General features: G+C 43.0%; 3 protein-coding genes across 4 annotated transcripts; 1 reads left to right on the top strand and 2 right to left on the bottom strand.

Moving 5' to 3' along the window:
- Positions 1-1,535: 1,535 nt before the first annotated feature.
- On the bottom strand, positions 1,536-61,814 carry LOC106584619 (protein inscuteable homolog). Its single transcript, XM_014170100.3, has 12 exons — positions 61,491-61,814; positions 45,383-45,731; positions 43,255-43,307; positions 43,016-43,139; positions 39,727-39,840; positions 33,151-33,276; positions 19,452-19,623; positions 19,050-19,228; positions 18,657-18,723; positions 7,688-7,843; positions 5,494-5,570; positions 1,536-4,587 (listed from the first exon to the last, which is right to left on the bottom strand). The coding sequence occupies exons 1-12, from the start codon at positions 61,799-61,801 to the stop codon at positions 4,459-4,461; spliced, it is 1,857 nt and encodes a 618-aa protein (XP_014025575.1). The 5' UTR covers positions 61,802-61,814; the 3' UTR covers positions 1,536-4,458.
- A 50,233-nt stretch (positions 61,815-112,047) lies between these two features.
- Positions 112,048-117,654, bottom strand: LOC106584617 (calcitonin-1). 2 transcript variants are annotated; one of them, XM_014170099.2, is made up of 5 exons: positions 117,537-117,654; positions 116,522-116,613; positions 115,506-115,640; positions 113,464-113,643; positions 112,048-112,662 (listed from the first exon to the last, which is right to left on the bottom strand). In XM_014170099.2, exons 2-4 carry the CDS (start codon positions 116,605-116,607, stop codon positions 113,484-113,486), a joined length of 381 nt encoding a protein of 126 aa, XP_014025574.1. In that variant the 5' UTR covers positions 116,608-116,613; positions 117,537-117,654; the 3' UTR covers positions 112,048-112,662; positions 113,464-113,483. The 2 variants fall into 2 exon arrangements, with proteins under 2 accessions (XP_014025574.1, XP_014025570.1); XM_014170095.3 differs by lacking the exons at positions 112,048-112,662; positions 113,464-113,643 and adding an exon at positions 114,069-114,684.
- An 18,274-nt stretch (positions 117,655-135,928) lies between these two features.
- Positions 135,929-139,830, top strand: LOC100196086 (argonaute RISC catalytic component 2). The gene is made up of 10 exons (XM_045706239.2): positions 135,929-136,156; positions 137,136-137,180; positions 137,340-137,441; positions 137,825-137,928; positions 138,039-138,127; positions 138,309-138,379; positions 138,523-138,652; positions 138,859-138,938; positions 139,157-139,261; positions 139,547-139,830. The coding sequence occupies exons 1-10, from the start codon at positions 136,154-136,156 to the stop codon at positions 139,604-139,606; spliced, it is 789 nt and encodes a 262-aa protein (XP_045562195.1). The 5' UTR covers positions 135,929-136,153; the 3' UTR covers positions 139,607-139,830.
- The last annotated feature ends 4,349 nt before the right edge of the window (positions 139,831-144,179 follow it).

A 144,179-nucleotide genomic window follows, 5' to 3' on the forward strand; every position in this document is an offset into this window, starting at 1 on the left:
GTGTACTCAAAGCATGTGTGGACCAACTGGCTAGTATTTTCACTGACATTTTAAACCTCTCCCTGACTGAGTCTGTAATACCTACATGTTTCAAACAGACCCCCATAGTCCCTGTGCCCAAGAAAGGTAAGGACCCTGGGACAAAACACCTCCCTCTGCAACTGGATCCTGGACATCCTGACGGGCCACCCCCAAGTGGTAAGGGTAGGCAACAACACATCTGCCACGCTGATCCTCAACACAGGGGCCCCTCAGGGGTCTGATTTTAGTCCCCTCTTATACTCCCTGTTCACCCATGACTGCGTTGCCAAGCACGACTCCAACACCATCATTAAGTTTGCTGACGACACAACAGTGGTAGGCCTGATCACTGACAATGATGAGGGAGGAGGTCAGAGACCTGGCAGTGTGGTGCCAAGTCAACAACCTCTCCCTCAATGTGAGCAAGACAAAGGGGCTGATCGTGGACTATAAGAAAGGGAGGGCTGAACAGGCTCCCATTAACATTGATGGGGCTGAATTAGAGCGGGTCGAATTTCAAGTTACTTGGTGTCCACATCACCAACTAACTATTATGGTCTAAACACACCCAGACAGTTGTGAAGAGGGTATGACAACACCTTTTCCCTCTCAAGAGACTGAAAATATTTGGCATTGGTCCCCAGATCCTCAAAAGGTTCTACAGCTGCATCATTGAGAGCATCCTGACCGGTTGCATCAATGCCTGGTATTGCAACTGCTTGGCATCTGACCGTAAGGCCCTACAGAGGGTAGTGCCTACGGTCCAGTACATCACTGGGGCCAAAAAACATTGAAACATTCCATTGTCTCTGTCAGGTCCGCATTGGGTAGGCCTCAATAGAAAAATAGGAAATTACTATGAGATAATTAAATGTTTCAGTTGTGTATATAACTATATCATTTTTCATTCTTTAAAGTTTTCAGATTCTCTCTTCTCAGGCAATAACAGCCAAACAGTTGGTGTACTCCCCATATTTTTCTGTCTTTAGTCATCCTATTTAGGTAGGCTAGCTGCAGAGCTGTCTGACAAAATTGTTTTACTAATGCATAATTTCACAAACTGTCTCTATCCCTCTCTCTTGTTGTCGTGTTGTGTACATTCCTTTCTCATGCGGTCTATGCGGTCTGTGTGTATCTAACCTAACGTAGCAGGCGTAAAAGTATATCCATCTCTGTCCGAGACGGAAAAAAGTGAGACTGACAAACAAAATCAGAGGTAATTCGACCATTATAATGAGTTTCGATAGCTGGCCGCTAAACTATCTAAGCAGAATGTTAGCTGACATGGGCTAATTCACTATCAGTGACTGACTTAACTAGAGGAAAACTGTTGATGCACAACCAAATTCTGAAAATGCACCCGAGTATTTAATTCTGAAGGCCTTCAAAGAGGATGTAGGAGGATGTAGGCCTTCAAAAGGGGTGTGGGCCATCAGTTGCCCAGCTCTGCTCTACAAAATGCTGTGTTAAAAGGCACTGACACTTTTGTAGCTTAAAGAGGCTTTCACAAGTGATGTTGTGCATCACTTAGTTGGTGTAGTTACCACCTTGGTTAAGTTACCAACTTTTTTATTTACTGTGTACAAACATAACATGATGAACAGGAATGACATTTACTCTCACGGGTGGCCAAAAAGACCTAGCTGAAAGCCATGCATCCAATAAGCCACGCCTATTTTATCATCCCCGTTTAATCTTCCTCCTGACAGTTGCTGCAGACTGGTGGGAAAGTGTCTCACTGCATCCATTCAACCTCGACTGAAAATTATCTATTCAATCTGTATCACTGAAGCGTTACAGATAGTGCGCTTGAAATTTAAAGGAAATTCCCTATTGAGCCGGCACCGCTAATTTTTGAAATTTCAATCATGCTGTAACGCAATATGGATTGAACCGAGCCCTGAATGTCAGTCTCATACATCTGTAGGCTGCAATACTTGGCTGTGGTCCTGGCCAATTTTTTCAGCTCCTTTGTGTCCTGATTTCCTCTGTGTCCTGTTCTACTCTGTGTCGTGTTCCTCTATGTCCTGTTCTTCTCTGTGTCCTGTTCTCCTCTGTGTCCTGTTCTCCTCTGTGTATTGTTCTCCTCTGTTTCCTGTTCTCCTCTATGTCCTGTTCTCCTCTGTGTATTGTTCTCCTCTGTGTCCTGTTCTCCTCTGTGTATTGTTCTCCTCTCTGTATTGTTCTCCTCTGTTTCCTGTTCTCCTCTATGTCCTGTTCTCCTCTCTGTATTGTTCTCCTCTGTGTCCTGTTCTCCTCTCTGTATTGTTCTCCTCTGTGTCCTGTTCTCCTCTGTGTATTGTTCTCCTCTGTGTATTGTTCTCCTCTGTGTCCTGTTCTCCTCTGTTTATTGTTCTCCTCTGTGTCCTGTTCTCCTCTGTGTCCTGTTCTCCTCTGTGTATTGTTCTCCTCTGTTTCCTGTTCTCCTCTATGTCCTGTTCTCCTCTGTGTATTGTTCTCCTCTGTGTATTGTTCTCCTCTGTTTCCTGTTCTCCTCTATGTCCTGTTCTCCTCTGTGTATTGTTCTCCTCTCTGTATTGTTCTCCTCTGTGTCCTGTTCTCCTCTCTGTATTGTTCTCCTCTGTGTCCTGTTCTCCTCTGTGTATTGTTCTCCTCTGTGTCCTGTTCTCCTCTGTGTCCTGTTCTCCTCTGTGTATTGTTCTCCTCTGTGTCCTGTTCTCCTCTGTGTATCGTTCTCCTCTGTGTATTGTTCTCCTCTGTGGCCGGTTTTCATCTGTGTATTGTTCTCCTCTGTGTATTGTTCTCCTCTGTGTATCATTCTCCTCTGTGTCCTGTTCTCCTCTGTGTATTGTTCTCCTGTGTATCGTTCTCCTCTGTGTATTGTTCTCCTCTGTGTATCGTTCTCTCACAATCTCTACATATTTAATTTGGTTCGAACAAAGAGAGCAGGAGCCGAGTCCATCACAAAGCTCTCTGAACACAGCCCTATGCCTCCTCGCAGACACCACACACAGCCTTGACTGTTTCAACGCTGGACCACAGTAAAGAGTCGGAGCTGAGCCTGTGCCCTAAGGTGAAATAAGGCAACAGACACAGAGAGAAAGGCCTCAATTGTCTCTCCAAGGACAGGAAAAGGTTGAGAGAACTTTCATCAAACACATGACAATACAAAGCGTGCTGCTCTCCCCACTACTATCATACTGTACTAGTGGAGGAATGGTGCATGTCCCCATGGTTCTGAAACATCCATGACCTGATAGTTCAAAGCCACTAGTGGACCTTTGGACCCACTCCATCGCTCTCTCTCTCCTCTCTCTCTCTCTCTCTCTCTCTGAGCCACGGACAAAGGCTTTGTTCATCCCCCACCATATTTGTTGGTGATAAAGGAAGAAACTGGAGCATTGTTCCTTGGAGATGTGCTGTACGTCAGGCATTGTAGCAGCTCTCGTGAGAGAAGCATGGCTACAGACTTTGGACCCTCATTAGGCCTTATGAAGGGACACACGGCATCATTGATTATTTAACAGTAATCTCCTCTGACGTGGTCTCGCTGTGATGAGCCAAGTTCTACCTTTGGTGTGGCATGATACTCTTGTTTTCGCTTAGTTTTCTCTGGTCACATTTAGCACAGCAGTGAAGCCTAGTTCCAATGGGGTCCCTTTCTGAATGGATACCTGTCTTGACAGTGACAAAAAAATAGAACATTCCATTATAAGATATTCTTCCCTTTATTACAGTATATGCATGCCATACATTATAATAGTAATTTAATAGAGATTGTGGTTTACAACACATTTATGTTTCTTTGTAGCAAATACAATGTTTTAGATCCAAGGCAAGAAATACAGATACAATATTATAGATTTCAAAGCACTTTGTTTCCAAGTAAACCTACATTAGGAGTCACCTTCCGCTCACAACAGCACACTAAAATCAGTAACCTATATTATTACCTCACCTGAACAAGAGAGGGAAATGAGATAATGTAATCAAATACCTTGAAGATACTGTCTGTTCCACCAACAACTCATTAAACACATTCTTATCTGTAAGTAACAGAACACAATAGTAGTTTCTAATATTTTAACAACCCATTAAATTGGCAGCTGACACAAAATACTGATTATTTTTATTTCATGCATGGTGGTCCCATGTACACTATGAATGTTGCTATGAGATGAGTTATAACCAATAAGTACCATTTCATGAATGCTGCCAACATGTACATGTCCCCGAGTTTCGGTGTTTTATACTCCGAGAATGTCAGTTCTGTAATTATTAACAGCAATTCCGTTTATGCTCAGATTTTTAGGTATACATTTAATGTGTGCTTTGGGATGTAAGGACTGATTTCAGCAACCCCTCCTTTGTCTTGTGTGCTTTTAAGTCTCAGGCTGGAGTGAGTGGTCACTGAGACTCCTCCAGTGCCTGTGCACCCAACCCCTCCGCTCTGGATCGTCCTATAAAGCTCTCTTCTCATACAAAGCTCTCTTCCATGTTGGAGCACAGCAGGAAAGAGTCCACCAGTCTGGGATTGATCAGCTGCTGGTGGTCGGTGGCCTCGATGCTGTCTGGACACCCCGCTGCCAGCCTCCTCAGGGCAGCCTGCAGAGCACAGGGAGATGGCTGGATCAGTGAAGACATTCAACACCTATTTAATCGACTGCACTGTAGCGTATGACGTAGCACAGAAAAAAAAATCAATATTGATCACTATAGATATAGTTCAATATAGATTACAGATCGAGATTTTGCTGATTATCAGACATAAGTCCTTCAGCTATTTATTGATGGGCTGAGGTTTGACTGACACTGTGCAGTGCATGACTGCTTCAGTATTCTGTGTTACAGTACAACTGAGAGGGAGCATGGCAGTATGAAACAAGACAACAGTTCTACTCCAGCAGGGGAATGGCAAATATTTACTACATATTAGTTAACAAAATGTTCTCTGAAAGCCAACCCTCTTTGAAGGCTGGTTCAACACTGATAAAATCTCCATTATAACCCCTGGCAATAGCGATAAAAAAGAATACTATTAAATGTACTTAAGTATAACAAGCAGTGTAAAACAGTGAAGGAGAGAGCCCTTATGTGCAAGAACCGTCCAGCAATATTAATTAAGCCTCTGACTCTTTTACACAGTTCTAAAGAGCTCTTTATCTAGCCTGTTATCTGGCCTTATCAATTATGATCAGGCTAACTGAATGATAAAGGATGAACAGGAATACGTATGATATATTTAAACATAACCTGCTTCCTTATATAGTGGGATCTCCTTATGGTGAGAAGACTGGTTCAGATCAAGGACTGCTGTCTTTTTGCCCCATGGATACAAACCTCTCATTAAGTTAGACACACTTATGCACTGGAAAAATGTACTTCACAGAGTGTAGCCCATGTGTATGGGAAATATATTATTTACATATATGGTTCACATTCAAACACATTCTCAGAAATAGAACTATTGTACACAGACAACCATACAAACACTTATTTAAATATACCTACCAGACATGCAACTAGTACAGAGTCACTGTTGTTCCGCTCCGCTGGTGAGCGACACAGTTCGATTAGTCGAGGGACAGCTGGAGAAATGGAAGACCATGGTCAGTTTAGAAATTGTGTTGTCGATTGACCTACACAAAGGTCCTATCATAGGAGGCTGCTGGGGGAGGACGGCTCATAACAATGTCTGGAATGGAGTCAATGGAATGGTATCAAACACATGGAAACCACGTGTTTGATGAGTTAAATGACCATTCCATTAAATCCATTCCAGCCATTACTATGAGCCTGCCTCCCCAATTACACTTTTTTCCCAACTGTTTACACACGTTTTCAAAATTGTCTCTCCTTTTTTCAAAACTCTACACACAATTCCCTAAACTGCACACACAAAATGCAAAATACCTCACATCTCCTTCAAAATGTAACACTGCATTCAAAATGCCATAAACACATGTCAGAATGAAGCATTTGCATCAAATGGCAAACATTGCTTTCATAATAGTTTTTGGATATACCATGTAAACACTGTTGTTCTAAATCTAAAGCTCTTTGGTCTTTCATAGGCTTATATCTACATTTCAATATAATGTTCTGCAGTGAAAGTAATCTGCTGAGAGGGGTAACAAGTACACTGTAAACACCAATGCAATGTAGAAACAGAAAATATTTATTAGGCCAAACATTACTGTTGTATACAGTAGCATGCAACAAAACCATAAACATATGTAAACCAAAAGCATATTCTTTAGAATACAGTAAAGAACACAATTGTGTGTGTGGGGTCCCGGGGGGGCAGTCCAGGAATTGGGGGGGGGGGGGGGGGGGCAGTCACCAGTGCTAAGATACGCTTCATCTCTTCTCCGGGCTGGGTCTGGCCACAATACTTCGTCCACATCACAAGATACGTTTTCTCTTGCCAAACATCGAGGGAAGAATCTCCTAGCATGGCGTATCCAACCTTGGACAGAGGCAACCTCTATGTCCCCACATGCGTCCTCCATTGCCTGGAGAAGCGGCATGCGGGCATAGGGTTGGCGATCATACACTTTCCAGCGCCAGGCTGAGAAGAATTCCTCTATGGGATTTAGAAAAGGTGAATATGGGGGTAGGTACAAAACTACAAATTGTGGATGGATGGCAAACCAGTTTTGGACCAGAACAGCCCGGTGAAAACTAACATTGTCCCATAAAACCACAAATCTAGCAGGCTCCTGATCTGGATCAGGGACAAGCATTGTGTAAATTGCATCCAGAAAAGTGAGCATATGGCCGGTGTTGTACGGACCCAGTGTGGCATTGTGATGGAGGACCCCGTTTTGAGTGATGGCAGCACACATAGTTATATTACCCCCACGCTGTCCAGGGACATTGGTAATTGCCCTCTGTCCTATTGTGTGTGTGACCTGGTGAATAAGTGTAGCATTTTGATTGGTTGTGTTTGGAAAAGGAAAGCAAGTCACTTCCTGTTAGATTTTTGTGTTTTAGGTAGAGAATTGTGTGTAGTGTTTTGAAAAAAGTGTTTTATGCAATTGACAACTGAGTCAAAGGCTGAGAAATAGCTTATGGTTTTGGATATTTGGTGTGTAGTTTTGCACTTTGAGTGAGAGGTTTCAAAAATCGTGTGACATGAAAAGATTTTGTTTGTAAGCAGTTGGAAAAAACTGTAATGTGCCACCAACCTCCTGTGGTTGCTATGATTACTGAGAGTAAAAAAGGGCTGAAAAGACAGTGGTACACACATGCGTTCATCACACCAAAATGCTGTTTGAGATAAAGATTTACAGCGTTAAAATACTTAAAAGAAAGGTCATCCTAGTCGAGTCATTGAATGCAACTAAGAAGAGATAGGATATTATTTGATATTATTTGTTACTTTTATTTCTTATTCGTATTTTTTTAAGGTATTTTTTCAAAATTGCACTGTCGGTTAGGGCTTGTAAGTAAGCATTTCACTGTAAGGTCTACACCTGTTATTTGGCGCATATGACAAATACAATTTGATTTGATTTGAAGTGGTCTAAATACTATCAGCTTAGGTAGCAGAGAAGCATATGGAGTAGGGGGAAGTTGCCCCTAGACACTGATCTTGGGGCAGTTTAGCATTTCCCCCACTAATGGTTAAGATTTGGATTTGGGGAGGCTGATCCTAGATCTGTACCTAGGGGAAACTTGACCCCAGAGCGAGGGCCTCTACCTTGCAGCTGGATGGCTGTTTGGGCCACGTCCGGGTCTCTGCTCAGACGGGCCAGTGTGACTGCGGCTTTCTGCTGGACCCTCTCGCACGCAGCGCCCTCCGATGGACTAGAGGAGGATGGCTTCTCACCCAGCAGCTGGAGCAGTCTCTCAATACCTAGCAGACACAACACACAACACAGACAGAGGACATAGACACACAACACACAAACAGAGGACATAGACACACAACACACAGACAGAGGACATAGACACACAACACACAAACAGAGGACATAGACACACAACACACAGACAGAGGACATAGACACACAACACAGAAACAGAGGACATAGACACACAACACACAGACAGAGGACATAGACACACAACACACAAACAGAGGACATAGACACACAACACACAAACAGAGGACATAGACACACAACACACAGACAGAGGACATAGACACACAACACACAAACAGAGGACATAGACACACAACACACAGACAGAGTACATAGACACACAACACACAAACAGAGGACATAGACACACAACACACAGAAAGACAGAGGACAAAAACACACAAACAGAGGACATAGACACACAACACACAGACAGACAGAGGACAAAAACACACTACACACAGACAGACAGAGGAAGTAGAGACAAAACACAGACAGACAGAGGACATAGACAACAACACACAGACAGACAGAGGACAAAAACACACAACACACAGACAGACAGAGGAAGTAGAGACAAAACACAGACAGACAGACAGACAGACAGACAGACAGACAGACAGACAGACAGACAGACAGACAGACAGACAGACAGACAGACAGACAGACAGACAGACAGACAGACAGACAGAGGACGTAGACACACAACACACAAACAGACAGAGGACGTAGACACAACACACAGACAGAGGACGTAGACAACAACACACAGACAGAGGAAGTAGACACAACACACAGACAGACAGAGGAAGTAGACACAACACACAGACAGAGTACGTAGACAACACACACAGACAGAGGACGTAGACAACAACACACAGACAGAGGATGTAGACAACAACACACAGACAGAGGACGTAGACAACAACACACAGACAGAGGACGTAGACACAACACACAGACAGAGGACGTAGACAACAACACACAGACAGAGGACGTAGACAACAACACACAGACAGAGGACGTAGACACAACACACAGACCGAGGATGTAGACACATCACACAGACAGAGGACGTAGACAACAACACACAGAAAAGAGGATGTAGACAACAACACACAGACAGAGGACGTAGACAACAACACACAGACAGAGGATGTAGACAACAACACACAGACAGAGGACGTAGACAACAACACACAGAGGACGTAGACATAACACACAGACAGAGGACGTAGATAACAACACACAGACAGAGGAAGTAGACACAACACACAGACAGAGGACGTAGACACAACACACAGGCAGACAGAAGAAATAGACACAACACACAGACAGAGGACGTAGACAACAACACACAGACAGAGGACGTAGACAACAACACACAGACAGAGGATGTAGACAACAACACACAGACAGAGGATGTAGACACAACACACAGACAGAGGACGTAGACAACAACACACAGACAGAGGACGTAGACAACAACACACAGACAGAGGATGTAGACAACACACAGACAGAGGATGTAGACAACACACAGACAGAGGAAGTCGACACAACACACAGACAGAGGAAGTAGACACAACACACAGACAGACAGAGGATGTAGACAACACAACACACAGACAGACCGAGGAAGTAGACACAACACACAGACAGACAGAGGAAGTAGACACAACACACAAACAGAGTACGTAGACAACACACAGACAGAGGACGTAGACAACAACACACAGACAGAGGATGTAGACAACAACACACAGACAGAGGACGTAGACAACAACACACAGACAGAGGACGTAGACACAACACACAGACAGAGGACGTAGACAACAACACACAGACAGAGGACGTAGACAACAACACACAGACAGAGGACGTAGACACAACACACAGACCGAGGATGTAGACACATCACACAGACAGAGGACGTAGACAACAACACACAGACAGAGGATGTAGACAACAACACACAGACAGAGGACGTAGACAACAACACACAGACAGAGGATGTAGACAACAACACACAGACAGAGGACGTAGACTACAACACACAGAGGACGTAGACACAACACACAGACAGAGGACGTAGACAACAACACACAGACAGAGGAAGTAGACACAACACACAGACAGAGGACGTAGACACAACACACAGGCAGACAGAAGAAATAGACACAACACACAGACAGAGGACGTAGACAACAACACACAGACAGAGGACGTAGACAACAACACACAGACAGAGGATGTAGACAACAACACACAGACAGAGGATGTAGACACAACACACAGACAGAGGACGTAGACAACAACACACAGACAGAGGACGTAGACAACAACACACAGACAGAGGATGTAGACAACACACAGACAGAGGATGTAGACAACACACAGACAGAGGAAGTCGACACAACACACAGACAGAGGAAGTAGACACAACACACAGACAGACAGAGGATGTAGACAACACAACACACAGACAGACCGAGGATGTAGACACATCACACAGACAGACAGAGGATGTAGACACAACACACAGACAGACCGAGGATGTAGACACATCACACAGACAGAGGACGTAGACACAACACACAGACAGAGGACATAGACACACAACACACAGACAGACAGAGGACGTAGACACAACACACAGACAGACAGAGGACGTAGACAACAACACACAGACAGAGGAAGTAGACACAACACACAGACAGACAGAGGAAGTACACACAACACACAGACAGAGGACGTAGACACAACACACAGACCGAGGAAGCAGACACAACACACAGACAGAGGACGTAGACAACATCACACAGACAGAGGAAGTAGACAACAACACACAGATAGAGGACGTAGACAACAACACACAGAGGACATAGACACAACACACAGACAGAGGACGTAGACAACAACACACAGAGAGAGGAAGTAGACACAACACACAGACAGAGGACGTAGACACAACACACAGGCAGACAGAAGAAATAGACACAACACACAGACAGACAGAGGAAGTAGAGACAAAACACAAACAGACAGACAGACAGACAGACAGACAGACAGACAGACAGACAGACAGACAGACAGACAGACAGACAGACAGACAGACAGACAGACAGACAGACAGACAGACAGACAGACAGACAGACAGACAGAGGACATAGACACACAACTCACAGACAGACAGAGGACGTAGACACAACACACAGACAGAGGACGTAGACACAACACACAGACAGAGGACGTAGACAACAACACACAGACAGAGGAAGTAGACACAACACACAGACAGACAGAGGAAGTAGACACAACACAGAGACAGAGGACGTAGACAACACACACAGACAGAGGACGTAGACAACAACACACAGACAAAGGATGGAGACAACAACACACAGACAGAGGACGTAGACAACAACACACAGACAGAGGACGTAGACAACAACACACAGACAGAGGACGTAGACAACAACACACAGACAGAGGACATAGACAACAACACACAGACAGAGGACGTAGACACAACACACAGACAGAGGATGTAGACAACAACACACAGACAGAGGATGTAGACAACAACACACAGACAGAGGACGTAGACAACAACACACAGAGGACGTAGACACAACACACAGACAGAGGACGTAGACAACAACACACAGACAGAGGAAGTAGACACAACACACAGACAGAGGACGTAGACACAACACACAGGCAGACAGAAGAAATAGACACAACACACAGACAGACAGAGGAAGTAGAGACAAAACACAAACAGACAGACAGACAGACAGACAGACAGACAGACAGACAGACAGACAGACAGACAGACAGACAGACAGACAGACAGACAGACAGACAGACAGACAGACAGACAGACAGACAGACAGACAGACAGAGGACATAGACACACAACTCACAGACAGACAGAGGACGTAGACACAACACACAGACAGAGGACGTAGACACAACACACAGACAGAGGACGTAGACAACAACACACAGACAGAGGAAGTAGACACAACACACAGACAGACAGAGGAAGTAGACACAACACAGAGACAGAGGACGTAGACAACACACACAGACAGAGGACGTAGACAACAACACACAGACAAAGGATGGAGACAACAACACACAGACAGAGGACGTAGACAACAACACACAGACAGAGGACGTAGACAACAACACACAGACAGAGGACGTAGACAACAACACACAGACAGAGGACATAGACAACAACACACAGACAGAGGACGTAGACACAACACACAGACAGAGGATGTAGACAACAACACACAGACAGAGGATGTAGACAACAACACACAGACAGAGGACGTAGACAACAACACACAGAGGACGTAGACACAACACACAGACAGAGGACGTAGACAACAACACACAGACAGAGGAAGTAGACACAACACACAGACAGAGGACGTAGACACAACACACAGGCAGACAGAAGAAATAGACACAACACACAGACAGAGGACGTAGACAACAACACACAGACAGAGGACGTAGACAACAACACACAGACAGAGGATGTAGACAACAACACACAGACAGAGGATGTAGACACAACACACAGACAGAGGACGTAGACAACAACACACAGACAGAGGACGTAGACAACACACAGACAGAGGATGTAGACAACACACAGACAGAGGATGTAGACAACAAACAGACAGAGGAAGTAGACAACAACACACAGACAGAGGAAGTAGACACAACACACAGACAGACAGAGGATGTAGACAACACAACACACAGACAGACCGAGGATGTAGACACATCACACAGACAGACAGACAGACAGACAGACAGACAGACAGACAGACAGACAGACAGACAGACAGACAGACAGACAGACAGACAGACAGACAGACAGACAGACAGACAGACAGACAGACAGACAGACAGAGGACGTAGACACACAACACACAGACAGACAGAGGACGTAGACACAACACACAGACAGAGGACGTAGACAACAACACACAGACAGAGGAAGTAGACACAACACACAGACAGACAGAGGAAGTAGACACAACACACAGACAGAGTACGTAGACAACACACACAGACAGAGGACGTAGACAACAACACACAGACAGAGGATGTAGACAACAACACAAAGACAGAGGACGTAGACAACAACACACAGACAGAGGACGTAGACACAACACACAGACAGAGGACGTAGACAACAACACACAGACAGAGGACGTAGACAACAACACACAGACAGAGGACGTAGACACAACACACAGACCGAGGATGTAGACACATCACACAGACAGAGGACGTAGACAACAACACACAGACAGAGGATGTAGACAACAACACACAGACAGAGGACGTAGACAACAACACACAGACAGAGGATGTAGACAACAACACACAGACAGAGGACGTAGACAACAACACACAGAGGACGTAGACACAACACACAGACAGAAGACGTAGACAACAACACACAGACAGAGGAAGTAGACACAACACACAGACAGAGGACGTAGACACAACACACAGGCAGACAGAATAAATAGACACAACACACAGACAGAGGACGTAGACAACAACACACAGACAGAGGACGTAGACAACAACACACAGACAGAGGATGTAGACAACAACACACAGACAGAGGATGTAGACACAACACACAGACAGAGGACGTAGACAACAACACACAGACATAGGACGTAGACAACAACACACAGACAGAGGATTTAGACAACACACAGACAGAGGATGTAGACAACACACAGACAGAGGAAGTAGACACAACACACAGACAGAGGAAGTAGACACAACACACAGACAGACAGAAGATGTAGACAACACAACACACAGACAGACCGAGGATGTAGACACATCATTCAGACAGACAGAGGATGTAGACACAACACACAGACAGACCGAGGATGTAGACACATCACACAGACAGAGGACGTAGACACAACACACAGACAGAGGACATAGACACACAACACACAGACAGACAGAGGACGTAGACACAACACACAGACAGAGGACGTAGACACAACACACAGACCGAGGATGTAGACACATCACACAGACAGAGGACGTAGACAACAACACACAGACAGAGGATGTAGACAACAACACACAGACAGAGGACGTAGACAACAACACACAGACAGAGGATGTAGACAACATCACACAGACAGAGGACGTAGACAACAACACACAGAGGACGTAGACACAACACACAGACAGAGGACGTAGACACAACACACAGACAGAGGAAGTAGACACAACACACAGACAGAGGACGTAGACACAACACACAGGCAGACAGAATAAATAGACACAACACACAGACAGAGGACGTAGACAACAACACACAGACAGAGGACGTAGACAACAACACACAGACAGAGGATGTAGACAACAACACACAGACAGAGGATGTAGACACAACACACAGACAGAGGACGTAGACAACAACACACAGACAGAGGACGTAGACAACAACACACAGACAGAGGATGTAGACAACACACAGACAGAGGATTTAGACAACACACAGACAGAGGAAGTAGACACAACACACAGACAGAGGAAGTAGACACAACACACAGACAGACAGACAGAGGATGTAGACAACACAACACACAGACAGACGAGGATGTAGACACATCATTCAGACAGACAGAGGATGTAGACACAACACACAGACAGACCGAGGATGTAGACACATCACACAGACAGAGGACGTAGACACAACACACAGACAGAGGACGTAGACACAACACACAGACCGAGGATGTAGACACATCACACAGACAGAGGACGTAGACAACAACACACAGACAGAGGATGTAGACAACAACACACAGACAGAGGACGTAGACAACAACACACAGACAGAGGATGTAGACAACAACACACAGACAGAGGACGTAGACAACAACACACAGAGGACGTAGACACAACACACAGACAGAAGACGTAGACAACAACACACAGACAGAGGAAGTAGACACAACACACAGACAGAGGACGTAGACACAACACACAGGCAGACAGAATAAATAGACACAACACACAGACAGAGGACGTAGACAACAACACACAGACAGAGGACGTAGACAACAACACACAGACAGAGGATGTAGACAACAACACACAGACAGAGGATGTAGACACAACACACAGACAGAGGACGTAGACAACAACACACAGACATAGGACGTAGACAACAACACACAGACAGAGGATTTAGACAACACACAGACAGAGGATGTAGACAACACACAGACAGAGGAAGTAGACACAACACACAGACAGAGGAAGTAGACACAACACACAGACAGACAGAAGATGTAGACAACACAACACACAGACAGACCGAGGATGTAGACACATCATTCAGACAGACAGAGGATGTAGACACAACACACAGACAGACCGAGGATGTAGACACATCACACAGACAGAGGACGTAGACACAACACACAGACAGAGGACATAGACACACAACACACAGACAGACAGAGGACGTAGACACAACACACAGACAGAGGACGTAGACACAACACACAGACCGAGGATGTAGACACATCACACAGACAGAGGACGTAGACAACAACACACAGACAGAGGATGTAGACAACAACACACAGACAGAGGATGTAGACAACATCACACAGACAGAGGACGTAGACAACAACACACAGAGGACGTAGACACAACACACAGACAGAGGACGTAGACACAACACACAGACAGAGGAAGTAGACACAACACACAGACAGAGGACGTAGACACAACACACAGGCAGACAGAATAAATAGACACAACACACAGACAGAGGACGTAGACAACAACACACAGACAGAGGACGTAGACAACAACACACAGACAGAGGATGTAGACAACAACACACAGACAGAGGATGTAGACACAACACACAGACAGAGGACGTAGACAACAACACACAGACAGAGGACGTAGACAACAACACACAGACAGAGGATGTAGACAACACACAGACAGAGGATTTAGACAACACACAGACAGAGGAAGTAGACACAACACACAGACAGAGGAAGTAGACACAACACACAGACAGACAGACAGAGGATGTAGACAACACAACACACAGACAGACGAGGATGTAGACACATCATTCAGACAGACAGAGGATGTAGACACAACACACAGACAGACCGAGGATGTAGACACATCACACAGACAGAGGACGTAGACACAACACACAGACAGAGGACATAGACACACAACACACAGACAGACAGAGGACGTAGACACAACACACAGACAGACAGAGGACGTAGACAACAACACACAGACAGAGGAAGTAGACACAACACACAGACAGACAGAGGATGTAGACACAACACACAGACAGAGGATGTAGACACAACACACAGACAGAGGACGTAGACAACAACACACAGACAGAGGACGTAGACAACAACACACAGACAGAGGATGTAGACAACACACAGACAGAGGATTTAGACAACACACAGACAGAGGAAGTAGACACAACACACAGACAGAGGAAGTAGACACAACACACAGACAGACAGACAGAGGATGTAGACAACACAACACACAGACAGACGAGGATGTAGACACATCATTCAGACAGACAGAGGATGTAGACACAACACACAGACAGACCGAGGATGTAGACACATCACACAGACAGAGGACGTAGACACAACACACAGACAGAGGACGTAGACACAACACACAGACCGAGGATGTAGACACATCACACAGACAGAGGACGTAGACAACAACACACAGACAGAGGATGTAGACAACAACACACAGACAGAGGACGTAGACAACAACACACAGACAGAGGATGTAGACAACAACACACAGACAGAGGACGTAGACAACAACACACAGAGGACGTAGACACAACACACAGACAGAAGACGTAGACAACAACACACAGACAGAGGAAGTAGACACAACACACAGACAGAGGACGTAGACACAACACACAGGCAGACAGAATAAATAGACACAACACACAGACAGAGGACGTAGACAACAACACACAGACAGAGGACGTAGACAACAACACACAGACAGAGGATGTAGACAACAACACACAGACAGAGGATGTAGACACAACACACAGACAGAGGACGTAGACAACAACACACAGACATAGGACGTAGACAACAACACACAGACAGAGGATTTAGACAACACACAGACAGAGGATGTAGACAACACACAGACAGAGGAAGTAGACACAACACACAGACAGAGGAAGTAGACACAACACACAGACAGACAGAAGATGTAGACAACACAACACACAGACAGACCGAGGATGTAGACACATCATTCAGACAGACAGAGGATGTAGACACAACACACAGACAGACCGAGGATGTAGACACATCACACAGACAGAGGACGTAGACACAACACACAGACAGAGGACATAGACACACAACACACAGACAGACAGAGGACGTAGACACAACACACAGACAGAGGACGTAGACACAACACACAGACCGAGGATGTAGACACATCACACAGACAGAGGACGTAGACAACAACACACAGACAGAGGATGTAGACAACAACACACAGACAGAGGATGTAGACAACATCACACAGACAGAGGACGTAGACAACAACACACAGAGGACGTAGACACAACACACAGACAGAGGACGTAGACACAACACACAGACAGAGGAAGTAGACACAACACACAGACAGAGGACGTAGACACAACACACAGGCAGACAGAATAAATAGACACAACACACAGACAGAGGACGTAGACAACAACACACAGACAGAGGACGTAGACAACAACACACAGACAGAGGATGTAGACAACAACACACAGACAGAGGATGTAGACACAACACACAGACAGAGGACGTAGACAACAACACACAGACAGAGGACGTAGACAACAACACACAGACAGAGGATGTAGACAACACACAGACAGAGGATTTAGACAACACACAGACAGAGGAAGTAGACACAACACACAGACAGAGGAAGTAGACACAACACACAGACAGACAGACAGAGGATGTAGACAACACAACACACAGACAGACGAGGATGTAGACACATCATTCAGACAGACAGAGGATGTAGACACAACACACAGACAGACCGAGGATGTAGACACATCACACAGACAGAGGACGTAGACACAACACACAGACAGAGGACATAGACACACAACACACAGACAGACAGAGGACGTAGACACAACACACAGACAGACAGAGGACGTAGACAACAACACACAGACAGAGGAAGTAGACACAACACACAGACAGACAGAGGATGTAGACACAACACACAGACAGAGGATGTAGACAACAACACACAGACAGACAGAGGATGTAGACACAACACACAGACAGAGGACGTAGACAACAACACACAGACAAACAGAGGATGAGAGAAACAGGAGAAAAAAGACAAAGCAAACATGGAGTCAGGGGCTTTAATACACAACATCAACAAGAAGAGTCAGGGGACAGAGAATAAGAGGGTTGAGGAAGCAGGCAACATGGCAGAAATGTGGGTTTACGTTGTCATCTTGAGGATTATAAGAGAATTGCAATAAAAAAATGCATCTCTGATTGTCATCTCTCTGTCATCTCCCTCCTTTGATATTAATCAATGTCTCTGTGATGACCAGCGAATACATCTGTGGAGATGTTTAACATGATGTTAGTCTCATTCACATACATCAAATACTGGTAAAAACAGGTTTTTGCGTACCTTTCTCTTGCAGGACTTCAGGTGCAGACTGCTCCAAAACAGAGAGGTTTGCCAAGATGGTAACCACCTAAACGGACCACAGTCAACAGGGCATACCAGAGATTTGACAACACTCAACACATTTTAGCATGCCTCCTTGTAAAATATGACAGTGCTGGGCATGAATTACTCAAATTCTACAGTACTTTGAATGATGGTAAATCTGGTTTATGGAATGCCCTCTTAGGAAATTAGGAAGATATGGCAGGTGTGTTTGCATGAAGGTGTTTACATACATATGTAAGAGGGTAGGTCCCCTCCCTCTCCCGAGCGCAGCATTTTAACCAATCACTCTACTGAAACCATGGTCTTGGTGGGAGCAATGATCTACATATAGATCAGCGTGTCCTCTACCTGGTCTTTAGAGTAGGGAGTATCAACTCTCTGGCGGTCTTTGCATGCCTGGAGGAGGATGTGGATGGCGTTGAGCTGGAGGAGGATCTCACAGGCCATGCTGTCGAAGAATGTGATGTTGGCAAGGGCAGCAGACGCCAGGAGGAAGACCTCGCCACAGGAGGCACTCCCGCACAACTCTGGAGGAAACACACAAACATTAATCTTCAAAAATCACCTTGACCTCATGGACCTTACATTCATAGCTCCACCTTTGAATTTGAGTGGTTACATTTCTGCATCCCCATCCCAAAACTAAGTGAAGGAGCTGCCCGTTGTCTTGTTTTTCCTTTAAAGTGTTTCAGAATGAACACACTGATCTAGCCATATCAAAGCCCTTCAGTACAGCAGCCATACACTCACTGATGAGAGCGGTGACAATGTCCTCCATGCTCTCCAGGAAGCTGCCCAGGTGCTGGGTGGAGGTGTGGTGGGGCGAGGTGATCTGGGCCACCACTGCCGCTGCCTCTGCCCTCGCCGACTCAGCTCTGTTCTCATCGGTCAGGATGTCCGCCAAGCACAGGATCCCATCCACCTATAAGAAGGGTGACGCATATGTATAGCACACAATGACAAGCACATTCTGTTATGTTGAATCATCTAATACTAGACATAAGGATAACACGCAAGGCAGTTAACCCACTGTTCCCCGGGCGCCGAAGACGTGGATGTCGATTAAGGCAGACCCCCGCACCTCTCTGATTCAGAGGGGTTGGATTAAATGCGTAAGACACATTTCAGTTGAAGGCATTCAGTTGTACAACTGGCTAGGTATCCCCCTTTCCCTTTCCACCAGGCTACACACACACACACACACACACAGGTCCATTTGGAATTCATTGAAGAAGTCCAACATAAAAAGGAAGAAGAACCTGGCCAAGTACAGTATAACCACATATGATGTAACAAGCCCCGAGCATCTCATTGGATTGACAGCTGCCTTTCTATAGTAGGCTCTTTTTTTAGGCGGTCCAGACAGATAGTTAAGTGTTCGGGGTCAACCCTGGTAAAGTGTCCAGGTTATCCCTGGTTAAGTGTCCGCGGTCCACCCTGGTTAAGTGTCCGGTGCCAACCCGGTTGAGACTTGGCCGCTCTGCCCATAAAGCCATCACGATTAAACGACACCACTCCAATGTTACGGCCATCTCCCTCTGGGGCTGAGGGCTCACAGATCTCACCTGCCATTTCCCCAACACGTGCACATCAGGTTTGGGGGAATGTGATTCACGTGTCTCTCAAAATTGTCACCTCGTTGGTGCAGACCCAATGTCTTTGTCTCCTAATATAGTTAAGTGAAACAGGAGTATTCCAATAAAATCTGATTTTATAACGGTAGAAAGAGCGCTGGGCTTGGCGATTTTATAATTCGTCACGATGGGAAAAAAAGTGTGGATGTTCACCCCCCTCCCGCTTTTATCTGAATTCTAATTGGACATTGTTTGAGATGGTCGAGAGGTGTGGGTTGATGTGCATGTGTTGGGGGGAGGGGGGGGGGGTTGTTTGGGGGTAGGCAAAGTAAAATACACACATAGTGAGAGAGAGAGAGAGAGAGAGAGAGAGAGAGAGAGAGAGAGAGAGAGAGAAAGAGAGAGAGAAAGAGAGAAAGAGAGAGAGAAAGAGAGAGAGAGAACCCAAGGAAGTTGGGTAGAGTGATACGTGTGTCTATACAGTGAACTTTTCATCCAGGTTTGGAAATAAAATATTTATCCACATGGTGTCAATGTTGCACAGACAAAATTCTGGTGCACTTCCCACTACTATAACAGTACCTTTGAGACCTTGCATCTTTGAGCAGTAGTGCCGGCGACCCGGCAAATATTGTATTAGTGTTCAAATATACTGTGGAATAAAACTAAACCTTTTATTAATATTAGCAAAACATTTTACCTCAAAACAGATAACCTGTATAACTCTACCTTTGAAGGATTTGACCATCAAGTCTATAATGGAAGCGACCAGTGTTAAAATACAGAGCACCCAAACAGAAAAACATTGCAATAATTGTCACTTTTAGCTTTTTTGTCTCTCTGTGAAAATATCTACAAAAAACTTTCAGCGTGAGTAGAATTGTTTCGTGAGCTCATACAAAGTATCCATCCTAGACACACCTGTCAGAGACATTTCCTGTAGAACATCACTATGAGCTTGATGATAGGACAACTCCGTATTTCTGTCTCCTAATACTTCACCAGCGTGCCGGCACGGCCCATCGAAGCGGAACAATCCCCTCTTCCGCCCACCTCTCCCGTCCCTCTCCCCGAAATATGCTGCACTGAGATGAACTTCTCATTCATATCTTGCCCCCGGGCTATACCGAATGTCTTCCAAAATGTATTACTAATCGTGTGGAAGAAGACACTTACTTGGCTCGACTTATAAAAGTTTTGTGGCCTATTAATAATAACAAATGTCTACCAACTTCTCAAAGGGGTATATATTATATAATAACTTTGTACCAAAGTTAAGCAGCCCAAATATAATGTACTGTAGGACACATGTACTATAGGACACTTTTTGTCGATGTGCCTTTGGATTTTAGAGTGCAGTAGACACGACCACGGAGGTTCAACTTCATCATGATCTTACTGTTTTAACCACATGCACCAACAGAAATGAACAAGCAGTTTCCAACCAATTATTATTATTACATTTTTTTACCTTTATTTAACTAGGCAAGTCAGTTAAGAACAAATTCTTATTTTAGGAACAGTGGGTTAACTGCCTAGGAACAGTGGGTTAACTGCCTTGTTCAGGGGCAGAACGACAGATTTTTACCTTGTCAGCTCGGGGATTTAATCTTGCAACCTTTCGGTTACTAGTCCAACGCTCTAACCACTAGGCTACCTGCCACAATAAAACACAAGGAGTGAATCATTCCCTTTCCTCCATCACTCGACAACTGTGACAGGTGTGGTTGTCGCGGCTGAGCGATGGCTCATGTTCAGTTCGTGGCATCCACTTCCGGGACAGTTCCCCCTTCCTGGAGGATCTAATCTGGGGCCGATTGTCATTGCTATGCTGTCTGGCGTATCTACACCTGACTGACTCCGTTCTCCAAGCTGCTCTTTGAGCAGACACAGACACCGGTGTGGCGTCATTAATCAATGAATGGGGTTGTACTTGACTTTCATGGGTGGAGATGCTTTGTGGTTTTTGTTTGTTCTCAAAAGAAGAAAGAAAAACACACAGAAAGATTCTGATTCTATAGGCCTACTGAATCACAAGACTCTGTTTCTATCGGCCTACAGAAGCATAATAATCTGTATATATATCGACCTGCTGAAGCACAAGACTCTGTTTACATAGGACATACTGAAGCAGAAGACTCTTTTTAAATAGGCCTACTGAAGCACAATACCCGGTTTAAAATCGGCCTACTGATGCAAAAGACTTGGTTTATATAGGTCTACTGAAGCACAAAACTCTGTTTATATCGTCCTACTGAAGAACAATACTTTGAACATATATGCCTACTGAAAAACAATACTCTGTTAATATCCCCTTACTGAAGCACAAGACTCTGTTTAAAAAGGCCTACTGAAGCACAACACTTTGTTTATATAGATCTACTGAAGCACAATACTCTGTTTATATAGGCCTACTGAAGCACAAGACTCTGTTTCTATAGGACTTCTGAAGCTCAATATTCTGTTCATATAGGCCTACTGAAGAACAAGACTGTTTAAATCTGCCTACTGAAGGACAAGACTTTATTTAAATAGGCCTACTGAAGCACAATACTCCGCTTATATTCCCCAACTGAAGAACAAGACTGATTATATAGGCCTACTGAAGAACAAGATTCTGTTTATATAGGACTTCTTGTAACGTCTGTCGTCGGAAGAAGACCAAGGTGCAGCGGAGTTAGTGTTCATAATTTAATTCAGAAAGAACACTATATAACTACAAAACAAGAAACAACCAACAGCTAAACAGTACTGACAGCTAACACACTGAACAGAAACAATTACCCACAAACCCCAACGGAAAAACATGCACTTATGTGTGACTCCCAATCAACAGCAACGAACTACAGCTGTGCCTGATTTGGGAGCCACACACGGCCCAAAACAAAGAAATACAAACACATAGAAACAAAACATAGAACGCCCACCCAATGTAACACCCTGGCCTAACCAAAATAAAGAACAAAAAAAAACCTCTCTATGGCCAGGGTGTTACAGTACCCCCCCCCCCCAGGTGCGGACTCCGGCCGCAAAACCTGACACTGAAGGGGAGGGTCTGGTTGGGCCCTCTTACGGCGGCGGCTCAGGTGCAGGACGTAGCCTCTGCCCCACCCTTGGCGTCGCCCTCTTTGGTGGCGCACCTGGCCGCGCCGAAGGTCTGGTGGGCGACCCAGGCTTCACCCGGCGACCCTTGTTGCGCCCGGCTGGCGGGCGGCGCTGGCTGCGCCCGGCTGGCGGACGACCCTGGCTGATCCGGGCAGATGGGCCACTCGGGCTGGGCCGGAGGACAGGCGGGCCACTCGGGCTGCGGAGGACAGGCGGGCCACTCGGGCTGGGCCGGAGGACAGGCGGGCCACTCGGGCTGGGCCGGAGGACAGGCGGGCCACTCGGGCTGGGCCGGAGGACAGGCGGGCCACTCGGGCTGGGCCGGAAAACAGGCGGGCCACTCGGGCTGGGCCGGAGGACAGGCGGGCCACTCTGGCAGCGCCGGCACGGCGGGCCACTCTGGCTGATCCGAACAGGCGGGGCAGCCTGGCAGATCCGGACAGGCGGGGCACCCTGGCAGATCCGGCTCAGGATTCACCAGGCTGGGGAGACATGAGGGAGGCCTGGCTCTGGGCGCAGGCCCTGGACTCACCAGGCTGGGGAGACCCACTGGAGGCCTGGTCTGAGGAGGCGGCACAGGAGAGACCAGGGTGGAGGGATCCACCGGAGGACTGGTCCTTGGAGGAGGCACAGGACGAACCAGGATGGGGAGACCCACTGGAGGACTGGTCCGAGGAGGAGGCACGGGCTTGACCAGGTTAGGGAGACCCACTGGAGGACTGGTCCGTAGAGGAGGCACGGGCTTGACCAGGATAGGGAGACCCACTGGAGGACTGGTCCGTGGAGGAGGCACGGGCTTGACCAGGATGGGAAGACATGCAGGAGGCCTGGTTCTGGGCGTAGGCACAGGACGTGTAGGGCTGGGAAGACATGCAGGAGGCCTGTTTCTGGGCGCTGGCACAGTCTTCACCAGACAACCAGCATGCACCTCAGGACGAGTATGGAGAGCTGCCTCAGGTGACATCATTTCCACGACACGCTCCGTAGGGCGAATGCCGTGCCTTATGCACCACACTAGCAGCTCTCTCATCTCTCTCTCCTTTAATTTCCCCATTAACTCCGTCACAGTCTCTGCCTCGTACCCCTCGCTCTCCTCCAATGTCAGCCCGACTGGCTCTGGTTCCGACCTCAGCTCCGCCGACTGTCCCGTGTGCCCCCCCCAAAAAAATTATTGGGGCTGCCTCTCGTGCTCGTTGCACTCTCTCTCCTCATAGTATCGCCTCTCCGCTCTCGCCGCTTCAATCTCCCACTGCGGGAGGCGATAATCCCCAGCCTGAGTCCATGGTCCCTCTCCGTCCAGGATTTGTTCCCATGTCCACGAGTCCATCAAGCTGTACTCCTGTCACTTCTCCTTCCTCCGCTGCTTGGTCAGTTGTTGGGTAATTCTGTAACGTCTGTCGTCGGAAGAAGACCAAGGTGCAGCGGAGTTAGTGTTCATAATTTAATTCAGAAAGAACACTATATAACTACAAAACAAGAAACAACCAACAGCTAAACAGTACTGACAGCTAACACACTGAACAGAAACAATTACCCACAAACCCCAACGGAAAAACATGCACTTATGTGTGACTCCCAATCAACAGCAACGAACTACAGCTGTGCCTGATTTGGGAGCCACACACACAGCCCAAAACAAAGAAATACAAACACATAGAAACAAAACATAGAACACCCACCCAATGTAACACCCTGGCCTAACCAAAATAAATAACAAAAAAACCCTCTCTATGGCCAGGGTGTTACACTTCTGAAGGACAAGACTGTTTATATCGTCCTACTGAAGAACAATACTCTGTTTATATAGGTCTTCTGAAGCACAAGACTCTGTTTGTATAGGTCTACTGAAGCACAATACTCTGTTTATATCCCCTAACTGAAGAACAAGACTTGAATTTATATGCCTACTGAAACACAATAATCTCTGTATTTTCCCGTACTGAAGCACAAGACTGTTTATATCATCCTACTGAAGCACAATACTCTGTTTAGATCATCCTACTGAAGCACAATACTCTGTTTATATAGGCCTACTGAAGCACAAGACTGTTGAAATAGGTCTACTGAAGCACAAGACTCTGTTCATATAGGTCTCCTGAAACACAAACCTCTGTTTATATAGTCCTACTGAAGCACAATAATCTGTTTATATCCCCCTACTGAAGAACAAGACTGTTTAAAATCGACATACTGAAGCACACGACTCTGTTTAAATAGGCCTACTGAAACACAAGACTATGTTTAAATAGGCCTACTGAAACACAAGACTCTGTTTCTATAGTCCTACTGAAGCATAATACTCTGTTTATATCCCCCTACTGAAGAACAAGTCTCTGTTTATGTAGGCCTACTAAAGCACAAGACTCTGTTTAAATAGGCCTACTGAAACACAATACTCTGTTTCTATAGGACTTCTGAAGCACAAGACTCTTTTTATATAGGACTACTGAAGCACAATACTCTGTTTAAATCGTCCTACTGAAGAACAAGACTTTGTTTATATAGGCCTACTGAAACACAATACTCTGTTTATATCCCCCTACTGAAGCACAATACTCTGTTTATGTAGGCCTAGTGAAGTACAACACTCTGTTGAAATAGGTCTACTGAAGGACAAGACTCTTTTTATATAGGCCTACTGAAGGACAATACTCTGTTTAAATTGTCCTACTGAAGCACAAGACTGTTTATATAGGCCTACTGAAACACAAGACTGTTTATATAGGTCTACGGAAACATAGGACTCTGTTTATATAGGTCTACTGAAGCACAACTGTTAATACACTCCTACTGAAGCACAATACTTTGTTTATATAGGCCTACTGAATCACAAGACTCTGTCTCTATAGGCCTGCTGAAGCACAATACTCTGTTTATATCCCCCTACTGAAGAACAACTCTGTTTATATCGTCCTACTGCAGCACAAGACTCTGTTCATATAGGTCTATTGAAGAACAAGACTGTTTCTATAGGTCTACTGAAGCACAATACTCCGTTTATATAGGTCTACTGAAACACAAAACTCTGTTTATATAGTCCTACTGAAGCACAATACTCTGTTTATATCGGTCTACTGAAGCACAAGTCTCTGTTTATATAGGACTACTGAAACACAAGACTCTGTTTATATCCCCCTACTGAAGCACAAGACTCTGTTTCTATAGAACTTCTGAAGCACAAGACTCTGCTTAAATAGGCCTATTGAAGCACAAGACTCTTTTTATATGTGCCTACTGAAACACAATACTCTGTTTATATCCCCCTACTGAAGCACAAGACTATTTAAATAGGCCTACTGAAGCACAATACTCTGTTTAAATTGTCTTACTGAAGCACAAGACTTTGTTTATATAGGCCTACTGAAACACAATACTCTGTTTATATCCCCCTACTGAAGCACAAGACTATTTAAATAGTCCTTCTGAAGCGCAAGACTGTTTCTATAGGACTTCTGAAGAACAAGACTTTGTTTATATAGGCCTACTGAAACACAATACTCTGTTTACATCCCCCTACTGAAGCACAATACTATTTATATTAGGCCTACTGAATCACAAGACTGTCTCTATAGGTCTGCTGAAGCACAATACTTTGTTTATATCCCCCTACTGTAGAACAACTCTGTTTATGTAGGTCTACTGAAGCACAATACTCTGATTATATCGTCCTACTGCAGCACAAGACTGTTTATATAATCCTACTGAAGCACAATACTGTTTATATCGGCCTACTGAAGCACAAGACTGTTCATATAGGTCTACTGAAGAACAAGACTGTTTCTATAGGCCTACTGAAACACAATACTCTGTTTATGTAGGCCTACTGAAGAACAAGACTGTTTATATAGGCCTACTGAAGAACAAGACTCTGTTCATATAGGTCTACTGAAGCACAAGTCTCTGTTTATATAGGCTTACTGAAGCACAAGACTTTATTACTGAAGCACAAGACTATCGGTATATATATCCCGAAAGAAAGAAATTCTCACTCCAATACAATTTTATAGAAAGTTAGCAAAAAGAGAGAAGATCGTGTGACCATGGAAAATAAAATGCTTTTCTATTTGTGGACAAATCACCCTTATTAAGGAAAATTGTGATAAATAAAAATATATACCAGTTTCATTTAAGGACAAAAAAATTTGACAGCTGTGCCATATAGATTGCAAAATAATTGGGTAGAGATCTTCGATGTACCGATTCCATGGCACATGGTTTACGAATTGACACGCAAAACAACACCGGATTCAAAACTTTAAATTTTTCTATGTAAATGATTATTCAAAATTCTTGCAACCAATAGAATGTTATATATATGTGGATACAACCTACGAGGTGATTAGATCATTTATTTTGGTACTGTCTATATGTACAGTGGGGGGGAAAAGTATTTGATCCCCTGCTGATTTTGTACATTTGCCAATTACGAAGAAATGATCAGTCTATAATTTTAATGGTAGGTTTATTTGAACAGTGAGAGACAGAATAACAACCAAAAAATCCTGAAAAACGCATGTCAAAAATGTTATAAAATGATTTGCATTTTAATGAGGGAAATAAGTATTTGACCCCTCCGCAAAACATGACTTAGTACTTGGTGGCAAAACCCTTGTTGGCAATCACAGAGGTCAGACGTTTCTTGTAGTTGGCCACCAGGTTTGCACACATCTCAGGAGGGATTTTGTCCCACTCCTCTTTGCAGATCTTCTCCAAGTCATTAAGGTTTCGAGGCTGACATTTGGCAACTCGAACCTTCAGCTCCCTCCACAGATTTTCTATGGGATTAAGGTCTGGAGACTGGCTAGGCCACTCCAGGACCTCAATGTGCTTCTTCTTGAGCCACTCCTTTGTTGCCTTGGCCGTGTGTTTTGGGTCATTGTCATGCTGGAATACCCAACCATGACCCATTTTCAATGCCCTGACTGAGGGAAGGAGGTTCTCACCCAAGATTTGAGGGCACATGGCCCCGTCCATCGTCCCTTTGATGCGGTGAAGTTGTCCTGTCCACTTAGCAGAAAAACACCGCCAAAGCATAATGTTTCCACCTCCATGTTTGACGGTGGAGATGGTGTTCTTGGGGTCATAGGCAGCATTCCTCCTCCTCCAAACACGGCGAGTTGAGTTGATGCCAAAGAGCTCCATTTTGGTCTCATCTGACCACAACACTTTCACCAGTTGTCCTCTGAGTCATTCAGATGTTCAATGGCAAACTTCAGACGGGAATGTATATGTATTCTTGAGCAGGGGGAACTTGCGTGCGCTGCAGGATTTCAGTCCTTCACGGCATAGTGTGTTACCAATTGTTTTCTTGGTGACTATGGTCCCAGCTGCCCTGAGATCATTGACAAGATCCTCCCGTATAGTTCTGGGCTGATTCCTCACCGTTCTCATGATCATTGCAACTCCACGAGGTGAGATCTTGCATGGAGCCCCAGGCCAAGGGATATTGACAGTTCTTTTGTGTTTCTTTCATTTGCGAATAATCGCACCAAATGTTGTCACCTTCTCACCAAGCTGCTTGGCGATGGTCTTGTAGCCCATTCCAGCCTTGTGTAGGTCTACAATCTTGTCCCTGACATCCTTGGAGAGCTCTTTGGTCTTGGCCATGGTGGAGAGTTTGGAATCTGATTGATTGATTGCTTCTGTGGACAGGTGTCTTTTTTACAGGTAACAAGCTGCGGTTAGGAGCACTCCCTTTAAGAGTGTGCTCCTAATCTCAGCTTGTTACCTGTATAAAAGACACCTGGGAGCCAGAAATCTTTCTGATTGAGAGGGGGTCAAATACTTATTTCCCTCATTAAAATGCAAATCAATTTATAGCATTTTTGACATGCGTTTTTCAGGATATTTTTTTCTCTCACTGTTCAAATAAACCTACCATTAAAATTATAGACGGATCCTTTCTTTGTCAGTGGGCAAACGTACAAAATCAGCAGAGGATCAAATACTTTTTCCCCCCCACTGTAGCTCGTTTTTAGTCACATGTCCAGCAATGGTTGAAGAATTGCAACATTTACTTGGAGCTAACACTGCAGATAGCAATACTGGGTGACTTGAAAAGGCATAATCAATCGATCAATAATATAATAATACATTTAGCAAAACATTTTATCTTTAATTTACAATCTGTAGAAACTATGAGAATAGAAAGGTTCAGAAATGTTGTGGTGCATCACAGCACAGTTGAAAAACATATGGCAAATAGAAATCTAATCTGGATGGTGTTAACTTCTTCTGCGGGACAGTTGATGCGATTAAATAACAAGAACATTTCCCATGACATAGATATATCTGAAATTGGCAGAAAGCTTAAATTATTGTTAATCTAACTGCACTGTACAATTTAGAGTAGCTATTACAGTGAAAGAATACCATGCTATTGTTTGAGAAAAGTGCACAGTTTTGAACATGAAAAGCTATTACAGTTTTTTCCAACTGCTTACACACAAAATCTTTTCATGTCACACGATTTCTGAAACCTCTCACTCAAAGTGCAAAACTTCACACCAAATATCCAAAACCATAAGCTATTTCTCAGCCTTTGACTCAGTTGTCAATTGCATAAAACACTTTTTTCAAAACACTACACTCTACCTAAAACACAAAAATCTAACAGGAAGTGACTTGCTTTCCTTTTCCAAACACAACCAATCAAAATGCTACACTTATTCACCAGGTCACACACACAATAGGACAGAGGGCAATTACCAATGTTCCTGGACAGCGTGGGGGTAATATAACTATGTGTGCTGCCATCACTCAAAACGGGGTCCTCCATCACAATGCCACACTGGGTCCGTACAACACCGGCCATATGCTCACTTTTCTGGATGCAATTTACACAATGCTTGTCCCTGATCCAGATCAGGAGCCTGCTAGATTTGTGGTTTTATGGGAAAATGTTCGTTTTCACCGGGCTGTTCTGGTCCAAAACTGGTTTGCCATCCATCCACAATTTGTAGTTTTGTACCTACCCCCATATTCACCTTTTCTAAATCCCATAGAGGAATTCTTCTCAGCCTGGCGCTGGAAAGTGTATGATCGCCAACCCTATGCCCGCATGCCGCTTCTCCAGGCAATGGAGGACGCATGTGGGGACATAGAGGTTGCCTCTGTCCAAGGTTGGATACGCCATGCTAGGAGATACTTCCCTCGATGTTTGGCAAGAGAAAACGTATCTTGGGATGTGGACGAAGTATTGTGGCCAGACCCAGCCCGGAGAAGAGATGAAGCGTAGCTTAGCACCCCCCCGGGACCCCACACACACAATTGTGTTCTTTACTGTATTCTAAAGAATATGCTTTTGGTTTACATATGTTTATGGTTTTGTTGCATGCTACTGTATACAACAGTAATGTTTGGCCTAATAAATATTTTCTGTTTCTACATTGCATTGGTGTTTACAGTGTACTTGTTACCCCTCTCAGCAGATTACTTTCACTGCAGAACATTATATTGAAATGTAGATATAAGCCTATGAAAGCCCAAAGAGCTTTAGATTTAGAACAACAGTGTTTACACGGTATATCCAAAAATGTACTATTATGAAAGCAATGTTTGCCATTTGATGCAAATGCTTCATTCTGACATGTGTTTATGGCATTTTGAATGCAGTGTTACATTTTGAAGGAGATGTGAGGCATTTTGCATTTTGTGTGTGCAGTTTAGGGAATTGTGTGTAGAGTTTTGAAAAAAGGAGAGACAGTTTTGAAAACATGTGTAAGCAGTTGGAAAAAACTGTAATAAACAAATTAGGCACATTTGGGCAGTCTTGACACAACATTTTGAACACAATGCAATGATTCCTTGGAGTCTAAAACTTTGCACATACACTGCTGCCATCTAGTGGCCAAAATCTAAATTGCACCTGGGCTGGCATAATACATTATGGCTTTTCTCTTGCAATTATCTGTATTATCTTTTACCAGATCTAATGTGTTATATTCTCCTACATTCCTTTAACATTTCCACAAACTTCAAAGTGTTTCCTTTCAAATGGTACCAAGTATATACAAATCCTTGCTTCAGGGCCTGAGCTACAGGTAGTTAGATTTGGGTATGGCATTTTAGGTGAAAATTGAAAGAAAAGGGGCCAATCCTTTAGTTAAGAGATAGATGGGAGGGGTTGAATGGAGCTGAAGGGTGGGACTAATAACAACAAGATAACAAATGTAAAATATACTGTGCCTGTAAAATGTATATAGCAGGGATCATCAACTTGATTCAGCCCGATTTTTTTCTTGAGTGATGGTCGGGGCCGGAAAATAATTAAGCAATAAGGCCTGAGGAGGTGTGGTATATGGCCAGTATACCATGGGCTAAGGGCTGTTCTTAAGCACGACGCAATATGAAGTGCCTGGATACAGCCCTTACCCGTGGTATATTGGCCATATGCCACAAAGCCCCAAGGTGCCTTATTGCTATTATAAACTGGTTATCAACGTAATTAGAGCAGTATGTATGTATGTATGTATGTATGTATGTATGTATGTATGTATGTATGTATGTATGTATGTATGTATGTATGTATGTATGTATGTATGTATGTATGTTTCAACTGTTCTGCCTGCGGCTATGGAACCCTGACCTGTTCACCGGATGTGCTACCTGTCCCAGACCTGCTGTTTTCAACTCTCTAGAGACAGCAGGAGCGGTAGAGATACTCTCAATGATCGGCTATGAAAAGCCAACTGACATTTACTCCTGAGGTGTACCTGTTGCACCCTCGACAACTACTGTGATTATTATTATTTGACCATGCTGGTCATTTATGAACATTTGAACATCTTGGCCTTGTTCTGTTATAATCTCCAACCGGCACAGCCAGAAGAGGACTGGCCAACCCTCATAGCCTGGTTCCTCTCTAGGTTTCTTCCTAGGTTTTGGCCTTTCTAGGGAGTTTTTCCTAGCCACCGTGCTTCTACACTTGCATTGCTTGCTGTTTGGGGTTTAAGGCTGGGTTTCTGTACAGCACTTTGAGATATCAGCTGATGTAAGAAGGGCTATATAAATACATTTGATTTTATTTGATTTGATGTATATAAATACATATATTTACCCCAAAAATATATGTGGGATTGGAAATGATGCAGACAATTACATTGACGGAAGCTACAGTCTATCTGCAATGTTAAAGCTGATCTACCCCCTAAAGAAAATATATAAAACATCTTTTTTTTAAAGCATTCCGCTACCCTCATTGTTAACATGTTTTCACCTGTGAAAATAAACTTGCGCCCCTGTAAAAATATGCTGTGTGTGTGAGGCCTACAAGCCCAGTGTAGTAGTTGAGCATTTATACATGCCCACTGGAAGACTAAACATCTCCCACCGAAGCTCTCACTCCAGCAGACCAATGGAAAGATGTCTGTCTGTCTGTCTATCTGTCTGTTGGTCTGTCTGTGTTCTGCTGCTTATTAGTAAATTAATTTAGCAGACCAATGGAAAGATGTCTGTCTGTCTATCTGTCTGTTGGTCTGTCTGTGTTCTGCTGCTTATTAGTAAATTAATTTTTGTGTACGGTTGTATGGTTTTATGGTTGTATGGTTGTATGTGTGTGTCAGTTTGTATCTGCATCCATATGTTTCTATGCAAATCTTTTTGTTTGTGTATCAGACACCAGTAGTGTTGGCTAACCCCACCTCCACTCAGCACCTGGCAGCTTTCTGGAGAGCATGCTGGGCATATGCCACTGCCGTCATCGGTGAGAACCAACCTCTGAATGTGTGTGTGTGCTAGTGTCTATGCGTATAAATGCCGCACTACACTACCTTCTCCAGCTGATTGATGCCCTCCTCCACGCAACATATGGAGGCCACCGCCCTCAGGGCGTGTGCGTAGAGGTCGCTGAAGCAGTCCTGCCGGCAGATCTTAAACAGGGCCACCACAGCGCCCTCCTGTGGACAAACAAAAACAACAACCCCATTAGCATCATCATTCACATTAGCATCGCAGACAATGCTCAGTGCTTAACAAGCTAGCCTGAGCTTATGTCAAATTGATAGTCCCTCAAGCCAAACAGACTGTGCTACCTCAAACCTTCCAATAGCCAAAAGTGCCCAATAGACTTGCCAACAATTGACTATCCAACCAGGCCGAATAGTCAAGCCAACAGTGCTCAGTAGGCTTACCAACCTGACAGGCTAGACAATGACTCACGTCCGCGCCCTCATATTAAAAACATCCCCCCCAAAATCTGTCAGTTTAAGCTAAATATATCAGAGTTTTTTTGCATTGGATACGTTTCAATCCGACGCATCTGCCTATGTAACACTTCCGCATCTGCGGTGAAAGGTGACAGAGCTTGAGCGGTGTTTGTCAGAACATGAGACATCCAGAAAATCACTCTTCTCACAAAAAAGGCTGTAGCGTCCAAACGGTTTGGCCTACAAACTATTATGACCATTACCCCGAGCCCGTCCTTCCCAATTAATTATTTCAATGTGTTTGTTTGGGATAAAAGCAGTAAGGCCCCAACATTTATTTCAAAACATTTTTTCATAAAAAAAATTTATACTTCAAGGGGTCTAAAAATTCAAAATCAAATAGAAAAAGTATCCTTCGTATGACCTTAAAATAATTCCGTACAGCTTAATAGTACCCCACCCCTCCACCGGCTTAGACTCTTACGGGTTAAAGGCCCAGTGCAGTCAAAAACGTGATATTTCTGTGTTTTATATATATATAAAATTATGATAATGCTCCAGCTGTATGAAAAAGACTGCCTGAAATTTCAGCCTGTTATGGCAGGGTTGAGTTTTATCCTTCCTGGTGACATCCCCAGGTGGTAAATTAGTTAATAGACCAATAAGAAAGAGCATCTCTGCCAATAACATTTAGTTTTCTGTTTTCCCCTCCTCACTCAGGCCATTCCCAGACAGTCCTAGCTAAATTCATGCTTGAGAAATGTATCTTTGCTAAGAAGCTATTTTTGGTTATTTTTGACCATTTTATTTGAAAACAATCACAGCAAGGTACTTAATTGTTACCCAGAAATGATTTGATATTGAGATAAAAATGGCCTTTAAAGCTACAATATGTAACCAAATTGACGTAGAAATGTAAGTACTAGATCTGTCATTCTCATTGAAACCAAGTATAAGAAGTGGTAGATCTGTCCTGTGTGCGCTTAAGTTTAGTTTTTGCATCTTTTATTTCAGTTTTGTACACCAGCTTCAAACAGCTGAAAATACAATATTTCTGTTTGTTGAAAATATATTTCACAGCGGTTTAGACGGGACAATGATTCTCTACACAAATGACTGTTTGTTTTGTCACATGAACTGACATTAGGCTAACTATTAGAATTTTAGCAACCAGGAAAATGTGCAATTTCTGCATAGTGCACCTTTAATAGTGTCTGATTAATAAACTCGTTAATCATTATTCTCTTGTTTGATATGCTACCTATAATGGTTGTTTATCTCTTTTGAAATGCAGATTAGGGTAAAGGGCAATTCCACCACACATACAGCAAAAAATGTAATTCTGTTACCAAACTTTGTATCTGCACTGTTCTTCAAGTAAATGTGTTTTTGTAAAATGTCCTGTGGAAATTGTTAAAACTAGTCATTGTGCATAGAGTTGTATGGTTTGATTAACTTTAGAATCATAGATTTATGTCTGGCATACATTTTAAAGTGGGAAATCTTAGTCTCAGCATCAATATGATAACGTGGAATTGCCCCAAACAAACATAAGCAATCCGTAGTATCCACAAGCAGTCATTTCCTCTCGCAAAACCACTTGCTGACAGAATTCTATTCACCATGGAGATTGCTGACAGAATTCTATTCACCATGGAGATTGCTGACAGAATTCTATTCACCATGGAGATTGCTGACAGAATTCTATTCACCATGGAGATTGCTGACAGAATTCTATTCAACATGGAGATTGCTGACAGAATTCTATTCACCATGGAGATTGCTGACAGAATTATATTTACCATGGAGATTGCTGACAGAATTCTATTCACCATGGAGATTGCTGACAGAATTATATTTACCATGGAGATTGCTGACAGAATTCTATTCACCATGGAGATTGCTGACAGAATTCTATTCAACATGGAGATTGCTGACAGAATTCTATTCACCATGGAGATTGCTGACAGAATTCTATTCAACATGGAGATTGCTGACAGAATTCTATTCACCATGGAGATTGCTGACAGAATTCTATTCACCATGGAGATAGCTGACAGAATTCTATTCACCATGGAGATTGATAGAATGACCTGCAAGAAAAGGTCCTGTAACTACCGCCATTATTCTAATAAGACCCATTATAGGAGGTGCTGGTACGTCTCATGCACAGATAGGGCCATAGCCAAGCCTGGAGTGGCTAATCGTCCTGCCCCCTACACCCTAACCGCTCTTCCCTGATCTGCCCACGCAATACAGTCCCTAGAAGACCAAAAGCACCATCCATTTTAGCCAATCCCTGAGCAGTATTCTTCATTACATTGACCAACCATTCTAAAGAGCGTCACAGCCCCAAAACAAGTTGTTATTTTCAATCTCCTGGAGTCCTGTAATGCTTTCATTATTTTTCTGTGACGCAGGTGTTGTTAGCCTTCTCAGGTTAGCTATTTTTATTTTATTTAATTGAACTTTTATTTGACCAGGAAGTCCCTTGAAATAAATAATATATGTTTTGAGGAGACTGGTAACTGGTACTGTTACAGTAAAATAGTGATGACAAAGGTAGGAAGGAGGTTTACCTATGCTTTATATTAAATCAAATGTTATTCGTCACACACTTCGTAAACAACAGGTGTGGACTAACAGTGAAATGTTTACATATGGTCCCTTCCGAACGATGCAGATAGAAAGAATATAGAAAAATATTACAAAAGTAAAACATGTAATATTAAAAGTAATAATAGATGCACAATATGTAACAATAACTTGGCTTCATACAAGGAGTACCAGTACTGAGTCAATGATAACTTGGCTATATACAAGGGGTACCAGTACTGAGTCGATGTGCAGGGGTACAAGGTAATAACTTGGCTATATACAAGGGGTACCAGTACTGAGTCAATGTGCAGGGGTACAAGGTTATTGAGGCACATATGTACATATAACTATGTTATATGCACACATATTTCTCTAAATTGGCCATTCATTTCCTTGCACCCTATGTTCGGAATCATCTCCAAAAGACGATTACATTGGATGCTTTAAAGTCCCTCGGTAAATTCAGACAACTGACAGATGATTTTTATAATAATGGAGTATGTGTTTGTTTTAATTGACTGTGTTTTGTATCTATATATATATGTATTTAATGTGTATATTGTCTTTATTTATGTGTATCTATATGTGTATTTAATGTGTAAATTATCTTTATTTATGTGTATCTATATGTGCATTTAATGTGTATATTGTCTTTATTTATGTGTATCTATATGTGTATTTAATGTGTATATTGTCTTTATTTATGTGTATCTATATGTGTTTTTAATGTGTATATTGTCTTTGTTTATGTGTATCTATACATGCCTGTTGTACATGCTTCTTTTTTGTATTGTACAGGGCTCATTTGTAAAAGACACTTTAGTCTCAATATGATTTCCCTGTTGAAATAAAGGTAAATAAAATAATTAGATAGTAAACAGTAACAGCAAGGTATGTGATGAGTTAAGAAAGTTTGTGCAAAAAGGGTCAATGCAGATAGTCCTGGTAGCTATTTGGTTAACTATTTAATGAACTATTTAGCAATTTATGGCTTGAGGGTAGAAGCTGTTCAGGGTCCTGTTGGTTCCAGATTTGGTGCATCGGTACCGCTTTCCGTGCAGTAGCAGAGAGAACAGTCTATGACTTGGGTGGCTGGAAAATTTGACAATTTTTAGGGCCTTCTTCTAACACCGCCTGGTATAGAGATCCTGGATGGCAGGGAGCTCAGCCCCATTGAGAGCATCTGGACTGGCTGTATCACCACTTGTTAAGACAACTGCTTGGCATCCAACCTCAAGGCGCACCACACTGCCAGGTCACTGACCTCCTCCCTATAGACTGTCTCATTGTTGTCGGTGATCAGGCCTACCACTGTTGTGTCGTCAGCAAACTTAATGATGGTGTTGGAGTCGTGCTTGGCCACGCAATCGTGAGTGAACAGAGGGGACTAAGCACGCACCCCTGAGGGGCCCCCATGTTGAGAATCAACGTGGCATAAGTGTTGTTGCCCACTCTTACCACCTGGGGGCGGCCCGTCCGGAAGTCCAGGATCCAGTTGCAGTGGGAGATGTTTAGTCCCAGAGTCTATAGCTTAGTGATGAGCTTTGAGGGCACTATGGTGTTGAACGCTGAACTTTAGTCAATGAACAGCATAGTCACTTAGGTGTTCCTTTTGTCCAGGTGGGAAATGGCAGTGTGGAGTGTGATTGCGTCATCTGTGAATCTGTTGGGGCGGTATGCGAATCCAATTGCAATCGAATTACGATCTTGTCTCATCGCTGCAACTCCCCAACAGGCTCGGGAGAGGCGAAGGTCGAGTCATGCGTCCTCCGAAACATGTGCTTCTTAACCCGGAAGCCAGACGCAGCCATGTGTCAGAGGAAACATCGTCCAACTGACGACTGAAGCCGCCACAAGGAGTTGCTAGAGCGCGATGAGCCAAGTAAAGCCCCCCCGGACAAACCCTCCCCTAAAGCTGGGCCAATTGTGTGCCGCCCTGTGGGACTCCCAGTCATGCCCGATTGTGATACAGCCTGGGATCGAACCCGGATCTGTAGTGACGCCTCAAGCATTGCGATGCAGTGCCTTAGACCGCTGCGCCACTCGGGAGGTCCAGGAATTATTTCTTATCCAACCCCCCTCTCACAATAGAGAGAAACAGAGTCAGAGAGAGAGACAGAGATGCTGTATGAGAGAAGGTAGAGGGGAGTGATAGATTAAACAGAGGCAGGCAGTCTGTGTGATCAATGCCCATTCCTAATGGGAACTGACACTACTGATCTCATCTGGCAACAAGGAAGCTACGCTTTTGTGTGTAATGTGTATGCATTTATGCATGTGTGTTTATGTGTGTTTGTATGTGTGTGTGTGTGTGTGTGTGTGTGTGTGTGTGTGTGTGTGTGTGTGTGTGTGTGTGTGTGTGTGTGGTGTGTGTGTGTGTGTGTGCACTTGTGTTAAGTTGATGGGCTGAGTCTCCCACCCGGAAGAGTCTCATCAAGAGCATCCTGGAAGCATCTGGTTGTCTAAAGACCACAGGGACGTTGTGTCTGGCCTGTCCCCTCTAATGGCCACAGGGATGTAGTGTCCGGCCTGTCCCCTCTAATGACCACAGGGATGTAGTGTCTGGCCTGTCCCCTCTAATGACCACAGGGATGTAGTGTCCGGCCTGTCCCCTCTAATGACCACAGGGATGTAGTGTCTGGCCTGTCCCCTCTAATGGCCACAGGGATGTAGTGTCTGGCCTGTCCCCTCTAATGACCACAGGAATGTAGTGTCTGGCCTGTCCCCTCTAATGACCACAGGGATGTAGTGTCTGGCCTGTCCCCTCTAATGACCACAGGGATGTAGTGTCTGGCCTGTCCCCTCTAATGACCACAGGGATGTAGTGTCTGGCCTGTCCCCTCTAATGACCACAGGGATGTAGTGTCTGGCCTGTCCCCTCTAATGACCACAGGGATGTAGTGTCTGGCCTGTCCCCTCTAATGACCACAGGGATGTAGTGTCTGGCCTGTCCCCTCTAATGACCACAGGGATGTAGTGTCTGGCCTGTCCCCTCTAATGACCACAGGGATGTAGTGTCTGGCCTGTCCCCTCTAATGACCACAGGGATGTAGTTTCTGGCCTGTCCCCTCTAATGACCACAGGGATGTAGTGTCTGGCCTGTCCCCTCTAATGACCACAGGGATGTAGTGTCTGGCCTGTCCCCTCTAATGACCACAGGGATGTAGTGTCTGGCCTGTCCCCTCTTATCTCTTGGAGCATATGACTATGTAGCTGTAGAGATATACTGTATATGTATAGTATGGTAGGTGGGTGGTAGGTGGCAGGACTGATTGCCCAATCACAAACCGATCCTTAGCTCCTTTACGGTCTGCAGGGAAGAGTGAGCAGGGATTTACAAGGGCCCATGGATCTGTTTGGGATTGGGCCAATGGTTCATGTGGAGGGATGGGGAAGTGGATGGCCAAGAGAGATGGAACTGTGTGAACATGGGGATTGTAGCAGGGTCATGTTCATTAGGCACTACCGTTGCATGATATGTAAAGAAAATATATCAGTTGTGTTCCTTAATGAACACGGCCCAGAACATCATCCCCTCAGATGACCGTCATCCTACGTATATGCAGACAGAGGGGTGTGTCTGTCTGAGGGGGTGTGTCTCACCTTAGCGATGATTCTGCAGAGCTGCGGGCCGTCCTGGGTGAGGGAGAGCAGGTTGCTGATGTTACTGCCTATGGTGTACACACTGTCTGATGACTCAATCTGCCTGATCAGGATCTGGAGAGGACCGGCACACACACACACACACACACACACACACACACACACACACACACACACACACACACACACACACACACACACACACACACACACACACACACACACACACACACACACACACACAAAACCACTGACATACCATTGAGACATCTCTTTTCCAAAAGGGAAACAGCAAAGTGAAATTTCAATGAAAGGAGGAAGTTCTGAATTTATACGATGTAGAAGATCAATATTAGAACTAATTAATGATTCTATTATGGATATTTAAACTGAGCGTAAATGAATTATCTGAATAAGGGTTAAATTTTCTATTGAACTCAACATGCAATTCGTTAATACTAGTTCATCAGTGGAGGAGCATGGTGTTTGCAACGCCAGGGTTGTGGGTTCGATTCCCACGGGGGGCCGCACAGAGAAAAAATTACACATTTAAAAATTTTAAAAATTTAAAATTAAAAAAATATATGTATGAAATGAAATGTACGCATTCTAATGACCACTCTGGATAAGATGACTAAAATGTAAAATGTAAAAAATGTTAATAGAAAATTACTCAAGTAAAAGTGAAAGTCACCCAGTAAAGTACTACTTAAGTAAAAGTCTAAAAGCATTTGGTTTTAAATATAGTTAAGTATTAAAAGTCAATTTAATTGCTAAAATATACTTAAGTATCAAAAGTAAAAGTATATATAATTTCAAATTCCTTATATTAAGCAAACCAGACCGCACTATTTTCTTGTTTTTAAAATGTACCGATTGCCAGGGGAACACTCCAACACGCAGATATAATTTACAAACTAAGCATTTGTGTTTAGTGATTCCGCCAGATCAGAGGCGGTAGGGAAGACCAAGGATGTTCTCTTGATAAGTGCGCAAATTTGACCATTTTCCTGTCCTGCTAAGCATTCAAAATGTACTTTTGGGTGTCAGGGAAAATGTATGGAGTAAAAAGTAAATTATTTTCATTAGGAATGCATTGGAGTAAGTTAAAGTTGTCCAAAATATAAATAGTAAAGTAAAGTACTTGAAAGTATTTTTACTTAGGGTGCGTTCGTAAATTCACTCTGGCGATCTACTCCGATTTCAGAGCACTCTCGTCTGAGTGTGCCAGAGCGCAGAATAACTGACGAATTTACGAACGCTCAACACCCGTTGAATAGGGCCGGTGTCACTAAACGTTGACAAAAAAAACGTAATTAAATTGTTTCCAGCAGCACAGTTACAGGCACCAACACCCTTGATAACATGAAAACAGCCTAACCAGCTCTGCTAAGGCGAATAAAATGGTCAGAGGGAGGTGTTCTCTCATTTCTTTCTGGAAATAGCTAGCAAGCTAGCCAACGTTAGCCAGTTAGCTTGGGTGCTTGACTGCCGTTGTGTGGCCAGAACCCTCGGATCAACCCTACACCTGAATTTACGAACGGACAATCTGACAACGCCCTGAATTTACAAACGCCCAGAGGGCATTCTGAGCGCACTCCAGATTGAATTTACGAACGCACTCTTATGTACTTTACACCACTGCAGTTCATACTGCAGTTCATACTGTTGTGATCATTTAATATCATTTAAAAAAAATAATATTTCACCTTTATTTAACCAGGTAAGCTAGTTGAGAACAAGTTCTCATTTACAACTACAACCTGGCCAAGATGAAGCAAAGCAGTGCGACAAATAACACGGAGTTACACATGGAATAAACAAGCGTACAATCAATAACACAATAAAAAAAAAGTCTTTATACAGTGTATGCAAATAGCATGAGGTGGAAAGGCAATAAATAGGCCATAGTAGCGAAGTAATTACAATTTAGCAAATTAACACTGGAGTGAATCGAGTAGAAAGTCTAAATCGAGTAGAAAGTACAATGAAATCTCTATTGGTTTTCATGTGTGTGTGTGTGTGTGTGTGTGTGTGTGTGTGTGTGTGTGTATCAAACACATCAAGAAGGAATAAGGCTACGGCCACACTCAGATGCATGAACACGGATGAAATCGTATATGACATCACCGTCCGTTTTTGTCTGTCAAAAGTACAACTCAACTATTTTGTTTTCATACTTTTGGCAATGAAAAAGCATTGGCTCCACTTAAAGTTCTTGAACACAAAATACCAAAATACCACGCAGCATGACCATGCACGCCTCCAACTCAATCATCTAGCTTGCAGACGACACTACAGAGGTAGGCCTGATTACCAACAACGACGAGACGGCCTACAGGGAGGAGGTGAGGGCCCTCGGAGTGTGGTGTCAGGAAAATAACCTCACACTCAATGTCAACAAAACAAAGGAGATGATCGTGGACTTCAGGAAACAGCAGAGGGAGCAGCCTCAGGAGGCTGAAGAAATTTGGCTTGTCACCAAAAACACTCACAAACTTTTACAGATGCAAAATCGAGAGCATCCTGTCGGGCTGTATCACTGCCTGGTACAGCAACTGCTCCACCCACAACCGTAAGGCTCTCCAGAGGGTAGTGAGGTCTGCACAACGCATCACCGGGTGCAAACTACCTGCCCTCCATGACACCTACACCACCCGACGTCACAGGAAGGCCAAAAAGAACATCAAGGACAACAACCACCCGAGCCACTGCCTGTTCACCCCGCTATCATCCAGAAGGCGAGGTCAGTACAGGTGCATCAAAGCTGGGACTGAGAGACTATTAAACAGCTTCTATCTCAAGGCCATCAGACTGTTAAACAGCCATCACTAACATTGAGTGGCTGCTGCCAACATACTGACTCAAATCTCTAGCCACTTTAATAATTAAGAATTGGATGTAATAAATGTATCACTAGTCAATTTAAACAATGCCACTTTATATAATGTTTACATACCCTACATTACTCATCTCATGTGTATATACTGTACTCTATACCATCTACTGCATCTTGCCTATGCCGTTCGGCCATCGCTCATCCATATATTTATATGTACATATTCTTATTCATTCCTTTACACTTGTAAGGTAGTTGTTGTGAAATTGTTGATTACTTGTTAGATATTACTGCACGTTTTGAACTAGAAGCACAAGCATTTCGCTACACTCGCATTAACATCTGCTAACCATGTGATGTGACCATTAAAATTTGAATTTGATTTGATTTGTGTTGAAGGCCTAATTATAACTAAAAAAGAGAGTTATGGGTGTGGTCAAAGCCTCATACCTGGATCTCATTGGCCAGGGCCATGTCAATCATGTGGCTGAATGAATCACTGACATCGGTGAGAATCTCATTAATGGCCTCCCTCATGGACTTCAGGAAGAATTCGTCCTCAGTATGAAGGCATCTGTTGAAGAGAGGGTTTGGATAAACCTTGAACATAAACACTTAGTGAGCTACTGTATTCAAATGTGTACGACAATATTCAGAGGTCATTAAAAGTTTTTGTATGAATGTTTTACTTCTCTGTTATGGTGGTCAGCTCCATGCACTTCTCAAGCAAAGACTTCTCATACTGCACTCAAAGAGGAGGAACACACATTTCAGGGTACAATGAGACAAACATTAGACACACACAGAAAGTAGAACACCCACACAAAGCAGAAAACAATGTAATTCTCCAATTAGTGGTCATCCCTTTATGCACACACAGAGAACCGCACAAAATGTCCTCTGGGATGTAACAGAAGCAGAACTTCCACAGCATCATTTTAAAGTGGATAAAGTGAGTACTCCGTATCATACGGCGCTACTGTGATTCCACTTGACGGGAAACCTGCACGAACTACTGGAGGGAGAGGCTCATCAGAGGCAGATAATGTCTTCAACAGCCCGTCCAAGATGGAACCAGACAGGGGGCTCTCAGAGACTCATTTTCAGATTATTTTAGTCAGAATTTTGCTCTTGGCATGAATAGCTTATGTGATCTGTAATAGGGAAAATTTACATGCGTCCAATGTTCAAATGTACAGCAGAGAAGAAGCTAAACAACCCAAATCCTGACTCCTATCGCACATACAAATTCCTAACTTTATTCTGTAATCCATAGGTTACATTATCAAACCACGTCTTTTGCCTATGCATGTCAAAATACAGCTAAAACATTTCCCTCACTACTCTGCGCTGTCTCGTATTGCTGCCCATATGAGAGCTTCGCTAGAGAATGTGTGATCAATAAACTTTATGAGAGCAGATATTAGAGTTGGTACCCGTTAAGATGCATTGATATTTAAATCATATCCTCTCTTCATCTCCCCGTTATTCATGAGCTGCGCTGCTATTTGTATTATCATCAACTCCATCTAGCCAAATATAGGAGATATTCTGTCATTAGCATTCATAGCAACTTTAGTCATTTGACTTTTGTTTGCTGTTTTTTTTAATTATTTAACTAGGCAAGTCAGTTAAGAACAAATTATTATGATGGACTACCCCGACCAAACCCTCCCCGAACCCGGACGACGCTGGGCCTATTGTGCGGCACCATATGTGACTCCCGATCACGGCCAGTTATGATACAGCCCGGGATCAAACCAAGGTCTGTAGTGACACGTCTAGCACTGAGATGTAGTGCCTTAGACCACTGCGCCACTCGGGAGTTAAAAAGTTTCTACGATTTGACAATGCTACAGCCTACTCGGGGTGCGTCCTGAGCACACTCTCTATTGAGATAGCCTACTGCTGAAATGTGCTGAATTAATTGAGGAACATGATAATGCTTTGAATTTATGAACGGCCTGTTTCACAATTCACAACAATGTAATTAGCGATCAAAGATAATTACCCCATTATTACTAAATATCAGTTTAATTTGCTCTGAAATCTTTACATAGTTGCGCAGCCAAGCTGACAAGGGTCGCACAGACCCTCTTATTTGGGGAGAACCCTGGCATAGTGACCATATCTTGGTTTTGAACCGCTTTAAATGGGGACTTCCAATTTTGCAGTATTTCCCTGGACTCTCTGGATAATATCTGAATTATTCCCGGTATTGAAACGTGGTACATTTTCAGTCCACTCCTCCCTCCCTCCCTCCCTCCCTCCCTCCCTCCCTCCCTCCCTCCCTCCCTCCCTCCCTCCCTCCCTCCCTCCCTCCCTCCCTCCCTCCCTCCCTCCCTCCCTCCTACCCAGACCAGTCCACTTCTCCCTCCCTCCCTCCCTCCCTCCTACCCAGACCAGTCCACTTCTCCCTCCATCCTCCTCCCTCCCTCCTACCCAGACCAGTCCACTTCTCCCTCCTCCCTCCCTCCCTCCCTCCTACCCAGACCAGTCCACTTCTCCCTCCTCCCTCCCTCCCTCCCTCCTCCTACCCAGACCAGTCCACTTCTCCCTCCCTCCCTCCCTCCCTCCCTCCTACCCAGACCAGTCCACTTCTCCCTCCATCCTCCTCCCTCCCTCCTACCCAGACCAGTCCACTTCTCCTCCCTCCCTCCCTCCCTCCCTCCCTCCCTCCCTCCCTCCTCCCTCCCTCCCTCCCTCCCTCCTCCCTCCCCCCTCCCTCCCTCCCTCCCTCCTACCCAGACCAGTCCACTTCTCCCTCCATCCTCCTCCCTCCTACCCAGACCAGTCCACTTCTCCCTCCATCCTCACCTTCTGCATCTCTGAGGGGGTATTACGGGCGGCTCTATACTCGTGCACCAGCGAGCGCACGTGGCAGTTGGCCCGGACGGCCGTGCTGTGGACCCGCTGCCAGCGGCCCTTCTCCAGCCGCTGGAACATCTTGCCCAGCTCCGTGCTGACAACCAGCGCCCGCCGCAGCAGCGTCTGCAGGTTGTCGCGGGCCACATGGTCATGCGTGGCCACGATGAGCTCACCCTGGGCATCCTCCTCCACGCCAATGGCCTTGGCCTGCAGAACACACATGCACTCCACCTCCGTCATGTGACGCAGGTCCTCCATCCAGCGCTGCACCGAGTCCACCTGGAGTGAGTGCATCCTGCTGCTCATACACACACACACGTGCGTACAGATACACATATATACATACACACGATACAGCACACACACAGGCAAGATGAGTTTAGAGCATGTACTTTGGGTGGCCATGACAGAGATGGCAGCACTGAGACATATTTGTAACTTGTCCCAATATCGTTACTCTAATGAAACAAGCATACTGGAATATCCTCCTACGGGCCGATGCTGTTTGAATCCAGGTGTTTTTGTTTTCTAACTTTTAGCCTAACCATTGCATTAACCATTCGCTAGCATGCCTAAACCTAACCTTATACTAACACTCGCTAGCATGCCTAAACCTAACCTTATTCTAACACTCGCTAGCATGCCTAAACCTAACCTTATCCTAACACTCGCTAGCATGCCTAAACCTAACCTCATCCTAACACTCGCTAGCATGCCTAAACCTAACCTTATCCTAACACTCGCTAGCATGCCTAAACCTAACCTTATCCTAACACTCGCTAGCATGCCTAAACCTAACCTTATCCTAACACTCGCTAGCATGCCTAAACCTAACCTTATCCTAACACTCGCTAGCATGCCTAAACCTAACCTTATCCTAACACTCGCTAGCATGCCTAAACCTAACCTTATACTAACACGCACTAGCATGCCTAAACCTAACCTTATCCTAACACTCGCTAGCATGCCTAAACCTAACCTTATCCTAACACTCGCTTGCATTTACTGTAAACTAGGCTGTTGCGAATCTGAATTTCTTTAAGGTTCTATTATGAGACCAAGTTGACTCTTAGATATCCATACACAACGTCTAGTTCACTGCCCATGAAATGAGATCTCATCATTGCTGCACTATCCTTTAGTTGCTTTCCCCAACAGCAGTCCAGTTTTGAAATGAATTACCCAGGCATCTCAAAATCAATAGTGTGGGAGTGAGGTCAATTACCCACCAATAACTGGTGGTGTTAGGAATCGTTAGTCAAAACCTATCGTTTCACCATGTTGGAGAGACTGCATTATCCACTGGGTCGAACAGACCAAACACTTCTTTCTCTTCAGGTTTATTGAACCTAATGAATATTGGCTTACTGGAGGCTTCCTGGCAGTTTTTCATGGATGAGTGAAATCAACCCAGCGTTAAGGAGGCTGAGAGGTTGATCGCTACAACGCCCTCCTCTGCTTTGAGTTAACAAGGGGGTGGAGGTTCACCAATCTATATTCTACACAAAACTCAGGCTATCTGGCATCCATGGAAAATGCAGAGTCAACGGGTAAAACTGGATATTGCATCAGATGGAATATCTGCCTCTTGTGTTGACAGAGATCTTTAATAATACCCCATTCTCATTTGGTCATAAAAGGAAGCTTCATTATTTGTGACCTATAAACAAACAGAAATCCAGTTTCTATAGTCAAAGCCTAATTCAGAGCTGAATTGCAGTAGGGAGCATGGTAATGATGCTCTATTCTTTGGCCATGATTTTTATTGACCCTTAGGAACACGTATCGAGTTTCAGCTTTTAACACAGACCTATGTAAACATCATTGTGCCATTAAGAAGGCACAATTCCAATCAAGAGTATTTTCAACATAAGCCAGTATTGAGGATCTGTTTACTAAAGAAAATAATCCATTGGTTTTATGAGGTCACAAGTGGGGTGATATCTGATTTCCCCAGACTATTGTCTTAGGAGGACTGAAATGAAAATCATCCAAAGAGACATAACTGAATATATCCCCTTTGGAATATGGCTATTAGAATATGTACTGTTTGATATAGTTAATGGTTAAAACAACTATACACAACTATAGGCATTATCCCGTTCTCTCTTCGTCTCTCGCTCCCATTCTCTCTCTCTTTCTCTCTCCTGTTCTATCTCCTGTTCTTTCTCTTTCTCTCTCTTTCTCTCTCCCTTTCTCTCTCCCTTTCTCACTCTCGCTCTCTCACACGCACGCACGCACAGACGCACGCACGCACGCACACACACACACACACAAACACATATATATAAACCAAGCCATGTCAACAAAATAAAATCAGAACTCTATTCCCGCACTTCGAGAATCGACATCTCCACTACCCAGCCACTCTTCTCCTCGGTGCAGAGGTGGGATGACGTGGGGATGCGTTATGGTAAGTAAGCTGTAAGCAGAGATTTCAGACGTCATCCATAATAAGGAGGATCACCAGTTCAAATACCTATCCCCCAAACCCCCTCAATTTGGAGAGGAGAGATGCTCTCAATTGTTTCCTAATGAACAGGGGTGGTACTCTCAAGGTCAAAGGTCACACTCTCAATAAGTACCATGTGATTGATTTCCTCCATTGGGAGAGACATGACGAAAATAGGAGCAGCTCTTGAGGGAAATCAAGCAGCTCTCACTCGCTCAACTCAAAGCTGGGCCTTTTTTCCTCATGTGAACTTTTCATTTCTGCTGCACCTTGTCTCTCGGGCATGCAAAAGTAAAACAATAAAAGGTTTCCTTTGATGGTCCAGATAGAGCTGTGGATGCCAATAGTGACCCAGCTAATTAGCCCCGTAGAGCTGTGTGTATTTGTGTGCCCACCTGCTAATGGTTTGATGGTGCACCCGTCTTCATGATGCAGACACGACACAGCCATGGCTGCTGAAAACTGCAACCCAGCAGGTCACCCCAGCAATCAGGTGAGCAGCACCCCACCTGGACCCCCCTCTGAATGGTGGGCACTAATTAGTCATGTGTCACAGGTGACGGGAGATTGGAAGGGTCAGGGGATTTAATTGCCCACCATTTGTATCACAAGCCTTGCAGATACCCTAACAACATTTCACCAGGTGAACATGACTCATTTTTGTATAAAAACAAAACAAAAAATAAAACAGGAAAAACTCCACGTTTGGATGTGTAGTGCAATACTCATGCCATGTTAATATCTAATGCTGGCAATGATCATCCTGAAGTTTGCTGAAAGAAATGACTATATATAATTCCTGCTACAATTTGTGATTATCATCATGTGATCTGAAGTTATTCTAAGGTTCAGTCAGGAAATGTGATCAATGAACAGTGTATTTGCTTAAAAACCCATGATGGCACAAAGGCACAGTATAAGTCCAAATCATTTCAGAATAAAGTTTCCAGAATGACAAAAATGTACACACATAAAACCTCCAGTAAAACGCTGAAGCAAATCATCGTTATAATAGGTTTGTTTCCAAACAGGGATGAAATAGTCCACTCAAGTTTGCGGGAGATAACAAATATTTACATTCGGGGCCAAGGATGTGCCAGCAGCTGTGTTACAGACTGAGAGCTGTGAAGATGAGGTGTCGCTCTCCTCTGGAGGCTGGAGGAACCAGGGAAAGTCATCTGGGGGGACCAGGGAAAGTCATCTGGGGGGAGCAGGGAGAGTCATCTGGGGGGAGCAGGGAGAGTCATCTGGGGGGAGCAGGGAGAGTCATCTGGGGGGACCAGGGAAAGTCATCTGGGGGGAGCAGGGAAAGTCATCTGGGGGGAGCAGGGAGAGTCATCTGGGGGGAGCAGGGAGAGTCATCTGGGGGGAGCAGGGAGAGTCATCTGGGGGGACCAGGGAAAGTCATCTGGGGGGAGCAGGGAGAGTCATCTGGGGGGACCAGGGAAAGTCATCTGGGGGGAGCAGGGAGAGCCATTTACACAGTGGTTGGAGAGTAGACACACTCGAAGACACAGTGACAGAAATACAGAGCTGGAGAGATAGGGCCCCGGTGTCAGCCAGTTTCCGGAGCCTGGAAAACTATGGGCTGAGATACTTGAAAAGGGGCAGGATTCATGAAGGTTCATCCTCCCTATGATTCTATATAAAAATCACTAAACCCTATTCGCACAGGATTAATATACAACTGTATTACTATTGAAACGTTGGTTATGTAATTATTACCATAGCATGTCTGTTTTTCCAGAGGACGATTCAGACTGGATTAGATTTACCAAATTGCCCCCGTGTAATTATTTTTTTCTTTCTTTCAAAATTGACCGTTATGATGGACACCTGGAGGATGTTCTAAGTGTGAAGATATTTCATCTTGTTCAGGGGGAGATTGACAAATTTTTACCTTGTCAGCTCAGGGATTCAATCTTTTGGTTACTAGTCCAACGCGCTAACCACTAGGCTACCTGCCACCCCTGAGGACAGCAAACAATAATAATATGCATGTCAGTCTCTCCTGGCTCAAAGTGGAGGAGAGATTGACTTCATCACTACTTGTATTTGTGAGAGGTATTGACATGTTGAAGCACCAAGCTGTCTGTTTAAACGACTAGCACACAGCTCAGACATCTGTGCATGCCCAACATGACATGCCACCAGAGGTCTCTACACAGTCCACAAGTACAGCACAGACTATGGGAGGTGCACAGTACTATATAGAGCCAGTACTACATGGAACTCTATTCCACATCAGGTAACTGATGCAAGCAGTAGAATCAGATTTTAAAAAGTCATGTGACTCGTCCACACTTCTGCTAATAGGAACCTCTATTGTACCGCGTGTGTCAATGTCTGGTTTGCATGAATGTCACCATGTAACGTCTGGCACCACATATATACTGAACAAAATTATTAACTCAACATGTAAAGTGTTGGTCCCATGTTTCATGAGCTGAAATAAAAGATCCCAGAAATGTTCCATACGCACAAAAAGCTTATTTCTCTCAAATGTTGTCCACAAATTTGTTTACATCCATGTTTGTTAGTGAGTATTTCTCTTTTGCCAAGATAATCCATCCACCTGACAGGTGTGGCATAACAAGAAGCTGATTAAACAGCATGATCATTACACAAGTACACCTTGTGCTGGGGACAATAAAAGGACATTCTAAAATATGCAGTTTTGTTACACAACAATGCCACAAGGTTTAAGGGAGCGTGCAATTGGCATGATCATTTACATTTTAGTAATTTAGCAGACGCTCTTATCCAGAGCGACTTACAGTAGTGAATGCATACATTTCTTTATACTGGCCCCCCCCCCCGTGGGAATCAAACCCACAACCCTGGCGTGGCGCACACCATGCTGGCGTTGCAAACACCATGCTCTACCAACTGAGCCACAGGGAAGCTGTGATGACTGCAGGACTGTCCACCACAGCTGTTGCTAGAAAATTGAATGAAATGTATTTATTTCATTTGACTGATTTCCTGACATGAACTGTAACACAGTAAAATATTTTCAATTGTTGCATGTTCCATTTATATTTTTGTTCAGTGTAAATATTCTGCAGATACCGCAGAAGAACCACATTAAAAAAGGACAGAGTCGGACGAAAAATGTGGGCTCAATGAGCTGAGATTTTGAAGGTCCTTGTGGCTTTGGAGCAGCAGAGGAAAAGGATGTATTCCTATTGGGTTCAGAACATTAAATACACATGAAAAACATTACACCACGTTGGAAAACAGCCTTTGCCACAATAGCAGCGGTTAAGCTGGGAGGCTCCAGATGAATAATAAAAAAATGTCTGCCCGTCCTTTTCCCAAAGTTTCCTGTTTATATGCAGTAAAGGAAGAGACGCTTAGGCCTATCCCAAGGGAGAGATAGAGATATGCCAGCGACATGCATTTCATTATGTTAGATGGCTACTGCGTCTGCTATACTGATCTAGACTCGGAGAAGGAGGTTAGTTTGTTCATTTTCAATCAGAATATTTTGTATAAAAATACGCGTTATATTGTTAGATTATAGGAGTAACTCTGGTAGACCCGAAACTTTCTTCCTCACCTCAAATTCAACTGTCAGTTGGAGTCAGTCGGAGTGCTGGTGCGCACTTGTCACGTCCTGACCAGTGAAAAGGGTAATTTGCCATAGTAGAATGGTCAGGGTGTGGCAGGGGGGTTGTTTTCTGTGTTTGGGGGTTTGTTTGTTTCCTCCAGCGACGCTCTCCAGTCAGGAGCCTCCAGCGACACTCCTCAGCCAGGAGCCTCCAGCGACGCTCCTCAGCCCGGAGCCTCCAGCGACGCTCCTAAGCCCGGAGCATCCAGCGACGTCCCTCAGCCCGGGGCCTCCAGCGACACCCCTCAGCCCATGGCCTCCAGCGACGCCCCTCAGCCCGGGGCCTCCAGCGACGCCCCTCAGCCCGGGGCCTCCAGCGACGCCCCTCAGCCCGGGGCCTCCAGCGACGCCCCTAAGCCCGGAGCATCCAGCGATGCCCCTCAGCCCGGGGCCTCCAGCGACGCCGCTCAGCCCGGGGCCTCCAGTGATGCCCCTCAGCCCGGGGCCTCCAGCAACGGTCTGCAGTCCAGAGCCTCCAGCGGGGATCGGCAGCGCAGAATGGGGGCTACGTCCGGAGCCAGAGCCACCTCCATGGCTGGAGGATTGGCGAAGGGTGGGTGTAGCACAGGAACCGTCGTAGACGATGGCCACCCTCCCTTCCCTCCCTTTAGGTTTGGGGTTGTTTTTGTGGGTTTTTTTTGTTTGAGGTGGAGTTGGGGTCTGCACTTTGGGGAGGGGGGGGTACTGTCACGTCCTGACCAGTGAAAAGGGTCATTTTGCCATAGTAGAATGGTCAGGGCGTGGCAAGGGGGTTGTTTTGTGTGTTTTGGGGGTTGTTTGTTTCCAGGGGAATGTGTTCTAGTTTTCATTTTCTATGTTTTGTTTTCCAGGTTTGGCCGAGTATGGTTTCCAGTCAGAGGCAGGTGGCTTTCGTTGTCTCTGATTGGAAGCCATACTTAGGCAGCCTGTTTTCCTTTGGATTTTGTGGGTGGTTGTTTTCCGTATAGTCTATGTACCTTACGGAACTGTTGGCTGTCATTTGTTTATTTTGTTTAAGTGTTCTCTCATAATAAAAGAAGATGAGCACTCAACACGCTGCACCTTGGTCTACTCCCTTTGACGGTCGTGACAGAACCACCCACCACCGAAGGACCAAGCAGCGTGGAAGGGAGCAACAGGAGAAGTACTTGGAGTCGTGGACATGGGAGGAGATATTAGACGGGAAAGGACCCTGGAGGCAGGCTGGGGAGTATCGCCGACCGAAGGAACTTGAGGCAGCGAAGGCAGAGCGGCGTTACTATGAGGCGCTGTATAAGCCAAGAGGCAAGTGCGAGAGGCAGCCCCCCCAAAAATGTGGGGGGGGGGAGCACACAGGGAGTTGGGCAGAGTCAGGGTGGAGTCCTGAGCCAACTCCCCGTGCTTACCGTGGGGAGCGGGTGACGAGGAAAGCACCGAGCTATGCGGAAATGTGCACTGTATCGCCCATACGCACGCACAGTCCGGTGCGGTCAGTACGGGCTCTTCAGTGTTGCCGTGCGAGAGTTGGCCGGCAGCCAGGGAGAAGTGCACCGGCACAACGTATCTGGTCTCCAGTGAGTCTCCTCGGCCCAGCTTACCCTGCGCCTGCTCTACGCACGGCAGCCCTCATTCTCCAGCACAGCCCAGTTCGCCCTGTGCCAGCGCTCCGCCCGTGCCGGGCTACAGTGACCATTCAGCCAGGATGGGGTGTGCCAGCCCTGAGCTCCAGACTTCCGGTGCGCCTCCACAGCCCAGTGTGCCCCGTGCCTGTTCTGCGCACCCAGTCTCCTGTAAGTCTCCCCAGTCTGGGGAGACCGGTCCCAGCTCCACGCAGGAGGCCTCCAGTGACGCTCCTCAGCCCAGAGCCACCAGAGACGGTCCTCAGCCCAGACCCTCCAGCGACGCTCCCCAGTCAGGGGCCTCCAGCGACGCTCCCCAGCCCGGGGCCTCCAGCGACGCTCCCCAGCCCGGGGCCTCCAGCGAGGCCCCTCAGCCCGGGGCCTCCAGCGACACCCCTCAGCCCGGGGCCTCTAGCAACGGTCTGCAGTCCAGAGCCTCCAGCGGGGGTCGGCAGCGCAGAATGGGGGCTACGCCGGAGCCAGAGCCACCTCCGTGGCTGGAGGATTGGCGAAGGGTGGGTGTTTCACAGGAACCGTCGTAGACGGTGGCCACCCTCCCTTCCCTCCCTTTAGGTTTGGGGTTGTTTTTGTGGGTTTTTTTTGTTTGAGGTGGAGTCGGGGTCTGCACTTTCGGGGGGGGGTTTGTTTTCCAGGTTTGGCCGAGTATGGTTTCCAGTCAGAGGCAGGTGTCTTTCGTTGTCTCTGATTGGAAGCCATACTTAGGCAGCCTGTTTTCCTTTGGGTTTTGTGGGTGGTTGTTTTCCGTATAGTCTATGTACCTTACGGAACTGTTGGCTGTCATTTGTTAATTTTGTTTAAGTGTTCTCTCATAATAAAAGAAGATGAGCACTCAACACGCTGCACCTTGGTCTACTCCCTTTGACGGTCGTGACAGCACTGCCTTCATGTCATAGGCTTGCAGTAGTTAAATCTTAATAACAGCCACACCATAACAAAAGGTTCAAAACTTTATTAGGGTAATAGCAAAAGTAAGTCAAGCCGTTGTTTATAGGGAAAATAAGAACAGAAGAGCAATTGTAAAGCAGGGGGAAAATGCACTACCTTCCCCAAAGCAGGGGCGGCAGGCAGCCTAGTGGCTAGAGTGTCGGACTAGTAACTGAAAGGTTGGAAGATCGAATCCCCAAGCTGACAAGGTAAAAATCTGTTGTTCTGCCCCTGAACAAGGCAGGTAACCCACTGTTCTTAGGCTGTCATTGAAAATAAGAATTTGTTGGTAACTGACTTGCCTAGTTAAAAAACAGTGGACCACCCCACCTAGAAAATGTCAATCATAAAATGGGATTGAGAGGGCATTGTTTATAGGGAATATAGGAGCAGGCTATTATATTTCAGTTGGAACTAAATTTGAACAATGGAATGAAATATGGTTTAAACCTTGACAAAAGTTCTGAACAGGCTATATTACTGCAATAGACCAACAAAGGCAAGGGCCTACCTAACAAATTACAGAAATTACACTAATTTAGAACAGATCACCTTTTTGATTATTGACACACCCACGCACCCTGTTGTTTTAGGTCTCCCCTTGTTATTTTCTGGTCCGAGAGGAGACTGCTGGGTTGGTCGCAGGAGTGCCAGAGGAGGTGTCTCGCGGTGTCTGTCAACACCCCATCGGTGGAAAGTCCAGACCACCGAGGCTACACGCCTGCCTCCTCATCGCCCCTGGGACCGTGCCATTGACCTTCTGTCTGATGTAGCCCTCCCGAGAGGACACTTCTATCCCCTCTCCTGTGCGGAGACCGAGGCCATGGAGACATCCATCCATACAGGAGAGCCTCCAGCAGGGTCTTTTTCCGCCCCTCTACGTCACCAGCCTCCTCAAGCTTCTTTTTTGTTAAGAAGAAAGATGGGGGACTGCGCCCCTGCATTGATTATCGAATACTGAATAAAGCCACCGTTAAGTTCAACTATCCTTTACCCCTCATCCCAACCATCATCGAACAAATGCACGGGGCGCAGTACTTCATGAAACTGGACTTGCGGAGCGCCTACAATCTGGTGTGCATTCGTGCAGGCTACGAATGGAAAACTGCCTTTTCCATGACCACAGGCCACTACGAGTATCTCGTCATGCCCTTTGGTCTGTCTAATGCTTCTTCAGTCTTCAGTAGTGGTTTATATAGACAACATTTTGGTCTATTCTGCTGACTGCGGCCAGCATGTCTCATTAGTCAGGTCTGTGCTGGGAAGACTGTTGGAGCATGATCTATATGTTAAACAAGAGAAATGTTTGTTTTTCCAGAGGTCCTTGTCCTTTTTGGGCTACCTCATATACACAAAGGGAGTGGAGATGGAGGAGCAATGCATCAGCACAGTCAGGACATGGCCCACCTCCAACTCCGTGAAAGCAGTCCAGCAATTCCTGGGGTTCGCCAACTATTTTCGGAGGGCCGTCCGGGGCTTCAGCACGGCGTTCGCGCCTCTTACCTCCCTACTGAGAGGATGTCCCCAGTGGCTTCATTGGACGGCGGAGGCGGAGAGGGCGTTCGAGACACTGACAGCTAAGCATCGATCATCATGTCACCAGAATAAGACCCTCCATATTTATTGAAAGGAGCATCAACCTCATCACTGTGCACTTCCACCACTCTGTGAAGTTCATCATTTATTTCATCTGTAGCCTAATAAACTGCATGCTTTCCCATGATGTCATGCCATCTTCTGTCTGACATGCAGGCTACTTTACTGCATAAAAAGGTTGGATGGAAACCTGGCTAATGTCAAGCCATTTTGACAATGCTGGAATTTTGGATGAACGTGCGCATGCCTACAGGAGACTTTTGAAGTAGCCTAATTAGATTAAAACATTGTAACTGTTTGTGTTTATGCCACATGTAAAAAGTAATACATTAAAAAGTGAGATTATAAATATTTAGGCTATATTGAAGCTTTCTAGGTGTGCAAGGAATATCCGCTCGGATTGGAGAGGAATCAGAGCTAGGCTTTCCTGAATAACTGAGCCTGCTGGGACAGAGCATATGTGACCACATTATTTTAGGACGACTTGGAAGAATGAGGATCTGAAACAGACAGCGCATTCAGTATCAGAAGTAAGAATACAGCTATACTGGCCTTCTACTGTGCCTTTCTAGAACTTATAAACTATCGAGTAGACCGACAACAGATCCAAATCGAATGAAACATTCAAATCACAGAGCTTTTACGCTGTTATTCAAATGACATTTTCACTGCAGCCTAGAGTAGAAGGTTGCACTCACTTGAAAACAATAATGCAATTATTCATTGCATTGTGGTGTTGTAGGCTACTATAGTCTAGGTAGGATACTTGTATTGTCCCTAAACCAGATCAATAGGGGGGATTTTTGAGCCGTGTGTTAAATGTATTCACTGAAGGACTGCCCGTTCCATGATCTCGCCATCACGGTTGACAACTCCCTTGTGTCCTCCTCCCAGAGTGCTAAGAGCCTTGGCGTGACCCTGGACAACACCCTGTCGTTCTCCACCAACATCAAGGCGGTGACCCGATCCTGTTGGTTCATGCTCTACAACATTCGCAGAGTACGACCCTGCCTCACACAGGAAGCGGCGCAGGTCCTAATCCAGGCACTTGTCATCTCCCGTCTGGATTATTGCAACTCGCTGTTGGCTGGGCTCCCTGCCTGTGCCATTAAACCCCTACAACTCATCCAGAACGCCGCAGCCCGTCTGGTGTTCAACCTTCCCAAGTTCTCTCACGTCACCCCGCTCCTCCGCTCTCTCCACTGGCTTCCAGTCGAAGCTCGCATCCGCTACAAGACCATGGTGCTTGCCTACGGAGCTGTGAGGGGAACGGCACCTCCGTACCTTCAGGCTCTGATCAGGCCCTACACCCAAACAAGGGCACTCCGTTCATCCACCTCTGGCCTGCTCGCCTCCCTACCTCTGAGGAAGCACAGTTCCCGCTCAGCCCAGTCAAAACTGTTCGCTGCTCTGGCACCCCAATGGTGGAACAAGCTCCCTCACGACGCCAGGACAGCGGAGTCAATCACCACCTTCCGGAGACACCTGAAACCCCACCTCTTCAAGGAATACCTGGGATAGGATAAAGTAATCCTTCTAACCCCCCCTTAAAAGATTTAGATGCAGTATTGTAAAGTGGTTGTTCCACTGGATATTATAAGGTGAATGCACCAATTTGTAAGTCGCTCTGGATAAGAGCGTCTGCTAAATGACTTAAATGTAAATGTAAATGTTCTTTCACGACCGATGATGCACCTGGCCTGTCCTCTGCCTATCAGCTATTCCTATTTGATCTTGTCGATTCATATTGAAAATGTATGCAGCTTTGAATGCTTTTATATGTGTTACGATTGCTAGTTAGCCTATTGCAGATCTGGACAAACGGTCCACCAGCCATTATTTTCACTATGAATGGTGGATATAGGCCAGGATAGGCTGTTAGACTGGTAGACTATAGTGACCTGGGTTGGATACCTGTGGTATAGTAAAAGTTAGCACATGGAAAACCATAGGGCATAAGGGATGTACCAAAACACCTTGATATAGGGGAGGAGCATGCAAGCTGAGGAGGAAATGTGGCTACGATGGTTCGAAATTATATAGTAAAACCTACTAAAGAATGAATGTCAACCAGGAAAAAAAACGCACTACCCTCCCCTTGCCCAATAAAAAACCACACAACCCTCTCCAAAGAAAAAAAATAAGTTTGACAACCCTCCGCTATTTTGGACCACGCCTCCCCCCAGTAAATTGCGATCTGGCTCTTAGATGGTAGGGTAAGTTTTTATATTATGTGTCACAAAATATAATGTATTTATACACCAGTCCAGTTTGTGGTGGTAATACAACATTGAATGCGAACCTCCATAAATCCTCATTGAAGACAAATGTGTTGAAGGGTAAACGTCTGAACAACTGACTGCCAATCTGTTTTATTATTTTATATCACTTATATAAATAAGATTACGCATATGTACGAAGTTTAACTCCTTTTAAATTACATTTTTGGGGATTTAGAAGGTTTTCAATGGAGTGTGTTTTTAAAGCCTTTAAGTGCACAAAGTGACGAGTCCCAAATCTTGACCAATCCAGACTTCTAAGTGAGGCTGTTTTCTCCACTAGGAGCTTCAAAAGGAATCCTGAAGTAAATCAAGTACTTCTGAATGTGACTTACAGCCTGCTGTGCTTTAATAAGTGAGGTTTGCTGCATGCACTCCTCCTGAAGGAGCACACGGGGGGGGGAAATGCCCTGCCTCAGGGCAGACATCAGACTTTCAGATGTTTCCTTCAGCACAGAGCAGACTGACAGCTGTAATGGGCTCTATATACTCACCTCGCACACAGTAATCCTATGCACGCTAGCACACATAACGTCAACTCTCAGCACTTCTAATGTGACCAGCCCCAATGATCCTCCGTCTTTTTCCCCTGTCCCGCTACAAAGTTTCTCCCTGCAGCCGGTTACTGAGTCTGAGGTGCTAAAGGAGCCCCTTAAACTTGACCCCCAAAAAACATCTGGGTCAGATGGTTTAGATCCTTTCTTCTTTAAAGTTGCAGCACTTATCATAGCCAAGTCTATCTCTGATCTGTCTGTCCTCTCTGGGGAGGTTCCCATAGCTTGGAAGGCAGCCACGGTGTGTCCTTTATTTAAAGGGGGAGATCAAGCTGATCCTAACTGTTATAGGTCAATTTCTATTTTGCCCTGTTTATCAAAAGTGTTCGAAAGACTTATCAATAATATACTGGCTTTCTTGATGTCTATAGTATTTTCTCTGGTATGCAATCTGGTTTCCGCTCAGGTTATGGATGTGTCACTGCAACCTTAAAGGTCCTAAATGATGTCACCATTCCTCTTGATTCTAAGCAATGTTGTACTGCTATTTTTATTGACTCTGCCAAAGCTTTTGATATGGTTGGCCATTCCATTCTTGTGGGCCAGCTAAGAAGTATTGGAGTCTCTGAGGGGTTTTTGCTGCCTGTCACCAAGGGAGTACCCCAAGGCTCGATCCTAGGCCCCAGGCTCTTCTCAATTTACATCAACAACATAGCTCAGGCAGTAGGAAGCTCTCTCATCCATTTATATGCAGATGATACAGTCTTATTCTCAGCTGGCCCCTCTCCGGATTTTGTGTTAAACGCTCTACAATAAAGCTTTCTTAGTGTCCAACATGCTTTCTCTGCCGTTAACCTTGTTCTGAACATCTCCAAAACAAAGGTCTGGTAAGAAGAATGCCCCTCTCCCCACCGGTGTGATTATTTCCTCTGAGGGTTTAGAGCTGGAGGTAGTCACCTCATACAAGTACTTGGGAGTATGGCTAGACGGTACACTGTCCTTCTCTCAGCTCATATTAAAGTTGCAGGCTAAGGTTCCTCTATTGTAATCGCTCCTCTCTCACCCCAGCTGCCAAACGAATCCTGATTCAGATGACATAATTTATAGATCGGCAGGTAAGGGTGCTCTCAAGCGGCTAGATGTTCTTTGGCCAGATGTTCCGGTGGCCATTTGATTAATTGTTCAGCAGTCTCATGGCTTTGGTGTAGAAGCTGTTAAGGAGCCTTTTGGTCCTAGACTTGGCGCTCCGGTACTGCTTGCCGTGCGATAGCAGAGAAAACAGTCTATGACTTGGGTCACTGGAGTCTCTGACAATTTTATGGGCTTTCCTCTGACACCACCTTTTATATAGGTCCTGGATGGCAGGAAGCTTGGCCCCAGTGATGTACTGGGCCATACGCACTATCCTCTGTAGCGCCTTACGGTCAGATGCCGAGCAGTTACCATACCAGGCGATGATGCAACCGGTTAGGATGCTTTCGATGGTGCAGCTGTAGAACTTTTTGAGGATCTGGGGACCCATGCCAAATATTTTCAGTTCCCTGAGGGGGAAAAGGTTTTGTCGTGCCCTCTTCATGACTGTCTTGGTGTGTTTGGACCATGATAGTTCATTGGTGATGTGGACACCAAGGAACTTGAAACTCTCAACCCACTCCACTACAGCCCCGTTGATGTTAATGGGGGCCTGTTCGGCCGCCTTTTCCTGTAGTCCACAAATGCCACTACTACCACTGTGTACCTTTTTCCTCACTCGAAGAGGAGTGCCCTCACATCAAAATCTCTATATTGTCACCATTAAAGCACATTTTCAACAGGAGAAAAGGAAAAACACAATGGCTGTGTTCCAGATGGAAACTTATTCCCTACATACAGTGCTTTCAGAAAGTATTCACACCCCTTGAATTTTTCCACATGTTGTTGTGTTACAGCCTGTGTTTAAAAAAAATTGTCACTGGCGTACACACAATACCCCATAATGTCAAAGTGGAATTATGTTTTTCGAATTTTGTACAAATGAATTACAATTGAGAAGCTAACATCTCTTGAGTCCTTAAGTATTCAATCCTTTTTATGGCAAGCCTAAACAAGTTCAGTAGTAAAAATGTTTTTAAAGATATACTGTGCAGACATCGCTCCTCCATTTCCTGGTTGCTAAAATTCTAATAGTTTGCCAAATTTCAGTTTGTGACAAAACAAGCATGTATAGTGTAGAGAATCATTGGACCATCTAATCCGCTGTGAAATATATTTTCCATAACCAAAAATATTAGAATTGACAGAGTGAAAAAAAGGAAGCCTGCAAAGAATAAAAATATTCCAAAACATGCGTAGTTTGCAACAAGGCACTAAAATAATACTCCAAAAATGTGGCATAGCAATTTTGTCCTGAATATAAAGTGTTATGTTTGGGGCAAATCCAATACAACACATTACTGAGTACGACTCTCCATATTTTCAAACATAGTGGTGGCTGCATCCTGTTATAGGTATGCTTGTAATCGTTAAGTACTGGGGAGTTTATCAGAATAAAAAAGAAACCGAATGGAGTTAAGCACAGGAAAAATCTTAGAGGTTCAGTCTGCTTTACAGACACTAGGAGATGAATTCAGCTTTCAGCAGGACAATTACCTAAAACAGGGTATCCCAAACTTGGTTCCCTTTCACTATGGGGTATTGTGTGTAGATGGGTGATGGGAAAAAAATGATTTAATCCATTTTGAATTCAGGCTGTAACACAATTTTTTGGGGGAATATGTCAAGGGGTGTGAATACTTTCTGAAGGCACTGTAGTGTACTACTTTTTACCAGGGACCCTAGGGAAGAGGGTGCCATTTGGTACACGGGCCATGTGTTTTTAGACCCATTTGCAGATGAAAGGCTGAGGTTATTTCTTAGCAGGAGCAGTATTATTAGTAGCATCGGTGTACATAACATTATTGTGCCCTTGTGCAGCCTGTTTGTTTGTGTATGTATGTGTAGATCCGTGTGTGCTTGAATGTGTGTGTCTGTCTCATGGGACAGTGATGGGAGGATGACACTCCCATAGCTACAGAATAAGATTTTTATGTCATATCGGCATAGTGCAAGTTGGGTGCACTTACCTCATTGGAGATGATGAAACAGAGCTACTGTGTCTGGAGCTCTGAGGACTAGCCATTCTTGAGCTCTGAGTACTAGCCATTCTGGAGCTCTGAGGACTTGCCATTCTTGAACTCTGAGGACTAGCCATTCTGGAGCTCTGAGGAATTGCCATTCTTGAGCTCTGAGGACTAGCCATTCTTGAGCTCTGAGGACTAGCCATTCTGGAACTCTGAAGACTAGCCATCATGGAGCTCTGAGGACTAGCCATCCTGGAGCTCTGAGGACTAGCCATTCTGGAGCTCTGCCGACTAGCCATTCTATCTGTGTCCATACCACTTCAGCACAGCACCTGCAATAAAAAACATTAGATATGATCATTATTATACAAACCATAAGCACACATTGTTTTCTCTCTATTCCACCATATAGTAATGTAGAGTGAGTAATACACAATTTATCGCAACATTTATCCGCTTGACAATTTTATACTTTATTAGAATCCTAAATCAAACTTTTTAATGAAAAGACCTGAACACTTAACATGAACATACACAGACAGATGCGCACGAGCTGACTCACACACACTGCCTCTCTGGCTGTGTAGCTTGCCATGGCACCGCATCCACTACAATCGCTCCTTATTGATCTAGACCCAAGCCTTCTATTCTGGTCTTGTCTTTTTTCTCTCAGAGTAATTCAATTATCAATAAAGCCCCGGTTTTGAGTTGCTACAGGCCCCATTGTGCCAGTGGAGTAATATTTCTTATCTTCTAATTTATTGGCTGGCTGCCAGCCAGTGACTCTCCACTTTGAGCCAAAGCAAGGGAGCTAGCGCTTAAGTGCCTGCAACTTTATTCTGCATTTTTATTGATGTATCCCATTTAGATTAGTCCATTTTTAAACCCTGTCAAGGCACGGGGGGGGGGCAGGTCTCATATTGTAATCCATTTAGTTAATGACATCCTGCTGTGGAATGATGACAGATGTCATGTTTACTGTGAGACTATGATTAGCACATATAGTAGCAACATATGATACCTTAGCTGCAGTGGCTTGCCTTATTAAATGGTGAGAGAGTGTTATTGAATCAATAGAAGTTACTAACATAAAGTATAAAAGAGCAGGGCTGTAAACCCTTTATGTAATTCCCATCTGTTCCCATCACATGAGCATACAATGTACAAAACACACAGCTTACCTGGTATTCCTTTAGCATGTGTGAAATGGCAAATAGGCAAATTAGTGTGTCCAGATTGAATGGGGGGGGGACTATTGAACAATGTCATTGTTGCCATTGTGCTGATATTGGTGTAGAGAAAATTATGACAAATTGTGTTATTCACAAGAGAATTAGGGAAATCTACTAAAAGAAGGGGGACTATGTGGAGGAAAGAGGCATGGGGTACGGATGAGAAAGGGGGGGACTATGTGGCGGTAAGAGGCATGGGGAGGGGATGGGGATGGTTGAGTAAGAGGGTGGAAAAAGTGAGAGCTGTTTCGCTGCAGTCTAAGCACCTTAGAGAGAGCAAATCTGATAGTGTCACGGTGCCAAATGAATATGCAGTCAATACCACAACCCCATGATGACAAGACAAAGATCTTGCTCTAGTTGTTTAATCGCTAATATGAATATTGCAAGTCATTTTACATAGTAACAGAAAATAATAGAATGGAATTCACAATACATTGGACATATTAAATAAATTAAACTCACACAATGTTGATATTACATATAGACAATTTCCCTTTGGCAATATTTAAGCAACATCTGTTATCCAATCGAAAAAAGGACCGGAACCATTGTACTATTGCTACAGGTGGCCATGAAAATCAAAAAAGAAAGTCGCCACCTTAAAAACACTCATCTGCATTGTCATACAAATTGAGGGGAGGAGTCTAATGTGTCCGATTTAATCAATCCAGTCACAGCTCTCATGGTGCATATGTAAGTGACAAGTCAAGCGCTGTCATACTGAAAGTGATCTCTTTGGTGTCCATGATCTCCAATGATGCGTGAGGAAGTGTTGAACGTTTATGGCTGAGCCTCTAGTCAATTTTCCACAAGCATTTCACTACACCGCATTTCACTACACCACAAGCATTTCGCTACACCACAAGCATTTTGCTACACCACAAGCATTTAGCTACACCACAAGCATTTCGCTACACCACAAGCATTTCGCTACACCACAAGCATTACTTGTAAACAACAAAAGTGATTGTATAAACATAAAGACGTATTGAGCGATGACCCTGAAGATGGTAGTATACCTTTAACATGTTACCACAGTCGCCAGGTTGTTACTTTCACAACATGCTACTATTAGAACATGTCATTGTTCTGACATATAGGCATTTTACTGATTGCAAATGAAAATCTTGCTCCCTGGGATGGTCAGTTCTTTTCAAGTCTAGAAGGAAATCTGAATGCCCCAATGTCTTTCTGCAATGGAGAAGGTGGTTGGCTTAGGTGCAGAAACAAAGGACACTTCTGTTTTAGCCATGTCACGTGGGGTAAAATAACTGCCAAGTGGGTTGTGTGTCTAAGGACTGCAGAGGGAAATCACTCTGGTGGGAACTTTAATATATTGCGGCACTTTGTGTGTATGCATGTGTGATGTCGTATGTAGTATCCATCCCTCGTACATGAGACCCATCTAGCTAATTCACAACAACATATTCAAGTACCTTAACAGTATGGGGTAGCAAACCATGTGACATACACTGCACAAAAGTTTACAACCTAACTGTAGGTTTATTCTGATTACTATAGAAATCCTGAATGTCGGCCATTTAAAAACTGACATACCTTACAATTGACACACACACAGTCATTGCTATTTTCCTTAATTTTGTGAAAGATAGTGTAAACATTGTCTGTGGTCTTAGTAATTGCAGAGTCAGTTAAAAATACATGTTCAGGACTTTTTAATGCATTGTGGGGGAACATTCAGCCCTTTTCAGTCTCTGCATGAAACCACTGACTGGATTCAGCAATCGGGTCCAAAAAAACAAGCCAAAAACACAAAGCAAAATACAGCCTTATAGCCTCCTTATTAGGTTGCCGAAGGAAATAAAATTGCATATAACAAAAAAAAGAAACTGCACGCACACAAAGTGCAGTTTAAGAAGAAATAAACAAACCTACTTACCATCTAATAAAATAACCCTGATTCAACGTTTTTGTTGTGACTGTCGAAGTTCAGAGTGGTGCAAAACAAAGTTCTCAAACCGATCCCTCACAGTCCTGTTTTCCCTTGGGAGAGTGGGTTCCCAGTATCTAACTAAAGCAGCTATCTGCCCTCCCTGGACTTTAAATAGACCTGATATGCCCAGTATGTGTTGACCGGTCAGCATACTGTCTTGCCAGTCCTCTCATTGAGCTGTGAGAGGAGGTTCACAGGAGGAGACCGTAGTCACAAACTCAGCCACAGGCCTGTCATGGGGAGGGGAAGGCCTGGGAAGGATTGCTGGGTGGGTGGTGGGAACATGACGGAACCTTGCTCTGCTCTAGTCTAGACACAGTGGGCTGTCTCAATGTGGGCTCTGTCCTCTGAGACCCACAGGCAGCGCTAACAGAGCCTGGTCACAGTGCCAGAGGCAGCTATCAAAAACCATAGCATGCTATCAACAAAAGCTAGCAATGCTGGAACAGACTACTGAAGTGCTATGGGAGGTTTAGTGATAGCCACTGCCCACCATGCTGGTGTTTGTGTCTCAATGCTAAAGGTGAATTTAGCCATAATGACAAAGGTACTGTATTTGGTCAATGCTAATCTCGGTTAACCCAGAACTAAAGTCTTGTGTAATAGGTCAGATGTTCTAATAAGTTCTAGGTCCATACGTTTTAAGAGAACAAGGATCGAAGCTGGAACGAAGAACTCCACCAGATGCTAACACCTGCGAAATCGTGATTGGTCCAAATAACCAGTGATGAAAAACCCAACCACCGGAACTAATTCTGCTGATCTCACGCATTCCCCGTTGTGTCATGACAGATCTATGGTACCATTTATGTTTACGTAGTCTGTCTACGAAAGATTAGGCAAATGCTAACATAATTAAAGGTAGACTCAGCGATGCATTAAGTCAACAGAATTTTGGACCGATTTCAACAACAGCTACGAGCCTAGAAGCCAGAGACTAAATGTTGCTGTTCTGGTCCCGTAGCTACCACGTTATTGAAGCATGAAGCTCGACCATGTACAGATACTGTGTGAGAGCAAAGTATTTCATCGCTCTCATCTCAATATCTGCGGTGCGGCCTGTGTCAACCGTCATAATGCTGAGTCTACAATGACATTATACTGACAGAACCTTGCAATAACTCCACCGGTGGAAACTGTGTGAAAAGAACCAAGACAGCATATCAAAAAAATAGCTATGCTAGAGGTGGCTAAGCAGACTAACACCAAATAGTAAACAACCATATAATCAGTGGGCTAGCTAGTAGGCTAAAGAACCTGCCCTAGGTTTAAGAATGTTGCAAAGATCTACAGGTTCTTTCCAGAATAAAAAAATCCCCTCCAGCTGATATATCAGGTAAGTCTAAAAGTGGTGCATTACCCAGATAACAGTAGCAGTGGTATTTTAGGTTTGAGTTATCTTATGGCTTGCCAATGCTAACAGAGGGGGGAAATTGCTTCTATTAGGCCCATGGACTGGGTTAACTGCTGGCTAGTTTTGAGCAAATTATGTGTATGAAATAATGTAGCATAAGTATTATGCTATCTGTAACATAACTGTATCTTCAAACTACAGGTAGTGATTTTACGTTTGATACCGGAGCTCCGAGGCATGCACCGAAATTGCTAAGCAGTTTAATTCGAAGCGGTGTGCCGATGCCTGAATCACTTTATCAGAAGCATGTGATCAATGATGTCCGAAGCTTTGATTCATCAAACAACCACCTGATTGGTTTGGTATTGATTTCGGTATAAGACAAAAAGGCTACTCTGCGCACACGCTACAGCATGTGACGTCATCTATAATAATTTGGCTGCTCTAAATTCTTTTGACCACAAGGTGCCACTGCTGTACACTGTGTTGGTCAAAGCCTTGTGTAATTAACTTATTTTTGACACAATTGGCTGGAAAGCCTCAGTGCTTCAGGACTCTTAATTTCCCCATCACCAACTACAGGTTTTGGGCCCAATTATAGAAATAGTCTGTCACATTTTAATATTTAGACACTGATAATCAAAGTAAACACATACCTTAGTACAATTGACCACACCCCAAACAGTTCTTTAAAACAGCATGGTTTTCAAACACCGCAGCAACACCACACACACACACACACACACACACACACACACACACACACACACACACACACACACACACACACACACACACACACACACACACACACACACACAAACACACAAACGTCAGGTATAAGACTTCTCTTCTACACAGGTCTAATGGGTGATTTTATACTTTTTGAATATTCGCCTTAATAAGGGTCCTAGGGGAAACACCGACCAAAACTAAGATTCCTACCGTGTCACATGATGATATTACAGATATTACATAGCAGTCGAGCTTTCCACAGCTTTTGTGTCCAGGAGGAGCCATAGGGATAACTAGCATAGCTAGCTAGTTTACATATCACCATAGGAGTAAGAGAGTGAGAACAAGTATGTGAATGAAACATTAAAGAGAAAGTACCACTATATTTCAGCTAAGGACAATCTCTAAATTCTGTTTGTGCTTAAACTGTGTTTTTGTAAGAGGTCTGATGGACACATGGGAACGGAGCAAGCCTGTCCACTTAAGCTTCACTTGTTTAGTTGAAATACCTCCCGATTCATCATGCAAGGGTGAACTAAGAAGCTTCGCATTTAGAAGTGGAAATGTGCATTGTCCCTGTCAACTAAACCTAATAAAGTACAGTAAAGTAAATAAAGTTGAATTTCGGGAAAAGTTCTCTAACACTTGTTATTAAAAAGGTGTGCAATGAGAATCAGTTGTGTACATTCAACGTGTCTCCCTATTTTGTATTAGTGTGTCTAAATGTGGCTTTGTGTTGAAATAGCAACACTGCCATGTTTTATTAATTCTCACACCTCCCACATGAGGCCTTTAAATTGGTCTGTCAAAATAATATAGTCTTCAAAATTCAGCTCAATCATTTTAGACAGAGCAGTCAAACAAAGTAAGAGACCTACCACGGGAAGCAGTGACAGCTCCCAATCAGCCTAGCTTTACGTAATCAGCTTTTCAGGTGAAAAGCAGCTTTTTTACTGTTACACCAGTGTTACACTAGAGAAATTGTGTTTCCATAGCTATAGTGATGACAGTGAGGACTTGTGAAGAGCAGAATCAACAACCTCTGCACAATCAAAACATTTTCTTTGTGAGAAGGTGTTAAAGTCCACAGTTTGTCATTGTTATGTAAATGACAGCTGAAAAGTACCAGTGGGCTGGCTTTGGCCCCAGGTGAGAGCAGGTCCGCCGGAGCCATGTGAGACACCGATGCCAGCCCGCGTAGATGGAAAAAGAAAGTCTGAGCCATTTGGGTAAAACACAAAAAATCCTGTAAGAGATGCACACCATTCAATTCATAATTTTACCTGACGCCTAAGAGGTTTATGAAATCTTTGATGGTATTCAAATATGGTGGAATTGAAAAGTATTTGAAGTGAATGTAAAGGGTAAGGGTTACAGCCTGATATAATCTCATGTTCACTGTATTTTCACGAAGTACGTTATAGTCCTGGAAGTGCACCCTTTAAAATTCCATTATCCACTATCAAACAATATCTTGATACAATAGCTATTATTGTTCAGGTCCTACAGCACTAACCACAGAAAGTCTCACTGGGCAGCTAATGACACAAAAAGGTGACAAACGGGATGCTGATGTCAGAGACAGAGACACTTGCGGAGCAATGCTGGGAATGAGTGGGTGGAGGGGGGAGGGGTGGCCTGTTTTGGGGGGGTGAAGTTGCTGTTATCGAAAGTCGTTGATTCCTGTGGAGCTAAGGGGACAGGCGAGGGAGGCGGGGAGGGAGAAAGGACCCGTGCCAAGTGAGTCACTGTATACAGTGTCAGGGCTAATTAGGGCCCCCTACTATGAGAGCTCCATCTCCACAGCACGGAGGGGAGGGGGTCACCCAGAGCCAGGTAGAGGCCAACTCTTAGTTCGCTCTCTCTCTCTCTCCGAGGGAGACTTACAGATATAGGGATGAGGGAAAGAGAGAGAGGGGAGAAGAGATGGTGGAAGGATGGAAATACGCAGAGCAGAAGAGAAAGGGAGGACACAGCAGAGGGAAAATCAGGAGGGGTACAGAGAAAGAAAGACTGAGAGAGGGAGAGCGTATGAAAAGGAAGAGAGTGAATGTCAGGACGACGCAGAATGGAAAAGAATAGGTAGTATATAGTGAACCAAGTTTCATTGGTGACATCATAAGAAAACTAGAGCTTATAGGGGGAGCGTATTGGGACATCGATGAGGTAAGGTATATGAGCCCCTCTCTGCCTCACTTAAGTGGTCCATTATGGAATGAAACAGAGGAAGAGTCAGAGCCTGCCATCAGACAAAGAAAAAGATGGATGTCTGACATGTTAAGTGTGCCTGTCTATCTGTAGCTGACATTATGGACTTTCCTCCTGTCGCTCCTTTCATTTCCCTCTTTCCTCATCTCATCATATTGTGTGAATCTCCATTGTCTCATCAACTTGGTCTCATGACCTTACATGGCTGCATCTGATATCTCATATACGTCTCACTCTGAAGCAGTCTCTCTTTACCTGCATAATCCTGTTTCTCCATTTCATTTGTTTAAAGGCCCAGTCTCAGCCTGTTTTGGTGGGATGGAGTTTTGGCCTGCCTGGTGACATCACCAAGCAGTAAATTAGTTAATTGACCAATAAGAAAGAAATCCAAATCTCTCTGCCAATAACAGCTAGTTTTCAGTTTCCCCCTCCCCACTCAGACTACTCACACAGTCCTCACAAAAGTATTGCTTGGGAAAAAGGTATTTTTGTTTATTTTTGACCATTTGAATTGAAAACTATTACAGGTACATAATTGTTAGCCAGAAATTATTTGAAATTGAGATGAAAACGGCTGCATTTGCAAATTGTAAATATACAGTGCCTTTGGAAAGTATTCAACCCCCTTGACTTTTTCCACGTTTTGTTGCATTACAAAGTGGGATTAAAATGGAATGAATTGTATTTTTTTTTGGTCAATGATCTACACAAAATACTCCAATGTCAAAGGGGAAGAAACTTTTTTATTTATTGTAAATGTATGAAAAATAAAACACTAATATATATTGATTAGATTAGATATGTATTCAGTCAATACATGTTAGATACACCTTTGGCAGCAATTACAGCTGAGTCTTTTTGGGTAAGTCTCTAAGTCTTTTCACACCTGGGGCCTCATTTATCAATCATGAATAGTCTCAAATCTGTGCATAAACCATTTATTGCAATCATTTCTATGCAAATGGGAGATTTATCAATATGAACGTTTGGCATTTCTTTCCTTCTTAATGCCTTTGAGACAGTCAGTTATGTTGTGAAAAGGTAGGGGTGGTATATAGAAGATAGCCCTAAAACCAAGTCCATATTATGGCAAGAACAGCTCAAATAAGCAAAGGAAAACGATAGTCCATCATTACTTTAAGACAGTGGTCACCAACCGGTCGACCGCGATCGACTTGTCTATTTCCAAGGCATTTCTAGTCAATCGCCAAACATTTCTGTAAAAAAAACTACGATAAACCCTGTTTCCCCCAAAAAAATATTAGTCTCGGGCTGTTGGTGGTAAGTGCTGCCAATTCAGCTGCCCTGCGCGGCGGTAGGCAAACTGTTGCCATTTCATGTGCCTGAAGGTACAAACTCTGCCATCCCGGTGGGCCTGGAGAGGAAATCAAGTGCACTATGCCACCGCTGGCCAATCAGATTGCTCAGATGACAGAGTCTGCAGTAACGTAGCAGGCATAAAAGAAAGCTACGGCAAAATTAATACTGTGAGATTTCAAAACCATGACTAGAGAGAGACTGTCAACGAATACAGCAGAGCTGCTGTTTTTATGAGTGAGTTCATGTTTAAGTTCTTACTCAGCACTGCCAACACTTTGTATTCAACACTTTTATAAGCCATAAAATGCACGTTGTTCCTATTTCCACTCAGCGCTACAACAAGCAGTGCAGCAGTAATGAGTGAGGAGGAAAGTGTTTATATAGGCCTGCGTTGTTACTATTATTAGCGGCTTGGGTCTTTTTTAATATAGAGGAATATTTCACTTTCTCTGTTCATAGGAGTAACAACATGAATTTGTTCATGAGACAGAAGTAATGCGGTGCCATCAGCTGGAAGACGGTGTCCCTTTTTGGTCAGTGTTAGTGGAGGAAAGAGAGAGTGGAGGGATGTTGAGAGATGGATCCTCAGTCTGCTGCTCTCTCCCTCCGCTGAGACTGACCCTCAGTCTGCTGCTCTCTCCCTCCGCTGAGACTGACCCTCAGTCTGCTGATCTCTCCCTCCGCTGAGACTGACCCTCAGTCTGTTGCTCTCTCCCTCCACTGAGACTGACCCTCAGTCTGCTGCTCTCTCCCTCCGCTGAGACTGGCCCTCAGTCTGCTGCTCTCTCCCTCCGCTGAGACTGACCCTCAGTCTGCTGATCTCTCCCTCCGCTGAGACTGACCCTCAGTCTGCTGCTCTCTCCCTCCGCTGAGACTGACCCTCAGTCTGCTGCTCTCTCCCTCCGCTGAGACTGACCCTCAGTCTGCTGCTCTCTCCCTCCGCTGAGACTGACCCTCAGTCTGCTGCTCTCTCCCTCCGCTGAGACTGACCCTCAGTCTGCTGCTCTCTCCCTCCGCTGAGACTGACCCTCAGTCTGCTGCTCTCTCCCTCCGCTGAGACTGACCCTCAGTCTGCTGCTCTCTCCCTCCGCTGAGACGGACCCTCAGTCTGCTGCTCTCTCCCTCTGCTGAGACGGACCCTCAGTCTGCTGCTCTCTCCCTCTGCTGAGACGGACCCTCAGTCTGCTGCTCTCTCCCTCTGCTGAGACTGACCAACAGATGCAGGCACCATCAGCCCAGTAAAATAAAAAGCTAATTATTTAAATGTATGCTCACTCAGCTGTGCCTCACAAGTAATACAACAATGATCTATTACCGGTGTGATAATATAGACCTACCTCAAAATTTTAAATATAATAAAAGTAAAAGAAATCTGAACAACAATGTATTGGCAGGTAAATTCAAGCAAAACCAGTATGCGGTGATAATGTATTGGGCCTATAGCTTACTGCACAAACCTCATTGCTACAGAACTGTTTTTAATTAGTTATTGTTACATAGGCTTACATTTCTTAAGTTATGTTAATATAAAATCAGAGCGGTAGATCTCGGCATTTTCACTCAGAAAGTGATCTTGACTCAGAAAAGGTTGGTGACCACTGCTTTAAGACATGAAGGTCAGTCAATCTGGAAAATGTCAAAAACGTAAAAAGTTTCTTCAAGTGTAGTCGCAAAAACCATCAAGCGCTATGATGAAACTGGCTCTCATGAGGACCGCCACAGGAAAGAGTGATCTCTGCTGCAGAGGATAAATTCATTAGAGTTAACTGCACCTCAGATTGCAGCCCAAATAAAAATAACAGACACATCTGAACATCAACTGTTCAGAGGAGACTGTGTGAATCAGGCCTTCATGGTCCAATTGCTGCAAAGAAAACACTACTGGGACATCAATAAGAAGAAGAGACTTGCTTGGGCCAAGAAACACAAGCTTTGAACATTAGACCGGTGGAAATCTGTCCTTTAGTCTGATGCATCCAAATTTCAGATTTTTGGTTCCAACCGCCGTGTCTTTGTGAGACGCAGAGTAGATGAACGGATGATCACCACATGTGTGGTTCTCACCGTGAAGCATGAAGGAGGAGGTGTGATGGTGTGGGGGTGCTTTGCTGGTGACACTGTCTGTGATTTATTTAGAATTCAAGGCACACTTAACCAGCATGGCTACCACATCATTCTGCAGCGAAACGCCATCCCATCTGGTTTGCGCTTCAAATCAAATCAAATTGTATTAGTCACATGCACCGAATACAACAGGTGTAGACCTTACAGTGAAATGCTTACTTTACGAGCCCCTAACCCGACAGTGCAGTTTAAAAAAATACGGATAAGAATAAGAGATAAAAGTAACAAATAATTAAAGAGGAGCAGTAAAAAATAACAATATATATACAGGGGGGTGCAGGTACAGAGTCAATGTGCGTGGGAATCGGTTAGTTGAGGTAGTTAATTAAAGTGACTATGCATAAATGACAACAGAGAGTGGCAGTGGTGTGAAGGCGGGGTGCAATGTGAATAGCCTGGGAAGCCATTTGACTAGCGTCTGCTAAATGACTTAAATGTAGATGTTCAGGAGTCTTATGGCTTGGGGGTAGAAGCTGTTTAGGAGCCTCTTGGACCTAGACTTGGCACTCCGGGTACCGCTTGCCATGTGGTAGCAGAGAGAACAGTCTATGACTGGGGTGGCTGGAGTCTTTGACAATTTTCAGGGCCTTCCTCTGACACTGCCTGGTAAAGAGGTCCTGGATGGCAGGAAGTGATGTACTGGGCCGTTTGCACTACCCTCTGTAGTGCCTTGCGGTCGGAGGCCGAGCAGTTGCCATACCAGGCAGTGATGCAACCAGTCAGGATGCTCTCGATGGTGCAGCTGTAGAACCTTTTGAGGATCTGAGGACCCATGCCAAATCTTTTCAGTCTCCTGAGGGGGAATAGGTTTGTCGTGCCCTCTTCACGACTGTCATGGTGTGCTTGGACCATGTTAGTTTGTTGTTGATGTGGACACCAAGGAACTTGAAGCTCTCAACCCGCTCCACTGCAGCCCCGTCAATGAGAATGGTGGCGTGCTCGGTCCTCTTTTTCCTGTAGTCCACAATCATCTCCTTTGTCTCGATCACTTTGAGGGAGAGGTTGTTTTCCTGGCACCACACGGCCAGGTGTCTGACCTCCTCCCTATAGGCTGCCTCGTTGTTGTCGGTGATCAGGCCTACCACTGTTGTGTCATCGGCAAATTTAATGATGGTGTTGGAGTCGTGCCTGGCCGTGCAGTCATGAGTGAACAGGGAGTACAGGAGGGGGCTGAGCACGCACCCCTGAGGGGCCCCTGTGTTGAGGATTAGCGCGGCAGATGTGTTGTTACCTACCCTTACCACCTGGGGGCAGCCCATCAGGAAGTCCAGGATCCAGTTGCTTAGTCCCAGGGTCCTTAGCTTATTGATGAGCTTTGAGGGCACTATGGTGTTGAATGCTGAGCTGTAGTCAATGAATAGCATTCTCACATAGGTGTTCCTTCCGTCCAGGTGGGAAAGGGCAGTGTGGAGTGCAATAGAGACTGCATCATCTGTGGATCTGTTGGAAAAGTATTCCAAGTGAAGCTGGTTGAGAGAATGCCAAGCGTGTGCAAAGCTTCATCATGACCAAGGGTGGCTACTTGAAGAATCTGAAATATTAAATATATTTTAATTTGTTTAACACTGTTTTGATTACTACGTGATTCCATATGTGTTATTTCATAGTTTTGATGTCTTCACTATTATTATACAAAGTAGAAAATAGTAAATATGAAGAAAAACCCTTGAATGAGTAGGTGTGTCCAAACTTTTGACTGGCACTGTATATACGTTGAAAATGTGTGAAAAAAGAAAACATTTGATTTCATTGTATTTCCATTGTGAATTCATGCAACATATCTTGACATGCTATATAATTTGACTACATCAGTGCATTTGTTACAATAATAATCTATATAAAGTACAGTCATTTGTTAAATTAGAGGCATTTTTGGAAGTGAAACCATTGTTGACATTATACACTGAGATAATGGGAAATGGAATGAGAGATGGCTGATCTTGCTCTGTTTGAAGATTTGGCACATGTTGCATTTGGCAGTGCTTTTTTAGAAATAGGTTGGACTTTTTCTGTAGAAAGTACAGATTGGCCCATCAGATATCGTTTCCCAAAACCAATCTTATTGGATTTTTGTGAGGATTTAAGACCTACTTTAAAAAGGCAAACATGCGATTCCAGTGCACATCCAAGTGCTATGGACCCTCGGGTTTTTGGCAACTATTCAGCGAGCCCTCGATGAGCCAATGTTTTGGATGCAATCATCAACAAAACGAACAGTAACACATACAATTTCCATACACCATTGCACAACAGGTTAAAGTCAAGAGAGGGGTTTCTTTTCCATGATGCCATCAATGGGTTCCCAAATACGAAATACGAACTATGTGTACAGAAAAGGCTTTATGTACCAGTGATAGGTTATGTGATGTGCAAAATGCGTTGCTAAATGTGGTGGAAAGGTAGCCAGGTGGAACTCACGACTCGTTCATTCTGCAGAACAGCGATGTTGGCCTATATGCCTACAGGAGGGAGCTGTTGAGGATGGATGGTTTATTGGTGAGTGTTGCCTACACATTTGAAGTACATTTGCCATTGCTGAAGCAACTTGAATTGTCCCAATGGTCCTCTCTTTGTAGCTATTTCACTGGTCAAGCCACAACAGAGTGAGCAAAATAAAAACCTTTTGGTTGTACTCAATCTCTGACACTAGCACCTCTAGCACTGTTGTATATTCCCCACAGACTTTAAAGGGATGATTTTGACCATATATAGTTAATTAGGGGCGTTTCGAACTGTGAACAGCCAAGGTCGGCACGAGCACTCAGGCTGAGAACGATTGGTATTTATCAATGGTTATCTCCTACCGGTGTGTGTATGGCACTAGAAGGATTGTTTGATAAATCACACTTTTTTTATTCGTACAACCATTCTAAATTCTATTCGTAAGCAGTATTTTAGAATAGTTTCTACATATTGATAAATGAGGCCCTTGGATTATACAATATTTGCCAATCATAATTTTTTTAATTCTTCAAGTTAGTTGTTGATGATATCTAGACAGCCATTTTCAAGTTTTGCCATAGATTTTCAAGACAATTAAAGTAAAAACTGTAACTAAGCCACTCAGGAACATTCAATGTCATCTTGGTTAGCAACTCCAGTGTATATTTGACCTAGTGTTTTAGGTCATTGTCCTGCTGAAACATTAATTTGTCTTCCAGTGTCTGTTGGAAAGCAGACTGAACCAGGTTTTCCTCTGGGATTTTACCTGTGCTTATCTCTATTCCATTCCTTCTAATCCTAAAACATGCATACACAAACACATGCATACACAAACACACAGGCTGCACAAGGGCACAATAATGTTGTGTACACCGATGCTACTAATAATACTGCTCCTGCTAAGAAATAACCTCAGCCTTTCATCTGCAAATGGGTCTAAAAACACACGGGCCGTGTACCAAATGGCACCCTCTTCCCTAGGGGCCCTGGTAAAAAGTAGTACACTACAGTGCCTTCAGAAAGTATTCACACCCCTTGACATATTCCACATTTTGTTGTGTTACAGCCTGAATTCAAAAGGGAATTAAATCAATTATTTCCCATCACCCATCTACACACAATACCCCATAGTGAAAGTTAACAAAGTTTGGGAAAGGTGAATTAATCTCCCAGTGTCTGGTGTAAAGCAGAATGAACCTCTAAGATTTTTCCTGTGCTTAACTCCATTCGGTTGCTTTTTTATGCTGATAAATTCTCCAGTCCATGCCGATGACAAGCATACCCATAACAAGAGTGGTACTCAGTGATGTGTTGGATATGGCCCAAAACACAATGCTTTGTCTTCAGGACAAAAAGTACATTTCTTTGCCATATTACTTTAGTGCTGTAACGTTCGTCGTATGGAGTAGACCAAAATGCAGCGGGAATGTGTATACTCATCTTCTTTATTTTAGAAGGAAACGTGAACACTAAACAAAACAACGACGACGACGACCAGTCCTGTCCTGTCCTGTCCTGTCCTGTCCTGTCCTGTCCTGTCAGGTAACCTACACAAAACAGGAAACAACTACCCACAAACACAGTGACAAAAACCCCTACTTAAATATGACCTCCAATTAGAAGCAACGAAGAACAGCTGCTTCTAATTGAAGGCCAAACCAAAAACAGCAGTTTTTTCAGCTGGCTATATCACTATGTTGAAAATTAAGTTTAATTAATTAACTAAGCCTTGGGTTTTTTTTCGCCACAAAGATTATTTCATGGGAATGTACTATAATGTTCTTAATAAGCACAAACAATTCTACAGTCTGTAATGATTTTGTCATTAACACCGCAGAAGAATTATATCAGATATGGCGATATTTGGAGTAGAATGTCATAGAAGAGGTCTCCCCAAACATCACCCAATCCTAACACGCACACACAAGGTCTGAGAGGCCCCTAATGTAAAAACACACAGTCATGCGGCTTTGGAGAGAGACCATGTAAAAACACAGTCATGAGGCTTTGGAGAGAGACCATGTTAAAACACACAGTAATGTGGCTTTGGAGAGAGACCATGTAAAAACACACAGTAATGCGGCTTTGGAGAGAGACCATGTAAAAACACAGTCATGAGGCTTTGGAGAGAGACCATGTAAAAACACACAGTAATGCGGCTTTGGAGAGAGACCATGTAAAAACACAGTCATGAGGCTTTGGAGAGAGACCATGTAAAAACACAGTCATGAGGCTTTGGAGAGAGACCATGAAAAACACACAGTCATGCGGCTTTGGAGAGAGACCATGTAAAAACACAGTCATGCGGCTTTGGAGAGAGACCATGTAAAACACACAGTCATGCGGCTTTGGAGAGAGACCATGTTAAAACACACAGTAATGCGGCTTTGGAGAGAGACCATGTAAAAACCACAGTCATGCGGCTTTGGAGAGAGACCATGTAAAAACACACAGTCATGCGGCTTTGGAGAGAGACCATGTAAAAACACACAGTCATGCGGCTTTGGAGAGAGACCATGTAAAAACACAGTCATGCGGCTTTGGAGAGAGAACATGTAAAACACACAGTCATGCGGCTTTGGAGAGAGACCATGTAAAACACACAGTCATGCGGCTTTGGAGAGAGACACATGTAAAACACACAGTCATGCGGCTTTGGAGAGAGACCATCTTAAAACACACAGTAATGTGGCTTTGGAGAGAGACCATGTAAAAACACACAGTAATGCGGCTTTGGAGAGAGACCATGTAAAAACACAGTCATGCGGCTTTGGAGAGAGACCATGTTAAAACACACAGTCATGCGGCTTTGGAGAGAGACCATGTAAAAACACACAGTCATGCGGCTTTGGAGAGAGACCATGTTAAAACACACAGTCATGCGGCTTTGGAGAGAGACCATGTAAAAACACACAGTCATGCGGCTTTGGAGAGAGACCATGTAAAAACACACAGTCATGCGGCTTTGGAGAGAGACCATGTTAAAACACACAGTAATGCGGCTTTGGAGAGAGACCATGTAAAAACACAGTCAGGCGGCTTTGGAGAGAGACCATGTAAAAACACACAGTCATGCGGCTTTGGAGAGAGACCATGTAAAAACACAGTCATGCGGCTTTGGAGAGAGACCATGTAAAACACACAGTATTGCGGCTTTGGAGAGAGACCATGTAAAACACACAGTCATGCGGCTTTGGAGAGAGACCATGTAAAACACACAGTAATGCGGCTTTGGAGAGAGACCAAGTAAAAACACACAGTCATGCGGCTTTGGAGAGAGACCATGTAAAAACACACAGTCATGCGGCTTTGGAGAGAGACCATGTAAAAACACACAGTCATGCGGCTTTGGAGAGAGACCATGTAAAAACACACAGTCATGCGGCTTTGGAGAGAGACCATGTTAAAACACACAGTAATGCGGCTTTGGAGAGAGACCAAGTAAAAACACACAGTAATGCGGCTTTGGAGAGAGACCAAGTAAAAACACACAGTAATGCGGCTTTGGAGAGAGACCATGTAAAAACACACAGTCATGCGGCTTTGGAGAGAGACCATGTAAAAACACACAGTCATGCGGCTTTGGAGAGAGACCATGTAAAAACACAGTCATGCGGCTTTGGAGAGAGACCATGTAAAACACACAGTCATGCGGCTTTGGAGAGAGACCATGTAAAAACACACAGTCATGCGGCTTTGGAGAGAGACCATGTAAAAACACACAGTCATGCGGCTTTGGAGAGAGACCATGTAAAAACACACAGTAATGCGGCTTTGGAGAGAGACCATGTAAAAACACACAGTCATGCGGCTTTGGAGAGAGACCATGTAAAAACACACAGTCATGCGGCTTTGGAGAGAGACCATGTAAAAACACACAGTCATGCGGCTTTGGAGAGAGACCATGTAAAAACACACAGTAATGCGGCTTTGGAGGAAAAATCATGTAAAAACACAGTAATGCGGCTTTGGAGAGAGACCCTCAGTTTGGTTTTCTCTTGCATGCCACAATAATCCCTAATTGCCCTCTGGAGCCTGGTCAGTCACCAGTTTGGGAGATTATGACTTGACTCTCCAGTCAGAGATTGATTTGACTAAATAAGAGGGCTTCCTTGTAAGGCCAAGTCAGGCCGACGGTGGTCTACCAAAAACCATGTCAAGCATTTAGGCCTGGGAGCATTCTTTCCTAAGGCGTCATATCAGAGTACCAGGGCTCTGTTCTCTCCCTCAGAGGACCAGTGGTCTGCTGCCTACAGGGCTCTGTTCTCTCCTTCAGAGGACCAGTGATCTGCTGCCTACAGGGCTCTGTTCTCTCCCTCAGAGGACCAGTGATCTGCTGCCTACAGGGCTCTGTTCTCTCCCTCAGAGGACCAGTGATCTGCTGTCTACAGGGCTCTGTTCTCACCCTCAGAGGACCAGTGATCTGCTGCCTACAGGGCTCTGTTCTCTCCCTCAGAGGACCAGTGATCTGCTGTCTACAGGGCTCTGTTCTCTCCCTCAGAGGACCAGTGATCTGCTGCCTACAGGGCTCTGTTCTCTCCCTCAGAGGACCAGTGGTCTGCTGTCTACAGGGCTCTGTTCTCTCCCTCAGAGGACCAGTGATCTGCTGCCTACAGGGCTCTGTTCTCCCCCTCTGAGGACCAGTGGTCTGCTGTCTACAGGGATCTGTTCTCTCCCTCAGAGGACCAGTGATCTGCTGTCTACAGGGCTCTGTTCTCTCCCTCAGAGGACCAGTGATCTGCTGTCTACAGGGCTCTGTTCTCTCCCTTAGAGGACCAGTGATCCGCTGCCTACAGGGCTCTGTTCTCTCCCTCAGAGGACCAGTGATCCGCTGCCTACAGGGCTCTGTTCTCTCCCTCAGAGGACCAGTGATCCGCTGCCTACAGGGCTCTGTTCTCTCCCTCAGAGGACCAGTGATCTGCTGTCTACAGGGCTCTGTTCTCTCCCTCAGAGGACCAGTGATCTGCTGCCTACAGGGCTCTGTTCTCTCCCTCAGAGGACCAGTGGTCTGCTGTCTACAGGGCTCTGTTCTCTCCCTCAGAGGACCAGTGATCTGCTGCCTACAGGGCTCTGTTCTCCCCCTCTGAGGACCAGTGGTCTGCTGTCTACAGGGATCTGTTCTCTCCCTCAGAGGACCAGTGATCTGCTGTCTACAGGGCTCTGTTCTCTCCCTCAGAGGACCAGTGATCTGCTGTCTACAGGGCTCTGTTCTCTCCCTCAGAGGACCAGTGGTCTGCTGCCTACAGGGCTCTGTTCTCTCCCTCAGAGGACCAGTGATCTGCTGCCTACAGGGCTCTGTTCTCTCCCTCAGAGGACCAGTGATCTGCTGCCTACAGGGCTCTGTTCTCTCCCTCAGAGAACCAGTGATCTGCTGCCTACAGGGCTCTGTTCTCTCCCTCAGAGGACCAGTGATCTGATGCCTACAGGGCTCTGTTCTCTCCCTCAGAGGACCAGTGGTCTGCTGCCTACAGGGCTCTGTTCTCTCCCTCAGAGGACCAGTGATCTGCTGTCTACAGGGCTCTCTTCTCTCCCTCAGAGGACCAGTGATCTGCTGTCTACAGGGCTCTGTTCTCTCCCTCAGAGGACCAGTGATCTGCTGTCTACAGGGCTCTGTTCTCTCCCTCAGAGGACCAGTGATCTGCTGCCTACAGGGCTCTGTTCTCTCCCTCAGAGGACCAGTGGTCTGCTGCCTACAGGGCTCTGTTCTCTCCCTCAGAGGACCAGTGATCTGCTGCCTACAGGGCTCTGTTCTCTCCCTCAGAGGACCAGTGATCTGCTGTCTACAGGGCTCTGTTCTCTCCCTCAGAGGACCAGTGATCTGCTGTCTACAGGGCTCTGTTCTCTCCCTCAGAGGACCAGTGATCTGCTGCCTACAGGGCTCTGTTCTCTCCCTCAGAGGACCAGTGATCTGCTGCCTACAGGGCTCTGTTCTCTCCCTCAGAGGACCAGTGATCTGCTGCCTACAGGGCTCTGTTCTCTCCCTCAGAGGACCAGTGATCTGCTGTCTACAGGGCTCTGTTCTCTCTCTCAGAGGACCAGTGATCTGCTGTCTACAGGGCTCTGTTCTCTCCCTCAGAGGACCAGTGATCTGCTGTCTACAGGGCTCTGTTCTCTCCCTCAGAGGACCAGTGATCTGCTGCCTACAGGGCTCTGTTCTCTCCCTCAGAGGACCAGTGATCTGCTGCCTACAGGGCTCTGTTCTCTCCCTCAGAGGACCAGTGATCTGCTGCCTACAGGGCTCTGTTCTCTCCCTCAGAGGACCAGTGGTCTCATATTAACCCCCGGAAAATTAGATCAGGCTGGTCAGGTTACACACACACACACACACACACACACACACACACACACACACACACACACACACACACACACACACACACACACACACACACACACACACACACACAGTACCAGTCAAAAGTACACACCTACTCATTCCAGGTTTTTTCTTAATTTTTACTATATTCTGCATTGTAGAATAATAGTGAAGACATCAAAATTATGAATGAACACATATGGAATCATGTTGTAACCAAAAAAGTGTTAAACAAATCAAAATATATTTTAGATACTTCAAAGTAGTCACTCTTTACCTTGATGACAGCTTTGCACACTCTTGGCATTCTCTCAACCAGCTTCATGAGGTAGTCACCTGGAATGCATTTCAATTAACAGGTGTGTCTTGTTAAAAGTTAGTTTGTGGACTTTCATTCCTTCTTAATGCGTTTGAGCCAATCAGTTGTGTTGTGACAAGGTAGGGATGGTATACAGAAGACAGGCCTATTTGCTAAAAGACCAAGTCCATTTATGACAAGAACAGCTCAAATAAGCAAGAAGAAATGACAGTCCATCATTACTTTAAGACATGAAGGTCAGTCAATCCGGAAAATGTCAAGAACTTTGAACGTTTCTTCAAGTGCAGTCGCAAAAACCATCAAGGGCTATGATGAAACTGCTCTCATGCTGCAGAGGATAAGTTCATTAGAGTTAACTGCACCTCAGATTGCAGCCCAAATAAATGCTTCACAGATTTCAAGTAGCAGACACATCTCAACATCAACTTTTCAGAGGAGACTGCATGAATCAGGCCTTTATGGTCGAATTGCTGCGAAGAAAACATTACTAAAGGACACCAATAAGAAGAAGAGACTTGCTTGGGCCAAGAAACATCAGCAATGGACATTAGACCGGCGGAAATCTGTCCTATGGTCTGATGAGTTCAAATTTGAGAGTTTTGGTTCCAACCACCGTGTCTTTGTGAGACACAGAGTAGGTGATCTTTGCATGTGTGGTTCCCACCGAGAAGTATTTGTTTTTCAACAGGACAACCTGTTGGGGATAGGGGGCAGTATTTGCACGGCCGTATTTGCACATTCTAGCCCAGTAACTAGAATATGCATATAATTATTAGATTTGGGTAGAAAACACTCTAAAGTTTCTAAAACTGTTTGAATGGTGTCTGTGAGTGTAACAGAACTCATATGGCAGGCCAAAACCTGAGAAGATTCCATGCAGGAAGTGGAAATCTGATTTGTTGAATCACCTTCAACACTTTGCCTATGAGAAACACCGTGAGTTAGGATTCATTTAGCACTTCCTAAGGCTTCCACTAGATGTCAACAGTCTTTACAAAGTGGTTTGAGTCTTCTATGGTAGAAACTGACCGAAAGAGAGGCTTGGAAAGTTGGTCACAGGGGGAGGGCCATTACTACTATGACGCGGGCGCCCATGGGTAGCCTTTCATTCCGAAACGTTTAGTAAGACAATGCAATCGTCCGCCTTTAATATTATTGAAACTCTGATTGAAAAAAGCCCTAAAGATTTATGTTATACAACGTTTGACATGTTTGAACGAACGTAAATATATATTTTTTGCTCTTTCGTGGCGACAAGTCCCGCGCGCTACAGTACATTATGAGTAGCGTTTGGAACGCGCTAACAAGAAGGAGCTATTGGGACATAAATTATTAACTTTTTTGAACAAAACTACATTTGTTGTGGATCTGGGATTCCTGGAAGTGCCTTCTGATGAAGATAATCAAAGGTAAGGGAATATTTACAATAGTATATTTGATTTTAGATGGTTCCAAGATGGCGCTAATCTGTATCGCCTAGCCTACTTTTCTGAGCATACCACCTCGTTTATTGCAAAGTGTGATTTCCCAGTAAAGTTATTTTTAAATCTGGCAATGCGGTTGCATTCACGAGATGTTAGTCTATAATTCTTTGAATGACAATATTACATTTTAACAATGTTTTCGAATAGTACTTTTGTAAATTGTAGCGTTGAATCACCGGAAGCATTTGAGGGAAAATATTTTCTGAACGTCACGTGCCGATGTAAAATGCTGTTTTTATATATAAATATGAACTTTATCGAACAAAAAATTCATGTATTGTGTAACAGGATGTCCTAGGATTGTCATCTGATTAAGATTGTCAAAGGTTAGCGCTGCATTTAGCTGTGTTTTGGGTATTTGTGATGCATGCTAGTTGCTTTGAAAATGGCAGTGTGATTTTTTTTGGCAGGGTACTCTCCTAACATAATCTAATGTTTTGCTTTTGCTGTAAAGCCTTTTAGAAATAGGACAACGTGGTTCGATTCAGGAGAGGTGTATCTACAAATGGTGTAAAATAGTCATATGTTTGAGAAATTGAAGTTATAGCATTTATGAGGTATTTGTATTTCGCACGACGCGATTCCACTGGCTGTTGACTAGGGTGGGACGCAAGCGTCCCAGGTTCCCAGACAGGTTAACACTTTTTTTGGATACTACGTGATTCCATATGTGTTATTTCATAGTTTTGATGTCTTCACTATTATTCTGCAATGTAGCTGATAGTAAAAATAAAGAAAAGCCTTGAATGAGTAGGTGTGTCCAAACTTTTGACTGGTACTGTACATACACGTACAAACATTCATACACGCACACACTTCTACACACACACACACCCTCAACACATACACACACCCTCAACACATAGGGGTGGCAGGGTAGCCTAGCGGTTAGAGCGTTGGACTAGTAACTGAAAGGTTGCAAGTTCGAATCCCTGAGCTGACAAAGTACAAATCTGTCATACTGCCCCTGAACAAGGCAGTTAACCACATGTTCCTAGGCTGTCATTGAAAATAAGAATTTGTTTTTAACTGACTTGCCTAGTAAAATAAAACACAAAGGCACATGAACGCAAGTGTGCTCTGAGGTCAGTTGCTCTGTTAAATGTCATGGTAACAAGCGTGGGCAGATATGATTCAACCTCTGCTTCAAAGTCAGTATAATCTCTAAGTGTTTCCCAACTGCTTAGACACCATGAGCCAACTATTCCCCCTTTTTTCCAAATTAAACCGGCCCCTAAATATCCCAATAGCTTTACCACAAGCCTGCTAAAACGAACACACTGTCATGTTAATACTTTACTGTCTATAATAAAAAAAATAGCAATAACTTTTTTCCCTTGACTTTATAAATAGTGGATGACAGAATTGCCATACCTCCTGAAAGATGACCGGCAAGCCACGAGAAATATCCAAATGCATTCTAAGATCCTCGTCCATCAACAATAGTGGGCTAAATACATAAATATGATGAGTGAGAGAAGCCTCGGTTGAGACACACAGCTAACAGAGGCCCCGGATGGTTCTAAGCGCCAGTCGCAGGGACACTAAGAAAGTCTGTCTGCCTCCCAAATGGCACCCTATTCCGCATATAGCTCACTACTTTTGACCAGGGCCCATAGAGCTCTGGTAAAAAAAAAAGTGCACTGTCTTAGCAATAGTGGCATTTTGGACACACTCTTAGGCTGCAACTGGATCCTGAGTCTTTTTCAACAAATGGAGATCGCTGCTATACCCGACACCCAAACAACAAGGCTAGCAAAAGCTTCTTATTAATAATGAAAGGGGCAGAGACCACACAACACATGGCTATAGCCCTTATTGTCATACTGTCCTTATTGGAGGCAAGTTAACACATGGTCAGGTAGTGGGGCACTATTGTCAACTTGGAACATTCTGGTATTAAGGCCTATGGTCATGAAGACATCACCTGGCGAATGAGGAGATAAGATGAAATGTGGCCAGGTAACAATACCTTTTGTACTGAAAATACCTGACCAAATCTAACTGCCTGTAGCTCAGGCCCTGAAGCAAGGATATGCATATTCTTGGTACGATTTGAAAGGAAACACTTTGAAGTTTGTGGAAATGTGAATTGAATGTAGGAGAATATAACACAATAGATCTGGTAGAAGAAAATACAAAGAAAAAAACAACTGTATTTTTCTACCACCATCTTTGAAATGCAACAGAAAGGCCCCAAATCTAGCCATCACTCTGGTTTTAATTCCGATGGTGTCCACATGATCGATCGTGCGTGCTATATGGACCTTTTTAGGATATGAAAAAGGATTTTATCTAACATAACGACACTTCATGTTATCTCTGGGACCCTTTGGATGATAAATCAGAGCAAGATTTCAGAATGAATGTACACATTTCACCTTCAGAGGTGAATTTATCAAACCTATGAAAAAAGTGTTTTGTTAGGAGCTCTCCTCAAACAATAGCATGTCATTTTTTTCGCAGTAATAGCTACTGTAAATTGGACAGAGCTTAAATTCTTGTTAATATAACTGCATTCAACCAATATAAGACACTTATATGTACCGACATCTGTTGTTCCTCTAAAATCTGCGATCGTGACACAAGGAGCTGCATGATTTACAACTGTCCCGTTAACGGGACGGCTATCCCTAAGAAGTTTTAATGTCCCGTTGGTAGGACAGGGCTCCCGAGTGGTGCAGCGGTCTAAGGCACTGCAAGTCTGTGCAAGAGGTGTCACTACAGTCCCTGGTTTGGATCCAATTGGCCCAACATCGCCCGGATTTGGCCGGGGTAGGCCGTCATTGTAAATAAGAATTTGTTCTTAACTGAGTTGCCTAGTTAAATAAAGGCTAAATAAAAATAACATATCCTTGATTGGAGCTCATCCATTTTGTTATCCAATGATTGCACATTGGCTAATAGGACTGATGGTAGAGAGGGTTTACTCACTCGCCTATGAATTCTCAGAAGGTAGCCCGACATCTTTTCTTCATGCAAATGACAGCGATTTGGGCCCGTTCCCAAGAAGGCAGTATATCCATTCGTGTCGGACTCATTAAAGAAAAAATATTTTTTGTCCAGTTCGAGGTGAGTAGTCACTGTTCTGATGTCCAGATGTTATTTTCGGTCCAAAGTGATGGTAGCAGCAACATTATGTACAAAATAAGTACAAAGGTAAGTTACAATCAACGTGAAGAAACTAACAAAATAGCACAGTTGGTTAGAAGCATGTAAAACAGCAGCCATCCCCTCCGGTGCCATTCTGTATGTCTAGTTATGTTGTGCTAGCACGCGAACGTGATAACGTTTGGCACGCTAAACATTTGGCTCAGGGCTGGCATTATAGGATTATGGAGAGTGAATTAAATAGTTTCTTCATCTTGCTAGCTAGTTATCTAGCTGTGGCCATCCGGCTAGTATCAACAAGGGCTTTCTACAAAATAGCAACATTAGCGCAGCTAGCTAGTTCACTAACATTGGAATCTAGACCATGAACTAAGGAACATAGATAGACATATATTGCCAAACAACGGTACTGCAACCTTCTGGTTAGGAGTATTTTAACAAGGCTGAGTGGCTGACGACTTCAAGGTTTTTGCTGTGTGAACACAAAAGAGATTCACTGTCGAGTATGCTGGGTTAAAAACAACCAAATTTGTGTAAATATTGGAAAGAACACATGTTAGGTTATTTTGACCCAGCCATTTGGATCACAAACAAACCATTGTTTTCTTTAAGTTGACCTATGATCCACCGGGTCAGATCAGAAGACTGGAGGTTTGGCTAAGTATGGGCATGGCTTTCAGATAATTATTTTTGGCCACTTGTGAGAGTAAATGTCATTCAGGTTAATTTGCCATGTTGTATTGTCAACACATGTTAATATGACACTTTTGTAGCTTTAAAAAGGCAAAAGTGTGAGTTACTTTAGTGCCTACAGTGAGGGAAAAAAGTATTTGATCCCCTGCTGATTTTGTACGTTTGCCCACTGACAAAGAAATGATCAGTCTATCATTTTAATGGTAGGTTTATTTGAACAGTGAGAGACAGAATAACAACAAAAAAATCCAGAAAAACGCATGTCAAAAATGTTATAAATTGATTTGCATTTTAATGAGAGAAATAAGTATTTGACCCCTCTCAATCAGAAAGATTTCTGGCTCCCAGGTGTCTTTTATACAGGTAACGAGCTGAGATTAGGAGCACACTCTCAAAGGGAGTGCTCCTAATCTCAGTTTGTTACCTGTACAGAAGACACCTGTCCACAGAAGCAATCAATCAATCAATCAGATTCCAAACTCTCCACCATGGCCAAGACCAAAGAGCTCTCCAAGGATGTCAGGGACAAGATTGTAGACCTACACAAGGCTGGAATGGGCTACAAGACCATCACCAAGCAGCTTGGTGAGAAGGTGACAACAGTTGTGTGATTATTCGCAAATGGAAGAAACACAAAAGAACTGTCAATCTCCCTCGGCCTGGGGCTCCATGCAAGATCTCACCTCGTGGAGTTGCAATGATTATGAGAACGGTGAGGAATCAGCCCAGAACTACACAGGAGGATCTTGTCAATGATCTCAAGGCAGCTGGGACCATAGTCACCAAGAAAACAATTGGTAACACACTACGTCGTGAAGGACTGAAATCCTGCAGCGCCCACAAGGTCCCCCTGCTCAAGAAAGCACATATACATGCCCGTCTGAAGTTTGCCAATGAACATCTGAATGATTCAGAGGACAACTGGGTGAAAGTGTTGTGGTCAGATGAGACCAAAATGGAGCTCTTTGGCATCAACTCAACTCGCCGTGTTTGGAGGAGGAGGAATTCTGCCTATGACCCCAAGAACACCATCCCCACCGTCAAACATGGAGGTGGAAACATTATGCTTTGGGGTGTTTCTCTGCTAAGGGGACAGGACAACTTCACCGCATCAAAGGGACGATGGACGGGGCCATGTACCGTCAAATCTTGGGTGAGAACCTCCTTCCCTCAGCCAGGGCATTGAAAATGGGTCGTGGATGGGTATTCCAGCATGACAATGACCCAAAACACACGGCCAAGGCAACAAAGGAGTGGCTCAAGAAGAAGCACATTAAGGTCCTGGAGTGGCCTAGTCAGTCTCCAGACCTTAATCCTATAGAAAATCTGTGGAAGGAGCTGAAGGTTCGAGTTGCCAAACGTCAGCCTCGAAACCTTAATGACTTGGAGAAGATCTGCAAAGAGGAGTGGGACAAAATCCCTCCTGAGATGTGTGCAAACCTGGTGGCCAACTACAAGAAACGTCTGACCTCTGTGATTGCCAACAAGGGTTTTGCCACCAAGTACTAAGTTATGTTTTGCAGAGAGGTCAAATACTTATTTCCCTCATTAAAATGCAAATCAATTTATAACATTTTTGACATGCGTTTTTCTAGATTTTTTGGTTGTTATTCTGTCTCTCACTGTTCACATAAACCTACCATTACAATTATAGACTGATCATTTCTTTGTCAGTGGGCAAATGTACAAAATCAGCAGGGGATCAAATACTTTTTTCTCTCACTGTATGTACAGTTGAAGTCGGAAGTTTACATAGACTTAGGATGGAGTCATTAAAACTTGTTTTTCAAGCACTCCACAAATGTCTTGTTAGAAACTATAGTTTGGGCAAGTCTACTTTATGCATGACACAAGTTTTTTTTAAAGTTTTTTTATTTCACCTTTATTTAAACCAGCTAGGCTTGTTGAGAACAAGTTCTCAATTGCACCTGCGACCTGGCCAAGATAAAGCAAAGCAGTTCGACGCATACAACAACACAGAGTTACACATGGAATAAACAAACATACAATCAATAATACAGTAGGAAAATCTATATACAGCATGTGCAAATGAGGTAGGATAAGAGAGGTATACAACAAATATTCCACGATGCCAAAGTAATTACAATATAGCAATTAAACACTGGAATGGTAGGATGTGCAGAAGATGAATGTGCAAAGGCGCAAGATAAATAAATAAATAAATACAGTATGGGGATGAGGTAGATTGGATGGGCTATTTACAGATGAGCTATATATAGCCGTGCAGTGCAGTGAGCTGTGAGGTGCAGTGATCTGTGAGCTGCTCTGACAGCTGGTGCTTAAAGCTAGTGAGGGAGGTAAGAGTCTCCAGCTTCAGAGATTTTTGCAGTAATTTTTCCAACAATTGTTTGCAGACAGATTATTTCACTTATAATTCACTGTATCACAATTCCAGCGGATCAGAAGTTTACAAAAAAATGTGTAGACCTCCACAAGTCTGGTTCATCCTTGGGAGCAATTTCCAAACACCTGAATGTACCATGTTCATCTGTACAAACAATAGTACTGTCATGACGTTGGCCTCTTTTGGTACAGGGAGGACAGTTGACCCCCTCCCTTTTGCACCACCCCCCCCCCCCCTACCTTCCCCCCCAATCCACCCTGTGTGTAAAGGGTCGTAAAAACTCAAAAATTCTAGGAGAGTCTCTGGCCACATGGCCCATAGAGAGACACAGGAAATTCTTCCAAGTCATAGAATTGGAGAGCCAAGCGACATTTTGTGTTCTGGAGAAGGTATGGAAGATTGGTGAAGAATCCAGCTACGAACTGATCCGCTTGGTACAATTTTGTGATACTCAGAAGAGACAATATAGCCATATTACCATAAAACTGTTTATATAATAGCATCATAATGGTTGTATAGAATGTATTAATAAGGATAAAGCTTTTGTAAGACATTGAGATGCTATGTACTGATGTAATGTGATAGAATTGTATTTCTGTAACCAAATCTAACTCAGTCATAGGCACGCCCCCAGGGACCCATACAGGACCAGGCGTCATTTGACAAGCCTGTTCTATGGGCACTATAAAACACCCCTTGATTTATATTTCCCCAGACCAGGCCTACACTCTATGGCCAGAGGTTTGACCATCCAAGTACTCTACTGAAAGTGAACTATACCACGTGGTTAACTTTTAGACTATCGAGACCGACAGAATAAGAATAAGTCTTTGATATTAATTATTAGTCTGCAGCTAAGTAAATTATATCATTGAACGCGAAGACCAACGAAACAACCATTCTATGACGACATTAATGAATGTCGCTCTGAAAGATCCATTCTAACCGAGAGAGAGAGAGAGAGAGAACGCGGACAAAACTCCCCAACAGAACAGAACTCTCGAACAAGGATCACGATGACACATGAGCGTAAATATATATTGATTGCAATTGTTCCCGAATGAGTGAGCCTTCAATTGTCAATTGTTAATATTAATGAACTCTGTGTAACTTCTCAGCTGACCGTTTATGACCCATTGTTCAACAGGCCGACCTGCCTGTTTAGCCCACAAGGGCACATTCCTCTACCAATCCTTTGTGACGATAATCACTGTTTGTATGTTTTCTGTTAATTACTTAGTGTAGTAAATAAATGATTTTAAGGCAATTGATGTATGGATGATTTTAGTAAAGACTGGGTTCGTGCAGATACAACAATTTACGACGTTTGGAATGAGACTGGACTAGAGGTAAAATACACCATTTAAACCAGAAGATAATCGGCCTATATAATAATATAGGAAAGTTATGTTAGGAAAATTATAACTTTGTAATCTGAATATTCTCCTTGGTGCCCCGATCTCCTAATTAATTACAATTAAACGATTAATCAGTTTAATCGCGTGATAATAATTACAGGGAGTTAATTGATAAACATGTCTTCCGTTTAATGGTACCCAAAGACACGACAGTACACAAGTATAAACACCATGGGACCACGCAGCCGTCATACCACTCAGGAAGGAGACGCGTTCTGTCTCCTAGAGATGATTGTACTTTGGTGTGAAAAGGGCAAATCAATCTCAGAACAACAGCAAAGGACCTTGTGAAGATGCTGGAGGAAACAGGTACAAAATATTTTATATCCACAGTAAAACAAGTCCTATATCGACATAACCTGAATGGCCGCTCAGCATGGAAGAAGCCACTGCTCCAAAACCGCCATGAAAAAAAGCCAGACTACGGTTTGCAACTGCACATGGGGACAAAGACTGTCGTTTTTGGAGAAATGTCCTCTGGTCTGATGAAACAAAAATAGAACTGTTTGGCCATAATGACCATCATTATGTTTGGAGGAAAAGGGGGGAGGCTTGCAAGCAAAAGAACACCATCCCAACTGTGAAGCACGGGGGTGGCAGCATCATGTTGTGGGTGTGCTTTGCTGCAGGAGGGACTGGTGCACTTCACAAAATAGAATCATGAGGATGGAAAATTATGTGGATATATTGACGCAACATCTCAAGTCATCAGTCAGGAAGTTAAAGCTTGGTCGCAAATGGGTCTTCCAAATGGACAATGACCCCAAGCATACTCACAAAGTTGTGGCAAAATGGCTTAAGGACAACAAAGTCAAGGTATTGGAGTGGCCATCACAAAGCCCTGACCTCAATCCTATAGAAAATTTGTGGCCAAAACTGAAAAAGTGTGTGCGAGCAAGGAGGCCTACAAACCTGACTCAGTTACACCAGCTCTGTCAGGAGGAATGGGCCAAAATTCACCCAACTTATTGTGTGTAGCTTGTGGAAGGCTACCTAAAATGTTTGACCCAAGTTAAACAATTTAAAGGCAATGCTACCAAATAGTCATTTAGTGTATGTAAACTTCTGACCCACTGGGAATGTGATGAAAGAAATAAAAGCTGAAATAAATCATTCTCTCTCCTATTATTCTGACATTTCACATTCTTAAAATAAAGTGGTGATCCTAACTGACCTAAGACAGGGAATTTTTACTAGGATTAAATGTCAGGAATTGTGAAAACTGAGTTTAAATGTAGTTGGTTAAGGTGTATGTAAACTTCAAACTTCAACTGTATCCCAACAATGTTGGGATAATTACCACTTTGTTCTAATATTTAATGAATAATGTTATACATGTTATATTAAAATATGTAATGTGCAACAATATTGAAAGAAAATTGAAATTTGCAGTGTGCAAATGAATATAAATTATATTTACTCTCACGAGTGGCCAAAAATAAGTATCTGAAAGCCATGCCCCCAATAGGCCACACCTTTGGGTTACCCAATCATGGGTTAATTTAACCATCCATTGTTTTTATTTCCCTTCATGTTGGGTTAACCCAACTTGTGGGTCTTTTTTAATGTAATCCATAGGTTATTTTCAGGAGACGTGAGCTATTGGGGGTGTCGCTTTCAGATAAGTATTTTTGGCCACCTGTGAGTAAATGTCATTCCGGTTAATCATGCAATGTTTCTACATTAAAAATTACAATTTCCCTTTAATGTTATGCCACATTATGTGCTTTTATATACTATTAATAACATTATTTGTTTAAATATCATAAAGTGGTGACTATCCCAACAATGGCAGTTGAGAAGCTGAACTTTTCTAAGCCACGTTTCAATACAGAATTACCAGTGCTCAACCTTAGCTGGTGCTGACAATACAATAGAACAGATCAACCAGAATGACATTTACTCTAAATGGGTGTCTAAAAATAATCAGCTGAAAGCCACGCCCCTACTAAGCCACACTTCCAGTCTTCTGATCCTGTGGATTATAGCTCAATAACCCAACTAATTGACCCAAATATCTGGGTAAAAAAATAACCCAACCTGTGTTCTGTCCACTATTTACCCGGCATTTGTTGGTGCGCAACGGGCAGGTCTGTTTCACTGTCTGGAGGTTCTGGCTGCTATATGATTGGATAGAGCGCAATCAGTAGAGATGCTTCTCTCATGTTTGTGGGCAAGTGTGCATGATTGTAATCCATACCCAACCCTCCAGTAAATTGTGACGAACTCACTTACAAAACTCTGTTTTGGACGAGACAGACTTTATGACCAAAAGTGTCCTATTTTGTAGTCACTTTTGAGACTAGAATTAATGTTTCTGACCCACGTAGGCTGTTTAAACCAGAGAAATTGGTTTCTAAGGGGCAGTTGACCTTAAAAACATCTGGCACTAATAATACACCACAGCTTACTATTGCTGGAAAGGTTTCATGAGATTGATGTGTTCCGCTCCTTTGGCAAGAAACAGCTATCAGACCAAAAGGTCCTTTGAAGTAAATTCTCAGCCATTGCCTACAACACCATTTTGGTCAGAGAAGAACAGGCAAAGCGAGAGGGGTAACTGGGCCCAAAATCTGTCTTGTCCAGCAGGTGGCGTCTTTTTCTTATTTTTCGCTAAAAAGCGAGTGTTGGTATGGAGATCAATGAGAGTGTCGAATTTAGTTAACAAAACATTGAATGGCTTATTTGCTATGTGGGGCTTATTTGATAGAATGGAAGTTTTGTAATGATTATGTTGTTACGAGTGTACTGATATAATAAGGACACGTGACATCCCGGCAACTTTGAGAAGAAACACTTTATATCTGAGTTCTTCCAGTTCGTCAGTAGTTACCACTGCCACAAACTCATGAACCATGCCTATTTCTACAATTTATCTTCTTAAAATGTGATTTTTAACCTAACACTAACCTTAACCACACTGCTAACCTTATGCCTAAACCTAACCTTAAATTAAAATCAAAAAGCACATTTTTGTTTTCATGAATTCTTACAAAACAGCTTTGTGGCTGTGGTAACTAGTGGAAACCGTTAATGCCTTTTCAATGGCTAGAATGGTCCCACCTGACCTTGCCTCCTTCTTTCTGCCTTCCATTTTTGAAGACATTTATTTTAATTGTTAGAACGGCCACTTGAGTATCTGATCAAAATAATGGATAATCTGTGTTTTGGTTCAATCTTCTACCGTCAATCTCTTCCCAATGACGTCACTGGAGTTTCCATGACACTGCTCCCCAGTTAGATGGAATGCCTTAGCAATGGCTTTGCCCCTGTTTGCTGCCTCTCTTCTTTGCTTTCATATGAGAATGCAGACCTACAAAACACAGGAGTCAAATGCAAATTCAATTTACAACTTGCTGTCTAGCCTTCTCCCTCCACTGACACCTATCATGACGTAAATAACGGCCTTCATATCCCATTAATATGCCCTGAGCGGATACTGCCTTGTGTTCCTCAGTCGGTGTGGAACTAATCCTACACGAAAGGGCCACACAGAAAGTGAGGTCCTGAAAGTGAAAGAAGGGGAGGGCGGGGGATCCTTTGCGACTGAAATCTACAGCTGGTTGACATTAGAGGAAGGGGTGGGTTGTGTGTGTGTGTGTGTGCGTGCGTGCGTGTCCGCGCGTGCGCAGGTGGAGAGGGGGGGCCATGCCCAGACCTGGGTCCCTACGCACAGCCCCAAAAAAACAAACATCACTTCAGAGCCCAAGTAGAATTCTGGAAGTGTTTTTGTTAGTGTTGTTCCACCACACAGTCAAAAACCTACGGTAAAACAGACACATTCTCAGGAGGTTAGGCTACCATCGCTAAAGGATAGACCAGCTTGTTAAGGAAGTGGTGAGAGGCCACAAAAACCAGAGAGAGTGAGGAGGGCTGTGCCCTATTCCCTTTTATAGTTCACTACTTTTGAATAAAGCCCCATGGGCCCTAGTCTAAAGTAGTACACTATATGGGAGGGGACATAAGACTGTAAAAACACCAGCATATCAGCTCCAAGTGATTTTATTTTTGGAAGTCTGTTCCAAAGTATTATCACGCATAATAGAGAGACAGGTAAGTGCCAAAATAAAAGAAACACGAAAATAGGGTCGTAATAGGGCGTCGGGGCACCACGAGCCAGAACAGCTTCAATGCACCTTGGCATAGATTCTACAAGTGTCTAGAACTGTATTGGAGAGATTTAACACCATTTTGTGTTTTGTTGATGGTGGAAAACATTGTCTCAGGTGCCATTCCAGAATCTCCCATAAGTGTTCAATTGGGTTGAGAGCTGGTGACTGAGAAGCCATGGTATATGGTTTACATTATTTTCATGCTCATCAAACCATTCAGTGACCACTCATGCCCTGTCATCCTATGGGTGCATAGCCATTGTAGCCAAAATAATGGCCTGCATAGTATTTTTATACATCACCCTAAGCATGATGGGATGTTAATTGCTTAATTAACTCAGGAACCACACCTGTGTGGAAGCACCTGCTTTCGATATACTTTGTATCCCTCATTTACACAAGTGGTTCCATTATTTTGGCAGTTACCTGTACATGTGATCAGATACAAATGTATGCTTGAAAGGTTTTATGTTCTGGCCCCCTGACCAACTGCTCATGAAAAAATGGTCCCCGCGGATGAATCTAGTTGATGATCCCTGATATAGGGTGCAATTTGTAATGCAGTTAAGAGTTCCCTCACAAGGTTCCCTGAGGAACCCTCCACTGCATCAACACTGACTGTAAGGAGGAGGAGATAGATATTACCCTCATTTTGTACTGCACACACAATGGATTTCTATGTTCATCCCCTAACACAACTCCCTTACTCCACCTCCCAGTTGTTTAACACATATACCTTGTACAGCTTTCCAATTAGAATGTATGGAGAGAGAGAAGGGGGTATAGAGAGAGGCAGTGGAGGTAGACCGTGAAAGAGGGAAGCAAATGAGGTAGAGACAGAAGGGTAAGGCTATCACATGTCATGCTAACCCACTTGTTTATTATTAGTGACAGAGACAAACATTATTGAGGGCGGTACATTAAACTCCCCAGGTTAAAAGGTCAACAGCTGGAAGTCGGCACAGATTATCCATTATATTGATCAGATACTACTGATTGATCAAGTGACTGCTGTAACAATTCAAAATAAATGTCTTCAAAAATGGAAGAAAGTGGGAGGAGGTAAGATCAGCTGCGACCATTCTAGCCAATGAGAGGGCAGATGAATGTGTGAACAACAGGCACAACTCCCATTTAAAGTTTTTTTTTCAGAGTTGCTGGGATGCCACGTGTCATATTTATATCAGTTCACTCATTACAGCCTAAGCATTACAAAACTTATATTCCATCAAATAAGCCACACGTAGCAAATAAGCCATTACATTTTTTGTTAACCAAATTCAAAGCCCTCTCGTTGACCTCCATAAAAAAACGTCCTCTCTGGGGGTCGGCCCGGCATCAGCTACTGATGGTGTTTGGTGTCAAGCTAATGTCTGCCTGGAATATTTCTAAAATTGTCATGGAATGGGCCTGGCCATCATCTCTGCTTTCAATTGCCCCACGGAGAAGCTTGATGAAAGTGAACAGAAAACAACGTTTTGTTTTTGTGCCTGGAGTTTCACGTAGGGACGTCCTGCTAACCTGGCAAAGTATTGTCATGACTAAAGTTACTAATGGCAGCATGACTGTGTCTTTAAACATGCCAACCACTTCAGTTTTAGCTGACTTCTGAAACATTTGTAATTCATCAGGGATTGCACGAATTTACTCTTTTGGCAGTGGACATTTCCATAAAAACAACTGGAGAAAATAAAAGAGGACTTGCCTTGAAGTTTCATAGTGTATTCTGCCTTTGGGCTTGGGTTGAGGGAGAAATCTGTGAGACCTCATTTATAGTCTATAAAAGCATAGGGGTGCTAGCTTCATCAACCAGACAACATATTCACAAAGCATCTCAAAGTAGGAGTGCTGATCTAGGACCAGGTCCCTCCCTGTCCATGTAATCTTGTTTACTATGATCTAAAAGGCAAAACTGATACTACATCCTGCACTGTTACTCAGACGCTTTGTGAATACAGGCCGTGGATTTCCATTGAGAAAAACACAGTATAACCTTGGGTTGGAAATGTGAGGAGGAGAGCAGGCCGACACCGTGTGAGCGATGGATTAAACCAAGGGATTCCAGAGGGTAGGGAACGAAACACTAACTGACCTCGCCTTGACACACGCTTTGGCCACACAGATGGAGTCAGAAGAGGAGAGACAGACAATAACAACGGAGTAAACCACTGGTGGAACAACGCATGGCAAAATGCTAACTGTAGGCCAATATGTTATCATTCAAATTCATGGTGATGGGTTAAGAAAACAACAGTAGTTAATCATAACAGGTTAACTCTATGGGCCACTTTCCTAGACACAGATTAAGCCTAGTGTTGGACCAAAAAAAAACAATTTTAATGGAGAATATGTGTATTGGGAAATGGCTCAGTATATTTAGTTATATTCTATTTACAAGGATATTTTGATATGTTATGTCTCTGTACAGGTCCATTCTCCATTTATTTCCTGGAGGAACCTCTGCTAGCTTAGCTACATCAAGCACAGTGCTTCCAGCCAAGCTAGACATTACAATCAAACACATATACTGTATGCATCAGCTGAAGCATAACGGGTTCCAACTACAGGGCATTCAGAGCCCTTGTCAGACCCCTAGACTTGTTACACATTTTGTTAAGTTACAGTTTTATTCTAAAATTGATTAAATCGTTTTTTTTATATATAAATAAGGTCCCACATTTATACTTATGTAAATGTGATATTTCAGGTTTTTTATTTAATTTGCACACAAAAAACCTAAATCTATTTGCTTCATCATTATGGGGTATTGTGTGTAGATTGATGAGAGGAAAATGTATTTAATACATTTTAGAATAAGGCTGTAACATAACATGGAAAAAGTCAAGGGGTCTGAATACTTTTCAAATGCATGGTATAGCAGTGGTCAATGGACTGAGCCACACCCACCATGCTATCTATACCCATGATCAGACAGTGGTCACGACAACACATTACCCCATCATGGCCCGCTTATGATGATGGGTGGTGACTATGGGTGGAGGGTTGTGAGAGAGAGAGATTTTTTAAGTGGAATCCACCAATTACCACGCTTGTAGAGAGAAGCTAATTAAACAGTATGGGAGTACAGTCAGGGGCCAGAGCACAGGAGTTTGGTGACACCTTAATTGGGGAGGACCGGCACGTGGTAATGGCTGGAGCGGAATATGTGGAAAGGTATCAACAACATCAGACATGTGGTTTCCATGTGTTTGATGCCATTCCATTCACTCTGTTCCAGCCATTATTATGAGCTGTCCTCCCCTCTGCAGCCGCCACTGGGCCAGAGCTAGGGGCCACACCTACATGTGTGGTTCATGTTAGTTAGTCAGGCAGGCCACTCCCCTTCCCAGCTGTTCAACAGGCCAGAGAAGAATGAGAGTGAGGAGCTATGCTAATGTGGCCTCAGGAAAGCAGCCAGTCATATGCACATAACATACGACCGTGAACGTGTGCATGCATAAGCGCACGCACGCACACACACGCACACACAGAGACACACACACAGACACCTTTATTTAACTAGGCAAGTCAGTTAAGAACAAATTCTTATTTACTATGACGGCCTACCCCGGCCAACAATCAACTATAATCATTGTCATCTTACACAGCACCCACCCACACCCAACACACAGATTTACAGACTCCAACCAGCCGTGGCCTCAGTGGTTTGCAGCCCAGGCCTAACTCTGAATAAAACCCCACGCAATGCATATTTTCAGTGGGACACAAAGAGGGAATCGGATCCACTGAGTGGTCTGGCCTGGCACATATTGGTCAATGATCCACTGAGTTGTTTGGCCTGGCACATATTGGTCTATGATCCACTGAGTGGTTTGGCCTGGCACATATTGGTCAATGATCCACTGAGTTGTTTGGCCTGGCACATATTGGTCTATGATCCACTGAGTTGTTTGTCCTGGCACATATTGGTCTATGATCCACTGAGTGGTCTGGCCTGGCACATATTGGTCTATGATCCACTGAGTGGTTTGGCCTGGCACATATCGGTCTATGACCACTGAGTTGTTTGGCCTGGCACATATTGGTCTATGATCCACTGAGTGGTTTGGCCTGGCACATATTGGTCTATGAGAGACATGGTAGGCCTTGATGAAGCCTTGAGGGCAGCAATTGGCAAGATGGGTGATGTGGGGGGCAATGAGTTAGCAGTTTCTCTGTTAGGGCACATGATTCCCTGTACTGTTATGAGTGGTGTCACTAGGGCTGTGGCAGTCATGAAATTTTGTCAGATGGTTATTGTCATGCAAACGACTACCGGTCTTAGGTCTGTTTCGGTGACTGTTTTACCGCCACACTGGTGGTCACGAGTCATGACCGCAGTCAAATTCCATGTGACCGTTTAGTCACGGTAACTAGGCTTCTCCAAGCTCGGATGCTGCTGATGGTCATTAGTAGCCTACCAAACTTGCTAACTGCCTGGTACTCAGCACTCTATTGTCCCTCTAATCACTCTGACAACAATGCAAATGTAATCGAAAATCTAATCAAACACTTATTGAGAGCCGATGAGCTCATGTTGCTCAACATTTCTATAGGCTATGCAAATGTGTGAGAAAACAGAGTTCTTATGGCCTCTATTAAAAAGAGGAGGATCCCATCAGCTTTCAATAGGCTAGGCCTACTATATTTATTTCTTAGCTTTCCTAATATTAAGCACATTGCTTCGCTTTACAACAGGAGTATAGACTACCTGGCTGGCATGAAAATGAACCACTGGAAAAGTGTCCTCCATTCGTTATTTATGTGCCTAGATGACATGTATTTTTTCCCCTGCCCCTGTTTCAAGACAGGTGCATGATAATGGTCTATTCTAAATCTAAACAAATTTCACACGATTATTATTTAGTATACTATATGTAAAGACAAGATTAAATCAAGAATAGTCTGATGGGTGACAACATTCGCCTATCACTTGTGAATTATATATTATCACTTGTGAATTATATATTATCACATGTGAATTATATATTATCACGTGTGAATGATGCCAAGCTTGTGTGCAGTAAGGTAAGAAACAGCGCATGCCTTTTTTTTTTACTTTTTCAAATCATAGTTGCACACCTTATGTTGCCTAGCCCATATGCCTACATGTTTTGATAAGGTATATTACAACTAAAGTGGCCAAATAACTTCTTAAAATGAAGCACATTAATTAATCCGGCCCGGTCTCACAGTAATTGACCGTTAATTAACATAAACATGTCTAGCATCTCCAGGCCTCCAAGCTTACAAGGTGCCTACAAGCCACTGATACGCGCCTTTGGAACATCTACATTTAAAAAAGTCTAATAAATCCATTTAATATATACCATCACAATACATCCATTATAGGCAGGTCTAAAGAAACAAGATATGAAATAAATGTATTTCAGAAGAACAGAATATGTTATCTGGCTATGTGCCATTCTGTAAGCTGTAGGCTATTTCATTTAGCAGACAAGCTATGCTTATCAGTCCCGTGCCATTATTTTATAGTGAGCCAATATATAAACGCAACATGCAACAATTTCAAGTATTTTACTGAGTTACAGTTCATATAAGGAAATCAGTCAATTTAAATAAATGAATGAGGCCCTGGGCAAGGGCGCAGCCATGGGTGGGCCTGGGAGGGCGTAGGCCCACCCACTGGGGAGCCAGGCCCAACCAATCAGAATGAGTTTTTCCCCACAAAGGTCTTTATTACAGACAGAAATACTCATCAGTTTCATCAGCTGTGTTGTGTGACAAAACTGCACATTTTAGAGTGGTCTTTTATTGTCACCAGAACAAGGTGTGTGATGTGTGATGATCATGCTGTTTAATCAGCTTCATGATATGCCACACCTGTCAGGTGGATGGATTATCTTGGTAAAGGAGAAATGCTCACTTCCTAGGATGCAAACACATTTCTGCACAACATTTTAGAGGAATAAGCTTTTAGTATGTATGGAACATTTCTGGGATCTTTTATTTCAGCTCATGAAACATGGGACCAACACTTTATATGTTGCGTTAATATTTTTGCTCAGTATATATCATATGATTTTATAGTGAGAAGAATATAATTGAACTAAAATAGAAAGGATATTTTTCCCATTAATGAGTGAGTGTGCATATGAAGTGGCTATGTTAAGCATAAAAGTTATTTGAAACAGGTCCTATATGCTAGATTTAGAGTTATTTGCCAACTTTAGTTGTGGTTGATACAAACCTTAGAATATCTTAGAAATCAAAACTAATATGGGCTGCATGATGGGACTTATGGCTATTGATGATTTGAGAAAGTAAAAAAAAGAAAAGTTCACTCTTTTCCTTGTCTCAAGGCTGCACACGCTGTTCTCAAGTGATCATATTTTCACCCATCAGACTATTCTCAATTCTTGTCTTTACTAACATGTAAAATCAGTTTTGATTTAGAATGGCCCATTACAAAATGGGCAGCGTCTGGGGGAAAAAGACCATCTGTATGCACCCGAATATTGAATGGAGGCTGCTTTCCTATGCCTGGGTAGCGGAGCATGTGCTTAATATGAACAGCTGAGAAATGCAGAGTAATTACCATGTAGGTACACTATGTTACAATGTTAACTGTGATACCAGTTGGTGATTTGGTCAATTGAAATGTATAGACTTGGAATTATCAAAAAGTTCACTACTCCATTAAAACATACGAGAAAGTGAACGTTGTGATATCGGTATCAGTGCTTCCACAGTGCCCCAGACAGGCACAAAGTCCTCCAGTTACACACTGTTCAGACGCCGAATTTATGGCGAGTCTAACTGAATAGAAATAAGAACGGACTGGCATGGTTAAGAGCTTTGATTGAGATACTGATTGTTTTCATACAACCACTCTCAAAACTGCAGCAGACTTCCTCGTTGGTTTATGGTCAAATACAGGCATAACAGCAACCTCTTACAGAATCTGATGCCATGATTCCGTTGTGGTAGAGAAGAATCCTTTATTTGCATGCAATTAACATATATTAACATTCATTACCATTTCTCCCGACAGTGGAAGAACTGCTCTGGCGCACTGCATGAAACAGAGGTGTGCTTCACCCGTACCTCACCGAAAGAGCGGCAGACGCTGCCAAACTTTCATCAAATTCCAAGGCGCACTCTATTGTTTTGGCTGGCACTCTGTCCCTGCTCTTCCAAATAGAAAGTGACATATTTTTTAGTTCAGTGCGGCGATAGAGCGCTTTTTGAACTAGGGCTTAAATATCCGGACCTGCAGATGATGATAGCATTGCCATGGGAGCTGCCATTGTAATGTGTCTCACACACAACAACAAAACATGTGGTGTTAAAAACATCCCAATTTGGGTAAATATTGAACATAATTTGGGCTATTTTGACCAAGCCAGTTGGGTCACTCAGTTGGGTTGTTGGGTTATTGATGCTGGGTTATTGGGCTATGAGCCACTGGATCAGATCAGAAGACTGGAGGCATGGCTTAGTAAGGGAGTGGCTTTAAGATAGCTCTTTTTGGCCACCCGTGAGAGTAAATGTCATTCCGGTTCATATGTTTTGTTGTATTGTTATCTGTAAGTTGATCACTGAAATGTTTGTGAGGAATACCCAGGAGTATGAGTTCATCAAGTATCTATGCATGTCCCAATGTTGGGAAAGTTACTTAAATAATGTTTTATTAGTTTTATGTTAGATCATGTATTGTGCAAAAATATTTAAGGAAAGTGAAATATGCAGTGTACGAACTTAACATGATGAACAGGAATGCAATTTACACGTGGCCAAAAATAACTACCTGAAAGCCACACCCCCACTATAAGCCACACCTCCTGTCTTCAAAGAAAACAACCCAAATAAGTGGCCCAACTGGTTGGGTCAAAATAACATGTGTTCTGTCCACTATTTACCCAACGCTGGGTTGTTTTTAATCCACCATTTTTTTAGAGTGCAGAGGCTCTGTATCAACCGACATAGTAACAGCAGTAACAGTGAGAAACAGTCTCAAAGATGCCACTTTCTACTGATGAGCTTAGTGGTGTGTGTATGAGGCGAATGATTCTAAGACTTAGTCAGATACCAGGCAGTAATAGACAACTCTGAAGTTTATCCCATCATTAAGTTATATTGAAGTTAGTCTCTTAAAGAAGTACAGACAACCTCACAAGACCCCCATTCCGTCTTATGTGATCTCCCAGTCAGCAAATAGGAGGGAGTGTTTGCCAGACTTACCCCAGCCTCAGGTCAGCATCTTAAATATTAAGTGTCCCCTGGAGTTTTCATTGTCGAGGCACAAGCCTCTGTCCCTGCCCTGCAACCTCCTCTCTCCTCGCAGCCCAACCGAGGAACTGGGAGCTCAACTGCCTCAGTCTTTGGTCAGGATTCGTGACCCTAACATTTTTCTTGGGGCGAAAAAAGCCCACATCCCTCTGTCAGTCAAGCGGCTGAGCATAGTTTTAGCTGGGCGGCCATCCAAACAGACATGAAAACTATTCTATTTCGGTATGCCATATGAGCCGCAACGCTCTATTTTGGAGAGACTCTGTGGTCGAGCATGTAATTGCCGAGTTCACCAGTTATGGCGAAAATCTAATTGTCAAATTGGTGGAGAAACTGCCAAGGAAAAAAGGTAAAGGACTTTTAAAGTCCCACAAAAAAAAGGCATACTACATAAATAAATGAGGAACTAGGATCCAGATGTGGGAAAAGAAGGAGGGGGAGAAGAAAAGATCTAGACTGCAGAACTTGCTATCGCAGCAGAATGAAATCACATTTCTGCCACGGCAAAATGGTGTTTACCTTCCTCTGAGAAGTCACAGGAGAAAAAGGGGTTTTGGGAAGGTAAGAGGAGGTCGGCTGTGAGTGTGTTGTTTCTGGACTTTTACCATGAGCCTTTCAGTGTGTCTGGTTGCATGTCAGCTTGGAAATGACTACCTGCTAGAAAAATTGGGAGCTTTAAAAAAGAAGGGGGGAATCAAAATATAAACGGGAGTTCTGGTGGTTCGTGTTACGAGGGAACAGATGGAGGCTTTGGTCAGTCTGCATAGCCTCTAATGTTATTGCTAGGACCAGAGTTTTTCCCGCTCTGGTCACGAGGTCCAGAAAAAACTTCTAGCCATGGTTATTATATGTTTGAGTGAATGATTGGTCTTTTATATTTAAAAGGTATGCATGAGGGCATGCATACAAACGTACATACAAACACACACACAAACACAGGGTATCTATTTTATAGGCATGCATGAGAGTAGGATTAATAAATATTGAGTTTCAGATAATCTGACGGCAAACATGCTCATTTCCTCTTCAATTTGACCTTATTTCCTGACATAACCAACAGGAAAGTGTTTGTAGTCGCTGTATGTGGCAGAGAGAGTCACATTGCAAGGTGTGAAGATAATCCTCACCTATACTGGCTGTTTAACTTACTGATGTCATCGTTTTGTAAACAAGAGTTGGGTTGTGCTGTAAATTTCTGGGGACTGGAGTGAGGGTAAATCCTTCTATCTGGAAATTGGAGTTTGCTGCTAGGTCTTACGAACCATCTAATTTCCAACTGAAATGACCCAATGAAATGCAGATGTTCACTATTAGGTCTGTTTTTTCTCATTGGCGAAGAGGATCGATTACCGAGAAAGATGCACAACTCTCCCCAATCCAGCCCTCAACTTCAGTTATCAAAATATGGAATATTTTTGTCATTTCCATGCTGATTCCAGCACTTCCCGACGACTCCGGAGCTGCTTCCAGCCCAGACAGAGAGACTGAGAAAGCACGAGGACAGCGGAAAGGCTGCAAAAAAGAACCAAATGACAGATGAGGCCTCTATACTGCCGGAGGGGAATGGAGTACAGATCCACAGTTCTGTCTAGTCTCTGTGCTGATAAAAAGCATAGAGGAACTTAAAAACGCAAAGGCACATATTCATAATAAAGCCTTTCAGAGTTGGAGTTCTGATCTAGGATCAGTTTAGCCTTTTAGATTATAATCAATGGACTGGGGGTGGACCTGATCCTAGATCAGCACTCCTACTCTGTAGATGCATTATGAATATGGGCCCAAGGGCACATATTGTTTGTAGCATCGATCGTACACGTTTCAGTGACATTAGACTTCTAAAACATATGTAGTCTTCACTGCCAAAGCACCTTTGCCTGGAACCTAAGTGCCTTCAGAAAGTATTCATACCTGTTGACTTATTCCGCATTTTGTTATTACAGCCTGAATTCAAAATGGATTAAATTGAAAACAATAATCTTCATCTACATACAATACCCCACAATGACAAAGGGAAAGTGTTTAGAAGGTGTTTAGAAATGTTAGCAAATTAATTGAAAATTAAATACAGAAACATCTCATTTACATAAGTATTCACACCCCTGAATCAATACTTTTTAATGAAGGAGGTGATCGTGGACTTCAGGAAACAGCAGAGAGAGCACGCCCCTATCTACATCGACGGGACCGCAGTGGAGAAGGTGAAACGCTTCAAGTTCCTCAGCATACACATCACCAGCAATCTGAAATGGTCCAACCACACAGATAGTGTGGTGAAGAAGGCGCAACAGCGTCTCTTCAATCTCAGGAGGCTGAAGAAATTTGGCTTGGCACCTAAAACCCTCACAAACTTTTACAGATGCACAATCGAGAGCATCCTGTCGGGCTGTATCACCACCTGGTATTGCAACTGCTCCGCCCACAACCGCAAGGCTCTCCAGAGGGTGGTGCGGTCTGCACGATGCATCACCGGGGGCAAACTACCTGCACTCCAGGACACCTACAGCACCCGATGTCACAGGAAGGCAAAAAAGATCATAAAGGACAACAACCACCCGAGCCACTGCCTGTTCACCCGTTACTATCCAGAAGGCGAGGTCAGTACAGTTGTATCAAAGCTAGACTGAAAAACTGCTTCTATCTCAAGGCTATCAGACTGTTAAACAGCCATCACTAACACAGAGAGGCAGCTGCCTACATACAGACTTGAAATCATTGGCCACTTTAATAAATGGATCACTAGTTACTTTAATAATGCCACTTTAATAATGTTTACATATCTTGCATTACTCACCTCATGTATATACTGCATTTTATACCATCTATTGCATCTTGCCTATGCCGCTCTGTCATTGCTCATCCATATATTTATATGTATATATTCTTATTCCATTCCTTTACTTAGATTTGTGTGTATTAGGTAGTTGTGGAATTGTTAGATTACATGTTAGATGTTGCTGCACTGTCGGAACTAGAAGCACAAGCATTTCGCTACACTCCCAATAACATCTGCTAACCATGTGTATGTGACCAATAAAATGTGATTTGATTTCCCTACACCCGCAATAATATCTGCTAAATATGTGTATGTGACCAATAACATTTGATTTGATTTGATTTGTAGAAACACCTTTTGCGTCGATTACAGCTTTGAGTGGTCTTGGGATGTCTGTATAAGCTTTGGATATCTAGATTTGGGGAATTAGAGTTGCACAGAAAAAGGCAAATCTAAGACTGGCCAATAAAAATAAATGATTAAGATGGGCAAAAGAACACAGACAATGGACAGAGATATGGCTTTTTCTTTGCAACTCTGCCTAGAAGCCCAGCATCCCGGAGTCGCCTCTTCACTGTTGACATTAAGACTGGTGTTTTACGGTTACTATTTAATGAAGCTGCTAGTTTAGAACTTGTGAGGCGTCTGTTTCTCAAACTAGACACTCTAATGTACTTGTCCTCTTGCTCAGTTGTGCACCGGGACCGCCTACACCTCTTTCTATTCTGGTTAGGGCCAGTTTGCGCTGTTCTGTGAAGGGAGTAGTACACAGCGTTGTACGAGATCTTCAATTTCTTGGCAATTTCTCACATGGAATAGCCTTCATTTCTCAGAACAAGAACAGACTGATGAGTTTCAGAAGAAAGGTCTTTGTTTCTGGCCATTTTGAGCCAGTAATCGAACCCACAAATGCTGATGCTCCAGATACTCAACTAGTCTAAAGAAGGCCAGTTGTATTGCTTCTTTAATCAGGAAAACAGTTTTAAGCTGTGCTAACATAATTGCAAAAGGGTTTTCTAATGATCAATTAGCCTTTTAAAATGATAAACTTGGATTAGCTAACACAACGTGCCATTGGAACACAGGAGTGACGGTTGCTGATAATGGGCCTCTGTATGCCTTTGTAGATATTCCATAAAAAATCTGCCGTTTCCAGCTACAATAGTCATTTACAACATTAACAATGCCTACACTGTATTTCTGATCAATTTGATTTTAATGGACCAAAAATATGCTTTTCTTTCAAAAACAAGGACATTTCTCAGTGATTCCAAACTTTTGAACAGTAGTGTATATATACTTTAAAAAATATATATTTTCCTTCATTATTTTCCCCTAACCCTACCACCCCTCTCCAAATTGGAGTAAACTAATGGACAACAACACTTAAGTTTCTACTTCCAGCATATACATACTATATACATTTTACGGACAAAGTATATTTTACAAAGTACAAAGTTTACAAAGTATATTTTAGTTATCTTGTTTTTTTTGTTATTTTTAGTCCCACCCTTTAGCTCCCCTCAAACTCTCCCATCTACAGTGCATTTGGAAAGTACTTAGACCCCTTTCCTTTTTCCACATTTTGTTACGTTGGTGTCTTATTCTAAAATTGATTAGGGGAAAAAGCAATTTAATCAATCTACACACAATACCCCATTATGACGAAGTGGAAACAGGTTTTTAGAAAATGTTGCTTATTTATATAAAAAAAAATGAAATACCTTATTTACATAAGTGCTCAGACCCTTTGCTATGAGACTCAATTGAGATCAGGTTCATCCTGTTTCCGTTGATCATTTTTTTGTTGTTTCTACAACTTGATTGGAGTCCACTTATGGTAAATTCAATTGATTGGACATGATTTGAAAAGGCATACACCTGTCTATATAAGGTCCCACAAATGACAGTGCATGTCCGAGGAAAGAAAAACAGGCAATGAGGTCGAAGGAATTGTCCGTAGTGCTCCGAGACAGGATTGTGTCAAGGCGCAGATCTGGGGAAGGGTACCAAACATTTCTGCAGCATTGAAGGTCCCCAGGAACACAGTGGTCTCCATCATTTGTAAATGGAAGATGTTTGGAACCACCAAGACTCTTCATAGAGCTAGACGCATGGCCAAACTGAGCAATCGGGGGAGAAGGGACATGGTCAGGGAGGTGACCAAGAACCTGATGGTCACTCTGGCAAAGCTCCAGAGTTCCTCTGTGGAGATGGGAGAACCTTCCAGAAGGACAACCATCTCTGCAGCACTCCACCAATCAGGCCTTTATGGTAGAGTGGCCAGACGGAAGCCACTCTTCAGTAAAAGGCACATGACAGCCCACTTAGAGTTTGCCAAAAAGCACCTAAAGGACTCTCAGACCATGAGAAACAAGATTCTCTGGTCTGATGAAACCAAGATTGAACTCTTTGACCTGAATGCCAAGTGTCACGTCTGGAGGAAGCCTGGCTCCATCCATATGGCAAAGCATGGTGGTGGCAGTATCATGCAGTGGGGATGTTTTTCAGGGCCTGGGAGACTAGTCAGGATCAAGGGAAAGATGAACGGAGCACAGTACAGAGTGATCCTTGATGAAAACCTGCTCCAGAGCGCTAAGGACCTCAGACTGAGGCGAAGGTTCACCTTCCAACAGGACAACTATCCTAAGCACACAGCCAAGACAACGCAGGAGTGGCTTCGGGATAAATCTCTGAATGTCCTTGAGTGGCCCAGCTAGAGCCCGGACTTGAACCCAATCTAACATCTCTGGAGAGACCTGAAAATAGCTCTGCAATGATCCTCCCTATCCAACCCGACAGAGCTTGAGATGATCTGCGGAGAAGAATGGGAGAAAATCCACAAATACAGGTGTGCTAAGATTGTAGCATCATACCCAAGAAGACTCGAGGCTGTAATTGCTGCCAAAGGTGCTTCAAAAAAGTTCTGAGTAAAGGGTCTGAATACTTAAGTAAATGTGATATTCCAGTTTTTATTTTTAATAAATTAGCAAAACTGTCTAAAAATCAGTTTTTGCTTTGTCATTATGGGATATAGTGTGTAGATTGATGAGGGGGAAAAAACAATTGAATCCATTTTAGAATAACGCTGTAACGTAACAAAATGTGGAAAAAGTCAAGGGGTCTGAATACTTTCTGAATAAGACCCTCAATATTTATTAGAAAGGAGCATCAAGATCACTGTGCACTTTCCCCACCCTGTGAAGTTCATCATAACGTATTTCATCTGTAGCCAAATAAACTGCATGGTTTCCCGAGTCATAGTGGGAGGACCACACACCATATCATCGAGTGAATCTAAGTTTACATAGATGTGATGCTTATTCTCTCAATATTTTCACATAAAGGCATTTCCACCACCATTTCTCGCATGATCAAGTTTAGCGACACAAAAAGATCCTACCATGTCAACTTATCTGTCAGCATTTATAAAATTGTATCGAAACTACCTGTTTCCATCACGACTGTCGTAATTATATTTTTTATACGAAAATAATAATTGAGTTTTCCACAATAATGAGGTGGGTGTATGCAAAAATAATCATCATAATATGGAAATAAAATACAATCCCAATAAGCCTTCATTGACTTGGAGAAACAACTGGTCACACGTTTGTTGGTTGGGGAAGGCTTGTGCCTCTCAAGCTAAAACCATCTTATTACATTTTTACATTTTAGTCATTTAGCAGACGCTCTCATCCAGAGCGACTTACAGTAGTGAATGCATACATTTCATACATTTTTTCTCCGTACTGGTCCCTCGTGGGAAGTTATCGTAATATTTACACTTTAATTGTCTGACTGAGATGATGATGACAAAGCTTTCAAAGCCTGAGCAAGAGCAAGTGAACACTTGCTAGGTTTTGCTGTTATATTGAGAAATTCATTCATATTGTCTATTTCTATTTTGTTGTTTAATGTTATTCAAACTCATATATATATATATATTTTTACCCCTTTTTTCTCCCCAATTGGTAGTTACAGTCTTGTCTCATCGCTGCATCTCCCGTACGGACTCAGGAGAGGCGAAGGTCGAGAGCCATGCGTCCTCCGAAATACAACCCAACCAAGCCGCACTGCTTCTTGACACAAAGCACATCCAACCCGGAAGCCAGCTGCACCAATGTGTTGGCGGAAGCACCGTACACCTGGCGACCTGGTCAGCGTGCACTGTGCCCAGCCTGCCACAGGAGTCGCTAGTGTGCAATGAGACAAGGATATCCCTGCCGGCCAAACCCTCCCTAACGACGCTGGGCCAATTGTGCGCCGCCCCATGGGCCTCCCAGTTGCGACAGAGCCGGGGCTTGAACCCAGAATCTCTGGTGGCACAGCGCCACACGGGAGGCCCTATTCAAACTCATATTAATGTGTTTGTTTTCTTCAACCTAGTTATTAACATACAGGTAACTGGCCAAAATAATGGAACCACTTGAGTAAATGAGGGATACAAAGTATATTGAAAGCAGGTGCTTCCACACAAGTGTGGTTGCTGAGTTAATTAAGCACTTAACGTCCCATCATGCTTAGGGTCATGTACAAAAATCCTGAGCAGGCCATTATTTTGGCTACCATGGCTATGCCCCCATAGGATGTAAATGCCCCCATCCACAAGGCAAGTGTGGTCACTAAATGGTTTGATGAGCTTGAAAACTATATGCTGTGGTAGTCAACAGAGTTCAACACTTATGGGAGATTCTGGAGCATTTTCCACCATCAACAAAACACCAAATTATGTATTGTCTCATGGAAGAATGGCATTTCATTCCTCCAATAGAGTTCCTGACACTTGTATAATCTATGCCAAGGTGCATTGAAGCTGTTCTGGCTCATGGTGGCCCAATGCCTTGTTAAGACACTTTATCTTGGTGTTTCCTTTATTTTGGTAGGCCAGTGACTGGGACAAGGTATGCCTGAACTCTCTCCTCCTAAGAGAATTCATGTTGAGCTGGAATAGGCTAGTTTGAGGACAATAGGACAATATTTGTTTCCATTTTTGTGATTTACTATGAAAGCTTTGTCTTTTGTATGGAAATGGATGTCACAATCTGGCCTTTTTGTGTCACCGAACCAGATGAATAAGTTGTGTGTGTTTAGAACAGTGTGAAAGGTTTGGAGTGCACTAAACTCCAAGGCATTCTTTACTCAAATGCTTCTAGTATGTTCAACTCAAAGTCAATGAAAAGTCAATATTACTTCAAATATTTATGTGGTACTGACTCAAAACTAAACGAGAAGTCACATCAACTAAATGTTTTAAAGTCATAATAACAAATGAACTTTTAACCGAGCATGCTCTACTGCAGGTTGATTTTTGGGGGATTTGATTTTAATATCTGTGTTTTTGCATGTATATTAAGTGATTGATTAATCTTATGCTAAAAAAATATGAATAACATATATTTTTCTAAACTAATCCAATCATTTAGTTCAATTTTTTTGCACCCGTTACTGAAATGGTTTAGGTCGTCTCCTCACACTATTCCGAAGCCCGATACTCATTATCTATGCAGGTTGATGGTAAATAAAAATTCCAGCCATTGGATATCCTAACATTGGTTGGATTCCAACAGGAATTGCACAGCACTTCACAAGTCAGCATAATGTGACTTGCAAGTAGGGTTGCAAAATTCTGGTTGGTATTCCAGATAGCCTGGATGGAAGGTTCTAGGAATTCCTCCAACCAGGAATGTTAGGAAATCTGGGAATTTTGTGACCCTACTTGCAGGCCTGATGTGGTCTGCAAACCATGTGTTTCAGGTTGCTTTATCTTGGTAAAGGTAGGCTTCAAAGGAGATGTGGTGTGGGCCTTATGAGATAGGCACTGTCCTAAAGACTATAATTAGGCCACAGGACAAATGAATTCGACAACCACATCTCAGTCACTAACAAATATAGTCATGGATGGTAACTCTACAATTCACTCAAAGGCAAGCAAGGTACACTGGGAAATTATATTGGAGGCGTGGCTTAGTGAGGGCATTATTAAAAAAAGTCAAGCTCATGCAACTCAAATCTGGACCCCTACAGGATCACAGTGACTCTACCGGTTTGAGTAATGACTACAAAATCACTTTTAGTAACAGTACCCGGATTTCTTCAAAAGTTTTGAGTAATGACAGCACATTGGGGTTTACAGTGAAGTTAGAACAGATTTCTTTGCTGCAGAATTCCCAACGTGTTTCAGTGTTAGACCAAAGTGTTCCAGAGTTACGGAGAAATCTGCATGGTCTGTAACTGAAGCCACTCATCCCATGTAAAGGTAATATAATATCAACACAACGGTTCTCTTCACCTAAACATTTCATGAAACTTTTGAAGAACAACACAAGTACCCCAAACCCAAATGTATCTAAAATACATTTTAATCTTGCTGAAATTCACAATTGTTACAATATTAATCTCTTGAATATTTTTCATCTTCATTCTCTTCTTCGCAATCTTCTTATAATCTTGAAACATACTGTACAATCATGTCATGTAAAGTGTTTTACATCAAGGCACAAGACAGCAGTTGTGAGGGAGCCAAGGGAAAGCTGATCTTTAATGTCTATCCCTGCGGGTCACAGTTGCCATGGGGACAGGGGGTATGAGTGACAGGGCAAATGGGTCACATGGTACAAATGTGCTCTAAGACAATAGATAATAAGTAATAAATAAGCACTGATGCTTTCTCCATTCATTTCAAATTAATTTAATGTATAAAAAAAAGGAATCGGATTCAGCTGTCAATGTACATAACGGAGGTTGCTGTAATTTTTTCATTTTTCCCCCTTCTGGTTTGCAAAAAGCAAAATGAAAGGTTCATAACATTATGGGAATGAGAGGAGTCCTACAATCTGAAGGGGTTTCTTTGTGTAGACTGTGGGAGAGTGGATAATAAAGCCAGTGTTTTTTTCTGTTTGTTTTGTTGTTTTCTCCCAGATATGTTCTGATGTCATCGCGTTAAGGAGGGTCAACATCTGAAAGGGAAGAGAGAGAGAGAACAGACAAGTCAACAACTTCAGTGCCCAACACCTTCTGTCAGTCACAAAACTTAAGTCCTCTGAGCAAACAAGAAGACCAAGCAATTCTTTTTCATCAACACAGGAAATCAATTATCTATATGTAAAATCTTAATTTAAAAAAAAGATATACATTTTTTTATGAAAAAAAAAATAATATTTTTTTATGAAAAAAAATAAATATTTTTTTAACGCTCCCTCTCATTGAAGCCACGAAGTTCAAGGCCGACTACGGTATTGCAGGCATTGTTTGCAGAAAACAGGGTCCACCATTCTAGTGAAGGGGAAAATGCCAATCTTTGTAGTCAATCTTTGTGTAAATAAATACACATTTTGTAGACAATTATGGAACCAATACTTGCTTCTATTATACCAGATGTATGTCCTTGGACATACAGAAGAAGCTATAAGGATAATGTACTATAGTAGCTAATGGCAGCCTGCAGTACCCCGGTCAGCCTTGAACTTGAGATACTCAATGAGAGGGGGGCAACACTGAACTAGCCTGCAACGTCACTTCCTGGAGTAGCTCAAACTGCGCATGTTATCTCTACATAAATCAACCATATGAGACGCCATCCTAACCGGCTTAGTTGTCTTCAAATGTCTATTGAGTCTTCACACGTGATCGATGGTTTTGTTCATTCATATATACAGTCATTGGTCATGTCAGGCATTTAACTAAAAGCTAGAGAATAGAAATAAGGCCTAGCTGAAAGAACATAGACAGAAAGGACAGCGAGGAGGAGGAATATTCACCCTGAAGGTTGTTGGAATGTTCACATCTGTGTGTTTCTCCTCCGCCGGCCAAAAGCCTTGGAACCTACGTTAGTGGGGACAAAGTTACTGTTGCCCATGCCCCCCGACCGGCTCAGGAAGTCTGCCAGGCGGTGAGTCACGCAGGTGGCCGTGTTGCAGGCTCGCTTCTGTGCTGTAATGCTGCTTCAGGAATGGAGACGGGGGTTAATGGTGAGCCCTGCTCCGCACATCGTACACATACAATACACATTTGTGTTCACACTCATGCCAGACACTCACAAACATACACATATTCAAGCACACACACAGATGACCTACACAAGTGCACTATTACACACACACACACACACATAAAAGTAGACAGAGGATTAATATAGTCTCTGGAAATGTTCGATCATTAGAATGGTTCAGTTGGTCATAATTCTTACCTTGAGACTTGGTGAGGGTTTTAGAGACAGTTCAAGGATATTGGAACTGCTATTATAACTATGATTTATTCTATATTGCAATTCAAAAAATATTGAATGCAGTTGTTGGAAAAGTCAAAGTTCCATACAATAAATAAGTACTAACATTACATTTCTTAAGAATAAAAAGTAAAAGTCTTCCTGGTATAAAAATAGGTTTATTGAAGAAGAAACATGGTGCACATAAAGAAACCATTTATTATGGTTGAATATTACGTCGGTTATCTCTCATGAATTTGGAGATTTGAGGAATTTGTAACGCAATCAAATTATATGAAATACACTCAGAAAAAAACATCTATGCATTTCGAGTCATTCTTTTGAATGTAATTGTAATTTAGATAAGTTCTCATTTCGATTGTCTAAACAGATACAACGTCATTCTCTGCCGAAAGGGGAAAGGAATTATCAAAAGAAGAAGGAAGAAAATCACGGGGGCGTTGCGATGGGAGATCCGCTCTAATGTCAATCAAGCAGGCAAAATTGACATGCACGGAGATTTAGAACCAGGAGGACGTTAAAATGAAAAGTGAAAAAGAGTGGGAACAGGAGGAGGGCGAAGGGTTAGATGCTGTCATGTGTCTCCCCGGAGCTTGCATAGCGTTCGCTCTCGGGCGCGCTGCGTTTCTTGCCAGGCGTGCCCGCGCCCACGTCTGTGCGGGGGAACGTTTGTAATTTGTGCAGGTCCTGGGACAGTTTGCCCAGCATGCAGGTGCTGAGGTTGGAGCAGCGCTTGGTTAGGGGTCTTTCAATGCTGTCAGAGGGGAGAGACAAACATGCAGAAAACAGGCTCATAGTAGCAGGACCCATGCAGGTTTCTCTCTCTCCAACACACACACACACACACACACACACACACACACACACACACACACACACACACACACACACACACACACACACACACACACACACACACACACACACACTCACTCTCACTTTCATGTTAGTACTGTATCATCCCCCTTTAATTCATGCATGTCTCATACACAATGCATTGTCAGACGTGCTGTCATAGGCAAGAAATTAACATTTCCAAAATATCATGCTTCCCTTCCAAAAACGTTAAATCAACCCCCATGCTCCAACTCCATTGTATCTTCACACCCACCCTCATATCACACCAAACAGAGCAGAACGGGTAGCTTCCTGTTGTCATGCAACTCTTTCCACCTCCACTAATTGAGACCATGCACTTATCCATCCAGTTGGGCATTCCCCGCTAATATAATATCTGCAGCAGGCAAACACACTTAACATTCATCCATTCAAATAACTGAATGTCAAACTTATCCATGTGGGAGGGTTACGACAGAAAATCAGTTGGGAGGGATTAGGATCTGGATCTCTCTCCTTGAGATGGAGTTAGTAACCGTTCCTCTGAGCACATACCTCCAAATGGATTAAATCAAACGGCAGGTGGCTAGAAGACGTCTCTCCACACAGGTAATATAAAAGTAGCTCTGACCATCAATACTGATCATCACGTTTAATTCATCATCAGTCCATTACTTGGTAGCTAAGAGGCAAACTCAGGCTGTTAGAAATGCAGGAAGAAAAAGCAGTTGTCTGTACCTATTGCCTTCATTCACTTGCTGCTCCAGCTCTTCAGTTGTCATCTGCACAAACTCCTTGACTATGGCGTTGAGTAACCTCCGTGCCTCGTAGTCCGTGAGCGCGACTTGGTCTGTCATGGACTCTATGCCCGTTCTAGAGGAGGAAGAAAGGGGGTGGGTGATGCACAGGGATCAGCGTAAAAACTCAACTGGCGTTATCACCTGGGAAAAAAAAGATCCTCAGAGCATCACTGAGTCTAAAGATATGACGTGGGACTGGAATGGACCCCAGCCAACATGGAAAATAGTCATCTGTTAAGAGCAGTCCATCTAAAAGGGCCGAGGTGTGACCTAGTTCAGATGTATAACGGGGAGTGGCTTGGATGTTTTTATATGTCTCATTTATCTCTCCTAAATGAAATGCCTCTTGTTGTGTGGTGTTTTTTCTTTCTGCAAATGTCATTACAGTCCCTTTTACCCTTTAAGCAGTCTATCGACAAGGTATGACAGCAATCCGTGCTTTAGTTTAGTTTCCCTGGCACGGTTTCCACATGCTAACATTTTAGCATTTGTGGCACAAATCCCATTCAAGTCATGGTACCGATATTAGCATTTTTCGTGTATCATGACCAAATCATCCAAAAGTATTTCAAATTGATTGTGAAGCTCAACAATGTTAGCATGTGGAAACAGTGACAGGGAAACTAAACCTAAGCATGGATTGCTGTCCCTTTAACTGGAGTGCACTTCTGGGATATTGGATTAAGGAACATATTAACTTTTATGTATTTGTTACAGTTTCTAAATCAACAATTTACAGACCAAAACATGTGTACTATGTAACTTTTATCACAGAAAAATGATTTCCCCCAAAAATGTAATTCATAATTTTCATTCTTAAATAATACAGTTATATTTAGCAGCAGGTCCTATCAATCTTTTCATGTCAGATTACACAAGTGTGTGTGTGCTCGTGTGATGTATGTATGTGTATGAGTGTAAGTTTTTACATATCTGTATGTCCGTCGGGCTCACCTGGCGGGGGCTGCTTGTGAGCTGTACATCTGGCAAATGACCAGGGCATAGGCAACAAGGAAAGCAGAGATCTTCAACATAACCATGGTCCCCTACAGCAAAGAGACAGTCCCATCAGTGAAGCAATTACATTAACATTTACATGTAACAATGAGAGAAGCAGGTCGCCAACACAAAAACATTCAGCATACGTTTACCAGAACGAGATTAAGCATTGTACAGCTAATGTAACACAATAAAACTGTTGGTTAAAGGATTCCTTCGTTAAGTTTGAAATGAGCTGCTAGATGATGTATTGACAGCAGACTCAGCTTTACCACACTAGCTCAGTTCAGTAGCATTGATCTCTCAAGCTGCATATCCATCCATCCTTCTGTCTCCCCATGACACCTTCCATCCAAACAGCCTCTACTCTTCTCCATGTATCAAACTATTCCTCCAGTCTCACAATATTGGGTACAGCACAGCACAGGACAGGAGAGGTAGTTCTCTGAGGAGGAGCCCTTGGCGTGTCCAGGAATGACGGGGGTCCAAGCCTGTCGGTTGGTGCTAACTGAAGGGACGTAGCGTTAGCTAGCTGCTGTGAGGAGGGGATAGTGGTTCCAGCCAGCGTGCCAACTCCCAGGGGAGGACCAGTACATTAGTGTAATGAGCTGCCACCACTTTGTCACACACAAGCACTCCATCTCTCTCTCTATTCTACTCACTGTTTCTTTCTCTCCATCTCTTACTTACTCTTTGGTCTCTCACTCACTCTTGCTCACTTTTTCTCTCTCATCTTTCTTTCCATCTTTTCTGTTCTGCCTCCACCACAGAGCTGAAGGAGAGTTGTGACCCCTATGGCCACACTTCAATCCCATTACCGTCACCATCACATCACACTGCGCCAAAATGCAGGTCCACACTCTCCATATCCAACCGAGTTACAGAGTCCTCAGACACAACCCATTAAGTCAACGTTCCATACAAATACACAGTCTCCACCATGTGGATCTGGTTAAAGTTCTCCACTTACCTTTTGTGTTAATCACCGGGCCCCCAAAAATATATAGCTTTCTAGGAAACGCCTATGTTGACTTCTCTCACTTTGAAGACCAACTCTTGGATCTGTAGCATGCAATGCCAATGCACAAGCCTATATATCCACTGCTTGCATTTGTGCATTGACTGTGTAGGTGTTTAATTATCTCCCGTTGGCCAATCCCGTCGCTGAGATGCTCCTGCGAGCCAATCGGATGACACCCCTTACTTTTGGCACACTAATAAGGGATATGGCTTTGCAATGACGTCATTCTTTAGTCACTAAGTGCTCCATTCACAAAATCCACCAGTCATTTGGACAATTTGATATCCACATTTCCATTGAGGTCATTAATTAACCAGGAGCAAATCTAATGAATGGCCACGGCAACCATCCCTCGCAATAAATATTTTATAGGCTTCCAAAAATGTTACACGCATGCTATTTTTCAAATGCCAAATTGATAAAAGCCACAGCAAAGTACTAGTAGGCAGGGCCATCTGCTGGGAATGACGGTATACTGCAGTCCCATCCACTCCAAGGTTGGTGCTACTCAACCAAGAGACATAGGGATCAAGTACCCCAGTCTATTCCGCTGTCATGCTGAAACCCAAATACGGCCGATTGTTCTACTCAAAAAAGTTTACAATTATCTGAGCAGTTAAATAAAAGAGCATTTATTACCATCATGAATACAATCACTGCAACGACTTCAACTCAGGAAAAAATAGGATTTTACATGTCCTTATTTTATACAATTAAGATTAAAAAAAATGTAGAATTTGACCATGGTTTTGAACTCCTCTAATGTAATCTGAGTTAATGAGTATGACTGTGTCTCAATGATCCACAGTAACACAGGGTTTATAAAGGGTTCATCATTACGTTATTCATCTACAAGTTACCTAGTCCACATACCAAAAGACAACATTGGTATGAATTATGATTACATGGCTAATGCGTTATAATGATTATCCCTGCCCCAGTCCATGTCCTTCTTCAATGGATAAATTAAGTGGACTTCAACAGGGAATCATTGCAGAATCCCTGATGACAAAGACAGTTGTTTTTCAAAAACAATTACAGAACGGTTTGTCAGGTGGCATCATCTAATTTCCCTTCCTTTTCATTAGCGGGCAAAGCATCATAAAGTGTGTGTGTGTGTGTGTGTGTGTGTGTGTGTGTGTGTGTGTGTGTGTGTGTGTGTGTGTGTGTGTGTGTGTGTGTGTGTGTGTGTGTGTGTGTGTGTGTAAGAGAAAGAGAGTGGGGGGGCCTTTCCCTGCATGCGTCACAGAGGTACCCCATTAGACAGGATGAGCCTTTTAGTGTTATTGAACAGTGAGCGGCGCCGAAGTCCCAGGCGCTAAATCACAGTAAAATGGACTGCGCAGAGGTCCCAGCCCCACACTACATGGCCAGAAGTATGTGGACACCTCTTCAAATTAGTGATTTGTCTATTTCTGCCACACCCGTTGCTGACAGGTGTATAAAGTTGAGCACACCGCCATGCAATCTCCATAGACAAACATTGGCAGTAGAATGGCCCATACTGAAGAGCTCAGTGACTTTCAACGTGGCACCGTCATAGGATGCAATCTTTCCAACAACTCAGTTTGTAAAATTTCTGCCCTGCTAGAGCCGCCCCGGAAAACTGTAGGTGCTGTTATTGTGAAGTGGAAACGTTTAGAAGAAACAACTCCTCAGCCGCGAAGTGGTAGGCCACACAAGCTCATAGAACGGGACCGCCAAGTACTGAAGCACGTAGCGTGTAACAATCAACAGTCCTCGGTTGCAACACTCACTACAGAGTTCCAAACTGCCTCTGGAAGAAACGTCAGTACTAGAACTGTTCATCGGGAACTTCATGAAATGGGTTTCCATGGCCGAGCAGCCGCAAGATCACCATGTGCAATGCCAAGCATCGACTGGAGTGGTGTAAAGCTCGCCACCATTGGACTCTGGAGCAGTGGAAACGCGTTCTCTGGAGTGATGAATCACGCTTCACCATCTTCCAGTCCGGCAGACTAATCTATGTTTGGCGGATGCCAGGAGAACGCTACCTGCCCAAATGCATAGTGCCAACTGTAAAGTTTGATGGAGGAGGAATAATGGTCTGGGGCTGTTTTTCATGGTTCGGGCTACAACCCTTAGTTCCAGTGAAGGGAAATATTAACGCTACAGCATACAATGACATTCTAGACAATTCTGTGCTTCCAACTTTGTGGCAATAGTTTGGGGAAGGCCCTTTCCTGTTTCAGCATGACAATGACCCCATGCACAAAGTGAGGTCAATACAGAAATGGTTTGTTGAGATCGGTGTGGAAGAACTTGACTGGCCTGAACAAAGCCCTGACCTCAACCCCATCAAACACCTTTGGGATGAATTGAAAACTCAGACTGCGAGCCAGGTCTAATCGACCAACATCAGTGCCCAACCTCACTAATGCTCTTGTGGCTGAATAGAAGAAAGTGCCCGCAGCAATGTTTCAACATCTAGGGGAAAGCCTTCCCAGAAGAGTGGAAGCTGTTATTACAGCAAAGGGGGGACCAACTCCATATAAATGCCCATGATTTTGGAATGAGATGTTCGAAGAGCATGTGTCCACATACTTTTGGCCATGTAGTGTATATGAGTGTTTAAGTAACATTGGGCAAATAAACTGTAGTTGCATTTGTCCAACTTCTTGAATCCTATTAATTAAATGACATGGATTATTCATCAAACAGGTCTTGTATAATCCTTTACAATTACTTTATACAGTAGTAACACATAACAAAGTAAAAATGTGTAATTCATTTGTTTTCATAATTTCTTTCTTCAGTTTCATATTTATTTTTCTTCTGTTTTTCAGTTTCAGTATTCTGTTTCATTTTGATGAACCTTTTCATACATCCATCCAAATGAAGTAATCAGACTTATTGCTTTACTATTTTTAACTTTGGGACAGAAAAGTTCTGCTAACATAGATTCCTGAGTTGTCTCACATTTGCCGAAGTTGAGTTAACTAGAAATCTGGTTGCCTTGATTTTTTAAAATGGACTTAACTTTCAATTTCAATCCTTTCAACTTAACGATGTAAGGATATCATCAGCTGAACTATTTAAGCTTCATGGACCAACGTTGGGGGGAAGCCCCAGGCAGGGACTCCAACCCGGGTTCACTGACTGTCAAGTGTCAAGTTGGATGAGCTATAATATACTGTAGATTTCTGCTCAACTATGGAAATGATTGTATTATTGACGGATGGCTGTTATATTTTGATTTTGATTGAGCCAAGTATGTTTATGACAGAATAGGTTCTCCTTTGACTCCTAACCAGTTTCAGTCATGATCCATATAATGGACCAGACAGGTAAGTCTATAAAATCTGAGTAACCACAGACCACATAAACAGGTACAACAGAAATCTCATTAAGGGTTAGAACAAATCAACTTATTTAACTCTGGTTAAATGCATCAGCCTCTGCAATACATGTTTCAGTTGTAACTGATCCCTGACCGAGTGGTGCAACGGTCTAAGGCACTGCATCTCCATGCAAGAGGCGTCACTGCAGTCGCTGGTTTGAATCCAGCCTGCATCACATCCGGCCGTGATTGGGAGTCCCATAGGGCGGCGGACAATTGGCCCAGCGTTGCACAGGGTAGGTCATCATTGTAAATAAGAATTTGTTCTTAACTGTCTTGCCTAGTTAAATAAAGATTAAATAAATAATAAGTATAATACAACTTTCAGAAAGGTATACTGGGTAATATGTTAATTAAACGTGTTTAAGCCAAAACAGTATTTTATGTTGTGTCAGCAAACCTAACTCTTGTGTGATCAACTCAGCTATTTGTGTTGCAAATGACATATGTCAGTTCATTATTTTTCAACTCACATTGAGTAAAAATCATTGGGTTAGTGGAGTAATAATTCATGTCAGCTCAACAATTTCCCAATTTGAAGTCCAGCCAACTTGGATATTTAAGTTACATTTTTTTACAGTATTACTGTGTACTAATCGTACTACATACTTTTTTAGAACATAATGTTTATAAAAGATGTATACAGGAAGCAACAAATATCAATATCAGTATAAAACATATTTTCACATAACCAAACTGCCTAATATATAAGATGCAAATACAGGTATCCGGACACGGCCATTCTTTTAGACTGCTGAAGCAAGAACACATATTTTCCTCAGGAAATTGCCATTTTCTAGTTATTTACTTCAAACTTTGTACTGTCTTTCTATGCCATGGGATTAAGAGAAGTAAGTATTACATCATCCAGTAATCTAACATGCAACATGCACTAATAACAATGTCGCCACCAAAACATTTAACCTTTTAATCACGGACAAAGATTGATGAGGATATAGACAACTTTGAACGTTACAAAGCACCCCAACGTACAGAGACCGTAAATCCTTATATCAGAGATATAGATCATGATGGGGCCAAAGTGGAGTGATATGAATCGTTGATCTATGGATCTATCAGTGAATCGTTGATCTATGGATCGATCAGTGTCTCCATTCACTGTTGGGTGCTCCGAGGTTCAGGGGCAGTACCCTGTCCATATAAATCACTTCCTCAAGGAAAAAGCAACAGCACTTAAGTCATTAGCAGACTCCATCCTTCTGTAATGGCTCTCAATCTCCAAATCTAATCAGTGCTGCACACCATCACCACAAAGGATGCTCTCCCTTGATTAAATTCAAGTTCAAGTGTGTGACCAAGCTCTTGTCTTCGGGGGCTCTCCCACTGGGGCGTTAAGGGAACATTTGAACACCTGCCGACTTCCATCACACTGGGATTACCCACAAGGCCCTAGAGTGCAGGCAGGCACACACACACACACACACACACACACACACACACACACAACATACATTAATTCATTCATTATGCGAGCGGGATGGGGGCGCAAACAAATACCACATTCAGATTTGGGGACAGGTCATTACTTAAAGGCCCATGGGAAGTGCCACTTGACTTGTAAGAGCAGCCGAGCACTTGCTGGATTTGCTGTTATTCATCCTGGGAGCATTAGAGAAATTACATTTAATCGTTGAAACGTTGGGGCATCAATTACTTGGTCACGCCATATAGCGCGTGGGAGGCAGTGGCGGACTTATCATTAGGCAGAAGAGACAATTGCCTCAGGCCTCAAATCATCAGATGCCCCGTGAACTGGGCATAATAAAAAATAATAATAATAGTAATAATAGTAATAATGAATTACTATGAATTACTATTATTATTATTTTTTATTATGCCCAGTATATATATATATATATATAGAAAAATCTGCAGGAAGCTTCAAAGTTGATTCATCTAAACATTCTTCCTAGAACTGTCTATGAAGGGTTGCTAGGAAATATTATATATAATTATATGTAGAACCCTTCTTGCCTTCCAAAGAATCCTTCTTGCCTTTCAAACAATCATCAAATAACCCTTTCTTCCAAAAACGGTTCTTAGGATGTTAAAGGTTCTAGGTAGAACCCTTTCACTTATAAAGAACCCTTGTCTTCCAAAAAAGGTTCTTCTGATCTAAACAGTTCTTGGTAGAACCCTATCCCTCCACAAATAACCCTTTTGGAACCCTTTTTCTAAGAGTGTACTACACGAGTGAAGAGCAAAATACACTTGTTACGCTACATAACATGCAAAAAAAATCCTTAATATAATGAACAAACTAGAATACAGACGATGAGCACTCAATTCAACTTAGCTAGCATTTTGGCCTCTGTCTGGGGCCTCCAATTCTCTAAGTCCGCACCTGGTGGGAGGAAGCTTTGGCTAGCCCTGACATCATCCAGTGCTGTCTGCATGCACAGCTCTGCTACTGTAGTAGGCTGCTTCCTCCACTCTCATTCAAGTAAAAGAGGCCCGAGAGAAAAAGAGCCCCCTCAGCAATCAATGTCTAGACCAATGGTTGATGTGGACCGGTGCTGGGTTACCAGATCTGAGTACTGGAGTACCGGATCTCTGTGAGTATACAGTACAGTACCATGAGTACCGGCTCCCTTTTCATTCCACGTCAAGCATTGATCTCTAGACAGTTGGCAATGGTGTGGTTTGAGAGAACAATTTCCAAAAATGGCCTATTATATTGAATGAAGTTGTTGCATGTGACATTAGTTACACAGTCCGAAACACTTGAAGACATAAACCACAGAGACAGCAAAGGTGCACCACATTATAGCTAATCATTATCTCTTTGTTATTTTTACCTGCAAGGATTCCCTACTGCCTACTGAACACTGTTAGAAAAAAGGTGCTATCTAGAACCTAAAAGGGTTCTTCGGCTGTCCCCATAGGATAACCTTTTGAATAACCATTTCCACATAGGGTTCTGTATGGAACTCAAAAGGTTTACCTGAAACCAAAAAGAGTTCTCCTATGGGGACAGCTGAAGAACCCTTCTGGAAAACTTTTTTCTAAGAGTCTATCTGAGGCCTTGGGATCCTTTTATGCCACTTCATATCGTTATGCAAATATATCATATAAGTGTGTGGCTCAGTTGGTAGAGCATGGTGTTTGCAACGCAAGGGTTGTGGGTTCGATTCCCACGGGGGACCAGTATGGGAAAAAAATACATTAAAAAAAATGTATGAAATGTATGCATTCACTACTGTAAGTCACTCTGGATAAGAGCGTCTGCTAAATGACTAAAATGTTAAATGTAAAATGTAAGAAAAAGTGTCCACTTGCCGACATAATATGTGGACTCAAAATTGGATTTGAATTGGGGTTTGTTGTTGGGGTTTGTTGTTGGGATTTGAGGGAATGAAGCTCACAGTCATCTGACAAAGACACCAGGATACATAGAAGGAATCAACATCAAGGAGATTACACAGCAACATAATGGTGCAGTTCTTAGTGTAGGGGAAGCTACTCTGACAATATAGTTGACCATGCTACCAATTACTTCACACTGGAAATAGTTAAGCGTGTACTAAAGCTACTCTCAAGAAAAATGTAGTTTTCTTAACTAAAGTTACTTTGAAAACGTAGATCTCTACATCCAAGCTACTTTGTGAAAATGTATCATATCTAAATATGAAATGTTACAGACTACAAATTGCAAGACTATATTACTCTGGAGTCAGATGTTAATAGAATATGTAATTTAACCTATTAAACACAAAAATATGTTTCAAGTAAGAATTAAGCAGGTCTGATGGTGAAAATGAAAAGAAATTCCAGCCTACTTTACCCGTATTTTGTTTTGTTTTTGAAAAACAATGTGTGTAGTTCCATTAGTAGCTACATGGCTAAAAAGTAATTAACTACTGAAAACACTACCAATATTTGAATTTAGGGTAACACTTTTAGATGTGTTGTGACATACTTAAGCAGTAAGGCCCGAGGAGGTGTGGTATATGGCCAATATACCACGGCTAAGGGCTGTTCTTAATCACGACGCAACGCAGAGTGCCTGGACACAGCCCTTGCTGTGGTATATTGGCCATATATCACAACCCCCAGAGGAGCCTTAATGCTATTATAAACTGGTTACCAACGTAATTAGAGCAGTAAAACTAAATGTTTTGTCATACCCATTGTCACGACTTCCGCCGAAGTCGGCCCCTCTCCTTGTTCGGGAAGCGTTCGGCGGTCGACGTCACCGGCTTACTAGTCACCACCGATCGATGTTTCCCTGTTACTTTGGCTTTGTCTTAATTATACACACCTGTTTTCAATTCCATGATTATGTTCCTTATTTAACCCTCTGGCTTCCCTGTTTGTCTTGTCTGTGATTGTTCATGTTTGGTGGTTGTTGGAGGTGTTTCTCCCAACCCTGTTATTTTGCTGTGGGAGAAGTTTTATTGTGGTTTTTGAGTAAACACATTTGTTTGCACTTATCCCTGTGTCCTGCGCCTGACTCCGATACTTCTCCAAACGAAAGCATTACACCCATGATATACGGTCTCTTGTACCATGGCTTTCAGCCAATCAAAATTCAGTTCACACAGTTTATAAATTGCTTATAAACTGGGTGGTTCGAGCCCTGAATGCTGATTGGCTGACAGCCATGGTATATCAGACTGTATACCATGGGTATGACAAAACATTTATTTTTGCTGCTCTAATTACGTTGTTAAGCAGTATATAATAGCATTAAGGCTCCTCGGGGGTTTGTGATATATGGCCAATATATCACGGCTAAGGGTTGTATCCAGGCACTCTGCGTTGCGTCGTACGTAAGAACAGCCCTTAGCCATGATACATTGGCCATATACCACACCCCCTCGTGCCTTATTGCTTAAATATTTTATGGCTGGTTATGACACCTACATATGAGTGTCAAAGCCCACATATTGATTATTAATCATTTCTAAAATATTTATTAGCTAATCCTTCAGTCGAATACGCTATGCTACAGCCATTGAATCTGTCTTTGAGCGTTAAGGGCTAGCTCGGTCCACGACATTATGTTCATTATGTTCAATCTTGAGATACAAGGGCAAATGTTATTAATCAGTACTGAAATTTCACGCTACGTGATATTCACTTCCGGATTTGGAGAGAGCTTAAAGCATTGTAGAACGCCCCTCTGAATAACGGGCCGTGGTTTTGGCTTAACTGCGTTGGGAAAAAGAAAGATGCGGAAAAATTTCAATTGTCCGTGTCTCCTTATTCATCCTGTTTTCAGGCTTGTAACATTTATAAGCATGATTTCGTTTTTGAAATCTAGAGATAAAATGTTTATCTAAACTATGATTAGTTTTCTTGTAATTTTGATGTATAATTTAAGTGTTTAATTTATGTACTCATGTAAATACACATAAGACGAGACATCGTTTGTAAAAAGACATGAAACCATTAAAAAGCCAAAACGTTTATAATGAAAATACATTTAATCCGAGACGCCATCTTGTCTCATTTTCCCCTTCATGTGACTGCAGCAAAGCTAAGCTAGTTAACTTTGTATGTAAGTCAATGAGACAAGATGCTGTCTTGGATTAAATGCATTTACTTTTTACAAATGATGGCTCGCTAACAACAACTAGCTAGCTACGTTAGCAGTTAGTATGCGATCATTAGATACACATTTCATAAAAAGTAACCTTCTAAAATAATTATCATTAGCATGGAACATATGTACTCATGTAAATACACTTATTGCTGCCCATGGGGTTCTCTTACATTTAATACACAGGCCTTTTCTATACTTGATTTGTACAATTAGCCATGTATATATAGAGTGAATCAGATGTACTGTTGTTGCCTTAACACCGGATGGGTGTATTTAGTTGTTTTGCACACCACCGTCTTTAGTGATAAGATAGCTAACGTTAGCTAAAAAACCCCACTAATTAGATGGTAGCTAACTGTTAGATAGATAGATAGCTAGCTAGCTAGCTACATGAATAGTTGAGAGCTAGCTTTAGCTATGTTATGAAAACATTGAGAAACGGGATTGTAATGTATTTGAGAATGTGTGAAAGTGTTTGCTATTGCTATAATATATTTGGTATGAAGTTTTAGTTTTCAGCTTTCTTTAGCGGTGTCACTGCATTGTAGCATACTCTATTCACAGATTTCTGTTCTTTAGTTACATATTTTCTGAAAAAGTAATGCATCTGCTGCATCCAAGGGTGGAGGTGAAGACCTTGAGGGAGGCTGCAGAAACCAACTTTCAAATGAAAGGAAATATTCAGAATTGGCTCTGCCATTTCCTGGTTGCTAAAATTCGAATAGCTCGTCTAAACTCAGTTTATGTGACAAAACAAGCAATGTATATCATTATACCATCTAAACCGCTGTGACACTGTCAAGAAGCATTATGACCATCATAATCATATAAGCCAGATAGGCCTTTCACGTACATGCCCTTATATCAGTCATCAGTCACAAAAAGGGTGTCTTGTCCTGCTCCTGAAATCTGCTCCTGCATTCATCCCAGTCATCAGAAACAGAGCATTGAGGTAGGTGCATGTCTGACATCAATGTGTGTGCAATTACAATGATAATTTAATATGGTCAATTTCAGAAAATGTTATATAACATAAACAATGTTTACAAGTAGGCTATGGTGTAATGGAATGGTTTGCCTTGTGTGGTAGGTTTTGTGCTTATTGACACTTGTAAAATAAGACGTAAAAAAACACAATAGAGTTATGATCATATTATGACAAGTTATGTCTGCTCTTATGACATATTATGACATGGTTATGACCGTGTCATAACGAGTTATGAAGCTAAGTGTCAAGTTCAACTACCACCAAGCTACAGCAAAATGTAATTCAATTACTAGTTGAGCTACATGTAGTTCACTTCTCCCCAACACTGTAAGTTCTACACTTTTAAAAGATAACCATCTTGCTTTGGGGGGCTGATATTGCAGTGACACCATTGTGCGTTTGGCTCAATCATCCCAATGCCGCCGGAGAAGAAATCTTAGTGAGTCAGAAGCCAGGATGGAGGCAGCAATTCTCCTCAAGGAAACTTGGCTCCCACGTTTGGAGCCATTTCAGATTCAATCACACTTGATCAACTTGGACCGAGTCCTTCGGTATTTATAGAAAGTTAAACGGTATGCGGTTATGAAACATGGCAGAGGGCCAACGTCTGCAGTCATTTCTGCCTCCACAGCAAAGCTGAGAGTTAAAAATGAAGGAGTATCCAATTTTTCTGTACTGTGTATTTCACTTCCAAAAGATCTGGTCTGCAGAACCAGGTCGCTGATTAATTGAAAAACACAGGAAGACTTTACATTAAGTTGTTCTCATACCGGTGTAATAACCCTGTAACTACTACAGTAATAACATTGTATTAACATGTTTTTACGTGGTACTTTAGTAACTGTATATTAATCACATAGTAATGGATATTGAACCTTGTAGAATAGGAAAAAAAACTTGAACTCTATCATTGTGCAATTACAAAGCAATTACTGAAATAATGTGTAATAACAGTGTGGTTACAGTAGTAATAAGTGTTACTACACAGGTATAAGAGCAGCTCAACGTAAAGTGTTTCCAACACATTTACTCTACGTAGGCTAACTATTGTTTTGATCAAGGAGAGAAAATGTATCATATTTGTACTGTTTTGTGTAGTCTTGGTGTGAGCGTGTTCATCTTATTTCTATTTCTCGTGTGTTTTTGTTCCACTTTATTTCATAGTACTACTAATATTGATTACTGCATCGCAGGGAAAGAGCTTGCAAGAACAGCATTTCACTGTACTTGTGCACGTGACAATAAAAACATGACATTTTAAACTACTTTAGGTGCAACCTGTTCTTCGAAGAGAGGACCTGGAAAAACCTCTACACCTTCTGAGTTCCTTGACATCCACGGTCGCCATTCACTCCCTTCTGTCGGGCATTTTGCATCTCTTCAGAGGAAGGCAGCCAAAGCAGGAGGCGGCTTGAGGCCATCCCACACTTCACCTCTGACCCTACTCTCTCGCATCTCTGGTTATGTCACCCTCATTGACGTAATTGAGTGTTGAAGCTAATGGCTCAGTCGGTGTGGTGACAATGAAATTTATACGCCATGATCAGATCTAGCGATTGCATTTTCCCTCCATACTGGAAAACGGGACAGTTTGGCCAATCAGTCAAACGCAGTGAAAGCGCTGTCAATCATAAAAAGTAATTATTGTGACATAATGGATTCTGAAGCACAAGAGCCAATTAACAACTTTAATGAATAGATTAGCCGAAGAAGCAGCCAGGTAGCTAAGGAACAACACTTGACCACTCGCCACCCACCTAACTCTTGCGACACCAACTTATAGCATTAGATCTTAGCAGGCTTGTATGATAACCGAGACAGTTATTATGAGGACATCGACTGATAACTTGGTTTGTGAATCACTGGGCTGTTATTCATGAAGTCTCTCAGAGTAGAATAGCTTATCTAGGATCAGGCGCCGATATACAGTGCCTTCAGAAAGTATTCATACCCCTTAACTTATTCCACATTTTGTTGTGTTACAGCCTGAATTCAAAATTGATTCAATGGATTGCTTTTACCCCATAATGACAAATTGAAAACCTGCCCAGTCCTTAACGATTACAAGCATACCCATAACATGATGCAGCCACAACTATTCTTGACAATATGGAGAGTGGTACTCAGTAATGTGTCGTATTGGATTTGCCCCAAACATAACACTTAGTATTCAGGACAAAAAGTGAATTGCTTTGCCACATTTTTTGCAGTATTACTTTAGTGTCTTGTTGCAAACAGGATGCATGTTTTGGAATATTTGTATTCTGTACAGGCTTCCTTCTTTTCACTCTGTCAATTAGCTTAGTATTATGGAGTAACTACAATGTTGTTGATCCATCCTCAGTTCTCCTATCACAGCCATTAAATACTGTAACTGTTTTAATGTCACCATTGGCCTCATTGTGAAATCCCTGAGCGGTTTACTTCCTCTCCGGTAACTGAGTTAGGAAGGACGCCTGTATTTTTGTAGTGACTGGGTGTATTGATACACCATGTGTAATTAATAAGATCACCATACATAAAGGGATATTCAATGTCTGCTTTTAAACATTTTCCCCATCTACCAAAAGGTGACCTTCTTTGCGAGGCACTGGAAAACCTCCCTGGTCTTTGTGGTTGAATCTGTGTTTGAAATTCACTGCTTGACTAGGGGATCTTAATTGTATATGTGGGGTGCAGAGATGAGGTAGTCCTTCAAAAACCATGTTAAACACTATTAATGCACACAGAGTGAGTCCATGCAATTTATTATGTGACTTGTTAAAGCACATTTTTACTCCTGAATTTATTTAGGCTTGGATTAATAAAGGGGTTGAATACTTATTGACTCAAGACGTTTCAGCTTTTCAATTTTAATTAATTCAATTAATTAATTCTAAAAACATAAATCCACTTTGAGATGATGGGGTATTGTGTGTAGGCCAGTGACACAAAATCACAATTTAATTAATATTACATTTAAGCTGTAACACAATAAAATGTGAAAATTGTCAAGGGGTGTGAATACTTTCAGATTAAGGCTGAGATTCAATCAACTGCAGAAAGTGGATTTCTGCACGGCGCTATGGAAATCAAGTGTCATCTCCCTCCATAACAGACACGCTGCTGTGCAACTCAAACACAACTTTGAAAGCACAGAGTGGGAATGTGCTATATGAATTCTGGCCTGAAGTTTTACTATCTACCACAGGTATCAAAAGTACCTGTAGATGACAATGCAATATAGTGAAAAAGGAGTCTCCACATGCTTCAATCAGATGCAATGTCAGTGTTCATTTGCTAAGTGTTCCGGCTGTTAAATGTCCTATAGTAAATTCATGACTTCATTCAAAAGTGTCCCAAGTGCAAAGAACATACTTGTGATCATGGTTAAGCTTTTAATGTCATGGATTGTATTTTCCCAGGTCTGTTCGCACAATATTGATGGACAACGATCCCTGTCCTGGTTTGCACTCCTGCTCAGTCCTCTGCAATGGGACATGGTCCCACTGTGTCAGAATGAATCCTTCAGTCTGTCCTGGATGACATTATATGCTCAATGAAGGGTATGAAACAATCCCTAAGTCCTCATATACCTTGAATGTTCCTTGAATGTGTTGTCTAAATCGCTCATGTTTTTTAATAATCTGTGCTCTATAAATGTGTACATAGAACATTAATGTGAAACCTGTCAAACAGACGTTGGTAGTGATTGGAATCAGTTATTGGGTGTCAATTCAATAAGTGCACTATGCTGTGAAGCCATTCAACATGTACTGGCTAAAGAGAGAAATACCAAGCTCATCGGGATAGATTATGATTTTAGAGGTGTGCTAATCTCTCGTGGACAGACTACATATTGAACATCAAATTTAAAAAAAATATTTGACACATGCTTTGTAGACAACAGGTGCAGACTAACAGTGATTCCCGGATTTTCATCTTATTCCAAGCGGATTCCAAAAGTTTTCCAACTGGGATTTGCAACCCTATTTATAACACAGCATTATTGTTGATGAGTTACACTATAGTGAGTCTGAGGAAAATATGAGATACTGTGCTTCACAGCAGATTGACTAAGAACACATTCCTGAGGATTCTCATTTCATACCCAACCCATACAGCCTGAAAACCCAGCTCATAGATTTGTTGTCAAACTCCAGAGAAAAATTTGTGAGAAAATTGAAGAGGCTGCTCATAAAGCAGATGAAATGGAGCCAAGAATCTCTCCCGTCTCCAAAAGTGACCTCTCACATTAGCTAATCCAAAATTACAGTATCGGATGAGCAAATGCAATTAATGTTTGAGCATTTGCCGCGGAGCAAGGGAAATACTTTGAGTTCAGTAATGATTTGATGTCTTCTTGCTTCCCAGACTTGGCATCGACCGATTTCTCCATCTACACTGACAATGGAGGAGGTTGAATAAATAGATCGTGTCTACATTAACTTGAGGGAGTTGTGTTTTGTCTGTCCGTGCTTGTTGTGTGATTATTTTGTTTGAAAAGCCAAGAACCTTTATGTGAAGAAAGCACCAAGAAGTAGGTGCTACAATAGGCAGGGACATCTATAAGACGATTTGATATGAGAATGATGACAGTTCAATGACAAAAGCTTTCTTTTTATCTGAGGATAACACTCCCCCTTCCCCTCTCCCCAGTGATATGAGTAACCTTGCCAGGAAATTACAGTTGTGATAAACATCCTCGCTGTCACACATGAAAAGCACCTGAGGGTTTGAAACACTTGTTTGGAGTAATTCACTCTGACACATCAAAAGACCTCCTAGATCATCCTGCCCTTGATGTAATGGAGTCCTGCCGTGGAATCTCCCTCAATGGACCCTTCCGAGACCACCTGGTGATTTCTGATTAGACCGCACGCTCACAGCATGGTTGACAGGCAAAATGGGGAGGAGGGGGGGACTACCCTCTCTTCCTCTCTCTAATGGCTGGATGGACACTGAAGTCCTAGAGGCTAGAGCCTCCCAGTCACACCTGTCAGAGCAGGATCAGAGCAGCATGGAACAATAGCACATCAAAAAACACATGATGTCCCACAAAACCCGGCACCACACACATAAGAGCCCTCACAGCTGTCAGTCAGAACCTCAAAGGCCAGATGATTCAGGGGAGAGCCAACCTGGCTGTTTATCTACATACATTAATCTAAATCAGGCATTGTACAATGTATTGATCAGATCAAATGGCTAATTATAGATCACCACTGATACACAAAGGGACAGTTAAAGAGCCTCCATGTGGCTCTGGACCATCAGGTTCCTGACCCCCGTACTAAGACAATCTATACTAAAATCCATATAGTGCATGGACATCAAAGTAACATTTTCTTGATTCCATGATTCCCAGCACGAAATGTATTATGGGGCTTGAAAATTGTGAAATTGGAAATGTTTAGAAATGATCTACAGCAGTGATGTTTTAGGGGAACCCAGAAAACATCAGATAAGGAGGCATTTTTTTCGAACGAGGAAGGATTTGTCTCATGGAAAACGAGACATGAGAACGAATGAGGAGCGCTGAGAGAGGAGAGGGACTATATATCTAGGAGGCTGGACATTTGAACCCTAGTGTCTTCATTCAAACAGTCAACTTCCATCATTGCTGCATGACCTCCATGCGTTTCCCTAGTCTAGGGGATTGAGCTGTATAAATGTGCGACACAGCATGAGGTTTGCCACTTATTGGCTAGCTATTGTTAGATCCAAAGGCTGAGTAGAGAGGCAATCTATCTGGCTCTGATATTAGTAAGTGATCCACAATGTGCTCTTCCTGGTTTGAGACAAAAGAAGCCTTTTCAGCCATTTCCCGCCAAAATGCTGTGTAAACTCTTTGAGAAAACGCAAGGAAATGGATGGCAAGATTCTGCATGACTCTCAACTCCTCCACCACCTGCTGCTGCGTGTCCTGGCATTTGGTGGAAAATGTAAAAGTCAATGAATATGTATACATGCTCATAAAACCTATTGAGGAGGGCTTTCCGTTCATTCCGTGTGCTGTTGATGACCCTTGACCCGCTCCGTGGTACCTGCCAGCTTAATGCATACTTGGCAGACCGGCCCATTAGTCCAGCTGATTCCCAGGCTAAACACATCGCTGGCCTATTTTAAGCAACAGTGGTATGAGATGGGGGCATATTCAGACACATTTTGTCACTCCGGATACTCAAGCAATCCATGTCTGGAGGCACGTACAGGTTCACTGCTGACGCTGATGTCATCATCTCTCGCTCCAGTGAGTCGCTGGGAGGACTAAGATGCACCTCTGAGGTCCAACTACAACTCCAAATCATGAAAATGCTTGACTTTGTCTGTGATGACAATGACCTTAGTGATGAGGGTCAAAGGGCCGGAACCCCACAAGGGCTTCAAAAACATATTCAAGCACATTTTTAGGGACCATTTTTTTCTGGATTTGTGGTAACACACACTGTCGTGTCATTGATTGAGATAGCTAAGCACAGTTGACAATGCACTGACGTATTTCTTCTCCGAGACTTGGTCTGGGTGAGCAACCTTGCTTTCGTCTTCCCAATCCATGACGCTACACCTTTAAACACCTCCGCCCTCCTCCTCTTCCTTCCCTGCGTGTGAGGACTGGCGGCGTGGCTTGGACCCGTCACAGAGTGACTCAGGCCACTCTTCCATTTGAAAAATTAAAAGGGGGCCATTTGGCAGAGTTAAATGAAGCCCTGGCGAAATATGCTGAGCTCAGCACAGCTCCTAGAAGCTCAATCACAAAGGAGGCACGCTGATGTAATGGCCACCACTGCATCTGCCTTGGCAGGGGAGGAGGGCTCGTCAGCACAGCTCCTTTAATTCATCTCCCTCCGGATCAAGGGTACATCAGATATCATTAACAGAGTCTAGGCTCTCAGTGTCCAGCCGTTTCAACCCAAATAAAAAAAGACAGGGTGGGTGGAGAGAGAGAGAGAGATGGAGAGTGGGGAGAGAGGGATTCAAAGAGGGATAAAATAAATCCTGCATCCATGAGCCTGTTCATGTTGTATAGTACACTCAGCTGTGTTCACTGCTGTTATGACAGGCTTACAGAGCATGTGTTGTGACCAGGATGCTCTTGTTGCACATTGTGAATCAAAAGTAGCCTACACTGTTGTTAGGCCTATCCCTGCTTTGATTGGAGTGATGCAAGTGTATTTCGGTCTAGTTATTTTTCCTTCAAGAGTCATTTTGTCTATTCAGAATGCAAAATATCCAGGTTTAATTTGATGGCAGCTCAGCAATACTGAATTGACAAGACCTCTTTTTTGTAGCTCTGACTGATCCAGCAGGACTTAGTGATAAAACACCATTCAAAGGAATTCTGTACATTGAAAATGAAATACAAAGCATTTCTTGCAGACCTGTCCTGACTTGAAATAGCAACCCTGCAGATAGAGGAAAAACATGACTACCTGACCTATGCCATAAAGTCCCCTATACAGAGACTGTAGTACTGTATACTTCATAAAATAAGAAAGACAATGTATAGCGTAACGAATTCTATTGAAGAAAGTAACTGTCAAAGCCAACCAGTCAAAGAAAAAAAAGTGGACACATACACACACACAGTATCAGTTTACTGTAGCCTGTGATGTAAACTTCCAATTTACTGCTGCCATCCAGTGCTCATCTAGGCACACTGCAATGATGTATTTCATTGCAGAAAAATAAATATTAAAACAAAATGTTGTTTGCTTTTATTACTGCAAGTATATGTCATTCCAGTTATTGCAACGTTCTGAGACCCATACACATACTTTCTGGAATGGATTTTAACATTAATCAAAATCTAAATTAATTTCAGAATTGACAGGAATAATTTAAATTAAACAGCAAAATTGCAAGTCTTTGCTCAAGTAAAAAGTATTAACGTTTTCAATCTATGATTACATCAGTGGTAAAATATCCAATTGCCATACTTTAGTAAAAGTAAAGATGCCTTAATAGAAAATGACTCAAGTAAAAGTGAAAGTCCTACTTGAGTGAAAGTAAAAAAGTATTGAGTTTGAAATATACTTAAGTATCAAAAGTAAATGTAATTGATAAAATATAATTAAGTATTAAAAGTAAAACTATAAATATATTAATTGTTTTTTTAACAGACGGCACAATTTTATTTTATTTTTTATTTACGGATAGCCAGGGGCACATATGGGATCAATATCATGCCAAATGAAAACAAGTGATTTACATTTGTGGATTGGTACTTATTTGTACAGATCATTACACACTAATACAAAATGCATGCTGTGTGTTCACAATACAACACTCAGACATTTGTATTTAGTGAGTCCGCCAGATCAGATGCAGTAGGGATGCCCATGGATTTTCTTTTTAAGAGCGTGAATTTGACGATTTTCTGTCCTGCTAAGCATTCAAAATGTAACGAGTACTTTTGGGTGTCAGGGAAAATGTATCGAGTAAAAGGGACATTATTTTCTTTAGGAATGTAGTGGAGTAAAAGTAAAAGTAGCCAAAAATATAAAGTAAAAATACTTTATGGTACTACCTAAACGCTTTACACCACTGGATTGGATTTCGAATTTTAATCTACTGGATGGACTTCTGAGATCTACTGCTTTGCCTTACGTCACAGATCTAGGGAAATCAATCAACCCAGAGTCACAGTTCACCAGGCAACAGCAGAGATGGTAAGAATGAATAAAGCATGCATTTTGTTTTACGTTTCTAAGCGCGAATGTTGCTAAATAAGTAATACAATTAATCACATACATTGAATGGCAAAAGTGTTAGATAATTAAGGATCCTAGCTAGAGCAGCTAGCTAGCTATCACTCGCTGAAAGGATATTCCATTTACGTTAGCCAGACTAGCTTAGCACAAGTCTATGAGCACAACAGAGGAAACGAGTGCACTGTGAGTAAGCACAAAACAGCAAGCATCTGGAAGTTTATGATTATGCACGAGCTAGATAGTTAGCAAACGATCTCAATAAGATTAAATAAAAAAAAAAGGTACTAGCCTAGCTAGCGGTTAGTTACATAGTAACGTAACTAAGTTAGTTAGCTAACTTTAGATGGCTAGTTAGCTACCTAACACAGCTAGGTAGCTAACTAGCATTCTACGTTAGCTTGCTATCGTTAGCCAGCGTAATGTTTATTGTTTCACTTTCGTTTTTTGACTGCCATAAAAGTTCCCCAACTTTGGCATTCGGTATTGGTCTTTGCAGTCAACCGTCCTTACCTATGCAGTCAAAGGCTGATTGAAATTGCATGGTTGTTCGCGGTGCTGTCTTCCAAATGCTTGCAACCAGCTACTTTGCTGCTTAGAACAAATTTAGCTAGTTGTCATACCTACCTCTAAAAGTTTCAAACGTGTTTGACGTCATGAGAGGTGCACCCATGGAGATCCTATTCTAATTACTAATTCTGTGGGTGCACCCCCATGCCAGGTGACTGTAAACAAAGCCACAAGGTTGCTTCCTAGCTTGCGCAATAATTTATTTATAGCAATACATTACCTTAGTCTAGGGTGGCAAACACGTTATGTGTCGAGTTGTTTTTTGGTAGATAACTCCTCGCAATGCAAGACAACTACGTAAGTAAAACATGGAATGTGTATTTCTTGACAAATGAAAACATTGACACTACTGCTTATTTTCTCTCTGTAGTTCCGTAACCAGTACGACAATGACGTCACTGTATGGAGTCCTCAGGTAAGGGCCATGTTACCTTATGAGAAAGCGACCTTACAAGGTACTCACTATAGCATTAACATAACTCAAAGGACATCAAAATGATTCTAAATGTGTGGGGAATGAGATTCCCTGCAGGGTCTCCCAAATAAGGTAACATTATCAATGCACTTGTTTCAGGGGCGCATTCACCAGATCGAATACGCCATGGAGGCGGTGAAACAAGGTTCGGCTACAGTGGGGCTCAAGTCCGGTACCCATGCAGTCCTGGTTGCTCTCAAGGTATTTCCCAGTAACATCCCAGTTCAAGAGTTACATAGGAGCTTCGCTGAGACTTCAGGAAAACAGTATGTTTCATTTTTTTTAACCTGCTACACTGGACGCAGACATGAGCCACACTTTGCAATCCAGAAAATAGAACCGGAGGGCAATTTTGTGCTGAGTAGAAGGTGCTCCTATGCCCAGGTTTAATTTAAATGAATAAGAGCGTCTCACCCTCAGCAAAAGTTACGTTTCCAGTGTGCCAGGCCAGTTAAGATACCCTGAGATGAAATAAAAATGTGGCTGTCCCACAGTTGTAGTACCTTACTCTTGACTAAGTACTTTGAACACTTGCAGTGACTCAATGGGCTGTTGAGTGAGACTGAGTTTGTGTTTATCCACAGAGAGCCCAGTCTGAGCTGGCTGCTCACCAGAAGAAGATCCTCCATGTTGATGAACACATTGGCATCTCTATTGCCGGGCTGACTGCAGATGCCAGGCTCCTCTGGTACAACACACACACATCTCATGTCTAGTTGTAGGAATACCATGACTTCGTATGCAAAGTGTATCCACTGTAATCTGTGTCAAGATTTCCCCTTCCGTCTTCCACGACAGTAACTTCATGAGGCAGGAATGCCTGGACTCCAGGTTTGTGTTTGACAGGCCTCTCCCAGTGTCGCGTCTCGTCACTCTCATTGGAAGCAGTATCCTTTGTCATGTTTTCACATATTCACCTCTAGAAGCCTGCACCGGCACTCCAATCAATGTTTCAATGTCAAAATGTACACTTTGGGCTTTTCGTGAGTTAAGCGGTGAGGTCAGGTTTGGGAATTGGCGTGCTGTGCTCTAGACTGTTAACAATGTAACCCTTGACCAGTCCCTCAGAAACCCAAATCCCCACACAGAGATATGGAAGAAGACCCTATGGTGTGGGACTGCTTATCGCTGGCTACGACGTGAGTCCTGTCATCTTTTTAATGGAAACTAGGTCTGCTGATGAAGGGGTGTAACACTCTAGAAGTAGTATGTGACTCTAAAAGCAATAATAATTAGTCATGTGGAGCATCTGACATTCTCTCCATATGGTCTCTTCTTGTAGGACATGGGGCCTCATATCTTCCAGACCTGCCCCTCTGCAAACTACTTCGACTGCAAAGCCATGTCCATCGGAGCCCGCTCCCAGTCTGCCCGCACATACCTAGAGAGACACATGAACACCTTCCTGGACTGTGAGAGCATGCACACACACTGTATTTGTAGTTCTCACAAGTACTAACACAAATACATACCTGAGGGCACAAATGCATGTCTACTCAGACACTTACTATAAAGTAGATACCGTTTGATGCTTGTTAACTGTAGCACCTCTCTCACACACATTTCAGCACTTGCTCTTTGCATTTATCCCTTTGTCCATTGCATTGTCTGTATTTAGGTAATCTGAATGAGCTGGTCAGGCATGGTCTGCTTGGGCTCAGAGAAACACTCCCTGCTGAACAGGACCTCACCACTAAGGTAAGCGGCTATGGCTCAACCAACTGGTCTTACCCCTCCTTCCCTGCTGAACAGGGCTGTGTTCATTAGGTCATGCAACAGAACATGTTTTGCTACATTTATGATAAAATGAGTATTTCTTAGTCCAGTTAGTTCCTCCCTGTTTGTCGGTTTTCTTCTGTTTTGTGCCTAATGAACACAGCCCTGGCCTTTACTGAGTAGCTCTCCCTGCCTTTCAGAATGTCTCCATCGGTATTGTGGGGAAAGACATGGAGTTCACCATCTACGACGATGATGACGTGGCTCCTTTCCTCGTGGGTCTAGAGGAGAGGCCACAGAGAAAGGTAGGAGTCGGCATGGAGCTAACAATGGATGTAATTTGAGGAAAGTGGTTGGATTAATACTAGCCTGGAACCACACTGAAACAGAACAATTCATTTGGAATCCAGGGTAGTATAATGCACCCTCAAAGATATTTGTATATGTAAATGTATTAGAGAGTGGTTAACAAACATGACATCACAAAATTGGCTGAACACATCAAGTGTTGGAATTGTCACATAATCGTTGGAACGGTAGCCAATCAAGATGTGGGCCACTGCTAACCTCTCCTTCTGTCTGTCCTTTAGGTCGTCCAGGCTGCAGATGAGCCTGCAGCAGACAAACCTGATGAGCCAATGGATATCTGAGACTTGGAGGACACAGAATGATTACACACTTCTTGTCACTCTGCGGTGGCCAGAAACCAAATCCAACAGGGCACCACTCACTGAACTGCAATGGGAAAATTCTGTACTGTGACAATATGCCACTTACTGAAAACAAGTGAATTGTACGCTTTCTGCTAATAACATTGGATGTTGCTTTTCTATTGGTAGAATGTTCAATTCTATAAATAAAACCTTTTTTCTCATTTAGTGCCAATGTGTTTTTTGTTTGACACATACTTGAGACTTATTTTTTATTTTAAGGTTGTTGGTTCTCAAACCAGGAGCTATTCCACAGCAGTGACTACTTTTTATAACATTGGCATACAGGTTAATCAATAGTGTATAAAAGTGAGTTTTTCTTCATAACTCGTGGTCCAGTGTTGCATTATAGCCATGAGGTAAGCGGGAAAAAAGTCTTAGTCCCAAGGTCACCAATTATCATTTCTACTAAGGTTCTATCTACGCAAAGCATAGTTCTGAGATACTGATAATCAAAGTTTTCACATCCCAGACCAAGTGTTTTATAGTGAATCCTTTCATTACACATTTGTCCTCAACTTAAAAGGAAAGTGCAGAGCATCAAAATCCTGAGACATTAGTAAAAAAAAATGTAGAAGTTGCAATTGCAGATATGTTCAGTAACAACTAGCTATTTGAATCCCTAAGTGATATAACTATAGATAGTAATTAGTCTGATCATGGGTTATGACTGTCATCACAATTTACTTGTAAGATTTCGGAATTTTTTTGCTTGCTGCCATTATTTCTGGCTAGCATAGACCATACTTAGAGGGCGATGGCAAAGACAGACCAATCAGAACACGTCTCTGTTCAGGCTTGTGATTGGACTGCAGATAACCTTATAGCGCCAAGTCCAGATGGGTTTATGCAGATAGAACTTTGTAGTTTTTAATTTTCTTCAAACAGACATGTAGAACCAGCTAAAGATCAATTATGTGACTCATTTTTGACAAATGTCAGAGCCAAGATCTCAAAGTTCTAAATACATTTCACGTTGATTCTAATGACAGTTTATTGCACTAAGGACAAAAAGCATCCTTAAGTCCAAATGTGTAGGAGCACAATACAATCCCAATCAGTCAGTTTACTCTAAGCACATTGTGTCAAAGGTATTATTCAATGGTGGACTCAACCCAGGTGGAGCTTTTTGCTCCTCTACTCTGTTACAGACTGGATAACTGCCAGCCTTCATGCTAGGGCCCATCCAGTATTGAAGCTTTTAGAGGCTAGGAAGAAATGTTTATTGACAGACGTAATCAGACTTGTTTGTAGGTCGCACTCCTCTCTCCCAAGTATAGGAAGGAATTTAGGGAAGTTAATCAATAGTGTTTCCTTGTGGTTATTTCTTCTGCTTCTTGTTCCATCTAAGAACGGACAGTTGATGTTTCCGTTGACACTATCCTTTTCCTCTCACTCCAACACCATGGACATCTTTAGTGTGTACTCAAGCTCCTCCCCTTACTACTCTGCAACACCCATCTCATCAGCCACACCCAGCTTGTCATTGGCCCCACCCTCCTCCCGGTCCATTCCTTCTTTCTCTACCTCAGTCCCACCCACATCACACTTAGCCCCACCTTCCTCATTCCCAGTGGATAAATCAGCAGCTCCCTCATCAGTATTCAAATCAGCCCCTGCCTCAGCTCCACCTTCATCATCCTCAGCCCCACCCTCCTCCTGGTCAGCCCCACTCTCGTCGGTCGTCTCTGGCTGCTCCTCAGTGCTGGTCCCCTGGGAATGGTCGCATCCACAGAAGGGCTCTTCCCAGCATGGATGGGGATCTTCTGGGAAACCTAATTCAACCATGGATACATATACAGTACCTAATAAAGTTTCCATTTCCATTCATCGACAGTCACTTTGTAATTCGAGCACATACTGTACAGTCCTCATCAGAAGCACTAAATCCTACTGTATGTTAACCCAATTCTGGTATACCTCCATATTGTTTTATTAATTTATTTGTATTATTTATTGAATATTCGAAACATACAATATACTTGCAGTGAAGCCGCTCAACAACTTCATCATACCAGTCATCCAATAGATTCCCATTCAGAGCGACACACAGAAGCATCCAGGGTCAATGCCCTGCTCAAGGGCATGTTGACCGATCTACCACCAGGCCAAAAAACATGAACCCGAACCCTCCAAGATCCCCCCACAGTACCCCAATAGCTGTCCCACAGTCCCCCCCCCCCCCCCCCCCCCCGCCATGAAGAAAATAAAAAATACAATTAATTCCATTCCCCACCCCCCAAGAACCCGCCAATGCACCAATAACCAAGAGAATGAAAGAAAAAGACAGAAGAAAACCGCAAACAACAATGCAAAAAAATGTAATAATAATAATTAAAACAAAGGACATTAAGGACAACTAAAATCCTAACAGCAATGCCAACTGTATATGTTTGTGTGCATGTCTGGCACTATTACATGTATGTGTGTGTTCTTGTATATGTTTATTTGAATGAGTGTGTGTATGTGGATGTGTACAAACACCTGCACGGCATCAGCCTCAGGCAAACCGACATTAGTTGTAAAAACACTGCCACTTAGTGTACTTTTTATTATGTTTATTTGTACTTAAAAAAATAAATGTACTTATCTTTGACCATCATTTTATCTCTCACACAGAAACTCCACTCCCACTTGTTTCCAATTCCACATACTGTACCAACCCCCAGCCCATCCCATTCATCTCTGCTGGCCACCCACTTCGGGTTTCTACGGAACACATATCTTTCAACTATGCTGTGATTTTCAACGTACAATTTCAATCTATCTAATCGAACAGAATCCACAGATTGCGAATTGAAGATAAATACTTTTACTAAGAGTATTAGTAATTGACTGACCCGGTCTCTCCAGATCTCCTAACAGTACTATTTCTAGGGTCAATTTTAGATCAATGCTATGCATTTTCAGCCATTCCTAAACCTGAGACCAGAAACAGGCTACCTGAGGGCAATACCATAATAAATGGTCTATTGATTCTGTAGCCTCACAACAAAATCTGCAGAGCTTCGATGATTTTATGCCCCAAATATTCAACATTTTGTTGGTGGCAAGAATTCTATATAATAATTTTAGCTGAAAAGCACGAATTCTTGAATCTTGCGTTGTTTTATATATCAACTCATACACCCTGTACCATGGAATCGGAAACTATTTTGCAATCTGTTTGGCACAGTTGTCAACATCCTGGTCTTCAAATGAAACTGGTATACTTTCCTATTTATGCTATTTTTATTCCTCCGCAAGTTTTGATCCATTATATTGGGCAGACAGACCAGTTCCCTACCTCCTCCCGCTGCCACCCGCCTCCTCCATTTCTGGGGCAATGCTGTAATCAATTGGTTGTACTCTTGGATTGAGCAGACATTTCAGTACAATTCTGATAACTCCATGAAGGACATAACTCTACCATTCCAATTTACAATATTATTTAAGAACAAAATGCCATTTTCAAACAACTTTCCCATAAATACAGGTATTTTATGAAGCAGCACATTTGAGTTCAGCCATAATATTTGTTGAAATATTTGTTCTATCTTTTCAGGGGGATGAAATTGAAATTGTAGCCAGCTCTGCAATGCTTGTTTGAAAAAGAGAGATACTTTCAAAAAAGTATCATTTTCAATTAATCGAAAATGAGACATGGCAATCTGCAAAAAGGCCATTTTTAAACAATGGATGAGCTTATTTTATTAATCTACTTGAGAACCATTTAGGGTTCAAATAAAACTTTTGAATGAGTGAAGCTTTTAGAGAGAGGTTTAGTGCTTTTATATTTAATAATCTCAACCCACCCAATTCATATTCATTATATTGATAAGCACGTTTTATTTTGTCTGGTTTAGCATCCTAGATAAAGCAAAATATGTTTTGCTCATGATTTAAAAAATGAATCATCAGGAGTAGGCAGCACCATAAGTGAGTAAACTGAGATATAACTAAGGAGTTAATCAGGGCAATTTTTCCATAAATAGACAGTTATTTACCTCTCCATGGTTGCAGGATCTTGTCTATTTTTACAAGTTTTCTATTGAAATTCATTGTGGAGAGCTTATTTATATTTTTTGTGATATGAATACCGAGTATGTCTACTTCACCATCTGCCCATTTTATAGGTAAACTGCAGGGTAATGTAAAAGTTATATTGTTTAAGGATCCAATACGTAATATTGTACACTTATCATAATTAGGTTTGAGTCCAGAGAGTACAGAAAAGTTATCTAGATCTTTAATGAGACATTGCAGGGATCTAGCTTGCGGACTTAATATAAAACTTGAGTCATCGGCATACATGGACACCTTTGTTATTAAGCCTTGGATTTCTAATCCTCTAATCCTCCTTCTTGGTTATTAATGTTATTGATTTTAATAGCTAGCATTTCGATGTCCATAACGAATAGATATGGTGACAGCGGACACCCTTGTTTAACTCCTCTTGACAATTCAAATCTCTCTGAGAAGTAGCCGTTATTTACTATTTTACACCTGGGGTTGCTATACATTATTTTTACCC

Source organism: Salmo salar, chromosome 23, assembly GCF_965601325.2.
Source record: "Salmo salar chromosome 23, fSalSal1, whole genome shotgun sequence".
NCBI lineage: Eukaryota > Metazoa > Chordata > Actinopteri > Salmoniformes > Salmonidae > Salmo > Salmo salar.

Bases quoted from the DNA above. Each gene is read 5' to 3' on its own strand.
- LOC106584619 (XM_014170100.3), bottom strand. From the start codon at position 61,801: ATGGACACAGATAGAATGGCTAGTCGGCAGAGCTCCAGAATGGCTAGT. The intron at 33,277-39,726 runs GTGAGACACACC...GTTTGTCCACAG, and splicing joins TCTGCAGAATCATCGCTAAG to GAGGGCGCTGTGGTGGCCCT. The intron at 5,571-7,687 runs GTAGAGGCCCTC...CCATTTCTCCAG, and splicing joins AACAGCCATCCAGCTGCAAG to CTGTCCCTCGACTAATCGAA.
- LOC106584617 (XM_014170095.3), bottom strand. From the start codon at position 116,607: ATGGTTATGTTGAAGATCTCTGCTTTCCTTGTTGCCTATGCCCTGGTC. The intron at 115,641-116,521 runs GTGAGCCCGACG...TTCCTCCTCTAG, and splicing joins TCACAAGCAGCCCCCGCCAG to AACGGGCATAGAGTCCATGA. The intron at 114,685-115,505 runs GTACAGACAACT...CCCCTCTGACAG, and splicing joins CAAGTGAATGAAGGCAATAG to CATTGAAAGACCCCTAACCA.
- LOC100196086 (XM_045706239.2), top strand. The intron at 137,929-138,038 runs GTACAACACACA...CTTCCACGACAG, and splicing joins GCAGATGCCAGGCTCCTCTG to TAACTTCATGAGGCAGGAAT. The intron at 138,128-138,308 runs GTATCCTTTGTC...CCAGTCCCTCAG, and splicing joins CGTCACTCTCATTGGAAGCA to AAACCCAAATCCCCACACAG.